At 39.3% G+C, this 144,179-nt stretch overlaps 2 protein-coding genes across 6 annotated transcripts; one reads left to right on the plus strand and one right to left on the minus strand.

The window, feature by feature from the left end:
- The first annotated feature begins 29,413 nt into the window (after positions 1 to 29,413).
- On the plus strand, positions 29,414 to 45,514 carry LOC117410509 (uncharacterized protein C1orf100-like). 5 transcript variants are annotated; one of them, XM_034017105.3, is made up of 5 exons: positions 29,414 to 30,120; positions 34,976 to 35,064; positions 40,953 to 41,030; positions 43,211 to 43,401; positions 43,755 to 45,514. In XM_034017105.3, exons 1-5 carry the CDS (start codon positions 30,103 to 30,105, stop codon positions 43,811 to 43,813), a joined length of 435 nt encoding a protein of 144 aa, XP_033872996.1. In that variant the 5' UTR covers positions 29,414 to 30,102; the 3' UTR covers positions 43,814 to 45,514. The 5 variants fall into 5 exon arrangements, with proteins under 5 accessions (XP_033872996.1, XP_058881395.1, XP_058881397.1 ...); XM_059025412.1 differs by lacking the exon at positions 29,414 to 30,120 and adding an exon at positions 30,244 to 30,310 and having other exon boundaries at positions 43,755 to 45,513; XM_059025414.1 differs by lacking the exon at positions 29,414 to 30,120 and adding an exon at positions 31,265 to 31,448 and having other exon boundaries at positions 43,755 to 45,513.
- A 233-nt stretch (positions 45,515 to 45,747) lies between these two features.
- LOC117410364 (adenylosuccinate synthetase isozyme 2) lies at positions 45,748 to 103,297 on the minus strand. The gene is made up of 13 exons (XM_034016801.3): positions 102,759 to 103,297; positions 65,605 to 65,707; positions 65,021 to 65,089; positions 64,229 to 64,279; positions 60,918 to 60,984; positions 60,600 to 60,707; positions 57,685 to 57,766; positions 56,848 to 56,974; positions 55,394 to 55,548; positions 54,732 to 54,856; positions 50,766 to 50,863; positions 50,364 to 50,513; positions 45,748 to 49,239 (listed from the first exon to the last, which is right to left on the minus strand). Exons 1-13 carry the CDS (start codon positions 102,954 to 102,956, stop codon positions 49,187 to 49,189), a joined length of 1,386 nt encoding a protein of 461 aa, XP_033872692.1. The 5' UTR covers positions 102,957 to 103,297; the 3' UTR covers positions 45,748 to 49,186.
- Positions 103,298 to 144,179: the final 40,882 nt, after the last annotated feature.

A 144,179-nucleotide genomic window follows, 5' to 3' on the forward strand; every position in this document is an offset into this window, starting at 1 on the left:
CCAGAATTGCCAAGCTGTCTTGTTCCCAATGTCATTGACGGAAGATACTGTGTCACACCCAGTGAAACTGTGAAACATGCGTAGACATCTGGACTTCTGGGGTCCAATTGCAGCAGCAATCTCATGGGCAGGAATGTAGTGGAAATCCTTTCCTGTTCCAAATGCCACCCAGACTTCCTCAATATTCAGCAAGCTCACAGCAGCCACTGCTAATACAACTACATCCGTGTCTACAGTCCTCAAGAGGACTGACTGGTGCCCTTCTTTTATTATTATTATTATTATTATTATTATTATTATTATTATTATTATTATTATTATTATTATTATTATTATTAACAACTTACAGAGACTAGGGGGTGAACTATGCATCAACAACTGCTGCTGCAGAGTCACTTACAGTAGGACCTCGGTTTTAAGTGACTCCGCCTGGTATCAAGCCCTTTCCTTTAACCACTGGACCACCAAGCCTATCTTTTGAGGCATCTGTCATATGCAACATCATTCTCGTGTCTGCTTCTTCATGATCACAAGGTGATAGTCCAGATGTGTCATAGGGTTGCTTGCAAGGAACATTTTGGCCAATATAAAGTCTGGAGAAATAGTTGCAGTCACTCCTTAGGCTTACCACTTGCAAATTATATTTTAATGATCTCTTCACCTTTGGAGGACATCAGGGGCAATTTGTTTTGCTTGATTGGATCAGACAGGGGTGTTGTGTGATGTACAAGCCTCTCTGACAAAGCTTTCATAGTGATCCCTGCCTAGCTTTTCCACTGTTTTCAGTGTTTCTCTCACTGATGGATCAACAAGATCCATGGTCTGAAGCACAAGGAGATTACTACTTTCCCCCAAAAAGGATTCCTGTCTTCTATGACTTGCACCACCGAATTCACATCCTTGGCAAAAGCAGCTTGCACCCGTTTCTTCTGTTCACGGTGCTGTGAATGATCTCCATCAGAAGCCTGTTGTATATAACGTTAAGTGTCACATCATACTCCTGGATCACTCTAGCTACCTCTGGGCCACCTACTGTCCACCTACGAAGTTTTCAGTCAGTCCAACTGCCCCTCCCTCCCCCTTAAGAGAGGCATTGTTCTGTTCATGAGCTTGGTCTTTGGTGCTCTAGAACATTTGCGACTAGTTTTGTGAACAACGAAGTGTCCATTTTCAAATTCCGCTGCAATTTCTGGGTTTGCTCATTCACAAATATGTACAGACAGCCATTTGGAATAATTTGAATGGTCAAAAGCAAAGAACCAAAGAGCCATTGCAGCTAGTGCCTGCACATACAGTGTGAATTTTCGTTCAGTTTTCTGTATGCATCTGAGTGACCCATGTATTGTAATGCATGGGTCACATTGACCCACGTGGCGGTTCTAGGTAGAACTGTTTATAACTTTATCATTTTTGTGATTCTGGCTATAAACGCCATTCTGATATTTAATGCATATATTTAGGAAAAGTAAAAAATGGACATACACATACGATTTACAACAGAAGAGTAATTAATATTTTAAATCCAAAATGGGTCAAATTGACCCACATGGCGGTTCTAGTGTTAATGTTTACAAGAAATATACTGCTTTGTTTTGTGCCTCCAACCCAACTACAGCCGTATGTTAATGCAACACAACGCATGCCCTGTCGTGTGTATCCTTTGTGTATGCTGAGCTATTTCAGCATGAGTAGCAATTGTTTATATCTGGTGATTTCCTCTCCTCTCTCTTCCCTCCTCACTGTACACCCAACCCAAGTGAGAATTTCGTGCTGCCTTAAGCAGCTGTGGCAGGACTTGATCGATCATTCAATCTGGCCCTAGCACAGTCTGCACCTGAACTAACTGTGACTTCCTTGTGCCCACATACCAACACACATTTTAAATCACCCGTGCTACATAACCCAAAGTATACAAAACAACCCCAATATACCCAGGGGCGAAGGTTACCCCGTCACAATACTCCTGAGAGTTTAGACCTTTTTTAACTTGGAGATATTCTCCATGTATGCATTTTCTTCCTTTTTCTGTAGCTGAGTTTTTAAGGTCTCAAATTTTATGTTTGCAAAGGGATCTATAAACTATGCTGCCGCTTCCTTTCCATAATTATGTACTCTTTCCACGGACCACCTGAAGGAAGCCGGCGGACCACAGATTGAGAACCACTGTGTGGCAGGGCAGAAGCCCTGCACGTGTAAATAATGTGTAAATATAAAGTGTAAATATGAAAAAGTGTGTGTTAGATATGGCAGGGCTGGAAATTAAGATTCCAGCCCTGGTTGTCTTGGGTGTGTTTGTGGTTAATTCCTAAAAAACCTTATAACTTGCAAACTCCATATCCAGAATCAATTAGGGTGTCCTAATGGAGAACTGTAACAAGTTTCATGCTTGTAGATAAAAGTGCACAATTCCACCCAAAAAATTCACATATCCGCTGGACAATGTGAACAGTTTGTAAAGCATGTAAATAAGTACTGATAACTTTTTATTTTTTAGTTACGATTTGAGTGCATATTACTGTATTTTTTCAGTATCTAAGCTACTGTTTGTTCGCAAAATAAAAAAATTAAAAAAGTTTTAGTAATTAAAAATATCTAGTAGTCTACATCTGTTAATGCTGGTCGTGGTATTTGTTCAGTAACTTGTTCGCAGTGTGTTTTAAAGTTTATTTAAAGCTTCCTTCTTGGCTTTGTTGGTGAGCACTGGCGAGCACTGACCTATGCTGTTATTGTGATATGCTGAAATAAAGTTGCTGAAAGTAATCAGACTGCATCCAGCTGTTTGATTTATTCAACTTGTCATTCTAAACAGAGATGAGTTGCTGTTGTGGTTATTGCACTGCTCATGATTTTTGTTTTAAACTTTATTTCCTATTCTAAATTTAAAGAGATAGATTGAATGTATACAGCGAGGAAGCAGACAGACTAAATTGACAGACAACATTCATGTACTAGAACAGAGATTTTCTTTCATCAAGTAGAAAAAGGTAAAAGACATGAATACTGTACAGTCAGCACTCACATATCCGACCCTATCAAATTTTGACTTCAGTGGTGGTTAAAAGAGTGTCTGATTACTTGATCTAATTTGACATGTATGCAGGTGAGCACGTTGTAATGTGCCCCCTACCACCCAAACAACCCCCTGCCCTGCCCTGCCCTGCCCTGCACTGCCCTGCACACACACACACACACATTTTGTACAGAAAGAAAAAATATGACTTAGATTTGAGGAACTGTACAGGGAGACGTATATTGTAGCCCGTATTTTCCTTTTCTTAGGCACTGTTGCCGGTTTCTTTTTCTTGTATCTGACATATCACAAGAGATGGACCATGATGACAGTAGATTGTTCATGGAAGATTTGATTCAGCAGAGTCAAGGTAGGATATTTACAGCAATCTGTCTCAAATGTTTAACTATTTGAAGACGGCTCTCCTGTTAGTTTTGTTTTTTCATCCAAAGGGGTCTTTCATTGATTCTTCCATTGAAATGTGTTAGCGCACGAGTTGGGGGAATAACATAGCAGTAAAATACAAAAACTTTTCTGTTTTTTCAGGGAATAAGATACAATGTCAAAATACATAGCTGAAAGGACTGTGTTTTAAAATAAGTAGGCTTCCATTTAGATGTACTGTAGTTGGTTTTGTTGGTACAGTACTATATTTTCAACGGAAGTAGGATTTTAATTCAGAACGATTATGATTCTAAAAATATCACTTGCCAAAAGAGAAGACACGTGGACTGTAATACAGCACATACTTTTAAATCAGGTACATATTGTATCATTATGTAAAATTCTCTATTAACGACCCAACATCAAAATGTTACCCATCCACAGAACTGCGTAAAACGTAAAAGTCAATGCAATTTAGCAAAAGATTTAAAAAAAATAAAAGTTTCCAGAATTAAAACAGTATTGTGAACAGGATTGCTGCAGTGGTGACGTCATACCAGACAGGAACACACACACGCAGGTATCTGCGGGGCAAAACTCAAACGCTATGGTGTTCAGTTCTTTTATTTAAATAATAAAACAAAAGATTTAAACAAAACACAACTACACAAAAGAAAAGGGCACATTGGCCAAACAAACAAACAAACAATAAACACTAACAAGTATCGTGCTGGTTAATAAACCAGCATGTTTAGCAATTGTTATTTCTCTATGTTTACTAATATTACCTCCTCTCCACACTCGTTCTCCACTCTGAACCCTTCACCGAGTGCAGCAAAACAGCAGATCTTTTATAATTAGTGACCGGTCACAATCAGTAGCTGACAGTCACTCATTCTCACGAGGTATTTAAAATCAAAAATACAAAACAATAACAAATAATGGTGGCGGCTTTATATCTGCGCCGCAAACAATAATAATACAAATAATAATTTAAACAGGGCACATATATATTTATATAACTAGGGGCGGGACACTCCGCCACAGTATCCAAAGTTAGTATTCAGAATTGTAGAATATAGTGCTTGATAAGGCCCTAATGTTCACTTGTAAATGAAAATGCACAAAAGAAACTAAAGATCACAGATTTTAATACAATTCATCACAGTGTAACAGGTCCTTCCACTCAATTTGCACAGTGGTCCCTGTGTATACTCACTTAGCTGACCACTGGTGCATGAATCCCAATGTGGCTCGATTGGAAGGAAAATCAGTATGCCAGCACACAAGTCAATTTTGCGAGGCTTTATTTCACACAAACCAACAAGAACACCCATAAACAATCCCCTGATCCCCGGGCTGTACAACAGCGCCCCCTACCCCCAATTGGTTCTTTTAAACAGCTAAAAATATGCGTACTCTGGTTACAGGAATAAATACATGATATAATAAATAAACTACAGAATAAATAGGCAGCGATAAACAGGAATATCAAAACAACACACTCCAACCAGACCCTTTGCAATAAGGCCACCAATATAGTTTCCCAATAGTTCACTCCAGAATGTCTCCCCGCCTCCCCAAACCTAGCCTAACAGTATGCAATATTCAACTCAGCTGATATGTGGCCACTCCTAATTATTCTCGGCTCCAGGCTCCACTGTCCCTGCCACGCTACAGTCCAGCACAAGTCTGTTCTTTCCTCTTCACAGCCTAACGTGGCTGGGCATTTAGCCCAGTGTAGAGGTGCAGCGCATCGCTCCGCTCCCGTCTTTTCACTCACTCACTCAGTTGCCTCTTATAGGGCTCTTAAGTAACACTAATAGTATATTGCTTAATTTAATGAACCTGGGGAAGGTGAACCTGATGTGAACACTGGGAAACTGTATTAGTAAGAATACCACTTCTTACATTCTCCCCTGGTAATTGATGGTCGTCCCTGACCATCCTCTATAATTCCAATTATCGAGGGGGTTGTTGACCTCTCCCTGGCTGTTGGGACCTGTGTAACCTTTTCAGAGCCGCTGGAACTCTGTGGGAGACTCCGGAGTGAAAGGATGAAAATTAATGATGGGGCCAGGCAAGGGTTCTTCCACTACTGGGGGCCTAACTAGCCTGTATGCCACATAGCCCATTCCCACCCTGTCCAATCAGTAGCTTTACCCAGGGACGGAACTGGTACCACTGAATGTGCACACTCGCAAGTTCCAGTGATTTATGGTTTGCTCAGGTCCCTCCTTTCCTTCTGGTCTCACTCTATAAACTGGGTGCCCTGACCTCACTGGTTCAATCACTATCGATAGTCCAGGTCCCCATCTAGGGGCTAATTTTCCCTCTGCCCGCCGTCTGAAGTTTCTTACTAGCACCCTCTCTCTAGCCAACAGCTTGTAATTTTAAGACCTCCAGTCCAACCATCACTTTCTCTGTTTCTGGGTTTCATCTGTCAATTTACCGGCATGCTCATAAGCCATCTGTAATCCCCGCTGATGCCTCTCTATCCACCGGTCTAGAGTACCAGGTCGCTCTACTGGCATAGCTCCCAATACCAAGTCCACTGGTAATCATGCATGCCTTCCGAACATCACAAAGAAAGGTGTGAGCCCAGTACCTCTATGGAGGGTATTATTATAGGCCTGAACCATCTCAGGTAATTGTTCTGCCCATCTTGCGTGTTTCTCCTTTGACAAGGTTCCTAGTAAAGAAAGCAGGGTTTGATTAAATCATTCACAAGCCCCATTTCCCTGTGGATAATAGTGGGTTGTCCGACTCTTCACACACCCATATAACTTGCACAAGTGAGCCATAACACTAGACTCAAAGTTAGGACCTCTATTGGAGTGTATCTGTTCAGGGCAGCCAAATGGCTGTATCACATGCTTCCACAATATTCTCACCATGGTCTGGGCAGTCTGATCTTTGGTGTGAATTGCCCATGCAAACCGGGAAAACAGATCAACTACTACTAAAATATGATATGATCGTCCTAAGGACAAGTAATCAATAGCTAATGTATGCATCGGGTAGGAGCTAACAATGGAAAGTATAGGGGTTATTTTCTGGTCCTCATTTAATAAGGTCTTATTCAATGTCATACTTCAATGTCCTCCCACATCTGTGCCCAATAACCCCCCTCCCCCCCGTCTAATTACAGCAACGGTCTTCTCAGTACCTGGGTGACCCATGGCCACATGATAGTGCTCCCACACTGGATAGGTCTGTAGCACCGGCAGAATTATCTGGGGATGACTTCTCCCTCCTACCGGTTTCTCTGACTGGTGCACCAGGATCCCTTCTTTCTCTTCCAGCTAGTCCCACTCTTTCCACAATTATATTGCTTCTGGCCCTGGCACAAACAGGACTGTAACATGCAAATTCCAGGATCATCTGCCTGCCATCACTTCCAGTCTCCTTGGGTCTATGGGGTCCCAGTATTCCTGCTGCCTCCTTGCTGAGTTGCCTGTACCGTTACCACGGTCATCGGGTGCGCCGGGATAGATTCCTCTGGCTTCCGGGTCGCCTGTACTGTTACCACGGTCATCAGGTGCGCCGGGATAGATTCCTCTGGCTTCCGGGACAGAATGTCAACGTTGGTGTTGTTTTGACCTGGACAATATTTAATAGTAAAGTTGTAATTAGCCAGTTGTGCAGCCCACTGTTGCTCCGTAGCTCCTAACCTTGCAGTATCCAGATGTTTCAAGGGTTTATTATCCATAAACACTTCAAAAGGACTTTGGCTGTAGTTTTAATCCATACTCCGGAATTGCTGAAGCACCGCTTACAAGTGCTGCAGGTGAGAATCAAAGTCAGGTGAATATACACCTAGACATGTAGACATATACACCTAGACATCGCTGCATGAGGCGTCATGGAAGGTGGCAGGGGTGTTGCACAACCCGAATGGCATGCGTTCAAATTCGTACAAGCCCACCAGAGTTGCAAACACGTTCTCACGGTCTTTAGGATCCACTTCAACCTGCCAGTAACCAAAGTAGAATACCAACAGGCCTGCTTTAAGCAGGTGAGTGACTCTTCAATACGCGGAAGGGGGTACTCATCCTTGTGCGTGACAGAATTCAACGTCACAAAAATGCCAGGACCCATCTTTTTTCTTCACCAGGACTATAGGGGCTGCCCATGGACTGGCACTTTCCCGCACCACATTACCAGTAGGGATTTGATGCATGACCACATTTGTTCTGCCATAATCAGCTTCTTGATGTGAAAATACATCCCCCCATTTCCGCAGTAAAGCTGTGAGGCGACATTGCTGATGTACATCCAGCCCCTCCCCCACTAGATCTATCATCGGGACCTCCTCCGTGGAAGTTACATGCACTTGCTGAACTGCTACCCCGTGATTCACAAAGGTTCCGCCCTAGGAACCCCATCTCTCTGATTTCCTGCATTAACCACGTGGCCCACTCTCTCATTTCTTTCCTCATCTCCACTAGTAGTTCTCTTTTACTTCAACCTTCCAGGTTTCCAAGTTCTCTGTCCCCCTACAGGTGACGGGGAAAGGGGGTGCCCGGGACTGCTGCCCCACTGCTCCACATTGCGCACATTGATTTACCTCCACTGATACCATTCCAGCACTGATTTCTGCTCGCAGTTCCCACTCGATTTTCTCCTTCCATCTCTCCAGGCTTCCAATGTCCTCCTGGGATCGTGCTCCCTTTTGAGGCTCCTGGAATACAATCGAACAACTCCAGTGGTTGGCCATCGCTTCCGGTAGATCATCCTGCAGTTGTCTTGCTTCCCTATACAGTGCATTAAGAGAAATGGTAGGTCTTCTAGTTTGCTTCTGCATTTCTTGTCGGATCAGGGTAAATGACTCCACACTTTCCCCTCCCCCTTGGCCACAAGCAAACAGTTTAATGCAAAGTTTATTTACTGGTACTCGATCCCCATACCGCTCCTCTAACCCTATCAAGAGCTGACTTACAGTAAGGTGATTGGAAGAGTTCATGATCAAAACCTCACGCTTTGCTCCACCCTCACCCCACCCCCCCACGGTGCTGATCATGAAATCGATTTCCTGAACGGGGTTCAATCGTTGCAAACGCAACATCGCCATTACCTGGCCTTACCATTCTTTAAACGTAACCGACCCATCATTACCCGTAAATTTAGTTATCCAGGGGACTTCATACATTATGGGCAAAACCATATAAACCATGGAATCATCCTCGGCCAACGACCCTGGAGACATTTGACATGATGAAGACATACTGACCAACCAATCAAGTGCATCTGGGATCCTGCCAACTACGCCACTTGTAAGAGGTCCTTCTGCTCAAATTGCACAGTGGCCCCTGTGTACACTCGCTCAGCTGAAAATCCCTCCTGGTAATAAATATCTAAAACCATATTCAAGACCCCCCTCACACCGTGCAATAAATACTGTATCAATTCACTTTTAAACAGCTAAAAATATGTGTTCTGTGTACAGGAATAAATACATGATAGAATAAATAAACTACAGAATAAATAGGCAGTGATAAACAGGAATATCAAACAGCAAATAAAGTTTCCCAATAGTTCACAGCCTAACGTGGCTGGCTTGGTTGTGTCTCCTGTAGTCTATGATGACTCCTCTTCCTCACGTTGTAGCCCATCCCGGCTGATCCAGCTCCCCTTTGCGGCGCCGCCCCTCTGCAAAGAAATGGGAAGCAAACACAGCCCTTACTGCAGGTAGACCCAGAACAGTATAATACCAGTGTAGATGTTATTTACTCGCAGCACCTCTATTTGGCCAAAGCCTCTGTTAAAATGCCTTTCCAGCAGGCCACTAATACTTAACTTTGAGGCATTTAGCCCAGCGTAGAGGTGCAGCGCATCGCTCCTCCCCCGTGCTGTCCTCCCTCGTAGAGCTGATTTACTCCCCCGTCTTCTTAGCAGCGCAAGCAAGGAGGAGCTGAAAACAAACAAAAACAAAACCCTGTGCAAATGCACGGCGTAAATTAGTGTCCCGATTCTGTATCAGCCAGTATATTATAATACTGGCCCAACTGGTTGCCCACCCCTGATATTTCGAAAATAATATAATAATAATACTTTCCTTCTTAATCAGTACAATCTGCTCTGCCACACCGGCAGCTCTCCCTCTCGCTCTCTCTCTCTTGCAGCGGCATCCACTTCCACGCTGCTCTCTCCAGTCTGCTGGCCAGCTTCACTCCCACTGTCTCCTTCACAACTATGCTGGTTCGGTTTAGTTTCATCCCAACCCTGTCCTGGTCTCCAATCCTCTCGCCTGCTTGCTTGCTTGCTGCTGGCTGCTGGATTCTCGCTCTGGTTCTGGCTGTCTCAACTGCATCCCTCCAATCCCGTCTTTTCATTCAGTCACTCAGCTGCCTCTTATAGGACTCTTAATTAACACTAATAGTATATTGCTTAATTTAATGCACCTGGGGTGGTGAACCTGATGTGAACACTGGGAAACTGCATTAGTAAGAATAGCACTTCTTACAACAGTATCTAAAACTGTTTAATGTTTTTCCTGCAATTGGAGGAAGCGCTGTGTAACTGCACAACAAAAGACAGACTGATCTGACTTGTGAGAAACAAAAACAAAAAAAAAACATGAAATGTTGTTGAATAATGAAAATAACTCATATTATTATTATTTATTTCTTAGCAGACGCCCTTATCCAGGGCGACTTACAGTTGTTACAAGATATCACATTATTTCACATTATACATTAATTTCACATTATACAGATATCACATTATTTTTTTACAATACAATTACCCATTTATACATTGGGTTTTTACTGGAGCAATCTTGGTAAAGTACCTTGCTCAAGGGTACAGCAGCAGTGTCCCCCACCTGGGATTGAACCCTCAAGAGCCCAGAGCCCTAACCACTACGCCACACTGCTGTCATTTCAATATGTCATATTGAAATGACATACTACTTGAATAATATATAATTGATCATTTTAAACAGTTGACAGCCTTATTATGTTCTTATGTTTTATTTACACGTCACACAAATGATAAATCACTTTACTTAAAATTGTGTTGCTATCAGTGGCGGCTGGTGGCCAAAATAAATGGGGAGGCAAAAAAAGCAGAGAGCTAGGGGTCCCCTTAAGCCCCCCACTGCAAAAGAATCTTATTAATGTATTCTGACTGACAACACTTTTCATATTTTCTTAACTGTTTACCCCAATTCAGCTGCTAAATACATTTTCTCTGCTAGCCAGCAGAGACAATAAAACAGTACCCCATCAATTCTAATCAACTTAACATTTACACACTGCCAGCATATGTTTAAAAATGCACTGTAAACAACAATAATATAGCATTTAGATTTCAAGACCACGTCACTAACATACCTTGCATAAAATATTTTAGAAACAAAGTTGTTAAGATGGAGAAAGGCAGACAAAAATCAAGCACATGCGATCGACTTAATTTGCTAAACTTAAATAAATGAACAACAAAATGATTATAAATCGTTCTATATATATGAAACATATCTATTTAATAAAAAGGAAGAAATTCAGCCAAACTTTAATTCTGAGGCAAAGTACATTGTATTCAAATTTAAATGAATCAATCTATAGATTTGCTGTGTCCTTCTAAACCGCGCTTCATTCCTTTCACTCTCGTCAGTATTAGCATTCCGAGGTCATCAATGAGGCAGGGCACACGTCTGGTGATTGGCTGAAAGGGGTGAGACAGCATGTCCCCTTGCATTTTTTGTAAGCCCTTCTTGAAAGCTCTGTTGGTGTTTTCCTGTAAAATGAGAACATAAACACCATTTTGAAACTTTAGTTTGCTTTCTGAGCTAAAACAGTATCCAGATCTCACTAACCTCATAACTACTACAAGTAGTAGCAGGAGCATCCTTACTGTCTCACCAAGTAGCATACAGTAGAGGCAAGCTATCACTACTGCTGAAGGCCTCTGATGATGTAGAGTGTACAGAAAACTAAACTACAAATAAGTGTAGTAATCATACCACTTAAAACGGAGTACTATTTGAGGGACGGCTACAGCTTTTACTCTGAAAACTTCTTTTGTTCTCTATTTTATTCCCCAAAGTCACAGGAGACCCCAGCCTCACCCCCAACCCCCCCAACCCCCCCAACCCCTACAATCCACAGCAGCTGCTGGCAGCCCTTTGCATATATCCCTCTGGGTTCTGGCAGGCTGCTGTGGGCACAGGTCAGGGATCAGCCAATCCTCCAACCGCCAGGTCCCGACTGAGGCAACAGCTGCTTTGTTTTGGTGGGCAAAAGAACACAGCAGCAGCAACATCTGGTCAAACAGAAATCTTATGGGCTGACTGGCTCTTGCAATGGTGCAATTGATAGCACACATGTGCATTCAAAGACCACCAGCTCAGGCTAACACCTGCCCAGAAAGGCCCTCTTTGTGTCACAGGACTTAACAATGTAAAGATATCTTGCTCCTGAGGTACAAAGTATATTTATGCTCTGTCCTCTCTACATGTGGCATCTGGATTTTAATACTGGAGCACTGAGAATAAAAATGTGTATTCAACCCTTTTGAAAGGTTTGCTCACTGCAAGTACAATTGTTTGTTTTTTATAAGGCTAAAAGTTTAAAAACACTATTACATTGTTTTAGATGCAATATTGATAATAACTGATATCTTTCACATATATTTATTTTTTATTAATGCTTTTTTTTTTTAAATAAAAGGTAATAATACAAATTAAAAACAAAATAATTTCTCTGGACATATTTTGATAATCCAGTAGATTATTCTATGATTGTACTGAAATCTGGATTTGTTAAAGGAACTAGTTAACAAATACACAGAAACTCCACCTGATTGTCAGTCATTTGGTTTAAAATGTGTAAAATTTCTAGGCATAAATCCATTTTTAATAAGTTATAAATGTTTTAAATGGCCTAAATAACTGCTGAATTAATGTGTAAATAATCATCAGTTTCATGCCAACACCACTTTTTATATCTTTTATTCTGATACATAAAGGCGCTGATGTAAGGATACGTGCACTCATATTGCGGCCAAAATCTGCGTATGTAAAGAATGGTTTTTGCACCTGCCATCAAATTAGCACTTTGCCATCATTAATCCATTTAAATGATATTGAAATGTATTCAAATGAAGTAAAGAGCATGGAATTTGGTTGGGATCTGGAATACTAATTGGGAGCAAACATTATACTGAGATGTAAGGATTTTGCCTTGCACTTGGGCAATTGCTGACCCTCCAAACAAACACTTTACACCTCTTCTTACTAGGTGCAAACCATCGTAGAAGCGAGTAATTAAGAGCTGCATAAAACTATACACCTTCAGAGACCTGTCATTGGCCTCAGCATGGCTGCTGTGGTACACTTCCTGGTGCGGCGATGCTTGGCTCTTGTTGAGGAGAGGCAGGAAAACCTTTGGAGGAGAAGGGCAAGACGGAGAAGACCTCGAAAATTCAAACCCAGGGTCACTTTGTTTGGGATGCTGTAAGGCATTATTGTCTCACTCCGCAGGTCATCCTAGACCTAATAGCTGAATTTCACCTTTTCATCACCTGGTTGACTGTCCTCCTGGTAACACCAACAGCATTGACTTTCTCCACTATAGAGGATCGTATGGCCTCGTTGGTAGCATAACTGATGTCGACTGAGGCGTTTCCAAATAACAAAATTCCATGCTGAGTGACCTCAGCCATAAGGACCCTCAGCTCCTCCTCAGAAAACTTTTCTTTTCTTTTCCATGCACCAAGAGGACTTTGCTACCCATGCACTGACATATTTTTTGTTTTTGTTTGATTTTCATGCTCCACAAATCTCATACAGCAGCTACTGCTCTCTGTACTCCTAATTCACTTCACCTCTGGGCTGTAAGTGTGGTCGCTAAATACCCATATGCACAGGCAGCGCTCATTGTGACCCTCATTATCATGACTGCAGCTCATTATCTGTGTGTTAAATAATTTGCATTGCTCTTAAGCTTACATATGCCGCAGTGCAAAATAATTTATTTTGCAGCAGCAATTGCTTGCACTACGCCTATTCTTACATCAGCCCCAAAGTTTGATCAGGTGTAAACACACTTTATTTTATCATACTATGTAGTATAATGGATGTAAATCACAAACATAAATAGGGACTTTCAAAGGAGTCATAATACCAAGGCTTAAAAATCCATTTCACCTCTTAAAAGTGGTAGCAACATTATCACTTCCCATTCTTTTGTGGTGTTGAAGATAGTGAGGATATTTACTGATTTAAACGTTATTTCAGAATACATCAATGTTTCAATTATAACATTTTAGTTTTAAAGTTGCTGTTGTATTCTAGTACCAAATTGTATCTCCCAGTAAGTGTGCTCTTGGTTAATTCTGGCTCCAGCTGGATTAAGACCATGTAAATTAGAGCACAGAAAGTCATTAGGTACCCAGAAACAGCAGTATACTCATTTTGTTATTTATAGTACCCATAACCGGTATGTGGTATGTAAGCAGTTTTATTAATTGACATTTTAGACAACTGACCCACAACTCAAAATTAATAAGAAGGCATTTATAGACTTCTGGACAAACCAAAATAATTCTAAGGAAATTGATTTTTAAGCCTTTACTATCACTTACTTAAGACATATTTTTAAACCATTTACTTCAGTCTTCATTGATATCCTGTAAACAAAGTCACCTTTCTAAAGTTAAGAATAGATTTGATTAAATAATCCTTTGTGTCTTGTTTTGCGTAGTGACATTCATGTCTTTGTTTTTGAGAGCCACAATGGTGGCAATTTAGCTGGATTCAAATTTTGGGGTAGAAAAAAGTCTATGCTGGAAAACCAAGCTAGGTCATAGGCAAATTTCTGACCATTGCAGCAGGAAGGCTATGCTGTAATTTCAGAACCTACTGCCTGAAGCTTCTTCTCAAAAGCGTCAGCGGTCGGTTATTGTCACACTCCAGTTAAAATGAATGAAATTATCAGGCCTTGATTTCCACCTCACTTAATATCACAACAAACCGCTTACACCTCTTTTTACAATTTACATTTAACAAATCACCAGTACAGTAAAGTTAGACTTTTTAAGGGCTTGATTTACAAAGCCTAACGTCTCCATGTTTCCTGAAGTGAAAGCCAGTTAGCTCTGATTTGACATTATGTCCTGTATTAAACCCCAAGTAACACAGTGAGACGCTGCCAGTCTGCAATAACAAAGGGGTTAACCCATTCAAGCCGCACACCTGAAAAAGTGTGTGTCGCTGTATGCAAATAAACTGTTTCACCTGAAAAAAACTTGATACCATATGTACAGTAGATGAAGCATTTCTGCCTAAAAATATATGAAATGGTTATGTTAACACACATCTAAGATAATGTCAGTGCTGTTCTGGTGTGTTATTTACAAGGTTCCAAGCATGTATCTTTTTTTTGTTCAAACCTAAATAGTAAGTATATACTGTAAAGTATGTAATAATATGCAGAAACCTATAAGGTTTGTTTTTTAAGAGAATTTAAGTTGTCCCTTCAATTTCATGAAGTTCATGCAGAATTCCAATTTTTGTTTGTTAAATATGATTATTATTTGCACATCTTACTCAAAATAATCTTTGCCACACTTGAAATAAGTGAAATACATTTGGTCACCAAATGGGAAATGTGTTACTATTTAATACAATGTTTGCTATCATATTTACAATAATACATATTTACTTAGTTATTTTTAGATGAGCAATACAGTATTATCCACCCAAATTACTTAAGATTTATTGCAAAAGGTTTTTATTATTGTCCGTATTTAAAGGAGCGATACCCAAGGTATTAGAATGCATTTTCATACCTCGTTGTACTGAGAGTTCAGACTAATGTCTAGTTAATTAAAAATGTCAAGTTATTCATCTGTCCATAATGTTCAGCTAAGGTTAGTTATTTCTGGTCTGACATTTCCTACTGTTCCATTGTTTATAATGATGGTAAGCTGTGCACAGGATAGGTATTTGAATAAACAAACACATTCTGGCGATAGCACTGCATCATCAGATAGTGGCCAAAGAAAGGACTCCATTGATTAATAAACTGAGCAGCTGAGCCTGGTAGACAGTGTTCTAATCTATGGACCCATACACACTGACTGACAAATGTCTTTAAAATGTTCAAGTGTATTGTAATCTTAAGTTTCATGACTATCAAACTTTAACTACATTACAATGTGCACTTACAATAGCCAGCCACCAGGAGGCTCTAAGATGTACTAAAAACTACCCCCCAAAACTAAAAAGTAAAAAAAGCACTGAAACTAAACAATAACAACACACCTTAAATGGATTTTCCACACCTTTAAAACATTTTCCACATTTTTGACACATCTCTATTCTTGAGGCTGCAGTGTGTATTAGATGAAGACCAGTTGATTGTATTGCCTAAGGATACAACAAGAGTATAAAGGGCAATGTTTGAGTTTCTGGGGAATTAATCAATAAAACTACATCTTAATCCATTTCCTCACTACTGGGTAAAGGTGAAACAAAGCCATAAGTACTCTTCTTATTAGGGGATTCGTTGATTCCTTCATCTATTGTTTGTCTGGAAGGACAGTGCAAATAGGTTACAGTGAAAAACATAAAAAAAAAAAAATCTGTTTAGAAATCTGTTCACATGGCAATTAAAACAAGAAAAAACAAAAATATGTCCAGCAAATGGTTAACAAGAAGAAAGTAACATTATTTTAAAGTCTGGTTATTACTTCTTCAAATTATCTGTCCTGAAAAAAAAAATTAGTAAATAAAAAATGTAAAATATAATTCACAATTAACTCCAATTAAATCTCTGAAAATGTGGAAGCCAATCCCAAAAGAAAAAAAAATGGAAGTGCCAAACAGCTTTAAATACCGGTACTCAATTTTTACAAATTGAGAATTACCTTTAATGTGAACTGATGTACAATGTATGGTCTAAATGAATCTGTTCAGGTCAGACGATGATGTTAACATGTTCTCACTCAAATCCCACAGCCCTCTGGAACGACATGGAGCTGTGAAAAATATAATTAAAAAGTAAGTTACTCAACTGGCGTTTTCTGTGTTCGTTAAATACAGTATAGATACGGTTTTAAAAAAGATATATATATATTTATAACTAATATATAATGAAGATAATAGTCCACCTAAGACCTTGCTGTAAAATTCCAACCGTTGTTTTTATTTTACCTCTGAAAACTTAGATACAACATAATTTAACTAATGTTCCCTTTTAGATAAGAATCTAAAACAGCGATTAGCCATATTTTAAATGATTTTGGTGGAATAAAAAAAAAAAGAAAAATCTGCCAGGATTTAACCATTTTGGTCAGGTCAGTCATTTTCCCCATACATTTTAAGAACCATGAAGAAACACCACTAGAACCCTAAGCAAGAGCATTGTAATGCAATGGTCCTGATAAAGCACCCTGGTGGAACACGAGTGTGTATAGATAGAGTATTGGTATGTTAAAGTTTGAGGATGTTATCACTGTGGTAATATTCTACCAAGGGCTCACTGTAGCTACCCTTGTGCTACCATTGCCCCTTCATACATTGCATTGGCATTGATGAGCATTTATATTATTTTATACGTTCTGAGTTGTAACATAGCTTACATGTATAATTCGTAACTCCCTACTGGTGCAGCTAGTTTCAAGAGTATTACTGTTTTGGTTCAAGAGAGGAAGGAATAGCAACAGCTACAACCTCCTACTAAGCAATGCTTTTTCCTTACATCTTATTAGATTTATAAATATTAACACTGGCCCCTCTTACTGTGCTGATAATATTTTGGTTCTTCATGTTTTTCTATGTAAAAATTCAAGATATGCAAAATGTAATTAAACTGTGGTTTTGGAACCTCCTATTAAATTAATATGAACATCTGAAAGTTAAGAGGCACTTGACAAACAGAGGTTGTTAAGCCTTATTCACCATGCTCCAAGTTAACCGCAGATGTTTTGAACAAAGAAAACTAAACATTCAAAATCTTTAGAACTCCTACATGCTTTTTGCTAGTTCTGTAACACTAGCAGTTTGTCTTTGGGTTTACAGTGGTGCTAGTTATACGTGATCTGCCTAGCTTTTTATGATAGAAATGTGTTAGAAATAGCCCAAAAAAATACAGATGTAAGAAGGAAATAGGCACACCTAACATGTGTATCCTTATCAAACTATAATGCAGTATTTATGTACTGCAATAAAACTGCAGTATAATGTACTATTTTGGACATGGTCTTTTTTAAATTTACAATGCAACACTACTACAGTACAACAAAATAATAATTCAAACGCCCAGGAATACAAAAACAACAGCAATTACAAAGCTATATGCAGAAGATTTTTTTTTTCAATAGTTTCAAATTTATATCTCAAATTGACAAGTTTCACCAGACAATCAACCTGTATAAATTACAGCATAATTATTAAATTAATTAATGTAAAAGCTATATGTTTTCTCAGTATGTGCTGAAACTCAGTACATTCCAGTTATGTAAAAGAAATCTACAATAATTCATTTTTAAAGAAAGGGCTCCCTCTTGTGTTTATTGTTATGGAACAACAGCAATGCCTTTTTGTAATTGATTATCTTATTTGAAGTGTTCATATGCCACCTAGTGGTCAAATTGTTGTACTCTACACTAGTGTACAATCTACTCCAATACTTAATAGTCACTGGTCAGGTTTATTATTATTATAAAGTAATATCAACTAGGTATTTTTTCTGTACTAAAAATTGTTTTTAAATTGTAAGAATTTAAGTTCTAAGCTTTTTTCTCTTTCTCTTTTTTTTGAAAAAAAAAACATGTGTATTGGCTTTTTTGTACAACAAATGTACACAGGATTATTACTGTATGTCTCTTTGATAAGGGTAGAGAGTGTGGAGTGATACAGCACTACATAGTAGAATAGTTTTACAGTAAAAGCACAACAACTAGTACAAACCTGTGTGTTTAACCATAGTAACGCATAGTAAATGGCATTTATTAGGGTAGACTTTTATGGCTAATTGAATCAATCGCATACTGCAATGAAAAACTGAATTCCCATTGCTATTAGCCCAGTGTGAAACCTACCAGCAGTGTATGGGATCAAAATGATGGCATACAAACAGGTATGAAGAAGGGAGCATCTTGGGTTCTTATGAGACCAAAAAGGACCCCTCTCACAGGTATTATGATGATTTGAAATAATAAAATGTTACTGTACTGAAGCTGTAGTCTAAAGGTTATCTATAGGGTGCAAGACTTTTATTAAACCTCCAACATTTCAGCAACATTCTAGTGCCTCAACTATAATACACTCAATGGTGGTATATGTATTAATACTATGGGACTAATACTAGTTTATTTTAGTATAATGTTTGTGCCAATGGTAAGGCAGATAGCAGTCTGTCATACGATGGCTTGTGTGGTGACATCAGACCCGGAAGAAATAAACCACAACAAAGGGCAGTACTGTGGCACGAGACGCAAATGCTCTATTTTCTTTATTAATCAAAAATAAAAGGTTTACACAAAACAGGAACAAACACTGAACTCCAAAACAGTGGCCAACAGACAAACTAAACCAAGGAACACGGAACAAATAATTGTTATGATTTTTTTCACGCTTTCCTTTGCTCCTTACCTCCTGACCCTCGTTCCACCTCTGAACACACTAACCCCTTTCTCACCCGTGGTCACCCTATTTATACACCTGTGGCTGGAACCTTAATTAATCATTTATTCAATTCACGGCTCCATTTAGTTATATTATTTTATTGCGTTTAGTTGTTGATGAGAATCGTTGTTGCTGAGCTTCCACTAATTTAAAGCAGTAAACTCAAAGTTGCCAACTGTCCGTAAATTTACAGTCAGTAAAACAAATGTTAACATTGTCTGTAAACGATAAATAATAAAAAATGTCAGTGATTTTGGATCATCATAAAAGGATGATATATATATTTTTTTGCTTTGCAGCTTTCCCAATCAGCTTGAATGACAAATATCTACACCATGTGATGGCAGTACAAAGTATCAAAAGAAGAATGCCAATTAACAATACTGTGCTGAAATTAGTATGCATTCTTCAACCAAGTAGTCAAACACTGCAAGCTCAGGATGCATCGTCCAGCTTGCAATGCTTTTGCCACAAATTGTTCTTGGAACAGTGGCGGCTCCTTAGAGGAGGCAAGGGAGTCAGTGCCTCCTCAAAATTTCAGAGTGAAATATATATAGTGCTTGGAAATTCAGGCCTGTGATTGATTAAAACCTCATCATAGGAGCAAAAATAGATTTAACTATTGCCCTGACATCCTTACACCACCGGACAATAGTCTCTGTCTGTCATGTGATTGGTTCACATCACTGTCTGTCCCGCCCCTTTTCAAAAGAACACCCTCCACCTCCACTCCTTAACAACAAGATAAAATGGCTGAATGAAACTACTACAAAGAAAGAAAATAACTTATGTTATTTAGTTATTTACTTATGCTGTATCAGCTATATTTAAACAAAATATTGTAAAACCATAAATATTTGCGAATCACACCCGTAAAACCTATTTTGCTCCAGAAATGTTGGTGACCTCTTGCACTGGTAGTAGTATATTACTTCATTATATGTACAGCATTAAGATATTTGTACCAGAAATGTTTATTTTTTTCATATATAATTAGAAAGTAAGTTTTCCATATCAACACACCATATCTCACAAACGGTAGGGCATAGGAAGGTGAAATTGCATGCGGTCGTTAAGGTAACCATGTAGGGTTAAGGTAACGCAAATGCCAGTTATTCATTTTTCTCACTAGGGGGCGCCACTATGGCCAACCTCTGATACAATACCTACCGAATTTAAAAGTATATACTGTATTACAGTCCACATGTCCACAGTCGTCTCTTTTAGCAAGTGATATTTTCAGAATCATATCCTTCTGAATTAAAATACTTCTGTTGAAAATATAGTCCTGTACCAACAAAATCAGTATATCTAAATGGAAGCCTACTTATTTTAAAACACCGTCCTTTCAGCTATGTATTTTTGACATTGTATCTTTTTTGTGTTCCCTGAAAAAACGGACAAGGGTTGGAACGGGCCAAAATTTTATAGGGTCGGATATGTGAGTGCTGACTGTATAGATGTACCCCAGTGTTCCCAGGCATGAAACTTTAGAAGCATGTAAAGAGGCACTGGAAAATAAGAGTAGATAAGAACATGATACCTACAGAGGAAATATTAAATATGACCAAGATAGTTTTAGAAGATATGTGGGTGACATATTTGGAATATGGACACATGGAGAAGAATCTCTTGCACAGTTTCATAAATTAGCAAATTATATCCACCCTAACATTCTGGTGGATTTAAGGTGGACAAAATCTGAAATTGAATTCTTAGACACCTTGATTAAACTTGATCAAGGATTTATTAAAACAGATCTTTACTCAAAACCTACTGATATGCACTGTAAACATGAAGGGGTCATAGATACATTAAGAGACACTGCAACCTGTAAAAGCACATGTAAAGTATGCAAATATATTGGTAAAGACAAAAGTGAAATCGCAAATAAAAAAAGGACATATTCAGTCTTAAAAAATCCATCATGTAAGGATAGCAACCTAGTATATGGTATATTCCACATAAAATGTAATAAAATAAAATATGTAGGAGTGACAGGTACATCACTATATAAAAGAATACAGAACCACTTATCAAATATAAGAAATAAAATTAAAATGAACCAAGAGTTCAACACTTTACAAGGAACAGACACACCAAAGTCTGTGGTTTTAGAAATAATTTAATTAGATAATGTACAATACAGAAGAATAAAAGAACATGAATGGATAAATAGACTAGTACTACGATGCCTGAAGGTTTAAATAGAAAGGAACAGTAGATTGTTACAATACTAGCTACATAGTGAATGATATCACAAAGACATTAGATTTAAAGATAAAGAAATGTGTGGTTACTGTGGCATCAAAAAGCCTATAAATACCTCCAATATTTGTTTTCAAACACACTTTCCCTTGTCAAAGGTATTTTAAACATACCAGAATGTTGGGAAGTTGGCTCTTTGAGCTAAAACTTATACCCAGGTACCCAGAACTTTTTTCGGGTAATGATTTTTAAAAAAATGCCATGATACATATTTAAATACTATAGTACACATACACTTAAAACATTGTTCCTGATCAGTAAATTATGTCTTGTGAATACATAACAATGGCATCTAAGCAAAGCACTGTGTGGAATTTCTTTATCAAGCAGGAGAAAATGGAATTTGCAAACTCTGCCAAGGAAATATTTCATTCAAAAGAGGAAGCACACTTGTGCTCCACATTATTTTATTTTTATTTTATTTATTTGCTTATTTATTTTTAAATAAAGGCTACTTGTTTTATCTTTTTGGTAAGTGATTCAAAATTGATACAGTACAGTTTAGTCCCATTAAAGCCAGCGTTGTTGACAGCTGTTGACATGCGTGGATGAAGGGAGTTGTAGCATTCCTCTGCATTTCTGATAATTGGAGACACCTTACAAATTCAAATTCAAAGTGCTTTATTAGCATGACCAGTATTAGGTATTGCCAAAGCATTGATGTCAATTGTCATTTTACATACATCAATTCACATACAATCAATCAATCAATCAATCAATCAACATATTTACAAGTGAATATTGAACATCAAAAACAACAATAAAACATTAAAAATAACGGTTTCAAACAACAACAACAACAACAACAACAACAACAACAACAATAATAATAATGTATACTATCCCCCCTGTGTGAGGAGCCTCAGTGTTCACTCCCTGTCCCTCAGGCTGTGACAGGCGCTTGTACACTGGGCTGCTATTTCAACACAGCTTGTCTTTCTTCTTTAGTGTTCCACGTTTCCGGTTTATTCTGAATTTTACCGAAAAAATACAGGATTTTTTTTTAACTGGACGTCGTTTTTTACTGATTTATACCCGGTTTTTGTCTATTATTCAATATTATCCTTGTACTATTTTTTAATTTTATTAAAATGCTGTTTTATTTTGACTCCGATATTGTAATAAACAGCCCTATACTGTATCCTAGGATGTTTAGATGTCAAAGGATCAAATAACGTTAAGCTGTGGTTCTCTGTCACTTCACAAATACACTATCACCTGATTATGTCGGCCAATCAAAGTGTGATTTATTGTGGCAATTTCTGGGCGTAGTAACTAGCTTGATCAAAAACTAAATTGAAATACACGAAAAATTTTAGTGAATGAGGAATGGGGAGAAAACGTAAATTGGTTTATGAATATTAAAAAAAACCTGAATGTTTCGAAGTATACAAAAAGCAAAAATTGCAGGTGGGTCAGATGAGGTAGAGGATGCATAGCACTGCAAATACTGCTGCATTGAGGTTCATGTCCGCACAGACAAGAAAAGAACATACTGAAAAATAAGCGACACATTAAACTAAAACAATAAAGTGAACTGAGAGACAAGCAATCCACATATGTGGCTTTTACACACGCTTTAATAAAAATAAAGCACAGAATGACTGTGTTAATGAGTTTGTCAGAACGCTGTGCTTTGCAGTAGAACAGACTTACGTCATAACGCAATTGCATAGGCAACACATCTATGTGTATGCGGAACCGCACCTCAGCGTCTATGCTCACAATGACACCTGTCCTAAGGTGGAATAATCAACACCATATCGTGACAATACTCAATATGACCGCCAACTAAGGCATCATAGAGTGTAACACAGATGCTCCGAATGACTGAGCAGAGGATTCCAGTACATTTAAACGGTAGAACCTCATAAAAGTATGCGGTGTAGCCCAACTGGCTGCAGCGCAAATGTCAGACACCGGCTCCCCTCTAAAGAGGGCCCATGATGTCGCCATACCCCTAGTGGAATGTGCCTTCAATTGCCCTGGTGGCGGAAGGCCTGCAGATTCATATGCTAATTTAATAGCATCCACTATCCAAAGGTAAAGGCGTTGTTTAGACAACGGCTGACACAAAGACCTAGAACCATGGCATATGAACAACTGTTCTGTTTGCCTCACAGTCGTTGTACGGTCAGTATAACACCTCAATGCCCTCACGGGGCAGAGCATGTGTAACCGTTCTTCCTCTGCGGAAGAAAAAGGAGGAGGATGGAATGCCATCAACTCGACTGATTGGTTCAAATGAAATGGGGATATGACCTTGGGTAAAAAGGCCGGATTTGGACGCATGGAGACCTTAGAACCGTCTCCTGCAAAACGAGTACATGATGAATGCACTGATAGTGCATGTAACTCGCCCACGCGTTTGGCTGATACCACTGATAGCAAAAACGTGGTTTTCATAGATACGAGCTTCATATCCACGCTGTGGAGAGGCTCGAACGGTGCCTTGGAAAGGGCTTCTAACACCACGTCAAGGCTCCATGACGGTAAACTGGTGGCCCACAGCCAGACACCAATCTTGAAACAACTGCCACTTGTACGTATATTGCGACCTAGTAGAGGGCGCTCTGGCGCTCTGAATGGTTGAAATCACCGCCGCTGAAAGCCCTAAGGCTGACAGGCGCTCCCGCTCAGGGGCCAAGCCCATAGCTGCATGAGCTTGGGGTTCGGGTTCCAAAGCCCTCCTTGGGCCTGGGACAATAAGTCCGCTCGCAGGGGAAGCTCCCTCGGGCGACCGTGCAGCAACTGCACCAGGCTCGGGAACCATATCCTCCGAGGCCACCGAGGAGCGATCAGAATCACTGTTGCTTGCTCCACCCTGACCTTCTCTAAGAAGGCGGGGAGCATGGGAATCGGTGGGAACGCATATAGGAGACCTGGCGGCCATTCGTGAGCTAGTGCATCGACTCCTAGGGGGCTGTTGAGGTCCTTCACCGAGAACCATAGGGGGCAGTGCGTGGTCTCTCGCGTAGCGAAGAGATCTACTTGCGCTATGCCAAACCATTCCCAAACACGCTCTACCACCTGAGGGTGAAGACGCCATTCGCCGGCAAGAGGGCCTCCTCTGGATAGGAGGTCTGCTGTGTATTTGACTCTGCCCGGTAGGTGAACTGCACGCAGAGAGGTTAAACGCGGTTGTGCCCATAGCAACATCCGTGTTACCATCCGGTGAAGGCCGGGGGACCGTAGGCCGCCCTGGCGGTTGATATACGTCACAACTGTGGTGTTGTCTGACCGCACTAACACGTGCTTGCCTAGAAGCACTGGCAAGAAGTGCCAGAGGGCGAGGTCCACCGCTCTGAGTCCCAGAGCATTGATGTGGTCTGACCTCCAGGGTCCTGACCACACTCCGCGGGTCCCTGACCCGTTCCAGACTGCTCCCCAACCTTGGTTGGAAGCGTTGGTCGTGATAACCTTCCTTCGGAAGATGGGACCCAAGCGTACGCCCTGTCGGATGTTTGACGGAACTTTCCACCAGTGCAGTGCTACCCAGCAGGTTCAGGATACCCTCAACCTGCGGTGTTTGTCTCTCCGCGGATGCAGCGTGAAGGCATTGAACCAGGCCTGCAGAGGTCTCTGGTGTAGTAAGCCCAAAGGAAGGGCTTGAGAGGCGGCAGCCATCAACCCCAGCATGCGCTGACACAGCTCCATGCTGACTGTTTCTCTCAACCTGAATAGGGAGAGACATCGCTCTATCGAGGCAACTCTTTGTGTCGACAGGGTTGCTTCCATGGACACTGAGTCCAGATGTAGACCCAAGAATTCGGTCTGTTGGCTTGGCACGAGGCGGCTCTTTTCTGAATTGACCTTCAGACCTAGCTGCTGAAGATGATCTGTAACCATCACTGTGTGCTGTGCCGCCTGCTCCCTCGACTGCACGCAGACGAGCCAGTCGTCCAGATAATTCAGCAGTTGGATGCCTAGGGTCCACAAAGGGGCTAGGATGGCATCCATACATTTCTAAAAAGTTCGAGGAGTTAGTGACAGGCCGAATGGAAGGACACAAAACTCATATACCCTGCTCTGAAATGCGAACCGCAGATACTTCCTGTGACCCGGGCAGATGGGAACGTGAAAGTACGCATCTGTCAGGTCCACGGTGGTGAACCAGTCGCCTTGTCTGGCAGACTGGATGATGTGCCTGTGCATAAGCATCCTGAACAATAACACCCGCAGGTATTTGTTCAGTAGCCGCAGATCTAAAATAGGACGGAGCCCGCCGTCCTTCTTGGGCACCAGGAAGTATTTTGAATAGAACCCCTGGTCGGTCAGAGCAGGGTCTACTTGTTGGATGGCACGCTTCCTGAGCAATGCCTGTATTTCCACATTTAGAGCTGAGGACTGAACCGAGCCCTTCACTACAGTTACCACCACTCCCCGGAAGGGGGGGGGGTTTAACCGGAACTGAAGGGTGTACCCGGTGAATATAGTTTTGTGCACCCAGATGTCGTCGGTGCAATGTTGCCAGAACTGGAGCTGTGGGACAGTGTAGGGTTGAGTTGACAGCTGCCTGGAATTTTCAGGGCTGTTTCGGCTGCGCTCGTTCGCGAAAGACCTGGCCAGAGCCACGTGGACATGGTCTGCCACCTCCTCTAGGGCGCCACCCTCCGCGTTGCGGTCTTGCAAACGCGGGTTGGCTGCATGCTGATGCACCAGAAGAGGCGATTTTATTGCCCCGTGGTTGCGCCTGCTGCTGTGGCGATGCCCTGCGCCACTGGCACTCCTGTGGCCGCCTTGGCTGGAAAGGTTTGTTTGGCCACATCTTTGCCAACTGTTGCGACGCCTCACGTGCCTTGACGGAGTGTTGTAGCATCTCCTCTACCGCTGGGCCAAACGTGTGCCCCGGTGATATTGGAGCATCCAGCAATGGGACCTTATCAGGCTCCTGTACCCTCACCTGCGAGAGCCAGAGCTGCCTTCTTGCCACCACAAGAGAAGCGATGCTCCTGCCCTGCGCTCGCGCATTCTATTGAGCCAGCTTCACCAACGGCTGAGCAATTGTGCCCAGCTCGGTCCTAAGGGCAACGGAGGGGCACTCAGGCAGATCCCGGATGAGCGCCGCTTGGTAGACCGTCAGGAGGCTGGCCACGTTAGACAGCCTGACTGCCTCTGTAGCCGCGGTGTACCCCTTTTTCAGGTGGGCCTCCATATTCTTACATTGCCTGTTAGGGCACGAAGGGTCCTTAGTCAGCCCCGATAATGTTGACGCCTTCACCAACGCGGCGAACGCAGCGCCCACCGGTGGGAAGGACGCTAACCCAGCTGGGAATGCCGGTAGCATCCTGGACTGAAGGGGCTGGGCTGACGGCGACTCAAAGAGGGAGCGTCGTGTTGGCTCTAACATGGGCGAGTCCACGCCCAAGTGACGGGTTGCCCTCTCCACCACTGACCACATAGGGTCATTAGTGTCCAGCACTTCAGGGTTGTCCTGCCCAGAGTGCTGGGATGCCACTTCAGCAAGGGCTCTACGTCGGATGCGTCCCTTGAGACCGCATCGATGTCCCACACTTCCTGGGGTTGGCCATGAGCCACTGGTGGAGGAGCCACCGGCTGATTAGCGATGGGCCTGGTTGTTTGTTCTGGAACCCGAGGCGCCACGTTCGCTAGGGTCATGAGGATGGATTGCTGCCCCATCATGACCTCCATAAACTGTGACATTTTGGCGGTGAGCTCAGCCACTCCAAATCTGTCCTGATGTCGCCTGCCCCGTCGAGGGGAGCGAGAGTGCCTTCTACGGCGAGTCGATCGAGATCTCGACAGGGACGTGCCCCGCGAGAGAAGGGGCTGCGGGAACGTTCCCGAGCACACCTGGCTGGGGACATCTGACCAGCTGTAAGCTGGGAGGATGGGCTCCTGGAGAGCAGCAACGTCACCGGCGGCGTCATAACAGACGACGGCGGGGCCGAGATTGTATGGGACGACCCCGAGAATGGAGAATGACCCCCAACCGCCCTCCTTGCTCTCTGGCGAAGGGTGCGTGTCTGGAACCCCGCGTTGAACGCCGAAGCGTCGAGCACCGACGGTACGTGCGTCGAGCACCGAAGTGCGTGCGTCGAGCGCCGACGCGTCAAGTACCAAGCGTCGAGCACCGAGCACCGAAGTGTGTGCGTCGAGCACCGAAGTGCTTGCGTCGAGCGTCGATGCGTCAAAGCAGACGTGTCGAGCACCGAGCATCGAGCGTCGAGCACCGAGTGTTGAGCACCGAAGTGCGTGCGGCGAGCGCCGACGCGTCAAGCACCAACGCGTCGAGCACCGAGCGCCGAGCACCGAGCGCCGAGCACCGAAGTGCGTGCATCGAGCGCCGACGCATCAAGCACCGAGCGTCGAGCACCGAGTGTCGGGCGCCGACGGTGCGTGCGTCAAGGGAAGCACGTCGAGCGTCGAGCACCGAGTCCCCAAGCGCAGACGCGCTAGCATCAAGCTCTGAAGCGCTGCACAAAGCGCCGAAGCGCTGCACCAAGCGGCAAAGCGCTGACACCAAAGCGCCTGAAGCGCAGCATGCCGGAGTGTGAGTACCGAGCGTAGAACGCTAGCACAGACGCCTAAGCATCAGCTGACCCGCAGAGCGGAGACGCTAAGTGCTGGTACAGTGTCTTGGATGCTGTGCACTACTTACCTGTTGGTGCTGGGGAATTGTGCTTTGTGGTTGTCTTCCTCTGTGCAATGAATGGGAATTTTTTTTTTTTTTTTTTTTGGGACGCTGCAGCAGCACTATATGATAGTGATATGCACAATGATTATGTGACTGGGGCACAGTACAGCTACCACGCGGTTGGTGGAAAACACCGCAAACGTAGTATGTGGGAGACTGCAGTGCAGGCTCCACACACGTGGTCTAGCCAAGGCAAGACCGGGGCTGCAGATACGCGCGCGGCCAAGGCCAACGCAACGCGCGTCCTTCACAAAATATATACACAATATATACAATTTTATTTACAAAAAAACCCAAAACACAACATTAATAATTATAAAATAATTATTAACACAGGAAAGACGGAGACCATGAGACAAACGTGATGCCAAAGCAAAGCGTGAAGGAAATATATATAATCCTTAATAACAAAATAATAATCACTCCGAAGAGTATAACTGAAATAAACTCAGAGAAGGGTCAATAACCAGCTTCTCAAGCCTAAGCTTAATGAGTACAATCAGTTACCAGCTCTATTACCTACCGCTACCAATGCTGAAGACAAAAGAGGAAGAGAGTCTCTGGCACTGCGTATAGTAAGCTCCCAGTGGGGCGGGCTTATGTGGCAGCTCGCGCAGAGGCCTATCGGCAGCTTTGACATAAAGCTCAGCCAATCCCTACTGCCTGACGGCAATATCCCATACTTGATGGTTATTTTTGACTTGAAAGGGAACTGGATGGTGCAAGCCATCGGGAGACGTGTCAAAAATCACACTGGACATTTCCATCAATGCGCATTCCATATAAGTTTACCAACTAAAGCATCACCATTTTCTGTCATATATTTACGATTAAAATTGTCGGCGTTAGGCAGTGTTTTAGCTGATGGACAGACAGTATAGGCTACTGTCGCATGAATTCACCAATACATACCTCTCTGCAATACACAGTGAAAGAGAAAATAACCATCAAGCCGCAAGGTCGCTCCGGAAGCCTATTTTCTCTTTCAGGGAACCGGGGTTGTATCCGCAACCTATCGTTCTGTCAATTTTCTTTTCTTTTTATGATTTCAAGGCGAATAAACCTGGCTTATTTGGTGCTGATGTCATGTTCATACCTTCTGTAGATACTATTTCCGTCAGCACAGCGATTGCCCAAACGTTCGCAAAGTACCAGCTAACTTGGGAAAACGTGGCTTCGACTTGCACAGATTCTGCTCATCATACATGCCTATTTTAATAGATGTAAAAAAAAAAAAAAAAAAAACAAACAAAAAAAAATCTGGATTTTTTTTTAAAGATAAAAACCAAAAACAAGGAACATCTTGTACAAGATAAACTACTATTCCCAGAAGACACTGCGTGCCTGTATGCCATTGCACACCATTAGCATCAGTAAAGTGAGATATATTTTAAAAGTTTTACATTATTGTGTTGTCACCCCGTGAGCGTCGTCCTTGCTCAAGGTTGACAGGCAGCTAAACTCCCTCCTCCTCCTTTACCACACAAGACGTTTTTGGGTTTTAGCACATTTATTTGCCGTGTGGCAATAACAAAGGTGGGTGAGGAACTACAACAGAGAAGCATACACAAATAAGAAAGTTAAATAACAGACACCTGCTAGACTAACATACATACATTTCTACACTGAAGCTAGCATAGATACAAATGAACGTCGTGTGGATAAGTAACGTTAACATAACGCGCACATAGCTAGATAGATGGACCTGGTGGTATATAAAAGAGGCTGCGTTAACCTATCTAACTTAACGTTACACAGAATTGCGTTACATAAACGCGATTTGACATAAGCTAATAATTTAACAGCGGTAGAAAACTAACTACATGACTGAGAACAAATGAGCCCGCTAGTTAGCTGGCATGAACGTAACATTAGCTAACGTTAAGCATACAAGCCTTCCGATGGCGCTTATTTACGTCGCCCGACTAACACAAAATAATAACATAACTATATAAATAACAACATCACCTAGCATGAGTAAAAGGTTTATGTTAATTAAATACTCACAGAGAATGCTTAACCAAGCTATAACGTAGATAGAAGTGAGATTTTAAAACTTTTTTTTTGCTGCTGAAAGATGGCTTGTTTTGAAAACTGTCAAAATGGTTACATAGCAACGACACAGAAAACAACGGTCAGCTGTTCCTAATGGCGAGGTGGCCCGAGGTAATATATATATTTTTTTTAAATAGCAACAATGTACCTTGTACAGGAACAATTATGATACAACTTTCTTTCTCTAGGAACAAATATTGTTCTTGCTGTTGTTTTTTTTTTTTCTCAGTATTTGTTGAAAGTCATATTTATATTATTTTAACCCTTCCCCAGCAGTATTTGTTTATTTTCCCCAGCGCAGGTAAACTCTTTCACTTTTCGCCTGTACGGTATGTCATTATTTTGTTGGTCATTTATTTAAGTTTAGCAAATTAAGTCGATAGGATGTGCTTGATTTTTTTGTCTGCCTTTCTCCTACCTTAATTTAGAAAATATTTTATGCAAGTATGTTAGTGATATGGTCTTGAAATCTACTCTGGCAGTGTGTAACAGTTTAGTATATTAACTATGATGGGCTACAGTTTTCTTTTATCTGCTGGCTAGTGGAGAAAATGCGTTCAACAGCCAAATTGGGGTGAAACGTGCTTAGACTGCACTTGGAGATCTCTTGATCCACCACTCCTACTATGCACTGGACTTGCCTGACCTAAGCACCACGTTACTGGATCGTCAGTTGATGCACTATCCTTGCACTAGTACACTACTAATATGTAATTGTAGATATAACTTCTTGTAATCCTAACTTGTTGCATTCTATTTCAGATTGTATTTTAGTATTATTATTTGCACTTACTGTAAACTGCACTGTATGTAAGTATTCATCTTGCATTGTAACCCTGTACTGCCCTGTAACACCTGTAAGTCACCTTGGATAAAGGCGTCTGCCAAATAAATAAATAAATAAATAAATAAATAAATAAATAAATAAATAAATAATAATAATAATAATAATAATAATAATAATATGAAAAGTGTTGATTATACTGCTGCTGGGGGCTCTGCCTTTTTTCTGCTGCCCAATTTTTTATTTATTTTTTTGCCCACCAGCCGCAACTGTCTTGGAAATATGCTGGATAGCTTAGAAATTGAATTTATGTAGTACCAAGTGACTGACATGGCGGACCTCTGACAGGATCTGGCGGCTGATGAATAGTGGCACAAAATTGTACTCTTGTCTACCCTAGTGGGGAGCCACGTTTTCCTACACTTGCCAAGTTTGCAATTAATATGTTGGCTTTGCCACACAGTACTGCCACTGTAAGTCAGTAAAAACTAAATTGCAAGGTTGGCAACCCTGAGAAGCTCTAAATCGGCTAAGAAAATTGCACTGCTATACTATTGTACTATTAGCCTACATTTTCTAATTAAAACAACCGCCAGCACCAGATCCACGGTAGAATGTTACAACACCTCCAGCATCAGAATGCATTGACATTAAAGTAAGTATTTCTATATTAAGTTAATGTAAATGTAGCTGCTAAACCAGGGAGAGATTAATACAGTTACATAAAACTGGTCTGCTCTCTCTATGCATGAATTTATTCTTTGTATGCTTATTGATTCTTAGTTAGCTGCTCAACATGACAAAGACTTAAGTAACAGCTAACAAAAAATTGCGAGGTGATTAATCAGCAAAAGTAAACTGTGTTTGATTTCACATAGGTTGTAGCAGGCCCGGCGTTAAGGGCGGGCCTTAGGGGGCAGACTGTCCAGTAATTGCTCCGTTCATTTCTTAGGCAATGTCCAGATTATAAACAGGGGTTTAAAACCCTAACAAGTTAATAAAACATTTAAATCGATTTACTAATTAAAAATGAATAGTTTTTCACTTTATATGTATGTCATCCTTGTTTTTTATTAAAAAAAAATGTTCGGGACTATTTTCTGAGAACAAAAACAAAAACAAAAAAATAATAATAATAATAATAATAATAACATCTTTACTTGGCGGAAAGATACCCAACGAATCAATACAAGTTCAAGGTAAATTTAGGTTTTAGAGTGTTTTTTATTTTAAGAAAACAATGGTAAAATAATTTTCTAATAGAGATAGTGCTCTCTCGATGATGGCTCTACCATGTGATAGTTGACCTTGACTTTCATTAGTGCCCTCGCCTTGGGCTCGGGACGCATAACTCCCGTCACGGTCAACTATCACACGTAGAGCCATCATCTACGGGCACTATCGCTTAAATAAAAACAAATAAATCTATGAGAAATCATTAATCAAATCAAAGTAGAGCAAAGCACAATAATAATAATAATAATAATAATAATAATAATAATAATAATAATAATTTAAAAATGTCTATTTAAAAATAGTAGCGAATACAAGCTAATTGATTTGTTTTTCCAAAATGAGCCCGTCCTAAAAAAGTGGATGCCCCTCCACAGTGTTCATGCTGCCGCCAGGCCTGGGTTGTAAACTTATGTAACATTGACAATTGGTAAAAATGATTCAATAAGAGGAACAGCCCCAAAATGTTGAAGGATAGGATAGGTCCTTATCTATTCAGCCCCCTTTCCCCCCCGAATGTAAAAGTCAAACCGCCTATGGCGCCAGGCACTGAGTGTTTACTGTAACTGTTAATTGTTGCCCTACAGTGCTGTCGTCCTTCTACTTTTCTAGCTCCTGTTACAGTTGTCTCATAATTGAACCTCCTCCAATTCACCTTCAAGAGTGTGAGTCACTGCACATTTCCCAGACTCCTCGATCTCTGGGCAATTACACTGCTGTGGCCTGTAGCACAGAAGAGACAAGATACAGAGCAGCAAATCTGGAGGAAAGACAATGAACATAATGAGCTGGACACTGACCAAGCCATTTGGCTTTTATTCATGTCCTGTAGTGCGAGACTGGAGTCCAGTACCTCAGTGTTTAGCTGCATAGGGCTCATTTTACATGTCTATTTGTTGGGATGTTAGGAATTACACTGATATAGGAGAAGTTTAGCAGGGCATTTTTTACACAGTGCAACTGTTATAAAGATAAAGTGTGGTACCCCAAACATTATTACAACCATTGGAGAACTCAGTGGGACATTTGTTTCTTCATTTTCCTCCCACAAATTGGTTCTGCAGTTTTCCACAGGACAAAAAATGTCATGGTGCTGACTGTACACCTGAATGCCTCAATAGATTTGGAACTACCATTGAACAGTGCTCCTGATAAAACAGTTACACATAAGGTGACATGGTACTGCATGAGTACAAGTGCGTATTGATTCAAAGTAAAACATCTACAAAATGTCAACACTGTGGTACTGTGGCAGAGGTTAAATCTATCCCTGCCAGCAATCACAGGTGTGTCCATTCCCCAATTAGGTAATTGATGCTAATTGGGGAGTGGCCACATATCTTTTGTTTGGTGGAGGGAGTTTGGACCTGTGTTTATGAACTGTGTTTTCGTGTCTGGAGCGAAGGTGAAGGCCCAGCCTACAGGCACTGCATGTTTTGTTTTGTTTAACCTTTTGTTTTGGCCATTGTGCCTTTTTCTTAGTTTTGTATTTAATAAATGTGCACTTCAGACTGCAGTCTCTAATTCCTGCCGGTAACAGCTTGGGCCACAGTGCTTTCCTGTCACAGGTACTATTCTACCAATGACTCATCTTATCATTGAGCAGTCCTTGGGTGACTAGTATCCCTTAGTAGCTGATGGTACCACTGTATTGCTACTAAAGACTGTTTGATAAGAGAACAATAAGCTTTGTGAACCTACAGTTCTTCTCCATGTGACTGTTAAGGGCAAGCGTTGCTCTTGTCCCGCTGAAGCATATCACGTTGCTACTCAGTGTAACCAAATACGATGGTCTGCTGCTGAGTCATTGTTCTCCAGGTACAAGCAGGGCAGAGTTTTCCATAGACGGGGATGAAGCTCAAAACAGATACAATTTTGCATGATCATTAAGTGGGACTGAGAGAAGCACAGGGAAGAAGAAGAACAGCAGTATTGGGTATTTATTGTGGCAGCCAAATAGAGTGCAGGTACCTTAGTTTACCACTGTATTTTTGCATGATCATACTATGCATACCATAGTTGACCCTGGTTTGCAATGTTTATTGATATGTTTTACTACAGTACCTTGCAATTTTTTATAGTGTTTACCTATACTTTACCATGCTTTCACTATGCGTTATTACATTTTTGCTATGCTTTTACTATGGGAACCTTTTGTAAGGGGTGGGCCTAATTGCTGCAGTTACCTGGATGAACTTTACTAGCCTTTCATAGTTTTGTATTTCCTCTTCAGTCCAGTCTTTTTCTAAATTAAATGTGCAAAGGGTCACATGTATAAGAGGAGAGAGAGAATTTCTTATACATTTGATATGCCTGGGACCACACAATATTCTTGGGACGTTAGTATTAAATGAAGTTGACTTTACATTGCTGTCAATAAGAGCAAAAAAGTGGCCTTGATTCTAAAGTATATATATATATATTTTTTTTTTGATAAATAGCCTTCAAATAATGTTTTACTGTCCTGCATGAGGTCCAATATATTCATGTTTTTCATGCTGTAGTGATTTGATTAATAAAGCATAACATATAAGAGGTTACAAGTTAAAGGAAGGGGTCCCTTTTGAGTGCTGCACCATGACATTGCTGGTAAGCGCTCATTCATTCATATTGTGAAATCAATTGCTTTGTAATCATAACATGAAAGAAAAAGTTTTCAAATGTTAGCATGGAACCAACATGAATATATTGAACTTCACACAGGGAAGAAGAAGAAGTTCTGAATAATTGGTACACCCCTACGCAGACATACAACAGAGAGACACCTTGAGTAAACCAAGGCAATGTGAATCAGTAACAATTTATACTAAATAATAATGGAAATTCTAAATACTGGAAAATCAGGATTCAAAACTGCATTTTACTCTTCAAAATATCACAAGAGGTAGGCATATGTGCAAACATCATACACAAAGTAATAGATGTATTTATTTTTGTCTTTTTTTTAAGGTTTACGTGATGGCTGGACCAGGAGTTACAATAAGATTACAAGAATTTAAAGACCGTGCTCCTTATAGTGCAAGAGATTGCTCCACAAGGTAAGACATAACATCCCGCCCATTGGAATATGCATAAGAAATATCCCACTCCAGGGTGTGCATTAAGACAATTCTTACCGCACACCCTGGGTACATTGTGAGGCATGATGCAAAGCAGATTGTATTCAGACAGTGATTTATGCCAGCTATCATACCTAGAAACTTCAGCATTTCTACCTGTTGCATACAAATGCCTTCGGACTTTATTCAATTGAACACTCAGCACAGTTTTTTGTTTCAACCAGTCATTAAAAACATGTATTATTATTAAGGTGTTGTGGTGTTAATAGATCAGTTAAGTGAGTTGGTCTGTGATGTCACAGCCAGGCAGTAAGACAATCCTTACAGCACAGTCATGGATTCTTACCGCTTAATTTATCCAAGCCATTTTATGTGAGCAATAAGACCCAACAGGGTGGGCGGTATTGGGCAATACCGGACTGGCCAAGGGCGTAAGGAGGCCCGACGCTGCATGTGTATTAAAACAAAGGTACTGTGTGAATGTCATGCTTCTGAGAGCTTCACTGCTTCAATTCTTAGGGGATACGAAATAATACAGGTTTAGAATGTGCTATCCTATTCTTTATCCCCTATGTGTTTTTACAATGAATAATCTTAACTTCATTCAAAGCATGTTATGTGTTTCTGGAGTTAAAACAAAGGTACTGTGTTTGAATTTCATGCTTCTGAGAGCTTCGCTGCTTCAATTCTTAGGGGATACGAAATAATACAGGCAGCATCAGTTATCCAAGTCTTTATCCCCTATGTGTTTTTACAATGAATAATCTTAACTTCATTCAAAGCATGTGTATGTGTTTTATGGGGTTAAAACAAAAATACTTTGTGAATTTCATGCTTCTGAGAGTTTCACTGGCTCAATTCTTCGGGGATACGAAATAAAACAGGCAGCATCAGTTATCCAATTATGTATCCCCTACGTGTTTTTACAATTAATAATCTTAACTTCATGCAAAGCATGTTTATGTGTTTCTGGGGTTAAAGCAAAGTTATTGTGTGAATTTTATACTTCTGAGAGCTTCACTGCCTCAATTCTTAGGGGATACAAAATAATACAGGCTTACAATGTAACAGCATCAACAAGGAAGTTATCTAGAACATTGTGACTTGGCTGTTTGAGTATACTCCACATGGACATAACAGCGATGGTCTCTGGTGTATTAGGCTCAGAACTTTTCTAACCACCCTCGTGTGTGTAAGTATGTATTGTAGCGTGTTGTGCTTCAGTTCAATGCTGTTTATTTAGAACGCTTTTTACCAGACTGTGGCAGGATTGACGAGTGGTGACGTCAGGCCAGAAGCAGGAAAGAAACAGACCGTGGCAGTACTGCAGCTCCGCGCCGTTTATTTAAATAATGCAAAAATAAAATAAAAGGTTTAACAAAACACTGCTCACAGAGCAAAAATAAATATTTAAACAACAACAAAATCACAAACACAAAAACTTAACCCTGAGTTCCAGCTGGGCAGCAGCCTTCATGGAACCTATAGGTTTTAGTTTAATTTTTGAATTTGTCTCTCGCTCCTTGCTCGCCCTCGTTCCTCCTCTTGAACACCCACCACGAGTGCAGAGAGCTGCAGGTTTATATGTAAGTGACCATCTCCCGATTTACCAACAAATGAATCACTTAGTTAATTCGGGAGATGGCCACCTTCTGCACAAGGTTTTTAATTACTGTGGATGGGGCTTCCCATCCACGCTACTAAACAATACAAAACATTCAGCTACGCCGTCAAAACAATAACAAAACAACACAGCTCTCGTCGTCATATTTATCATAAATACACAAAATAAATCATAATACACAAATACAAAATAACACAGTGCACAGGGGCGGAGGGGAAGACCCCGTTCTAAAAATAAATAAACAAATATTATTATTATTATTATTATTTATTTCTTAGTAGACGCCCTTATCCAGGGCGACTTACAATCGTAAGCAAATACATTTCAATTGTTACAATACAAGTAATACAATAAGAGCAAGAAATACAATAACTTTTGTTCAAGCAAAGTACAAGTGTGACAAACCAAAATTCAATAATACAGCAGATAATAGTGATAGTTACATCAGGATATGATTAAATAGTGATAGTTACATCAGGATATGATTAAATACAAAATACTACAGGTTAAACACTTGGCAGATTACAGTATTCTGAAGTACGGATTAAATGCAGTAAAATAGGGGGCAGATAAGAGCAAAATAAAGCAAATTTAAATGAAGGGTGATAGTGTCCCAGGATACAAACAGAGGAGTTCTACAGGTGCTCTTTGAAGAGGTGAGTCTTGAGGAGGCGCCGGAATGTGGTCAGGGACTGGGCAGTCCTGACATTTGTAGGAAGGTCATTCCACCACTGCGGAGCGAGGGTGGAGAAGGAGCGGGCTCTGGAGGCAGGGGAGCGTAGCGGAGGTAGAGCTAGTCTTCTAGTGCAGGCGGAGCGGAGAGGTCGAGTGGGGGTGTAGGGAGAGATGAGGGTCTGGAGGTAGCTGGGTGCAGTCTGGTCAAGGCATCTGTAGGCTAGTACAAGAGTCTTGAACTGGATGTGAGCGGTGATCGGGAGCCAGTGGAGCGAGCGGAGTAGTGGAGTAGCATGGGCGAAGCGAGGCAGAGAGAACACCAGGCGGGCAGCAGAGTTCTGGATGAGCTGGAGCGGACGGGTGGCGGACGCAGGGAGGCCAGCCAGGAGGGAGTTGCAGTAGTCTAGGCGGGAGAGTACCAGGGCCTGGACCAGGAGCTGGGTAGCATAGTTGGTGAGGAAGGGTCGGATTCTTCGGATGTTGCTCAGGAAGAATCGGCAAGTGCGTGCCAGAGTGGAGATGTGCTGGGAATAAGAGAGGCAGGGGTCCAGGGTGACTCCAAGGTTCTTAGCTGAGGAAGAGGGAGAGAGTGTGGTAGATTCCAGAGGAACAGAGATAGAGAGATCAGAGGAGGGGGAGGAGGAGGGAAAGAAAAGGAGGTCAGATTTAGAGAGGTTGAGTTTGAGGTGATGCGAGTGCATCCAGGAGGAAATAGCAGACAGACAGGTAGAGATACGGGAGGAGAATACATGTACAGGGCTCCTCGCCCTGTTACCCAGAGACCCAGAGACCCAGAGACCCAGAGACCCAGAGAGACCACAGCTCACAGGATACATACACACACAGATGGCTGGGTCAAGCCCTTTTATACATTTAGCTCCGCCCCTTATGCAGATCAGGGTACTAACAGGAAATCCATATATATATATATATATATATATATATATATATATATATATATATATATATATATATATTTTTTTTTTTTTTTAAATATCCTGTTCTGTTGACAAATTACATAGATATCACCGTGTTGGCGTTCTCTTACTCAAGTCGAGCTTTCACATGAGCATCCAGTTAAAGACTCCAGTTAAATTGTGTCTGTAAGACCTTGTGATGAGACCTTATGTTCAGTTCTGGTCACCTCGCTACAAAAAGGATATTGCTGCACTAGGAAGAGTGCAAAGAAGAGCAACCAGAATTATTCCGGATTTAAAAGGCATGTCATATGCAGACAGGCTAAAAGAATTTAATCTATTCAGTCTTCAACAAAGAAGACTACGCGGCAATCTGATTCAAGCATTCAAAATTCTAAAAGGTATTGACAACTTCGACTCAAGGGACTTCTTGCAACCTGAAAAAAGAAACAAGGACCAGGGGTCGCAAATGGAGATTAGATAAAGGGGTATTCAGAACAGAAAATAGGAGGCAGTTTTTTACGCAGAGAATTGTGGGAGTCTGGCACCAACTTCCCAGTAATGTTGTTGAAGTTGACACCCTGGGATCCTTCAAGAAGCTGCTTGATGAGATTCTGGGATCAATAAGCTACTAACAACCAAGATGGGCCTAATGGCCTCCTCTTGTTTGTAAACTTTCTTATGAGACTGTTGCACAAAGCAAACACTTGAGGACTTGCATAAGACTAGCCTGAACTTGCTGTTGCTTAGCACCGAAGACTGGTCATGCTATCTCGAGCCAGTTAGAAGAAAAGAAAGTGGCTGCCAGCGAATCGATATAAAAAAAATAAAATAAACAAAAATCATAATATGAAAAGAATTATTAATATACTGTTCACAAAGTAGGGGCTATCTGATTTCAAAACAGAATTTCAAAATGACACATGACATGAATAGAACTGGGGATGAAAATAAACATGCACTGATTATTAGATAGCTACCTGTAATGTCCTTTTAACTTGGTGAATAGATTTCATTCACATAGATTTTTGTGGTTTGTTGGGTTTTGCAATATTAGCTGAATATCTCCTGTTTTTTTTCCGAGTAGTATATTATGATGGCTAGACATCTCTTTTTAAAAAATTAATAAAATTGACACAGTGTTCCTATGGATTACAAATGACAATGATCTGACTGGAAAACAAAGCATGATGTTTGATTAAATGTAATGTGGCCAATCTTTATTGGTCTAAACCTCTAGCCATTTTAATTTGTACTAGTACAGGACCATGTTACATGGTTAGTTCAGTGTTTTTGCAGCTTTTATTATTATTATTTATTTCTTAGCAGACACCCTTATCCAGGGCAACTTACAATTGTTACAAGATATCACATTATTTTTACATACAATTACCCATTTATACAGTTGGGTTTTTACTGGAGCAATCTAGGTAAAGTACCTTGCTCAAGGGTACACCTGGGATTGAACCCACGACCCTCCGGTCAAGAGTCCAGAGCCCTAACCACTACTTCACACTGCTGCCCTGATCCATATGGTAAAATGACAAGTTGTAAGTGAAATAATTTCTGAATTTCTTTTTCTAAGTCAAGTTCAAATTTGTTTCTTATAGTACTCGAAAATGGCTCAGAATGCATCTGTAACTGTAATTGTATTAATACATGTACTGTGATTCTTAATGTATTTGTTTACAACTGTAAGTCGCCCTGGATAAGGGCGTCTGCTAAGAAATAAATTAATAATAATAATAATAATAATAATAATAATAATAATAATCTGCGAGCACATTCAACCCCAGAGCTTATGGGGGCCTAGGCCGCCCCCAGACCCCTGACCAAAACACTGGATTTGCCCCAGGTATTTCAGTCAAAATTATCATTGGCGTGTGAAAGTGGCTTAATAAATTCCTTTTTAAACCTAAACCAATGAATTGAAACATGTATCATAAGTATTACATGGTAGAGTACTCAGAAAATAAGCTTTATTTCACATTGTATTTTCCTTCCATCTGTATGCTGTAGCTTTGTATATCCATCATTCAATAAATTACCAGTCCCTTTACCTAAATGATGGATTACACTTAAGTTTGTGATGAAAAAACAAGGATAACACATCTGGAGTTAAAAACAAAGACAAAAGGCTAACATTCCGTTCAGAGACATCAAAGTTTTTATTAAAATCGGAAGAAAGAGACTTCTTGGCTTCTTCACGGCAGGACACCTGGACCAAGGTGTAAACACTGGGCTTCTCTTTGCACATCCCTTCAGATCCTGGATATGACAACAGCAAGAGTAGGGAGCGAATAAGGGGCCGACGGTATAATTCAAACATCTACACTATTTCACTCCTTGCTCTACAACTGTTTATTGTAAATTCCCTAATTATATTATTATTTAGCAGACACCTTTATCCAAGGTGACTTACAGAGACAAGGGTGTGTGAACTATGCATCAGCTGCAGAGTCACTTACAACAATGTCTCACCTGAAAGACGGAGCACATGGAGGTTAAGTGATTTGCTCAGGGTCACACAATGAGTCAGTGAGAGAACTGGGATTTATCTGGTTACAAGCCTCCTATTAGATGTATGTATCCAAGAAAAAAACAGCAGCATAGGCAAACAAAATGTATTTTTATTCTGTGTCTCTCCTCAGCATCCTTCGTCATGGCAGAGATGTGGAGGGGATATATCCAGGCCAAATAGCACGAGTGCATTCTGACCATACACAAAGGTAAAGATTTTAGAACCCTGGCAAATCATTCCTGCACAAGCATGAATTCACTGGACAGGAGCCATCTTTTAAGTGTTAGATTGGCTTGCACTTGAGTGGTTTTATTATTTGTGATTTGTTATTTGTTTGGATGGGGTCCACCTCTGTCACACTGAGAGCTGCCCTTGTGGAGGCTCGGCCAAGCCTTCAAAGGTGGTGGAATTCCCATGCAGAGGTGGTGAAGGAGAGGCTTGTCTAGGGGTTTATAAAGATTGGATAATCTCTAGTAACTCCCATGGGGCTAAAATTAAAAGAACATCCAGAACAAAAAACATGTGTATCCCAGAAGCCATTTTAAAAGACTTCATTTTAAGAAGAAAATTATTTTCTCAGTTGCTTAACCACTGGTTGCACAATGAAGTGTGAAACTTGTCAAACAGGTATGGCATAATCAATTTGACAAGTCCAAAATTGGAGCAAAAACCTACTGACTATATAATTATAGTCACTTTTCAAAGCCACATGTAGTTGCATTGATGATACATGCAAACAAATCTAATTACATTTAAGGATACATGTTTAGTGTAGCCAGGAGATATACTTATTGAGACGACAACATTGAATGTATTTAATAAAGAAAAGAGATTCTGTCACTGGGGCTGGTTGTGCTTTGTAACAACCATGACTGCTTTTTTCACTTCCTGATGCATAAAGAACTTCCAGCTGGGGGTCTCTCTCTGCTGGGAATCTTACGCTCTTATCTGTTCCATACAGTTGATCTGCGTTTACTGTTGAGCTATACTGAACTGTTTAACTGCTGATGCTCTTGTTCTGTCTGCCTGGTAAAAAAAAGCTGTGTTTTGGGTTCAGAGAGATGATTGTGTGACCTGTCCTTATATGAAGCTGTCCTATTCTTTACAACACCCGACTTTGTAATTCTTATGGCTTAAAGGAGCGATGTATTATCACAGACCCTGCATAAAAGCCTGCAGCTCTGTGCACTATTATCACAGTATTATCACAGGCCCTCCTTATGCAATGTTAGAAATTACTGTACAAATTTACTATGGTAATTAAAAAAAAAAAAATGCTTGACAATCTTTTCTTCTGATTTGAAATCTGGTATGTCTCAAATGTTTCTTGTAAAATCATTATTTGAGAAATAAACAGGACATGTTTGAAACAAGACATAGTTCTGAAAATAGAAAAAAAAAATTAACAAACCAGACAAAGAGAAATATTAAACATAACTATTTCGATTGTGCTTTCTTTAATACACAAAAAAACTGCCTCTTTCCATATTGCAAAAGCAAAGCAGCCCTATTTGATTAAAACAGTGAGTATGTTGTATTCGTATGGTTGAACCTTGACATAAATTTAAGGCAGTAGTAGTAGGATAGGTCTGCATCAGTTTTCTAACAACACTAAAACAGTGTGTGTAACCATAGAGACACGTTGTAAGCATGATTTTTATTAGAGCTTCATTTATTAAGTGTTTTGTACATTCTCTTGCCATAACCCCTCATAAGTTATACTCCCAAAGTGGTAGAATGATTGTTTCAAAATACAGCAGTTTATATGTAGCTACCTAATTAAATAACGATACTTGTGTTGGAATTAATGCTAGTAGGCCTATCACTGTCGACCAGCCAATACAGTACTTGGTGGCAGTAGGTGCAGTGGAAACATTTCTAAGAAAGGCTTTTCAAATTGGGAAAAGACACCTGAAAAATGTAGTGATCACCAAAAAAAAAGCAGTTCACATGTTTCAATAGCCGTGAATTTGTTTTTCCTGCCCACATTTTGGCTTCAAATCCTGTCTTTGCCCCTATAATTTAAAGGAAATCAGTCTGGATCCTTTTGAACATTGTAATTGGGGGGTTATTAATTTTGCACCATACTGCAAAGCATTGAGTTGTATTGAAATAAAATGCTTCTCACTGTTTAACAACAACATTGCAACAGTACAACTAATTCTGAAGCTATAACTTAGTAAATTAGCTTACGTCTTTTAACCCACAACTCTACTTCCCAGTCTGAAATAATGTAATACAAACCCAACTCAAAAGTCTGAATTAGTTTTGAAATAGTCCACAGGTCTTGTCTCTCAGCACACAAAACAGTGATTTTTTTTCAAAACTCAGCACTTGTTTGGTCCACAGTGTCAGATTTCATGCTAATAAAAGCTTTTATTTTACTAGTGGTATGAAATGTTCCTCCTTGTCCTCGGCCAGCCAGCGTCAGACTGACAGTTCGTTCCAGACCAGCTATATGTATGACCTTCAGGTTCTGCAGAAACTTCAACTTAAAGGAAAAACTAAAAGGACATTAAATGGGGAACCAATACAAACGACCCACCAGGAGGATTTTGCTTTAGAAGCTAGGATCTACTGTAAGTTTTTATTGCAAATCACAGTAGTTATTAAAACATTATGTATAATTGCAAGTCATTCAGAATAATTGCAAATAATTGCAAAAACGAAGACAAATGACATTTGAACCTAATTATTGAGCAATTGAAATAGATCTGATGAAATGCATGACAAAAGATATCCCTTTGTTCAAAAGGATTGCTAGGGCCCAACATGACATTCTTTAACATCGAGGCTTTGCTATATTTAGCAATTGTAAAACAAAAACAAAAAACACTATAGGTTTAATCAATCATTCTGAAGCATTAGAAAACTGACAATGAAATTGTACACTCTATTTTGAGTATAAAGGATTTACATTTTTTTTTTTCAGACAATGATTTCAGAAAATACACGCCATCAACAAATCGTGGACCACTGAGAGAATTCTAGAAGACATCTCAGCCTGTGTGTTGATACAAAACAGAATTAACTGCATCTAAACATAACCATCTTTGTCATCAACACAATTGGGTTTGATTAATTTCAAATATGTTGTCTGGTAAAACAATGCACATCAGGTATGTAATTAAAGGCTGGATCATCAGTTTTTTCACATTTTATGGATTCTGTAACCTTTTTTTTTTAATGTCATCTTTAGTTGTAATAAGTTTAAACAAAGAATGTAATGCTGATTCATACTTTAAAGCACATTCAGATCAGGAGAGTTTAAAATCAGCTTCACATTCACACACCCCAAAGCTGTCTGGCTATCAGGTTCAGCTGTGCTGAAATATAATTCATTACTGTGGTTTGACTACATTCCTTTATACTTTAACCTTGTGTGCATTATGCTTTATCAGTAATAACACGTTGTTGATAGATATACAGGTAGTGAACAAAAAAATGGAAACACCTGAGTAAATGAGGGACACCAAGTATATTGAAAGCAAGGGCTTCCACACAGGTGTGGCTCATGCATTAATTAAGCAAATAACATCCCAGCATGCTTAGTGTCACGTATAAAAATGCTGGACAGGCCTGGTTGCCTATAATTATGGCTAGCATGGCTGCAAGAGGAGACCTCAGTGACTTTGAAAGACGGGTGATTGTTGGGGAGCATTTGGCAGGAGCTTCAGTGACCAAAACAGCTCAACTTGCTGATGTTTCATGAGCAACGGTGTCTAAGGTGATGTTGGCATGGAACTCCGAGGGAAAGACATCATCAGCAAAGGGCAACAGTGGGCGGAAACGCATACTCCAGGATCTTGATATCCATGCATTAATTCGAAGTGCAAGGCAGAACAGGCGAGCAACTGCAGATCAATTGACTGCAAATTTCAACCTGGGGCGCGAGCAGCCAGTTTCATCAAAAACGGTCTGCCGAAAACTCCACAGAGCTGGATACCATACTGGCCCAACGCCCTATTAAGTGACTTTACATTGGTTTTTCCATTTTTTTGTTCACTACCTGTATCTTTTTTTTGTTGTTGTTTTTTTACATTTACTGTAGGGACACAGCAGGGCACACTTCCTCCCATCTCGGAATGCTGCTTGCCACTTTATAATTCTAGAAGAGAACAGGCACTCTTCTTTATAATTCTAGAAGAGAACAGGCACTCTTCTTTATAATTCCAGAAGAGAACAGGCACTGTGCAGCAGGAGACATCTTAAAGCTCCAATAGCTCTCTATAGCAAAACACAAACTTTTCCAGTTGCTATTTTTTGTTTAACACAGGTTTTGGTACTAACCTTATTTGAAGGGGTTTCAGCTAACTTAATAAATCTTACCTGTCGTGCACATCCATGCGCTATGTAGGTCTCCCATGTCCAGTTTTGAAAGAAGCACCTCTTATTGTAAACATGTATTTTAAGAAAGTTCTGTTTGATTGTTCCCACCTTCATTAGGAGATGCAGCTGGTTAGTCGATAATAGTTCTGCCCCTAATGACTGACATGCAGCAAGCAACATGCTTTGACCCCAAAGACACTGTTGATGTACAATATGAAAATGTGATTCAATAAAATTCCACTTAAAATTAAGCAAACATGTTTAAATTAACATGTAACCTACGTTGTCGTTAACATAGAAAAATAATGTTAAATAAAAGTTATCAACAATCTTTTCTCTGGACCATTATTCCTATTACAACATTACAACAATACAACAATTTCCAGTCAGACAGGATGTGTTTTGTCCAGTGTGAGACGAGTCAATGACAGGATGTGCTTTTTCCTAAATGCGAGACCAGTCAATGTAGGATGTCCTTTGTTGACCTTCTACTGAGGTGCATTCAAAGAACTGTTTCTTACAGGTTTAACCCTATTATGGATATGTATGGATGGATAGCATAACATTACATTGGATAAAACACTACAAACAACAGATTCCAATTTCAAGAGTTTTTATTGTTGCAAATGAACCCATTATTTTTATACCGATTAGTTTTGTGGCATTTTTTATTTAAAGGAGTTCAACATTGCGGTCTTAAATTACAAAGAGAAAGGCCAACAGACTGTACATAATTATGAGAATACATGCACACTTCAATATCGTCCTGCACACTGCTGCCCCTTCCCCAAGATGAACAGATCCATCCACACACACACACACACACCATATTACACTACCAGAATTTATAGTGCAACTGTAGGATTAGAACCCAGAAAACTGTTAAATATTCAACAGCATTACAATACAACACACTAGCTCAAACACCTAGAGAGAGAAAAGATACAGGCAATATATTTGTGCAAATCTGCATTAAACCATAACATGAAGAGATGTTAGCGGTCCTTAAGGATGATTTATAAATGTGTAAATTAATACATAGAAAAATAAGATTTTTCAGCAATGAAAAAGATCTACTGTGTTGTTGTGTGTGGTTCCCCTCAATGTCTATTTAAAAAAAATAAATAATAATAATCGTGTTTGAACTTTAATCACACAAGTTTTACAAGCCAAAGTAGTACTTTATATTTATAGTTTAATGTGTCATTGGGAATATACATAGCTGTATTACTGGCCTTACAGTCCAGAAGTGGCACACAGTAAGTGTCCGACATGCATTCAGGTTTGGAACTTGATTCAAATCTTGTCCAAAACCATACTAATCCAAACCATACACAACTGACGTAGAAAAGGAACCTCCAGCGAATAAACCTTTTCGTGTTAAAAGAAGCTATAAAATAATACATTGTGTAGGGAGTTGTGTGTAGCAAAATGATTAACATATTATAAAGCCCCAAAACAGATCTTGTACTCAGGAACTACTATGTGGTATTTATAATTTCTATATGAACGTCACAGCAGAATCCAAACAGTGGTTGTTGCCAACACAAATATTATCATAAATATTACCTCTCATGCATGTCCATTCACGATACAGGTCACCAATGTGCAGTTTTGAAACATGACATTTGGTAGTACACTAGATTAATGAAAGTTCTAACTTTGCTTGCCTTGCTTTTCAGGAAGTCAGTTACTGCTTTACTTCCTAGGTCCATTCACCCCAGCAATGTCTTCTGGGTCAAGGCTTGAAAACAGATTTCTTTAATTTAGTGTAGCATCAGCTATGTTTTAAAATGAAAATAATTGTTTGCTAAAACAGGAATTTTTTCAAAACTGCACATTTAGGGAAACAGGTGTGCATGGTGGAGAAAATGTATGCTAAAGCTGCTGTTGTGGGCGGCTGCCTTACATAAGCAAGTTGTTGTTAAGTACAAGCAGAAAAATGTCACATGAGCCTCTTCAGAATTTATAGTGTATGGAATGCAACTCTGTTCTAAAAGAGTACCTTCACCTCACTTAGTGTATTATCTGATTTAGTCCACAGCAATGTTACCCACAATGCAGCAGGGTGTGTTTTTGTCCTTTTTGAACTACTGCAAATTTATCTGCTAGGAATTTAAAAAATAACACCACTTTTACAATAAAATATTTTGCCATACTCGCCCCCCCCCCCCCCCCAAAAAAAAGGGATAATTATCATTAACACAACATTTCGCTGTAGATGTTTTCATTTCAACAAACTTTTTTTTTTTTTTTTACTTTGGCTTGGGTGAAGTCCATTTATCCTCTTGCCACCACACAATTAACTTCCTGTGCAACATGTACAGCTATGGCCTAAAGTTTCAACACCCTGTAGAATGAACTAATTTTGCTTTATACAGTCGAATGAAACCTGCTGAATAATGTTATATTAACATATTGAATTACATTACGCTTTGCAGTTTTCCATATACTTCACAGAAACTGACATTAAAAAATGTGACATTTCAAAATCTAACACGGAATGGTTTCCGGTAGACTTTTGCAATATCATTTTGTAGTTTCTTTGATCACATGATGTTAAATAAAAGATCTAATTTATGTTCATATCGTTTATTTTTTATTATGACTCAATCCTAACATTCTAGGTGATGCAAAACTTTTAGCCATAGCTGTACAGTACTGTATTAGGACCTAGACTGAGTGTGAAGCTCAAGTAGGGTTTCAAAAGTACATTTATACTCAAGGCCATTTATTTTCCATTTTTACATTTCATTCAGAGCAAACAGACTTTTTTTATTTTTATAAACACCGAAAAAGTCTTGGTAAAACCAGGGCAATGGGCCTTGTTTATAGTGTACTGGCAGGATACATTGTATTCACCCGAGTGAAAGCATGCAAAAAAGCCTTAAAACAAGTATTTAGCAAAATGACGACTGACTTGCAAAAATGTTATTTGTCTAAATGAGTGGTAAGTATTTCTAAGCCATTACACCTTCATAGCTACACTTTTCTAGTCCAATTGCTTTCATCACCACCCTCAAGATTTAAAATCAAGCTGGAAACAAGCCACTTCAGGACACACATAAAAAACAGTACATGCACTGAAACCCCCTTCATTCACAGATAACACATTTTCTAGCTTTTGAACCCAAAAATTCATGAAACCTTATCACATGTATGTCTAATTACACTGACTAATGGTTGTTGACGTTTATATGGAATGAAATGTTTAAAGTTACAATCAAATATTTAACAGAAAATCTTTTGGTACCTAAAGTTTGTTAAAATGTGCCCTCGGACTACAGCTGCCCTAATGGAGCACTAGGAGACGAGTCAACTGAAAAACCCATTACTAGTGCTATAACCCAGCACTAAGCTAGAAAATTAGGCTGATTAGTTGCTTAATAACTCATGTGTGCTAGACAGCTAGATAGGATTTTAATGATAGTTAATCCAAAGCTAGGATGAGCCTGTGATAAATTAATTTGTTTTAAAAGGTTATTTTAGTAATTCAAGGGTATTTCAAGTACTACTTTAAGATGTACTACAAGTTTTATTTATGGGTTTATTTATTCCCTTGGAACACTAATAAAAGCCTCCAAAATAAAGCAACTGTGACTAATTTATTACAAAAAAGGGATTTTTCTACAATGTTTTTTGGCATTTATGTCAGGAGACCTATGAATTCCTATAACTGAAGATACAACCATGTAGAAGTTATTTTAAGTGCATGGGTCATAACTCCAAGGACAATGTCCAAGAGGACAGCTAAATGCTGTATACAGTATTACAGATTTAAATGTTTTGGTAATTTATTCCAGCGCCAACAAAAAAAGAAAAAAAAAAAAGAAGATTTCTGTACAAGGAGTGTGCTGTGGATACATGACTATCACTCCTATGGGTCAATGTTATTGCACTATAGGATTCTGTTGCTAATGAATACTAGAATGTCCAACACTGGTAAAATGTCTACATGCAACATTTGTCTGTATGCTCCTGCCCCTCTTCTTTGCAGATCCCAAAGGAGCCGCTGATGACTAGGAAGCAAAGTCTTCAAAACAGCTGGATCATTGACTCTCGAGACTTGCCCACACCTATCCACTTGACTGGAAAAAAAAATAAAAATCATTTAAAAACAAAAAGAAAAAAAAAAACACAGGGACTGATCATCATCATCATCATCATCATCATCATCATCATCATCACCATCATCTCATGTTTCCAAGTTTGTGTTTTTTTTTTTAGGTTTTCAGCATGCAAGATCAGATTCTTAGTTTTTACCAATGGGAACATCAGTAACATACAACCACTTCCATAGTTGTAAATACAAAATTTCAGCTATTATCAGTATCACGCAAAATTAAATCACTATGACCTATGACCATATATATGCACATGTAAAAATGGCTAGACAGACACTACATTTGCTAAATAATTTCCAGAGCAATTTTCTTATCCTTGGAAAGCAGCTCTCTGCTGGACCACTTTATTATGACTGGTCTACCCAATTGGATTTCACTTGGATGTGGGGCATGTTCTCCAGGTATACCCTGGGTTTTTTGATTACTGTGGAAAGCTGAACAAATTCCGTGGTTTGCTTAAGCATTGTTACAGAAAAAAGGCCACTCGACAGTGTTGTGCTTGTACCTGATGGCGACAGCTAGTTCCAAGACAATAATCCACCATGCCAGAATTGAGCGAGTATAGTTTAGCAGCATGACAGATTTCAGGAATCTTCCATGGCCACCACAGTCCTCTGATTTCAATCCAATTAATTATGTTTGAAATATGCATTCATTGTGATCACCTGCTTACCTCTCCGCACCAATTGTGTGAAATATTACTGGCTGAATGGATTAAACATCCCTTCAGATATATTTCAGCACATTGTGGAGATACTCCACGTCATGTCAAGGCTTTAAATCAGGGCAAATGGTGGTACAGGTCCCAATAAAGTGGCCAGGCAGTGTATATAAAACTGTAAATTAGATAAACAGTATGATGGATGGACAGAAAGATAGGCAGACATCCTCCATACACCTCTTGTTTATGATACTTTCAAGAACAATACTGAGTTATAGTTAAGGTTCATTAATGAAAAACTAAACAAATGTTTTCATTCTCATTTAAATCATGTGGGTTGGGCAACTTGCCATAAATTAGTATTCAGTATAGACACACACACACACGAAAAAAGCTGCACAGACAGTTACCACAGTGAATCTCTTACCAGGCACATCAAGGTGTTCTTCAATAAACCTAACATATTTCTGTGCGTTTTCTGGCAGCTCCTCAAACGTCCTAGCACTGGTCGTGTCTGTGTTCCAGCCGGGGAGGGTGACGTATTGAACCGCTACCTTGTTTAAGACCTCTTGATTGGCTGAAAGAAGACAAAGAAAAGAAACAAGAGCAAAACTAGCATCAATGCCAGTAACATCAAGAAATAGCACTCCAACCTTTTCCTCCGCACATAGCAAGATGAAGTTAGCTGTTATGCACTCAACAAACCAGTTACATGGGCACACGCAATCCAGTCAGTATATTGTTATTACATACACATTACACAGTATTGGTACCTAGAGGTTAAATCCAACTTATTAGTGACTTGTAGAAAAGGGTTTTTTTTCTTTACCTGGAAAGTGAGGTATTGATTCATTGTCTACCTTGTAGGCAACACCAACTTCTATTTCTGGAAACACATCCAAGATGTCCAGTTTGGTTAGAGCTAAGCTGAAAGACAGGAAAGAAGGACGGGTATTTACTGAACTGTTCCCACCATTACACAGTTAACGCCTAAACATATCACTGTCGATAGGGGGTAGGTGGTGTTGTAAACAATAGTCCACATCACTGAACTACCATGCAATTCAGTACAATTTGTGGTCAGGCCCAGGACTGAATGGTAGGGGGAGCTGAGAAGTAGACAACAGTATCTAATTTCTTCATCAGACAAACAGGATCTGCCTTGTCACAGCTAAGTTGAAAATGGCAAAGCTATTCATATATAGTCCAGTCTGTTATACCACTAGACTCATTTACGAACCACTGATAGCAAAGAACAGATTTCTTCTAACAAAAGCTACAGCAAATAGGGACAATATATATATATATATATATATATACACACACACAGTACTGTGCAAAAGTTTTAGGCAGGTGTGAAAAAATGCTGTAAAGTAAGAATGCTTTCAAAAATAGACATGTTAATAGATTATATTTATCAATTAACAAAATGCAAAGTGAGTGAACAGAAGAAAAATCTAAATCAAATCCATATTTGGTGTGACCACCCTTTGCCTTCAAAACAGCATCAATTCTTCTAGGTACACTTGCACAAAGTCAGGGATTTTGTAGGCATATAGTCAGGTGTATGATTAAACAATTATACCAAACAGGTGCTAATGATCATCAATTCAATATGTAGGTTGAAACACAATCATTAACTGAAACAGAAGCAGCTAACAAGGTGAGGTTGCTGAAGACAGTTTACTGTCAAAAGTCATACACCATGGCAAGACTGAGCACAGCAACAAGACACAAGGTAGTTATACTGCATCAGCAAGGTCTCTCCCAGGCAGAAATTTCAAGGCAGACAGGGGTTTCCAGATGTGCTGTCCAAGCTCTTTTGAAGAAGCACAAAGAAATGGGCAACGTTGAGGACCGTAGACGCAGTGGTCGGCCAAGGAAACTTACTGCAGCAGATGAAAGACACATCATGCTTACTTCCCTTCGCAATCGGAAGATGTCCAGCAGTGCCATCAGCTCAGAACTGGCAGAAAACAGTGGGACCCTGGTACACCCATCTACTGTCCGGAGAAGTCTGGTCAGAAGTGGCCTTCATGGAAGACTTGCGGCCAAAAAGCCATACCTCCGACGTGGAAACAAGGCCAAGCGACTCAACTATGCACGAAAACACAGGAACTGGGGTGCAGAAAAATGGCAGCAGGTGCTCTGGACTGATGAGTCCAAATTTGAAATATTTGTCTGTAGCAGAAGGCAGTTTGTTCGCCGAAGGGCTGGAGAGCGGTACACAAATGAGTGTCTGCAGGCAACAGTGAAGCATGGTGGAGGTTCCTTGCAAGTTTGGGGCTGCATTTCTGCAAATGGAGTTGGGGATTTGGTCAGAATTAATGGTCTCCTCAATGCTGAGAAGTACAGGCAGATACTTATCCATCATGCAATACCATCAGGGAGGCATCTGATTGGCCCCAAATTTATTCTGCAGCATGACAATGACCCCAAACATACAGCGAAAGTCATTAAGAACTATCTTCAGCGTAAAGAAGAACAAGGAGTCCTGGAAGTGATGGTATGGCCCCCACAGAGCCCTGATCTCAACATCATCGAGTCTGTCTGGGATTACATGAAGAGAGAGAAGCAACTGAGACTGCCTAAATCCACAGAAGAACTGTGGTTAGTTCTCCAAGATGTTTGGGCCAACCTACCTGCCGAGTTCCTTCAAAAACTGTGTGCAAGTGTACCTAGAAGAATTGATGCTGTTTTGAAGGCAAAGGGTGGTCACACCAAATATTGATTTGATGTAGATTTTTCTTCTGTTCACTCACTTTGCATTTTGTTAATTGATAAATATAAACTATTAACATGTCTATTTTAGAAAGCATTCTTACTTTACAGCATTTTTTCACACCTGCCTAAAACTTTTGCACAGTACTGTACGTATATACACACATTATATATATATATATATATATATATATATATATATATATATATATATATATATATATATATATATATATATATACACACACACACACACACACACACACACACACACACACACACACACACACAGTATATATATATATATATATATATATATATATATATATATATAATAGAATATATACAGTCAACCTCGCTTAACTCGACAGACATGGTCCCGAATTTTCTCCATATAAAATATATGCATCCTGCCTCTTATTTTTTTAATTCGATACCACGCTTTACTCGTAACTCGACCAAAAGGGATACAAACTATTAAAAACACTAGTGGATAACTGTCGTTTCACGTGACTGAACTCTGACTGGAAACGGATAGTTCGTTCATTCCTTCTCAACTACCAAGTGCAGCTGGTTACAGTATCAGTGCACTGCACAATGATTTAGAAGAGAAAAATGAGTTCTCGTTCAATTGGCTTTAAAGCTCAGGTTATTCGGGATAACAAGCCTGTCAGCAGAACTTTAAAAGCATATGTTTTTGCATGCGAAACAATCGACAATGCTTGATTTCTGTGTGAAACTGTGTTGTTTATTACTGTTTTTGTTCACCAAGTTAATTCTGTATAATATACATTTGTTAAGTTTTGCTATTTAAAGGGCTTTTCACACTAGCGTTTATTCGCTGTGTTTTCTACAGTAAAAAAAAAAATTCAAACCTATGGATTGAATACTACCTTTCACACTTGAGCGTAATCGCTGCAACAAAAAAATGCAAAAATCGAAACAAGTTTGATTGTTGGATGAAAAACGCCACAATCACCACCTTGTCCTGCTAAGGCCAAATGCATCTGGGGCAAGCTGTCGTATGGTTATTGCTCCGAAGAAGAGAAAACCATCTACACAAACATGTATGTGTATAGCATATCGTACAAATTCTGTTGTATTTATTTACATAGTTATAGGTTATTTTATATATAACAATTAAAATACATCTACCCACATCAAAAATACCCCCTTTGTTTACAATTTTTTTTTTCTTCGAAGAAAAACTTAAAATATTATAGGCTGCTACGAGTCTTGCCATGGATGAGCGAGATGCGGCAGAATTTCCTTTTTACAAAATATTACTAATATGGGTGTGATTTGATATGGAGTACATTTTGTTAAAAATATTTACTGTAACACAAAACAAATAACTAATTGAAGGGGGGGGGGGTTGACGCTGTAGCTGCAGCTCATCAAGTCGGCAGGTATGAGTCCTGTGAAAATGCTGCAGTACATGCATTAAAACAGGTGAGCCAACAGATCATTCCAGTGACGGTTGCTTCTGATGAGCTCAGCTTTTCCAGGCTGACTGATCAAGACATATTTGCGCTCAACGATAACTCAAAAAAGATCAACATTTGGCCATACTGTCGAATCAGAGCAAAGTTGCCAAGAATTTAGAATGCTCTGATTTGCAATGTAAAATGTCTTTGTAATTGATGTTCTTACATAATTTAGAACGTAAAATGAAAAAAATAGTACATACAGAGGATGACAGCAACATGTTTTCAGTGCTGGGTATACTTTAGTATGCTTCAGCAAATAAGACTTGGGTAAGTTGTTAATGGGCACTTACTGTACCCAGATTTAACAATCTTTTGCTTTGCATTTAGGACAATTTGTTGTTTGAAAGAGGTGGAAAGTGAGTCTGGTAGCAGTGGTTTGATTGGAGGGAATATGTTCTTTGCTATAGGTGGGCAGTAAGAGTATGGCGATAAACAGATGACAAAAAACTGGTTTATACAGTATAAAACTGTGGGAAACCATTCAAGATAAGATTTGATATAACACCAAGTCTAATCTATAGTCAGAATGAAATGACTTATGCTATGGTTTTGAGCTCATCCGTCCACTTAGCACCTTCACTTACGCAGTAAACCCATTGATCATGTGTGCATATTTCAATAGCACCATGTCCAGCCAACCACATCTCCTCTTCCGGCCTGTGGTGACTCCAACCTCCTTCCCTCGGGTCTGCAACAACTCGCCAATCTCCTAATGTAGGAGTAAGTAAGAAAAACATGCGTCACAACATGAGCAAACCTTCGTTTTCAGTTCTTTTGAGAATAACCAGAAAATAAACTAGTATAAGTAGCTTCAATTTGTATTTTATTTAGTTTTTTCTTTTATTATTATTATTTTTTTTTTTAACAGTACACTTACCATTGTATGATGTCTGTGTTAAGTGCTTTCACCTAACTTGAATAAATACATACAAAATGTTTACATTTGCTTTCCTATCATACCTGTAATTGCTGCTCATTATTGCATTTCTCAAAACTAAAACTACACTTTAAAAAGTCTGCTCAAAACTAATATTACACTATAAAAAAAGGGAGTGATTTTCTGTACTGCCTCAAAATATCTTTTTAAAAACCCATTGCCAGGGGTCTGTTTGGACCAAAGTTAATAGTTAAGGTTTTATTGTATACTGTAAGACCTGGGATTTTAAAGCAGGTGCTCTCTCTACCCCTGTAATTATAATGAATATGTTTACAATCATGTGCATTGAGAATAAAGTGTATTCCTTACATTATTCTGTTCAGAAGGGAAGGCACCAATTCCCACTCTTGTGGTGTACGCCTTGACGACCCCATACACTTCTCCCACATTCTGGGGCGGCATCCCCAGCCCAGTGCAGACACCCCCAACTGTGCAATTGGATGAGGTCACAAAGGGGTAAGTACCTGAAACAATGAGTCAAACAAAACAATGAGTCAAACAAAACAGTGCGGAAAACAAAACAGTGCAGAAAACATGCCCAGACTTGTATTTCAACAGACTTGGAAAGTCAGGTCACGCTGATTGAGGCGGTTTCGGAAAACAAAAAAGGGACTCATTAATTATTCTCCTCATTGTTTAAGTGGCAGTTACTGGTTATGCACAGCAATGTGAATACTTGGAAACTAAAAAGCCATTGCACAAAAACAATCAGGAAGGCCAGCAGGCAACACCAATTGAGGTAATTGAGCTTGCACAAACACATGATTGCTTTGTCTAAGGTTATTCCTGCATTGAAAAAGTTACGATTGTAAATAGAGATTGGGGATTTCAAAGAAAGGTCAGATGCACTCAGACTTCTTTAGGCACGTTTTAATTTGTGTGTAATTCTGCTTTAGTTTTTACACTGAAAGCCCTGGGCTCAAGTTAAGATCATTTTGACATTGACCTGCAACAGGTAGCTAAATTCCTTAACCCTTAGCGGTCCATTTATTCAGCGCGTGTCAGGCGCGTCAGGTCCAATTTATTTTCACAAGCGCAGTTTATTTTAGACGCGTTGTTTAAAAGTATTTTTTTTTTCACCGTAAAACAGGTTTAAAAGGCACTGCATATCAACAGGACACTCAATACTGCATCTCCAGCCCCGCCCCACCCCTTGTTCACTACATTTTTCAAATGCCTCTTAATAGTACATACCGATAAATCATCTCTTGATCATTCGTTTTATCACCAAACTCCTCAATAATGCGATCCAAGTCGTTATTTTATTACTATAACATCTAAAAAGCTCTGCAAATGTCTGTGATATTCTTTGAGCGCTGGATGCGGAAGCAGCTATCTTGTTTGTTTAAGTCTGTGTTATCTATGTGGTGTCGGGTCTATCAGTATTCATGAGATACGCCCTTTTTTTTTCGGCTTCTCTCGGCTCCTATCGGTCTCACTCGGCCATTGAATGGTTTTCTCGGCTTTTTCTGGAGAAAAAAGCGACTAGAAACCTGTTTTTTGCATCTTTTTGATGATGTCGGACAGGGTCCGACATTGGACCGGAAAGGGAAAATTGCGATGTCGGACCAGATCCGACATCCAAAAACAATTTTAAAAACACCCTAACAGAGATGAACTTCTAAACAATAGCTAATGGGTTGGTTTGTTCATTACTTACAGTAGTACAAGCAGTTAGGCTTTGACAGATCGATTCAAGCTTGGGTCTTTACTGCATTTACTAGTACAAAAAGCACAGAAAACTATGGCTAAAACTATCCTACCAAAGTCAATATCAAGGAGTGCTGCATTTGCGCCTTCCACCAAGATCTTCTTGGACGGCCCATGCAGAGCTTCGTACATGAAATACACTCCATCTCGCACCATGGGCTTTATCCTCTCCACATACACCTAAGGGCAAAACAAACCGGATTAGAGAGTAGTGTCACATATCAATTACACAGTAACAACATATGTGTCACACCATGCATTGTATTCCCACAGAACTATGATGGCTTAAGGGCCAATTCAATTAACTTATGGTTAAAAAAAGGCATTTTGTATCAGACAGCAGCTTGAGAATTTATTTTACTAAATGAACACACAATTCATACATTGCATGAACCCTCTCTGTTCCAAAATGCCTCTCCACAGGGGGCAAAAGTTAATTGAATTGGACCATTACTATTTAATGTAAGACTGGATTATTAATAATATTAATAATATTAATAATAATAATAGCCATGTAGAAATATACAGTTCTTCAGTATAGACTGAGCCAATACATCATTATTCTTTTCTTTCTCTACCAGGCATCAAATTTGTATTGTAAATCATACATTCTCAAGGACATTATTTCTCTTAATTTCTAAGTGATTCACTGAGGTCTACCCACTTATCAATGACACCCAGTTCTCATCTAAATCTGAAAACAATACTTCATGACGCACAGGTGGATCCCACCTAACCTATGACATGGGTATGAAAGGATTACTGAAGGTGAAACACAATGGTACGTTAAGCAGGCCTTTAGACCTGTTGTACATCACAGAGCTTGGGCAACTTTAAACAGTTACATTAAAAGGAGGGGAAAAAGGAAGCACACAATATCACCAACTTGCCTTTAGTTTTTCTAATTCTCCATCTACATCAATATCCAGGGTAGGGTACATTGATTTGTACTGGTGGGCCAGGACTTTAAACCTGGAATTAAAAGGAATATCAAGTGAATAACACTACAGCAAAATCTTATGAGGAAGGATGCTGGATAGGGCTGAGGGAGTGAACCTTTATTAAGGATGTTGCCAGGCCCTTATCGCAAACTTCCAAGACAGAAGGTAGACTGAAGGGATATTGAAAATGGGTGTATGTGATTCTCTTAGCATAAACTACTAAATTCTTCCCATTTCTTGGAGGAGCATGAGTGTGAACTTTTTCTTTGAGGCATTTCGTACTAGGACTAGGACTGTTTGAGAAAACCCTTTGTGCTCTCATTTTCTCCTTTGTTGCTTGCTGTGACACTCATATTTTCATTGTGTCTGGAAGGATGGGATACCACACTGCTAAAGAGGGTAGGGTTTTGAATTGGTAGCTTTTGTTTTGTATGAAGAAGCAAAGGTATTTTATGTGATGTAGCTATATTAGTAGGTGTAAGTATTTTCCCACCTATGAGAAGTACTTGACCCCTTTAGTAATCATAGCACACATTAAGTGGAGAAAGTGGAGCAGAGCAATCCTCACAAAAAAAAACGTTAGCTCGGTTTAAAAGAGAACGAGAGCGAGAGAGAGAGAGAGAGAGAGAGAGAGAGCGAGAGCGAGAGAGAGATGAGAGAAAGCGTGGCGGGGGGGCCTTTGTTGACGTCATTCTGGCTGGATGCCGCACTGCCGTCTGCGAGAGGTTTTAGTCTTTTTTTTTTTTTCCTTTATGTGGTTAGGTTTCTCCGTGATTTGGGACATTTAACAGCACAAGGCAGACTCTACCAGATGGTAAAGTCCTCTCTGGGTTATAGTGCTTAACCACTTCAACACCGTACCATGTACCATGCCGTACCTGCGTACATCAAGTTTCCCATTCTATTCTATGATCGGTTTCTCAGTCTAGTGTTTCAGGTTTCATTCTCTAAGGCAGTGCTAGTACTGTGGAATGTGCAATGAAAGTTGGGGGAGGGTCAGGTGACATTTGTATCCAATTGCGTGTCGTGTAGTGATTCCAATCTACCTGCGGGTGTTTAGAAGACCGAGATATATTGCGGGAAGCCATTCAACTTTTACAAGTATATATACATGTATAGTGTTATTATGTTGTAAGTGTTTTCAATTATTTTTTTTTGTTTTATTATTAGTTTTACCTGTTTAGTTGTAGTTTATATAGTTTTTAGCGAAAGGTAAACATGGCAATGTACGTGGTCTTTCTATAATGAGCAACGGGAGTGAAGTTGGTTTGGAGGATTTCAATACCAGCAACAGTGATGCTGACTTATCACTCAGCAATGATGATGAAGAGGATGTGGAGCCAAGAACAGTACAAACTGTACAAACAAAAAAGCATGCAGCTACTTTACAGGTAAGCCAGCTGCAAACGGGAAGCTGTTTTGTTTGAAATGGCAGTGCTGTGACGAAATACTATCAAAACACAGCACTGGGTACAGGCAATGCGGCAGCCAGATCCATCACAATGCCTGCGCAAAGTATCTGTGTACACGCATTTGTGACTATCCCTCCAAACACAAGGGAAGCAGAGACAGCAAAAAAGGTGCAGAGTGTGCTAAGAAAATGAAAACAAAAGAAAAAAAGACACAAGAAAAATGTGCAGTGGTTGCGAAGGCAATCCCGGGTTCTGTTGTATTGAACATTTCAATAAATGGCACAGAGCAAGTCGATAATGGCACACGTTTTGATGTTGTTTGATTTGTATTTGATTACTGTTTGATTATTATTGTTATTAGTGTTTTTGTTTTCATTGTTCAAAAAAAAACAAAAAACGTGTTTTTATCTCTATTGAATTATGGGTATGTAGTACACAGCAGCATAAAGAGTTAATGAAAAACAGTTTAGGTCATTTATTTGTGTTTTATTCATCATATGTTAACATTTTATTGCAATTACAGGTTTGAAAACATTATTTTCAAAATCTGGTACCTGGGAAGGGGTTTCATTTTTGCATCTGGAGCTGAAGTGGTTAAATAAACTAACAGTATTATATTTATCAGAGCTATAAGATGATAAATGTTGTGTTTCCGTAGCTTTTATTAGGCTGCATTATAATAAAATCTTAATGATGCGTCACTAACAATGAAGACAAGGTATACTGCTAAACCTGTGTATCTTTACCTAACTTTTCTTCAGCTCTTTGCCGTGCTTTTTCTATTTTTTCATGACGTGTCTGGCGATCTGTATTACGTTTATGTTTCAGCTGTGATAATCCACCTGTGTACATATCTATTTTAGTTTTTACTAGTGAAGATAGGTGAGAAATCAGAGCAGTGCTTAAGACTTGTTTTGTACAGGATGTTGAATAAAATAAAGCTGTTCAAATGAAAATGACCTTTTCCTTAACTTTGTTCATAGGAAGACGAGCATCGCGTTAACCACTGTATACCAGAATTATGAGATCTGCAGTGCAGTATAACAGGAACGCTGTCAATACCGTAATGTACCTAAACCATGGTAAACTGCAAAACCGGTATACTGACTCACCCCTAGTCTACATCCACACACACACACACACACACACACTAATTTACTGGCTCTGAAATAAATACTGGCTCCTCCAAAGTATTTACAGCGACGCCGTTTACAAAGTTGTGTAGGCTTGGAAACTTTGCATAAAATAACCTACATTGCTAAGGATATTATTATTTTTTTAACCATAAATTGTTTATGACTCCTAAAACCTTTCCAGTTTAAACTGCACACAACTAGCAATCATTTGTTAAAGCTAGCCAGTGTCCAACACACAGTGAAGTGAATAAATATTTATGATATAAGCAGATTTGCGTCAGTGGAATGCAATGGATGCCAAAACAATGTGAATTACCTTTCAGTGAAATCGTCAAAGTCGGACAAAAGGTCACATATCCTGAGTCCACTGCGAGCAGCTTTAGCGGAGTACACTGGGCCGATCCCCTTTTTTGTGGTTCCCAAACTGTAAAGAAAAAGAAGAAAATTCTGTTGTAGAACTAGTTTAAGGAAACAGGTATCTTAGGGCTAAATTCAATGCATCGCTTATGACTGGGAATTAATACTATGGTTGTATGAATATGATTGAATTTAACAACATTAGCTTAGTTGAGAATTGAACCAGTATTGTTGTTTTTGGTAGCCATGCTGGTAAGAAAACAAGAGGCCAGCTTACTTTTTCCCTGCTTGCTGCTGCCTCTGCAGCTCCTGAACTCCATCGACGGCTTGGTGGAAATCAAATACTGTTGACAGAAAACAGAAGAGAAAAAATGACTACTTAGGTCATTTAAATCAGTAAGCTTTAGTCAATTTATTGAAGCTGTTATGGGCATTCACAACAATATAAAAAGAGTACTAAACAAAGCACATAGTTCAAAGACAGTGTATTACTTATTGTTGCTGTCTCCAGATATAATTTTCACAACATAAAAGGCCATTCAGTATAGGTACAAATTCAATTTTTAACACCTTTCTTACCTTTTTATTTACGCCAATTCTGGATGGTTCCAGGTTCTATTGCGCTAACTATTAGGTTGTTTTATTTAGCTTCCTTTGTAGTCAGGGAGGGAGTTGGGGTCGGGTGGTTGAAATACCACCACATTATTATCATTGTTATTACAAAATTAAATAGGACATTCTTCAAATCTCCTCCGGTGCAAATTATATAATATATATATATATATATTCTTCTGTTAAATGACCTCCTCCATCACATACTGGTTTCACAATTGTGTTATTTATTGTCTCATTAAAGAGCCAGTATCACGTTCATAAAAGTTATAACAATACCTGAAAGATGTACTGGACCTTGCTGTGCTGTTTCTTATCTTTCCGTATCACTTGAAATAGCGTTCAGTGCTTTTTAGGAATTATGAAATTATGGGCAACTCCAATCTATCCAAATCTTGGTGGTATTGTTTATATCTTTGTCTGCAGTCCCAGAATTAGCAGCATTATTCTTTCTGGTCAGGTAGCAATACAGTGCACGATAAAAGTCAGTGGAGTCACCTCGTCCTTATTCTCACTCAAGAGCTCTGCAGCTGCAGTCTGCCTGGTGTCACATGCCACAGTTCATGCTATGGATGTGTTTCCCCGATGACATCAATTGCAATACAAACTCTTGCTGGCAATAGGTGTCATCTAAAATATCAACCAACTCTGATAAAAATGTCCCTAAAAGTATCTTGCGGCAGAAAGTAAAACAGAACAAAATAGTTTATAAATGAAAAAGAATGCACATACAACACTATGACCGTTAAACTATGATACTGGATCTATACGGTTTTTATATGTCAGTCGCTCGTAATTCTTCATAACCTGCCTGAGACCTCATCATTAAAAAGCTGAAAGTAATACGTTTAAGAACCACAAAAACAGCAAAGAGAAAAAAAAATGTATTACTTTCCCACAATGGAAGAATACACAACCTAAAATGCAAACTAGAAATAACAGCTCATTCCATATCTGAAGTGTGTGGGATTACACACCATTCCTACACAAAGCTGTCTGTGATGTCTGTTAATTCCCTCTGTGTCCAGCATTACCTTTATAAAGGATTTGTAATTCAACTGTTATTCACTTCTGTCCTTGGACCTCCGCCATCTGCATCCATTGCCAATCAACAAAAACACAATTCTACTTGGCTGTTCAAAATATTAGTTTTATAGAAATACCCAGCCAAATCATTGAATATACAAAAACACAACACTTATATCTGTGTTCACAAAACTACAAATCACAAAAACAAAACTGGCAACTGGTAGAATCATCCTCCTTTTTATACCAATGGGCTTTGTGATGACTTTAAACCTATTGTTATTAGTTATTTTTAAATTTCAAAATGACCTCATAGCCATTGTATAATCAAAATATGGCACATACCCAAGGGGTGTCAATATCCCGCAGACACACACTCTGTCATGCTATACTGCTTAAGTATAACAATAATAAAAACAGAACTTGACACAGCCACTTCCAGCCGATTGTCTTCTTCACTTAAGAACAGGCAGCCAAACTGATAATATTTTCACAACTTTGTATGGCTGGATCAAAACAGCATTGGCATTGGTTTATTCTGAGCTCGAACCCTTTTTTTGGGGCTACTAAAAACCCTTTTGTATTGTACCGTTTACCCTTTCAAGGCCGGGCCTGAATATTTCGGGCCCCGCCCTTTCACAACTCTACCTGGTTAGTTTTTAAAATGGCGTTGTGATCTGTGTGTAATGATGGGTTTAAAAAACTGTCACACGGACTGAAGGGAAGGCTAGATGAACTTTGAACCCAGATGAGTTTGTAGTTAGGAGGGAAAATAGAGAGAGCTAATTTTGTGAGCAGTCGAGTTATTCAAATGGCGATCTCACAAGGTAGATGTGTAGGCTGCTATCCAGTTAGGTCTGGAGAATGGGAGTGATTGTGATTACTTCTGATTTAGAGGGTGAAGGTTTTGGATCCTATTTTTGCAGTAGACACTGAAGGTTAGATAATTCATGATTTGATTTTGTATCTATTCTTTTATTTATGTTCTTGCTCACATACCCCTTAATAATATGCCATGACATTACATCAGCAATATATTTAGGACGCGTTATCATGTTTGCCGGTTATCTTGGAAATTGGTTTATTTACTGTGTTTATATATGAATTACCTGTCAGATTGATCACGTATCGATAGATATTTAGGTAGAGGACGTTCTAACAGTCGTGGGTTGTTTTTTTTTTGTCAGCCATTTTATGTTTGCACAGGTTTGTGTTTATTTGTTAATTTACCATCTGAAGGGTACATTTTTTAAAATGATTTTTTTATAGCAACACTTGTGCAACAGACATTTTAGGTACAAAGTTGCTGTTTATTAGTCGAGTTATAATGTTTGAGCAATAGACATATTTACAGCTTATTTGGCTTTTTGTTTAACAAGAAGCAAATAACTTGAAGAAGTTGATCATAAATTTATACGGTCATTTCTTTCTCCCATGCTTATACTATGCATTTACTGTGTTTTACTGTTTCATTTGCCGGACGAGAAGGTGGCTTTACCATACCTAACAATGTAGACCCTAGAAACTTTTTTTTTTAAGAAACCTTTTAAAACTTTTTCTGCCAATTCTGTACCTTTTTTACATTTTACCATGTTCTGAATTCTGTAAACAGTTTGAAAATAATATTCTTCAAGTTCTAAGCTTTTGAAGGATATATGGTTTTATGGTGATTTAAAAATAAAATGACTTATGGACTTAAACAAGTGTGTGCATTTTCTTTAAAAATGCAAAAAGTAAAAGAAAAAAAGGCTTGGGAAGGGTTAAGGAACATCTGGTGTTTACCAGCTTCCTGTTTCTCCAAGTTGTCCAAAATGTTGGTTCTCTGTGGACTGGAGCTCTGTGGCACACACTAGTATGCGTGGAAGACCCATGTATATTTACATTTGGCAACAAGAGTTAAGGAAAAAGGATAACAAAATTTGACCATGTATGGTCTCTTCTCAAACTTACCAATATGAGCTCGATCTGAAATGATAAGTCTCTTCTCCCAGCCCTCAAGACCTGCAACAAATGACAATGCTAATAAATGCTACCATACATACATACATACATATAACTGAATATTGGAGTATTGAAAAAAAATTGCTTACACCATAAAAATAGTAAATGTAAAAAAGCAAGTATTCTTTCACTCAGCACCCACAGCTAAATGCAAGATAAAGATTTAAGTATTCCTTCGAATTTAAGATGCCTTTGAATTTAAGCCGCAACCCAAATTTCCCACTCTCAATTTGAGGAAAAAATAAAACATCAAATAAAAGATGACACAAAGACACAACGTACACATATAAGAAAATGTGGAAGCTTGCGGCCGTCCGCTGTCACACAGAGACTTACAGTTATGTGTTGCTTCTCATTTCCAGTCGTGATTACTCGCACCTATTTGAAGTTTTATTTTTTCCTCAAATTGAGGCGGTCTGATCAGCATTTCCGATCTGTGCAAGCTGGTACTGTTTGTTAGAATGGAGCCTAAAAACAAAAAGCTGAAATTGTAAAGCTTCTCTTCGAATACCCCAGGAAGCTAATGATGCTTCTTTGAAAATAGCTGCCTTTATGTCACGGATGATTCGAGATCGGGCAGTGACGTTTACGTTCGTCTTCTGGGCAGTCAGTCACGTTCCTGTTTGTGTACTCGGGTTTGAAGTGCATCTTAAATTCGAAGGAATGTGGTACTTCTCTTACATGAGGTGCAGAAGTGCATACTATCTCCAGAAGCAATAAAAGAATGTGAAATGTACAGACCTTTTCCCTTATTTACATTTTTTTCTGCCTCTTCAAAGAGACCTGGCAAATGAATCACTACTCCATTACCTAAGATCACATAAAAAACAAAATGGATTAACAGTGGTAGGCAGCCATTCCAAAAACAAGTTTGATTTATTTGAATACAAACATATGTATCGTATAAAAGGTACATAAAGGCTGCAAATAACTACACTTGTGATGCGCTGCATGTGCAATGAGCATTGAATGATGCACTGCCATTGCGGATTCTGATCCCTGTAGGTGACATGAGGTTAAAAGCTCAGGTCAATGCTTTAAATGTATGCACTGTACTTTAAAAGAATTCAGTTTAAATGGTTAAAAACATTTCTCACCTCTCATTATCAAATGTCTCAAAGAATTTTGCTTTGTATACCCAATTATTTTTTTTTCCTGCCACAATAAACAACAACAGTAAAGTTCTGATAATATTAATGGCAGCAGGTATACGGAATGCTGCCAAAAGTAAAAACAGCCATGCCCACAGCTGGACCCTGAACAAACAGGGGCCGAGGGTGAGGGGTTACTTTGAGTACGCATTCCACCACCCTAAAAATACTTACCAATAAATGCGGTGACATTGGGGTTGATGATACCACTTGGTAGAAGGTGGAAGTCATATTCAACACAATCCACCACCACAGTGTGCCCAGCATTGTTACCACCCTGCAAACGAAAAGAGCAAACAGATTAGCAAACAATGCTAGACTAGAAGAGGAGGGAAATGCATTTGTCAGGTTTCATTCTTCTTGATGAAGCTGTTATCAGCAGCAAAAAATGTTGCTTTTGCATGGTATAATTTATGAATTTAACCAGGACTTCATCTATGTGATTTCTAACCTTGACTTTTGCATTTTCAAACTGCATCAAATCACATCACAACACCTTAAATGATGTTTTATTTATTTATTTATTTTTTCTTTACTTTAGAATTAATGTCAAACATTCAGAAATAACCCTTCCTCATTTACAAAACTCAAATTCTACTGCACAATAGATAAGATGGGAATGAAGCACCCACAGAGTTTAGGGGGTAGAGCAAGTTGGAACTACACTGGGTTAAGGAAAACCTCAAAATCCCAACAACCTCTGGAACTCCCTCCAATCTCTAGGTCTATGAGTATGGATTCTGATTTTCGTTTTTCCAGCAACTTTTCTACTCTCCTTTAAAAATTCAATTGATACCTGTTAAGCCTTTCGTGGACCTCAATCACAACTGAGAAACGTGTCAATAGTAAAATTGATTTAATTTACAGGGTTTTTCTATGAAACAACTAAAAATTGGAAGTCTTACTGTTTCATTTCAAAGCAGAAGTAACTCTTCTTTATTCATGTAAATACAGTCACACAGAAAGATTGTAATAAAGTGGGTCCAGCTTAACAGCTATCAATTTAATTCTTAAAAAGGAGAGTAGAGAAGTCGGCAGCCCGCATAAAAGATTAATTCTCAAACTGAACGCAGTAGGGATTCAAGGAAATGCATGCACATGGATTAGGGAGTGGTTAACATCTAGAAAACAGAAAGTACCGATTAGAGGAGAAACCTCAAAATGGAGCGAGGTAATCAGTGGTGTACCACAGGGATCAGTATTAGGTCCTCTGCTATTCCTGATCTACATTAATGATTTAGATTCTGGTATAGTAAGCAAACTCGTTAAATTTGCAGACGACACAAAAATAGGAGTGGCAAACACTGTTGCAGCAGCAAAGGTCATTCAAAATGATCTAGACAGCATTCAGAACTGGGCAGACACATGTCAAATGACATTTAATAGAGAAAAGTGTAAAGTATTGCATGCAGGTAATAAAAATGTGCATTATAAATATCATATGGGAGATACTGAAATTGAAGAACTGAACTATGAAAAAGACCTAGGAGTTTATGTTGACTCAGAAATGTCTTCATCTAGACAATGTGGGGAAGCTATAAAAAAGGCCAACAAGGTGCTCAGATATATTGTGAGAAGTTTTTAATTTAAATCAAGGGAAGTAATGTTAAAACTTTACAATGCATTAGTAAGACCTCACCTAGAATATTGTGTTCAGTTCTGGTCACCTCGTTACAAAAAGAATATTGCTGCTCTAGAAAGAGTGCAAAGAAGATCAACCTGATTTATCCCGGGTTTAAAAGGCATGTCGTATGCAGACAGGCTAAAAGAATTGAATCTGTTCAGTCGAACAAAGAAGACTACACAGCGATCTGATTCAAACATTCAAAATCCTAAAAGGTATAGACAATGTCGACCCAGGGGACTTCTTTGACCTGAAAAAAGAAACAAGGACCAGGGGTCACAAATGGAGATTAGATAAAGGGGCATTCAGAGCAGAAAATAGGAGGCACTTTTTTACACAGAGAATTGTGAGGGTCTGGAACCAACTCCCCAGTAATGTTTTTGAAGCTGAAACCCTGGGATCCTTCAAGAAGCTGCTTGATGAGATTCTGGGATCAATAAGCTACTAACAACCAAACGAACAAGATGGGCTGAATGGCCTCCTCTCGTTTGTAAACTTTCTTATGTTTCTTATGTAACACCGAAAATCAGAAGCCCTACCTATGAGTCACATGATTAAAGGGCTGGCCTATGATAACAGCAAACAGGAAACCAGATCTATAAGTTAAAAAATACTAAAACACACTTCCTCATAAAAAAAGGAGAGAAACGTGGTTAACCAGGAATTTGAGACAAACAAATTAAATCCAAGAATAATGCAAAACACAGTATGCAAGTAGTTTCCCTTTAATAATGACCTTAAGTGGTTAGCAAAAGCACTGCAGATGAGTTTTAACTCATCTGCATTTGGCAAATGCAAGCAGTTTAATAAACTTTCTGAAGGTTACACTGCTATAACTGGCAAGCATACAGTATATGCAGACGTGTTACATCAATGCTCTAGAGAAGCAATGTCGTGCAGCTCGGGGTTAAATCTTTGCTGCCAAGAAAACTGGTAGGGTATTTGTTTTGTGCAATCATACTTGTTAAGCTTAATAAAAACATAGCCATAAGCTACAAAATGTTTTCTCCTAACACCCCTGTTTTAACACAGCCCTGTGTCTGATAAAGGCCTTTGTTATTGTACCCAGTATGCTCACTCCCCAGTCTAAGCAGGCTATTATTTATTTTAAAAAAAGTGCCCTTTTGTGATATTCTAACTTTCAGAATTACTTGATCTAAAAAGAAACCAAATGGTTCAGGGAGTGATTAATAAAAACAACAACTGACTGTATGTACAGTGTTTTGCATTTCTTACCTTAGCCAGTCAAGTCCAACAATATCATTTAAATCTTTTGAGAAAAGAGAATCTGCTTTAGAAGAAATCAAACCAGTCAATAGGACACCAAAACAAGAATACTGAGCTGAAGAAACAACTCCACAAAATCAATTTATAGTAGTATTCTGCAATTAACCCTCAATTGGACTGTTTTTACTTAACACTAGAACCGCCACAGCAGTCATTTTGACAGTTTGAGGTTTTCAAATTTAAATTACTGCGTGTCTGAAAGTTCTACAGTTGTCCATTTATGATGTTTCCTAAATACATGTATTGAATACCTTGACGGCATTTGAAAGGCAGGACCACGAAAATAAGGACGTTATAATCCCACCCATCTAGAACCGCCACAGCAGTCATTTTGACAGTTTGAGGTTTTCAAATTTAAATTACTGCGTGTCTGAAAGTTCTACGGTTGTCCATTTATGATGTTTCCTAAATACATGTATTGAATACCCTGACGGCATTTGAAAGGCAGGACCACGAAAATAAGGACGTTATAATCCCACCCATCTAGAACCGACAAAGCAGTCATTTTGATTACCTTTTACAATACATGTTTTTATTTTGAATATAAACCTACAATATTCTATCTATCTATCTATAGACACACACACACACACACACACACACAAGCCTGTTATGTCTACTGGAACTGGCAGCCATCAATTCCTTCGTTTTTTACAAGGAATGCACCAGGGAAAATATAAGTAGGAGAGATTTTATCTTGAAGCTAGCCACAGCGCTTTGGCAGAAATATTTCGATCAGAAAACTGCAAAGCAACCTGGATTTAGTGCTGCACAGAGTGACACACGTGACAGAAAACACATTACTTTTGTTTTAAATTAAAAAATAATTTAGTTTTTACAGTTTTGTGTGTACATATACCAGTTTACACACTAGTTTCTTTTGAAATGTTTATTTAAATTATAGTTGATCATTTTTTTTGGAGTAGTGCTTTATATGTGGGAAGTTAGAAAATAATGTTTAATTGTTCATTTAAATACAGCGTTTTGGCTGTACAGATGTTTGATATGACATACTTGAATAAAACTTTAGAGTTGTATCCGATAGTTTATCTTTCATTTTAATATTGATGTTGTTTAAAATGTAACCGTCGTAATAACTGCCGGCGGTGGTTTTAGGTATGAGAATAACCATGGCGGTTCTAGTGTTAAAGGGTTATAGCTAATTAAATAATAAACTGTACTTACTGCATGTCTTACTTTGTAGGTTTCTCAATTTGCTATATTAAAAAGGCACAAATTATGTATTTTTTGTTACTATATATCCTGTACTTCTGTGTTCATATGTTATCCCAGTCTTCCACCGTCACATGTAGGAATTGCATGCAAGTCATAAATAGACATAAGATGTAGGAGTTCTTGTAAAACATGCTTCTAATGTCCCTGCAATGGGTACGTTACCAGATGAGCCACGTCAGCCCCCTGCCACTATGTATTGTTAAAACTAATTTCTACATTGTTGAAACCGACTTTCATTCTGGATTGAGACACATTATATCGGATATGTCCGACTTTAACCGTTACAATAGAAATGCTGTACTGAAGTCTGGGATTATTCGGCTCTCAAGATAAACCACAGAGCTTGTGCCCAGGGTTGCCAGGAGGAAATGCTTGTCATGTTCACATATTTGTAATTATTGTCACTGTGTCAAGGCTGCCCAGGCCCTGGCACTCCAGCAGTGGTATGTTTTTATCAATGATTCACACATTAGGCAGAGGGTTTGCACGCGGTATCATGAGGACTTCTAAAATTACCAACAAATCCCCTGTGATTAAGTTGCTCCAGGTGCTGTCTTTCTAGTACCGAGTAGAGAGAGGCTGTAGTTTTAGCAAGCTACAGCCACACTATTGGAAAATAGGAAATGACATGTGACCATGAAAGCAGACTGCAAAAGCAACACCCAAACCACTAACACGCCCACTTCTTCATGCGCACACTTAAGAACATAAGAAAGTTTGCAAAACGAGAGGAGGCCATTCCGCCCATCTTGCTCGTTTGGTTGTTAGTATCTTATTGATCCCAGAATCTCATCAAGCAGCTTCTTGATGGATCCCAGGGTGTCGGCTTCAACAACATTACTGGGGAGTTGGTTCCAGACCCTCAATACTCTCTGTAAAAAAAGTACTCCTATTTTTCTGTTCTGAATGCCCCTTTATCTAATCTCCATTTGTGACCCTTGGTCCTTCTTTCTTTTTTCAGGTCAAAAAAGTCCCCTGGGTCGACATTGTCAATACCTTTTAGAATTTTGAATGCTTGAATCAGATCACTGCGTAGTCTTCTTTGTTCAAGACTGAATAGATTAAATTACTTTAGCCTGTCTGCATACGACATGCCTTTTAAACCCGGGATAATTCTGGTCGCTCTTCTTTGCACTCTTTCTAGAGCAGCAATATCCTTTTTGTAACGAGGTCCAGAACTGAACACAATATTCCAGATGAGGTCTTACTAATGCATCGTAAAGTTTTAACATTACTTCCCTTGATTTAAATTCAACACTTTTCACAATATATCTGAGCACCTTGTTGGCCTTTTTTATAGCTTCCCCACATTGTCTAGATGAAGACATTTCCGAGTCAACATAAACTCCTTTTTCATAGATTCCTTCTTCAATTTCAGTATCTCCCATATGATATTCATAATGCACATTTTTATTGCCTGCATGCAGTACCTTACACTTTTCTCTATTAAATGTCATTTGCCATGTGTCTGTCCAGTTCTGAATGCTGTCTAGATCATTTTGAATGACCTTTGCTGCTGCAACAGTGTTTGACACTCCTCCTATTTTTGTCTCGTCTGCAAATTTAACAAGTTTGCTATATCTAAATCATTAATGTATATTTATACATATTCTTCATTTCATGCCAGCTCAATCATTCACATCCATTATTTAAGGTTTAGATTGCAATCCTTTTATGGTGAGAAAAGGGACAATAATGGTTGGAAAAAGAAGTCTTTAATAGGTAAATGCCTCTCGTTTTTACCCTTCACAGCATCTGCTTTCTCATAAATGCACATTGACCTGTAGCAATCGATGTTCTCAAACCACAAGGCCATTCCACTTCTTCAATTGATGAACCTTTTTTGCTCTATTTCATTGCTACTCACTAATTACTAAATTAGCCTACCAGTTGGTTTACCTTCCCCAAGTAGTTTAAACTGCAGCGACACAAGCTTCCTGCCTCTTGACGTCTTTAAAATAAAAAACAAAGTAAAATAAAAAAAAAAAACCTCCTACTGTATATCACAAAAGATCCAGGTTGCTCTTGATAAAAAGGGATTTGGCTTATAAAAGGATTAGTTTATACCCTCTGAATTTTGTATCTGTTTATTATCCCATGAACTGTTTTGAATTATCATGTATTACTGTTTCTGCACTTTTCTTATGACACGTTTAATAAAGTCACCAGCATATTTTAACTTTGGAACAAATTGGAATTTCTGTAATAAGACTGGTATAAAAACACGACCAGGCGCGGGGACTGGCAATTTATTACCTTTTGAAGCAGTTAAGTTTGTCAGATTTTTTTTTTTTAATACTCAGGTTTGCTCAGAGACTGCCCTAAAGGTAAAATATGCTGGTGACTTTATTAAACATGGTCATAGGAAAAGTGCAGAAACAGTAATACATGATAATTAAAAACATATCATGGGATAATAAACAGATTCAAAATTCAGAGGGTATTTTATCAGACTGCCCTAAAGGCAAAATATGCTGGTGACTTTATTAAACAGCCATGAATGCAGAAATATTAATAAACTATATCATTTGATAATAGATAAATAAAAAAAAGAAAATACTGACAATGCAAAAAATATATATATTTTTGGAGATGTATACTAGATGTTTATGGCTTGCTTTCTCTGTGGCCAAATAATTCAAATTGCTCCTTTTGGATCACGTGCCAAGCTGAATGGCATTCTCAGATCAACAGTGTATCATCATTACCGAGCTGTGCAAAGCCTATAGGGAGTTACATCTATTCCTGTTCACACAAATTCCTAGGCCAAATTTAGGATCCACGCAGACGCCTCTCCTTTTCTGCACTGCCACACCTCCTGTTGAATTACATAACCGTTCAAAGCTAGTGCTTAGATCACATTACCTGCATGCTTTTCACTCACCAGCCCACATTCATACTGTAAAGTGAATCGGGCAGTAAGTAACAACCTGTGTATTTGAAATAACACTTACAATTTGCAAAACACCCTTTGTTTTGGAAACCAAGTTAGACCAAGACGTAGCGTCAAGGGTAAAAGATGGAGGAGGCTGTGGTGTGCAAACAGACAAACACAAAGAAAGGTGGACTCTACTTCATCAGACCTTAGCTTACAAGTTTGTTTACATTCCCCAAATGGTAGTTTCAGCTACAGATTACAGATTACGCAAGATTCTAGAAGCCTTCTTGCCAAATTACAATCAGAACCACAATATCACACAAGATGCAAGACAGAGTATTTTGTGTTGGTTTTCCAATACCAATATTAATTTGGAGTACCATTTGCATGCTAAAACTAAACTTGAGCATTTTGTCATGAACACACAATCAAATCCTGGAAATGTCATACTGTGTTTGACAGCATGCACACTACCACTAGTGTGTGCCACTAAATGTCACAAGCAGTAACAGGTCAGAAGCTTACAGTAGGCCTTTGCCCTGCAAAAACAATGTCCCATGTAACACAATCATTTTTAATTTAAAAAATGTCTGTTTTTATTAAAACTGTACATTTAAAGTATTGTATAAAATTACAAAATTGATACAAATAATTCAGCAACCAGCCAGACATTTTACAAGCAAATCTAGCCCTTTGTACATTCACTTGTGTTGGTCAGATATATGACCTCCTTTTTGTCTTTCTGAACAGTGGTTAAATGTGACAAGGCCACACATTACCAAGAGTTCAAGTACTATATGTTTAGCTTCCTCAACAAGAACAAGATTTCTTCCACTTTTTGTCTATTTCTCCTATTATCAACAAATGTAGTATTGCATGTCCAGATCTATACAGAAACAGAAGTAGAATGTAATTTATATAAGTTGTATAGAAAGTCATGCTAGTGGCTCTTTCCATTACACATTCACTTGACAGTAACTATCATAACTCTCAATCAGCATACCTTTTCTGTTTATATCTGTATCTTAATGTTGTATGCTTTTACCACAATTAAGCAAAGACTGTATTAGAACAATGTACAGTGTGCATTTTTACTAGAGAACAGCAAGATAGGTAGCATTGTTTAGCTTGGCAGCTAAGCCAACATGAATTAAGTTTACTGTAAACTAATATAAAAAGTATTGCTGAAGATTGTCAAATTTCAAGACACATGATTAAGCCTCCTATGTTTATATTTTTTATGTTTACAAATTATTATATACAAAATGTGTTTAGTCTTGCAGTTGCAACACCTCTTAAAATCCTATTGGGAAGTGGTGGCAGCTGAAAATTCCATTTTCGAAATGTCAGATCTGGACAAGAGCCTCAGTAACAGGTACACAGCCAAATCTCCTGCTCTAAACTTCTCCAATATCCAAAATAACAACACGTTACTACATCTGCCCTTTGGGGCAAAAATGTTCTCTCCAAAATGCAGTAAAGGTATTGAAAAATGTTCTGTTAACGTGTCCACTTACGATGGTATACCAAGCTAAACATTTCAAACTTAACTGATGAAGAAAGTTTCAGAATGTATACAAATTTTAACTGTGGTTCAGGGGGCAGGCACTAGGGATCCTCCCCTCTGTTCGTCCCGCCAAAATATCTGTCAAACTTCTTATTTAAACCCTAGGTTACGCCCTTATTCTCTGTCTAGCTTTTTCGTTTGTGTCTTACTACACAGCTCTGCAAACTCCACTTAATTCCTTTACTCCTTACCACACTTTTCTTTCTCTTCTGAATCTGAATCCTCGGATGGTGACTACATTTCTCCCTATGGACATCCTTCAGTAACTCAGCAAAAAATGTACAAAAATCTATCCGCCCTACTGCTTCTCCTACATCTGATACCGCTACTGACCCATCTACCTTTGCCAGTGCTGGATCTGCTGCTTCAACTGATCCCCGCGTGCCCGCTCCTTCTGTCCAGGTCACCCAGGCCTTTGATGCTACTAATCTTCCCTGCCGCTCTAAATGCCTTTGCCCCAGGAATGCTTCTTCACTTGGCTTTTCTTTAAAAACTAGCCTACTGACACGCTTTTGAAAGCTCTTTTTAAAAAAGGAATTTTAATTCCGGCAGGGAGCAATCAGATTTCTTTATTTACCATCTACTGCCAATCCATCTCAGCCAAGCCTCTCTTTCCTCCTCGCATTTCGGAGCCAGGTTTTTCAGTGGACGTTCCTCCCCTGCTGTGCAAGTCAGCTCTTGAAGCACTCCATTCACCTCTAACCCCTGCTGGGCAGTTCCAAGCACTCCCGATCCTGCCATTTTACCCAATCCATTGGCTTCTCATGATTCGACCTGTGCCTCCAAATCACCAATGGCATCAAGCTTCTCATTCAACATGTCATCACTGCAGTTTCTTCAGTCACCGACCACCTGGATGCGCTTGAAAACTGGATTACTCACTTAGAACCTGCGGCCCTCCCTTCCCCCATGTCAGCCACTCTAGTTGCGCCTGACGCTTCCACCATTCCTGTTGTGCCCGCCCCTGCTACCAAGCTGCCATTCTTTACCCTCGCTACTGCTTCTAGATCTGGCTCCTCCTCTGCTTTCGTGGTCCACCAGTAATCTCTCTATCCACAGCTTTGGCGCAACATTATTGAAGGTAAAGATGTTAACTTGGTCTCTATTCTCATAGCCACATCAGAATTTCTAGATCATAGGGTTGTCGACTGTGGAGACCTGTCCGTTACCCTTAAATCCCGGGACCATCGGCTCCTAAAAAATCTTACAAAAATGGGGCACTGGTCTTACATTTGTTCTCTCCCGGATGTTTCTTTTGACAAACAGACTACTGATGGTATGCCCGGAGTGGGGACCATTTCTCTGCCGGAACCACAAGAGGTTTGCTCCCACAGGTTTTTTTTTCCCCTCTCCACTGAGCAGTGAGATTAATCCAATTCCCCCATCAGAAAAAAATGGTTTTGTTCTATTTCTTTTCCTTTGCATTTCTGGTGCAGTTTCGGGGTGCCAGGGGTCCTCTGCTGGGGACAAATAAAACTCACTTCCCAACCTTAGTGGCCTGGGTGCGCCTGCCTCGTCCTCTGCAAGCCTGAGGTGACCCCTGGCCAAAATTATCCTAACTTTGTTGTTTTCTTTTTCCCCTGCTCACTCTAGCCTTTTTTTTTTTTTTTTTTACCTGTGCCAGTACCCAGGCCCCTGGCATGTTTGTTTCTTTTTTCTCTTTCCAGTCTCCCCCTCAAGGTTAATGAAGCTCACTACTCGCCTTGGAAGATCAGCTGAGCTTACAAGCCGGGGGGACCTCTGGATTTCGAATCTTTTTGATTCTCCCACTATCTTATTTTTAATTTCTTTTGTGGGAAGCAAAGCTCGTTTCCCAGTCCTGGCGGTCCAGCCACTCCGGCCTCACCTCTGTGAGGGCAGCTCTTTGTAAGTCAAGGGGAGACCCTGTCCTCTTTTCTAAGTCACAAGCATGTTCCCCTCCTTCATGTTCTTCCTCCACGCAGCTCTTGCTCTTGTTCCATGAACTCTACATTGCTACAGTGCTCCCCATTTAGTTAGTTAAAATAAACCAAAAAAAACTGTAATAAATGAAGTAAATAAATTCATTCAACAGTTTTTGTTAATAGGTGAACTTGGTGTACTGTGGCTCCGCCCCCTTCCTGGGTGGCCGACTTCCGACTGACCCTGGAATGACCTGTCAAACCATCCAGTCTGGGGCACACTGTTCCCTTTACACAGTGCCCTCACAGGTCGGGAGGGAGATTTATAACCAAGATTCATTTGTTCTCTGTCACAAAGGTAACCTTCGTATTCTTGCGTTGTATGATGAACTCCACACACAACATGAAGCATACCAAAGGATGTAGACAAGAGGGTGGTAGGTTAGATGACAGTCTAGGAAGTCACTGATAACACAGTGAGAAAAAGCAGGCCGAGAGCAAGACGCACCCAAGTTATAATGCTTAATATAGGTCTTGAATAGGTAGCAGCGCTGCAGATGGCCTGTATTGAGACAGATTTTAGTTTTGCCCACTTAGTAGCCACTCCCCTTACCAAGTGGGCTTTGATAGATTCTGGAGATTCTTTTTGAGGCTGTAACCAAACTCTATGCAGGATGTGATCCAGTTTGAAACTGTCTGTTTGGAGATAGGTTTGCCCAGGGTTTGTGAGATAAAGAGCTTAACAGTTGTCACAGTAGTCTGATAGAGAGTCCTATGTATGTAGAAATTCAGTGCTCTCTGGACATCAATTAGGTGGTGTCTGTCCACCTAGCCCCCCCCCCCCCCAAACAAATCTAGACACCATATGGTGGGAACCTACAAGGTGACCTTCCCAGCTAGGTAGCATGTTACAGCAGCAATGTTAACCTTGAAGGAGGATAGGAAAAGACCCTTGTGAAACAGGTGGCTGAGGTATCATAATAAATTAAATATAGAGAGGTAGCCATATGGTGCAGAGACTTTGAATCACACAAAAGGTCAAATTCTTTCCATTTGCCTGTTAAGGCCACCAGACCTGCTGCATCTGTGGAGTAGTACTGCTGATTGAGTGCAATCGTGGGTGTTGCGGTACCAGAGACCGCCGCAGGGGCTACAGGCTGTGGATGCCGTGCCCGTTTTAGATCTTCAAATTCCTTTAGCCACTGGAAGAACTGATCCCGTTCTTTCAAGACCTGTGTTGGAGGTGACAGAGCAGCACAGGCTGAAGACAAACACACGCTTCGGAGGACAGCGTGTGTTCGTCTTCGCAGCTCCAGAGTCAGCACAGGGGTGGTTGCAGTGAGCTGAGCTTAAAAATACAATTGGATATATCAAATTGGGGTAAACATTTAAAAAAAAAAAAAACACCTAGGGTGCCTAAATAAAAGTTTTGAGTCAACACAAAGATTTTTTTCTGTCTGTTGCATCTTCTTTAGCAGCTGCAACTATCCTAGTTATAATAGATTTGGTTAAATAGTTTACCGTCAGTTGGTTAAGGAGTATTTAATTGCGCAGCAGATTCCATAGTTACATAATGAGCTGATAACATCTCTTCAGCCAAAGAAACAGTATGTAGCATGAGTTTTGTACCAAAGCAGGGTCAGCTGTTGCACGGAAAACGAACACAAATAAATACCTAAGACTATAATTAGGAAGCATACTGTGGAGAAAAAAAACAAAAAACATTTAGTGTTTTAAGAGCTGAAAACAATTAAAAAAGTCTAATTAAGCAAATGATCATTTCAAATTAAGGGTCTAGTTAAGTAATTGAGAGCTCAGTTGGAATGAAAACCAGCAGACACAGTGGATACCCAGGCCCGGGGTTGAAAACCACTACTCTAAACGATTAACAATTTTCTAATTGATTATTCGAATAAAACGATTACACGTGCCTATTCCTACAATGTAGATTCCCTGTATCACTGTCACAACACCTACTGCAGTTATGCGTCAGAAACAAGAACATAGTTTTCCAACTCAATCTGAAGTCAGCCAATATGGACTCCATTTAATTTCACCTCACCAAAGAAACACTAGACTCAGCCGTACAAACCGCCTGCAGCATCTAATCTGCTGCATACGTTACCCAGCGTTACAAAAGAAACAAAATCTGACATCTGTTTACTCTACTGTTGCTGTGGCAGTCATTGACTGTGTGAAACCAGACACTCACATCTGAGTGAATACAATCTGTGCACATTTCTTAGTACTTAATATATGGCTTTGTCAGTTCGTCCCTACATCATGTGGCGATGAACAAATAGGAATTTTGTGATGATCCTTTTAATAAATATGAAATTATATCTCAGTTTGAAAAGTAACCTTATATATACACAGTACACTTGATTACAATGCAGAAAATTACACCATTAGTACATTCATTTTGTGAGACCTGGCAAATATCCTTCCATCACGGCAACAACTCCTTATATTCATTTGTTGTAGTAAAAATTATTTGCTAGTAGATGTTAGTTCATCAGAAGAAAATGTATCTGTGTTAAATAGTTTTCAGCATGGATTTTTTCATTTAAATGCTGAATCCTCCAGAAATTTTTAAGTGTGACATCCTGTACAGACAGATAAATGAACGGACAGACAGACAGACAGACAGACAGACAGACACAGTATCCCAAGAATTTGATACTCTCGATAACTTGTACTAAATACTGTAATATTACTACCAAGTTTCATAGCAATTAGTTAAGCGGTTTTTCCAATATATGCAAAACTGCAAGAATACTTGCCTCACAGTCCCTACCTCGAATACACCTCAGGCATATGAATGATGAACAGGTTTTACTGTAGGCACAGAAATACCGACAATATTCTCCCACAGTGTGAACTTACAGCTTCACCTGGCTGTAATTTCAAAGAACTCAATGGATGTGGCTGGCTAAAAATGTTCATGGATTGAAAGAGGTGGGCCTTACAAGTAATCTAATTGAAAGGTTATGTGGAACTGGTTGAAACAAGCCAGAACCAAGGTTATGTGTGTCTGCTTTTGTCTGCATTGATAGCAGCTGTATTTTAACTGCAGTAAATTTCATGTGATTCTACACAAGTAGAGAGAAATGTAAAGCATGTGGCATCGTACTGTAGTCCTCCAAACCCTTTTCCTGGTTCTTAATCATTTAGATACTGTACTTTACATTAACTAGATGTAATCTCTAATGTCACTTAAAAGGATGAATCAGCATACATCAAGTGCACCGCTCAACTTCCAAGCAGTGAACGGCAGAGTCAACATTTCTCTCTCCATCTGGATCCAGAAATGAATCACATGGGGGTGGGAGGCTGAAATAGAAACATGTGTCACTTTTACTGGCACCAATTTGTGCTCAGGTAGCTTGCAATCCATCTCAGAGAATGTTTGCAAGTGTTCTGAAACACAACAGCAGGGGGGAAAGAGAAGGTTCAGATTCAGTGAGACCAAATTTAAAGACTCCTAAAAAGTGCACCGTCAGCTAAAGCAAAACTTGATCCTGTACAGCAGGGGTTCTCAAACTGGGGGGAGGGGGGAGAGGGGGTTCGCAAAGGATTTGATAAATTCAATTTTTTATTACATTTTTTTTTAGTTACCGTTATGCACATCGACTTGCAAAAACAGCACACCCTCCCTATATTACTATTAATAAGTACTTTCTTCTCCTTCCTTCATATTTGTGGGTCCCGTCTATATCGTTATATCTATTACTTAGAGATATACCGCCGTTTTTGGAGGTTACAGTCTAAACTGTTAACGGGGAGTCTCTTTAAATTGGGTATGATAATTATCTGATCCTGTCCTTGACATTTCTCACTGATTATTCTGGTAACCGTAAAAGAGGAGTGTCAAATCAATGAAGCAAAGAAGAGTTACTCTCATATGAAAACATAATAAACTAAGTGACCAAAGACAAGCTTTTTTGTGGATTAGTTTCAGTATTAGCGAACTACATTGTGTAATAATATTGACCTGTTTTTGAAAAAAAAAGCCTGTTTCTAAGACAGTTGCTAGTTTCAAAATCAAAAACTCAGAAATGACCAAAAAAATATATTGAGCTGGGGTTTACATATGTTGGATTCGTGACTAACCCGCAACCACAGTGTGTTCTTTGTGTTGAAACACTTGCTCATGAAAGTATGAAGTCTTCAAAAATGCGCCGCATTTAGAAACCAAGCATCCAGAGGAAGTTAGCGAATCTGAAAAAAATAACAGGATGTCCTTTTTCAAGAAAGCAGTGTGAATACTAAAAATTTCTGTGCGTCCTACATGGTGGCTTTAAGGATAGCAGAAAGCGGTAAGCACCACACGATTGCTGAATCATTATATCCATGTACTACTGGCATGGCAAACATTATGCTGGGACCTGATTCTGCAAGTAAATTAAGTTATATACCACTGTGGCAAAGTGGTTAACAGTGTGCAGGTGCAGGAGTGCTGCTGTGATTAATAAAACAGACAACGATAATCCAGGTGCAATGGTGTTTTATTTTATATTCCACAGTAAATAATAATGAGAACAGGCAATACAGCGTGGTGTATTGCTCCGTTGTAATCCACGGGTTGGTCACGAAATAATAGTCCCGAACTTAAACACCCACACTTAACACAAAACACAAACACAAGTCCACAGCAAGTGCGATAGTGCTCATGGTATAAATACAGCTAACCGTGAACACTGGTGCAGTGATGTCCGGGTAAGTGCTGGCCTTTGGTGACAGCTCCAGATCATGTTAGTCGTCTAATAACAACAAACAAGCAATTCTTTAGACGCGACAAACAACAAAGATCACCTTGCTACGTGCCCTTATATACCGTCAATCATGACCCCTCGGTTAAAGACTGCAACCGCTCCTCCAATCCGCGGATGCCACATCGTTTCCCTTCCGGGACGATGATTTAGTGTATCGTAGCTCCACCCCCTTTCTAGATGGCCGACTTCCGTCTAACACTGGGAATGAATTGTCTGGCCATCCAGTCCAGGGCACTCTGTTCCCTTTACGCAGCACCCTCGCAGGTCGGGAGGGAGATTTCTCACCAAGAATCATTCTGTCTCTGTCACAACCACTTTCAAATGTCTCATTCATGAAATGGCTGCTGACATTCATGAACAGCTTTACATGAAAGGGAAAAAGCGTGACTTTTTTGCTATCCAACTCGATGAATCAACTGATGTGTCAGGGGCTGCACAGCTCTTAGCTTTTGTAAGATACATTACTGATGGATCTGTGCAGGAGGATGTATTGTTTTGTCGTCCACTTTAAGGTCGAGCTACTGTGGAATGCATTCATGACACTTTTTCTGAGGCAGTTAAAGATGCTGGGCTGGACTGGGAGCGGTGTATTTTTGTATGAAATGATGGTGCCAGAGCTATGACGGGAAAGATCAGTGGTCTGGTGACTCGAATTCAGCATACTGCACGCAAAGCTACTCATAGCCTTTTCACACTTGCACAATGGAGCCGAGCCGAGCCGTCGCGGTACGGCTAGTTTCACACTTTTCATTTTGTCGAGCCGAGCCGGAACCATGAAACTCTGGCCTCGCATGATATCTGGTACTGGCTCGGTGCTGAGCAAGGTTGGGGGCAGGGTTAACGCGTACTGTCCGAATAAATAAATAAATAAATAAATAAATAAAAGTCTACCAAAAAGTTTCCCTGCAATAAAGTCTACCAAAAGATTTTACAGGAATTGAGAAATACAGGACTAAACCACAGCGCAAAACAGTGTTGTGAAAGGAAAAAAAAAGAAAAAACAGGATTATAAAAAAACTAAAAGATCATAACAATAAAGACAACAAAAAAAGTAAATATTATGATTTTCGTTTAGATTTTGTTTTTAATAGGCCAACTTTAAATCTATTTTTTGAAGTGTTTACTGACATTTTTCAAATACTATCTGTAATTTTTTTAAGTTATTATTATTAGTCAGTCCGCTGCCACGTTTGTAGCCTACTTTAAATTACTTTATGATTCCAGCTTGAGTGCCTTTAAGTAAGATGACACTGGCTGCAACTCTATTCTCGTTTTTTATACACAAATAAGCTTACTTGATTTGAAAAACGTCATGAACGATACAAGCGACTTCTTACACTACTTGTTTTGATTAAATGAGTAGTATACAACAAAATATGAAAGCTGAACCTTAATTTCAACAAAGAACAACGACAACTTGTTAATGAAAAAAAATATTGTAGCCTTCTTCATAGGATCATTGGCTTGCTATATTATATTAAACCAAAACAATAAAAAATAATAACGATCTGGTTCTCTCTTGCCTTTTTTAATTAATATAATTTACTTAATAGAGTATAAAAACAAACATACTAAGATAACAACTACCTAGCCTAAGTTAATCGTTTTTGTAATCTACCAGCGGCTTCTTTTGCATACATATAGTGCAGACTGTGGAAAACAATGTTCGTGTTGGGGTGTGTATTTCTTTTTTTAATCAATGTCATGCTTCTGTCCTCTGAATGCCTTTTAATTTTTTTTTTTTTTTTTAAACCATTTAAAAATGCAAAACCATAACAAAACATGTATAAAGGTTTTTTTAATTTTTTATATGTCCTGTGGTTGCCTTTAATTAGGCTCATTTTTCTGCACGTACTACTACTTTGTATATGATGTAGAATACGTGATTGTAAACATCTAACACTAGTACGTACAATACTCTTTCAAATAAACATGTTATGATTTTGAACATGCGCTTCTTAGGGTTGGTATTATTGTCATTGCTTGCGCCCCGGCACCTCTTTCTTTACAAATTAAGCACTGGTGCTGCGGTTTAGTCCATTATTTCTCAATTCCTGTGAAATCTTTTGGTAGACTGTCATTTCAGACAGTACGACCTTGTGATCCATTCTCAAAACAAATCCACACCACTCCTCTGTGCGCCTGTGTCCACAGTGCAGCTTCTACTTTGAACAGTAATGCGAACACACCCGAGCCACGCTGGGTGTGCTCGGCCTGGTTCCGGCTCGGCTCGGGTGTGCAAGTGTGAAAAGGCTATTAGACTCATTGTTCAATACATCGTGAAGCTTTAGCTGCTAAAAATATGCCTGCTGATCTTCACAAGGTGCTTGATGAGGCTGTAAAAGTGGTGAACTTCGCCAAAGGTCAACCAACTAATGCATGTTTGTTTTCCGTGCTTTGCAAAGAAATGGGTTATGAACATCAGCAATTGCTGTTTCATACTGAAGTATGACGGCTTTCCCATAGGAAGGTTGTCACGTTTGAGACGAGAAGCAATGTTTTTTCTTTAGAAACAATGATTTCCTTATGCTGGACTTCTCCAAGATTCACAGTGGCTTGCAATGCTTGCTTATCTCGCGGATGTGTTCGATCAGCTCAATGAACTACAAAAAAAAGTCTACAGGGTCGTGATATGAACCTACTTTTTATGAATGACAAGATCGAAGCAGATGTGTTACAAGCGTGAAATACATCACCAGGACAAATGAATAAAATCTGGAATGTGCGGTGGCTTCTTAATAAACAAATGTATATAATCCTTCCATTGTTGTACAGCAATATGTTCAGCAACAATACAGCTGCATACAGCTGTCTTCAGTTTAACTATGACATATCTTCTTAAAGTCTTATGCAGTCACAACTCTCCTATTTCTTATGTTTGTCTTTATTTCTTAATCTATGATTTTAAATTATATCTGTATGGTACATATGGTTGACAAACTGTACTTGCTCTAGCTACAAACTAACTGCGTTACTGTCCCGCTATACCTTGTTTTTTTTTTTTTTTACAGTTTTCTTTCCAACACGAATTTAACAATACTGCCTGAACCAGTATTGTTAAATACCAGAATGCCATATTACAAAAAATACATTCTGTAGGCATTACTAAAATAAAAGGTGGAGGATGAGTCCTCGTTGTATGAGACTTTCTTTCATGTGCCTCGGAATAGCGTTCCATCTTTTCTTAATCTCCTCCACCGTTCTTTTGCCTACACTCTAAGAAGTAAAGGCTCTTGTTAGAACCTTGCTTTGCCACTGTGGGGAGACCGTTTTAGGTGCTTCTAAGAACCTTTTTTAGATGGATTCTATATTCTCTATTTGCAGACTTTCTGTTTTGTCATGTAAGCTATGAAACATGTATTGAAAATTGGAGTTTGCAAAACAATACAGTACCGGTATTATAAACTGTAATTTACAAACGAGGAGGCTGTGTGGTCCAGTGGTTAAAATAAAGGGCTTGTAATCAGGAGGTCCCCGGTTCAAATCCCACCTCAGCCACTGACTCGCTGTGTGACCCTAAGCAAGTCACTTAACCTCCGTGTGCTCCGTCTTTCGGGCGAGACGTAAGTGACTTTGCAGCTGATGCATAGTTCACACACCCTAGTCTCTGTAAGTCGCCTTGGATAAAGGCGTCTGCTAAATAAACAAATAATAATAATAATAATAATAATAATAACAAACTGACTTGATCAGAAGGGTTAAAAAATGAGCTCTTTGCAAAATGTTATTAAATGATTAAATGTTTTTGTCCTTGAAAACGGTGTCTCCTTCTTGCTGCAGACAACTCTCCCACATCACCTTGCCTTGTATATAGCCTACTGTCTGACTGCGGCAAATTAACACCTGCTTTTCAGTTCTTAAAATAATCACGCAAATACGAGGCCTGCAATTACCGGCAGCTTTAATAAATTAGACTGAATATTTAATAGACCTCATTTGCAAAATCCCCTCCCAATTTTAGCGGTTTCGTTCAGATACGCCCCAGAATTACATATGCATATACAGAATTACATATGCATCAAGGGCTAAAGCGCACATTGTCCCTGCAAATCACATGTTAATTGCATGTTTATGCCATTGCGTGTGTTTTATAAATCCCATCCAAGAATTCAGAACCCTCAGTGCCGTAAAACATGCGCAATCCTTTTATAAATCCTTTAATAAATTTAAGAAACATTCAATGCTGTCCATTTTCAGGGTCTCCATTAATTGTCAGATTTTGTTCATTTTTTCATTTGTTTGAGTGCTACAGAAGCTGTAAAATGGTTCTTTGCTTTTAACGAAGCAGCTCTAACAATGTTCCTTCATGCAGTGAGAATTTAATTTAATGCCAAAAGACTATGACCTCCATGTGGCAGGGTAGAACAGAACCCTGCACATGAACAGGGGGCAGGGCTAAGCCCTGCAAGAAATGTATTATTTTGGGGGTTAAGAATGGGTGATTTGATGTATTGTTTTGTGTGTATTTAAAATAATGGTTTGTGTGCTGTATTGTATTGTATTGTATTGTATTGTATTGTATGATTTAAATGTGTTGGTTTGTGTTAATTTAAAATATGATGTTTGATTTATTATTGTAGTTAAATGTGGTCTGGCAACTCGTCTCTGTCAGACATCTCGTGAGAATGCGTGGTCGGTAGCGAATTAAGAGTTGCTGTCAACCAAGCAGATATTAAACTTGTGCAGAATGTGACCATCTCCAGATTGATTAATTTACTTCTGATCTGGAGATGGTCCATTGATAAAGACCTGCAGCATTTGCTGATCGGGATGGGGTGTTTTGGAAGGAGGAATGAGAGAAACGGGACAAAATGAAAAAAAAGCAAAAGCGAAAATAAAGCAATTGCTACTCGTGCTGGGCAGACCAACACGGTATTTGTTTGGTATTGTGTGCAAGATTTTGTTTTTGTCTACCGTTTTTTTTTTATTATTGTTTTGAATAAAAACCTCGCACCAGCACTTTTCACCCGCAAGTACCTGTGTGAATCTCTGTCAGCTTCCTGGTCTGGGTATGTCACTCAGCTGTCCTGCCACACTAAAAGTCAATTTAAATAAGGTTAGTCGTTCTTTGTTTTATAGACAGTCCACGCTTTCAGTTCACCAGCTCTTACATGACTTTAGTGCAACGTTTTACAAGTGTGCTGTATGAGTTGCTGGTTCAACAACATTTTTATAAGGCTCCTTCAAAGTAATCTAATTATAGCAATTTACCATTTATTAACATATGTATCTGGATACCAGGAGATGGTAGAAAGAGAAATGCAATAATATTATACCGGTTGCTGGAAATACCGCTTGCTACTGTAGACAAAGCTATGCAAATATACAGACACAGCCTGACAGAGCAGATGACTGCTATGTACCTTCATCACCTGGAGCAATTCCCAAGCAAATTATATTATAAACAAAAACCCTTCTACCAAGTCACCAACACTAAAACAAAATGCCTCCCCATAAATTACACCCCTCTCTCACAAGTCAAAGCTCTCTTCCCTGAGGTTTCAATACTCTGCACTCCCCCGTTTCCTCATTTTTGTCCTGCAGTTTTGAGTGAGTGGATAATGGAATGCTAAAGAGATCAGAGGCTTTTTCGACAGACATAACATCCTGGATGACCTTTTTGGTCTCATCAGATTTTTCGAACACCTCTTAAAAGCAGAGAATGTAATTTAGTTAAAACCCATAAATAACCAGTCAGCACAGGTTATCAAGAAAAAAAAATCAACTAATCAATTCAAGATTGGTGTGGAAACCCATTTGTAATGACACACATTAATCTCACATTCACAGGCTCACAGAGCATCAGTGATATGAAAAAAGTATTTTTACAACACAGGAAATTATTATTAAGCAATAGTGCCTTCATCAAGAGGACACTATAGATTTACCGGGAACTTGCAATGATTTGTCAGGTACCCTTCCGCTAGAAGTTTTAGGAAAATATGTTCATAAATGATTACATACATAATGAGAGAAAAAATAAATAACCTTATTAAAACAAATAACTTATTTGTCAGACTTGCTTATAGTTTATCTGGACAGTCCCAGATATATGAATAGAGCAATATTACTGAACGGTCTGTGTGTCGGTTTGTTGTTGAAAGATGCTGTCTGAGCGCCAGTCAAGCTGACAATAGGCTGTGATTGGCCAATTCGGCAGTTGCAGGTACTGGTTGCTTTCTGTCAGTGCAAAGTATCTATTGGCTAGTTTGGGTGGCTAATAAAATGTATTTGGACCAATTGTGTCTTTGTTTAGCATTTGCTGTCCAATAGATATGAACTGAGCTTTCATTAAGGCAAGCCAAAATGAAAGAGCCAGTACTTGCGTGGATTGATTTTAAATTTGATTCACAGTGTATGCTGTGACGTAGCAGCAGGCATCTACTGTCCAACAGAAGCCCGCTAGAGCTGGATGCAGATTGGTTGATGGTACTGAATCGTTTTCCAATAACAGCACAATTATTAATGAGAATTACAACAGTGCTTGAAGCTGTGTTACAGTATCTGGCAACCAGGGTGGAGCTGTGACAAGAAAGCTCAAGGGCTGGGGAGGTAGCTTGTGGCCTTACAGTTAAAAAAAACAACAAAAAAAAACCTTTTAGCATCAACAAGATTGCTTCCTGATAATGCAGAGCACAAAGATGGCAAAACTACAGAAGATCAATGTAGCACACTAAAGAATTTAATTTTAGTGCATCATTGAGCTTTATTTGAAAGCAGAAACTGCAGAACTTTTTCAGAATAAATATAATACAACCTTAGTCATCTGTCACCAAATTGAAACTGTTTCTGTTGCATTTTTGGATACAAATGCCCCTGCCAAATGATCATCTGCCATCAGCCCTCTATCAAAGTCAGATCAACTGTCTAGCCCATCGTGAACAGGGAGAACACCTGGAAACAATATTTGTAAGAAATTTAAATGATACCTCTGCCTGATTCATTGTTTTGAGACTGCCTGAACAATTGTTTGAGCACACCTGGCATACAATATTTGTTTAAACAAAATATTATAGGAGAAAAGGGTACATTTTATTTACAAGTTCCCTGAATACTAAATATAAAAAGCAGCTTTTTCTTGGCAACATTCAAATTAAATATAAAAGATTACAAAAAAGAACCATGGCACTGCCTGAATAATTGTTGTAGACACACTCTCATACGGTATGCTGCACGCCAAATCTCCTTATTCTTTAAAAGTGCCCAAGTTGGTGACTTTAGTTCTGAAAAACTAAATTAAGAACCCTGTACACCCTGTTTAAGCAAACGACGGGTGGTTTACTCAAGGTTCAATTTGTAGTCACTTTGGTACATTTTAAGGCTGGTCTTAATTGTCAGTCAAAACAAGCTTCTTTGCCACTGTGCGGCCTAGCCTCCCAGTTGCTAACTTGTGGAGTAGCCTTTGAAAAATGGAAAATTAAGGCTGTGCATTCGTGTACCTTTCTGTCCGTATGTATTAAACATTCTCACAAAGTATGAAACACGGGAGTGCAGAAATAAAGGAGATATATTACATCATACCTAAAAGCCCCAGGAGCAGTCACATTGACAGCCACACAGAAAACAAATGTATTTTGATTATACAGAACGGTATTTTACTTATTATTTTTATTTACCAGTCCACAATGTGTTTAGCTGTAATCAGATTAGTCTCTACTCTCTGCCGGAGTGAATGACTGTCTATTGTTTTCAATCAGCCTATTGAAGGCTGCCGTCTTCTTGCCAGCTGCGCTGCTCTGGTCATTCAATTAGCATCGGGACTAGTGAAAATAAATACCAGAGACGGTGGAGTTTTACAACGCAACAAAATATGGAGTTGATGTTTTGGATCAGATGGCACGGAAGTATTCCTTGAAAGCTGGCTCCCGACGGTGGTCTGTTCAGGTGTTTTACAATATATTGGACCTAGCAGCCATCAACTCCTGGGTACTTTACAAAGAATGCACAGAGAAGAATTTACCAAGGAGAGAATATATTTTATAGTTAGCACAGCAACTTCGCAAGAAGCATTTGGAACAGAGGGAGACTGCCAAGCGTGTACCCACAGCTGAAGCTGGCAACCCCGCTGACAGCCGCAAGAGACGCCAATGCCAAGTTGGCAAGTGCAATAAAAATAAAACTTCAGACAGCTGTGCCCTGTGCAGAAAGGCGACGTGGAGAAGCGTATTATCTGTGTTGATTGTGAACAGCCTTAGACTCAAGGTAAAGGACTACCCTTTTGTCAAAAAAAAGAAAAATAAATTAGACTTTTTTTAGAACTTCTTGCGCTGTGATCTTCTGTAAAATGTTTATTTATCTACGTTGTTCAGTTGCTTTTGTGCATCTGATAATAAACCGATTGCTGTTGAAAAGTTAAAAGATGTATTGCTATCGTTTCAGTTTTATAAATATGTATGCTGTAAACTGATGTCTGTTCAGATGTTTATTTACATTTTATTGTTTTGATTTGTAAAATAAATGTATATATATATATGCTTCTGTTGTTCAGATGTTTATGTGACGTACTCAATTAAAAAATTAAAAAAAAAACAATTACATCTGACTGTTTCTCCTTTTGTTATACAATTCGTTATACGAGGTTGACTCTATAAACACCCAGCTGGCTACTGACACAGTGAACGAGTTAGCTGGCTAATTTACATATTTAAATAGCAGGGCGGCAGTGGTGACTGCAGTCTGTTGGCTAAAAAAATAAATAAATAGAAGTTTGTTATTGTACCATGGTACTTTTAAAAAATGTGTAGTATTTACTAGGTAAGTTTACTAGAGTTTAAATGTTCAGTGTTAGTAGTTTAATCAGTTCAGTGTTTTATCTACGTTTTTATCATCCTACTTAGATAGCAAAAAAATCACTCACTTGTTTTGTGCTGGAGCTGGAGCGACATGACTGTTATCTTTACTTGCAAAGTTTGTGTGTGTTTTTTTCATTATTAATGAATTCGTTGAAGAACTCCTTTGTCGTGTGAGTGCATTACTCTAGGCCTCCACATCGGCACTTGTTAATAAAAGCAAAAGCAGATATTATTATTTTTATTACTACAAAAATTGAATCCCGGGATTAAAATATAAATAAAATCTGTAAATCCTGGGATTGGGAAACGTGTCCAGAATTGGATTCCCTACTCCAGACCTATTAAGTTTGTTCATATCATACAGCAAGTGTCCATCAACAAGCTTTAATTGTCTTACAGCGAATTAACACGAACAGACTACTGTACTAACCACTTTAACTTGTCAGCATTTTTGCATTTTTGACTGCCTGATATATTTTTTTTTCAACAAATTAGCTTTTGGAAATATTCACTTCAAAACAATGTGCTTATTCTGGCTAGATTCGATACCGCACAAGACACGTATATGATTGTACATTGTCTCTGCTCAAGTGTTCAACGATAACATTCGAGTTCAATTTTAAAAAAAAAGATCTGTTTTCTCCTTACACTTCTGCATTTTTTGGAAGAAATGCATGACGTTTGCTGAGAATTTGAATTAGTTTTAAATTGGAACCTTAGTTTTGTTATTCAGAACCTGTTTTTTGGACTCTTCATTTGGACTCGTTTCGGCATACTTATTGGAATAATTTTACATAGCATTTTTAGTTGGTGCATTTGCACCGTCGTTAACTAATAACATTTTATTTTGTTGGTTTTTAACAGCAGTTTTCCATTTACAGTACTTAATCTAGAAATTAGAAAAGACCATTATTTTTTCCTGTTTTCATAGATATATTATGACTAGGGGTCTACTTAAATCGGAGAATTTACATATTTATCCCGGGTAGGTTATGTAATAATTTGGATTTCGCAACCTGTTTAAACATTAAATAAACCTAAGTAGATCATATTTCAGAGCACTATAAAAGCCTAAAGATAGTGGTACTTGCTTCCTTACTAAAACAGAGTGCAAGCATGCAACATCCCCCAGCAGTTGCTGCCGTCAGTCTCTGGTGTGAAGACTTGCCCATAAATTGTACTGATTCAAAATAAAGAAAACGTGTCTATTCGGGTCTAAAATTCTAAATGCGTTTAAATTACGCAGCAGGTTGTTTGAGGCGAGGTGGCTGTGCTGGATCGTACCTGTAGTACTGATTTAACTTGGATACAACCGACAGGAATACTTTTTGTCTGCGCTGACTTTTCTGAAAGCTGTTGTTTCTTTTACATTCTGTTCCGCGTAATCGCAAGTTAGGCAAACCCCTAATTATGACTATCTCAGATCGGGGTACGTGGTAGACTAGATTTGGAAAGGGGTATGGGGCCTAAAAAGTTTGAAAACCACTGGTCTAAAGGGTTGTGCTGCATTGTTTGGAAATCGGATAAGAACAAAAATATGAAGCCACACCTTTCTAGCAGACATTGGCTAACTTGATAACTGAATATATGAATACTGTACTTGTTTAGGGGAAGATGGATGCAGATTTACCTCATAGCCACCTAAAAACCTGTACTAAAACTAGTCAGTTTCTTTGTTGACATTGTAAGGAATACTTTACATGTACAACAGCACAATACCAGATCCACGCCTTTTTTCTGGTCTACCATGGTTGCCATAATGATAGCATGCTTTAATGTTCCTCCACCACATAGTAACAGAATAACACACACACCACTGTGGGAATATGCATGATAGGTTTCCTTATGATTTTTAAATTAATTATGGCAATTCATAAAAAAAGTTATAAAAATCTGCATAAAAAAAGTTAACGTTAACGGTGTGAAATTCCTTGTGTTTTCCCATTTAACTGCTTCAGCAAAACCGCAGCACGCACACACTACCCAGAAATATCTGTGTCCAGTAATGCATTCTTCAGTTGAATTCTTACTTTTCTGAAACTGAGAATTTAATTTGAACGCCATGTAGCAGGGTTTTTTTTTTAGTAGTTTAGTAGTCGCCAATTGATTTCTACCCCGTTTTTCTCCCAATTTGAAATAGCCAATTATTTTAGGCTCAGCTCACCGCTACCACCCCCGCGCTGACTCAGGAGCGGCAAAGACGAACACACGCTGTCCTCCGAAGCGAGTACCGTCAGCCGACTACTTCTTTTCACTCTGCAGGCCCACCATACAGCCACCTCAGAGCTACAGCATCAGAGGACAACGCAGCTCTGGACAGCTTACAGGCAAGCCCGCCGGTGCCCGGACAGTCCACAGGGGTCGCTGGTGCAAGGTGAGCCGAGGACACCCTGGCCGACCTAATCCCTCCCCACCAGGGCGATGCTCGGCCAATTGTGCATGGCCTCTTGGGAGCGCTCGTCCACGGTCGGCAGTGGAATTGCCTGGACTCGAACCGGCAACCTCCAGGCTATAGGGCGCAATATCCTGCACGCTCCAAGCGAAGCGCCTTTGCCAGATGCGCCACTCTGGAGCCCCCTAGCACGGTTTTTTAATTGACATTTATTCAATAACTACAGGGTACAAAAGTGTACGAGGAGATCTTCTGAGTGGACAAAATCCGAGAAAGAATCAAGCTGTTTTTACTAGTGAGGGAGATTGTAAACTTGGTGTCCTCTGGTTATAACCATTATATGATGAGTGTTTTTATTTTTTTTATTTTTTTTCTGGTTTGGGTGGGGAATATCATATTTATCTTATATGTAAAGAATCATTTTATATAATTTTCTATTTCAGTAAATCACACTCTGGTGACCTTTTAAAAACACCAGCATGTACTGTAAGCATGAAATTGTAGAAATGCACGTTTACTGTCCCTAGTGGATGTAAGAAAGTACCAGATTTGCTGGTAAAACATTCACATGGTATTTACTAAAGGGAATACATTTTAGTGCATGCATTAAAATTTATTAGTGCGTATGGAAACCAGGCTTTAACAACCGATAGCCGCTCTATTTAAACCTCTTTTTTTCTGGGCTGAAAACTAGTGATGTGCAGTTCGATTCTTTTTATTCACTCCATTAGTTTGATTCATTCAGTTTAGTGAATCAATTCAACAGATTTGCTCATTTGATTCACTAACATGAAATAAATACATCTTACTGACACATTAAATGGTATACAGTTAAAATAAAATAGAAAATACTGTAAAGTTTCCAATAATTGCTGGGTCTCAAATAATTGCTGGTCACCAATAGACACCAGGTCTACTGGGAAGTATAGTAAACGCCTGGTTATGAATATAATGTGCGTCATACTGGATGTTCTCGCTAGTACACCCAAATGGCTGTACAGTGAGCTTACCAATTAGATTTTCAATGGCGCTGAAAAGATGTTACAATTTAAAATTAAAACTTGAAGCGTTAAGGTTTGCAGAACAAAATGCAGGTGAAACTGCAGCACGTCATTATGGCATCGACCCCAGGCGTGTAAAAGAATGAAAGCCAAAAACAAATGCTGGAAAATGCATCAGAAACTCAGCAAAAAAAGAAGAGACTGGATGGCAGGGGAAGAACAAAAGTAAGTGAAATGCTGGAAGCACAGGTTTCTGAATGGATAATGACACTGTGTTCGAAAAATATGTGAAACAAAGCCAAATAGCTATTTCTTTATTTAGAGGATAGCACTGCAGATGACTTTAAACGTAATGGGTTTTCTGTGTAACGCTGCACCACCCTGGCTCAAAAAGATGCAGACAAGATATTAAAAAACAGATATTACACATTTTGTGAAAAAGAATTTTACACAAATGACATCCCCCCCTCCCCTACTTGTACCTCCCCTGACTCAGAGGGCACCACTGGCTGGATACTCACGTGTATAACACAACTTCCTGCCCTGCTAAAGCTCACAGGGAATTATATTAAAATTTCCCACACAGAGGACAGGTTTACAGGACATCAAAGTGGGCTTTCACCAGGTTGCTGGCTTCCCCAGTGTGATGGGTGCTACTGATTGTACTCACATAGCACTGTCACCCTGATCCATGAAGCCTGATCTGCAGGTGGCAATGCCGACAAGGAAGAGAATTGAGTCTCAATCAATCAATATTTCTCGAGTAAGCAGAACAAAAAGAAATATGCCATTACACAATGGCTTATATGCATTAAAAAGGACAAAGGATTTTATTATTATTTTTTTAAATATAAACAGACTAGGAGTACGTGTTAATTAAAAGGTTAGAAGGGCACTTTCACTTTACGTTGCCTCTGCCTGTCCCCTGCCGAGTGCTGTGTCCGTTGATCGCTCATTTTCACTCAATGTAAGCCACCTTTACCTTTCACAATAAGCTACTGACCAAAAGATACACCTGGACTGCTGTGGCTTTTTTATATGAAGGTGGTCACGTGTAGTCTTGGACATTATCTTGCGCAATTAATTATTGCTCGCAGTAAATTTAGTGCGCTATGGCATATAAATGAGCCAAATAGTGTGCACATAAATGAATGTGTTCTCTTTTAGTAAACAAGGCAGTACATTTTGATTTATCACACAAGGTAGGCTCACTACTTTAAGTGCACGCAAATGCTAAACTTAGTGCCCTTTAGTAAATGAGATTCCAAAGAGTGTGCAACAGGCAAAGGGGTAGCTCTTGGCAGTTGGTCCTCTGTTATCACAAGCATTCAACTGGAGTAATTCTAATTCCGAGCAACACTTCATCCATAACAATCTAATCCTCTTGACTAAACCGATGATCTTTCTCTAGGCAAACATTCCAGAGTATGTTGAAAACAAATGCTGCGATATGGACAACACAGCAAAGATAAAGTAACATGTTTCATGTAAACACTACAGACGGGTTCTACACACTAACAGGACACAAATATTGATAGTCATGTGACTGTTGAAAGCCTACTCATACAAGCCTACATACAAAAAAGGTAGAAAATATACAAGTTGTATAACAAGATCCTGTAAGAAATATTGTGATCCTCGCATGTTTTGCACTTTTGAATGCTATATTTACAGAGATACTGCAAAGAATGTAACTAGGGAAAACCTAATTTACAGAAGTCTTTAGGCAGGAGAGTACAAAAATGCTAGCAACTACCTAACAAAACACACACCAAGTGTTTACGGGGTTAAAAGTCTGACGCAAACATCTTTGCAGCATGCTTTAGCCAACATGTGACATGTGTAAACCAGGCTATCGGGTTCTTCCAAGGTCTATGAGGCTCAACAAGAAAATGTACACCATAAAACGAGTTCTGTACTTAATTAGTGCACAGGTTCAGGTTACACTTAAAACTAATCTTAGATCTACTGCTTGACTGAGGGGTGGGGTGGGGTAGAGGCTATTTCACCCACTGAAACAGCCTACCTTTACAGTACAGTACACAGCATGAAACCAGATGTTTTACCAGTGTGACAAATGAGACTCCCATTGCATAGCAGTATGGGATGTTCAAGCATTGATTTAACATTAGCTAAATTATGCTATGTTTTCATCTGCGCCATGAAACTACTCTTTAAAACTGTATCTCATTGGAACACTGACTTCCAGAGATTTTTTTACTAGAATATACTTAGTTATCCGTGCAATATGCACAGCACTCAGTTGGTGTCCTGCCATTATGACGTATACAGTACCTACCATTATGATGTATACAGTATACTGCCACTTGTATAGCAAACTAATCCAGTCATTCGAGGGACTTCACACAAAATGGTGTTTTATTTAAAATAAAAAATAAAGGTAAGTAATGTTATAAACAATTTATTTATTTATATATGCGCTTTGCTTGTTTTTTTCTCACAATTTACAGTACAAGCACGGCTGTTTCTTATGTGATGAGATCAAATGTGATTGTAACGGGGGGAAGGGGGATCTGTGCTGACTATCTGGCGCATGCTTGGTTCTGCAGGAAGGGGGCAGCAGCCTCGTAAGATCTGCCTGTCTATCATGGCAATGCCACGGAGAGGTTGGGAGGAAAGTGTGTTGGCTTTCCCTCTCTCTGAGTGGTTGAGAGGCGGGCCTTGGGGGGTTGCTCGGCCCATAAGTACTGCGCTTGGTTATGCATTCGGCTGGCCGTGATTGGCAATAGACAGAGACACTGGCTGAAAAGGCCAGTGCAAACATAGACCAGGCAGGAACGCCAGTGGTTCGAGCGAGTGACCAAAATAGGCAAGCATGGCTGAGGAAGACAGCCAGCCTAGAGAAAGAAATTAATACAGAAAATAAATTGATATGAATAGAAGAGGAACCTTGGCCACCCCAGTGTACAATGCATAACAGCATAGGACAGAGACACAAGCTGACCGGCATAGCGGCACTGGGTGCACTGCTTAAGCAGCACTTTTGTTTTGTAGTTTTATTACTGTGTTTTGTTTTCCCTTTTTCGTTTCGCCTTTGGTATTCATTATTATTTTTTGAGCACCTGTGAGTGCGCCTGCAAGTACCTGTATTGGTATAACTGTGGACCTGACTACCGTTGTCAGTATTCAGGCCACAGAGAACAGCGCCCTCTGCGGGCTAAAAAAGAAAATAAAGCCAAAAGAATATAATAAAACTGGGCACCAGTGCAGTGTTGCAAATAAGACTTCTGTCTCCCATGTGTGTCAGTGAATTGCCCACCACCCTTCCACAGTGATCCACGATATTTATTTTATTCTGAGTAAAATTAAATTGTCCTGAACTGTCGCCGTATAGTCTATAAAACAATAAATAAAATAATACATTCTAATTATATTTGTACTGATACAGTTCTTAATTTGTTACAAATTAAGAAGAAAAAAAAAAACAGTTCTCCCTATTTTACAATTAACCCCGGTCAATTGCATACGCGTGTCAATCATATGCAAGGACCCCCATATTAAATCAGTCCTGTGGAAAGAAGTTCACCATTTTCTTCAGCTGGATTTGCTGAATGCAAATGTGGGCATTTGTGTGATTTGTCATTTTATTGGATGTTGAGCTTCAGAACAAAGTCACGCCCCAGGGGAAGGGCGTGGTACAGTATGCAGAGCATTGTGGTGATTGAAGTCCTGCACTGATGACAACCTCATAATCAAAAGGAATAGAAAAAAAAAAAAAAAAAAAAAAACATGCACAGTAAAAAAAATAGCCAAACCTCCAAAGACAATATTTATCATCTAGATGTTTTAAAAACAAGCCAAATCTGACAGCCTTAGTCAGCAACATTACTTTCATATATGATTTGCTAGCTAAATAAATAAATAAATAAATAAAATAAAATAAATAAAAATAAACTTGAATGACAGCATATATTAAATAGACCAATCAAAAGCAGAAGTTGTGGAGCTTATTGTGGTGACATAAGTTTCTTGTTGTTTTAGCCGTTTAAAAGGGACAGCAGTCTGTCGCAAATTCACACCACCGGCACAGAGCTGCTGGAATATAAGTATGTGAAATTTACCCGATCCCTGCAATTGTGCCAGACTACTTGGCACCTAGAATGCCAAATACTGCTACTGCAGGACACACTATTTGGCACCTAAGGGTGCAAATCCTGCCAGGAGACACTATTTGGCACACCTGTACTTTTATTCTACATGTTTTACAAACAGTTCACAAATCATGTTCGCTTTTGTGTACAAGGTACCGGAACTGAAGAACAGCATCATGTAAGTAGAAGACTTTTTTTAATGAGTTATTATATAAGCAATTGGCAATACCCATGACCCCCTGAAGGATTCCAGACCACATATGGAATTCTGAGCAAACCGTATTGAATACTAAAAACTAACACTGCATTAAACCACAAAAACACACATACAAACACAAAAAACAAAACTTTAAATGTGTTTTTTTTTGTTACATATTCATTTTCTAATAGAAATAGCACCCCCATAGGAGGGCTTCGGGGCTCGAGTCAATACCAGTCGGTACAGCCCTCTTCTTCCAGGTATTGCTCAAGGATAGTAAAAAGAAGGTTAGGACAATCAATCCCGTTGTTCAATCGTGCTATCCCATGATTCAATGCGTGTATCACTACCGGATCCATTATTGAAGCCCACTCAGGTGGCGGGTAATACAAAGATTGGACAAACAGCAGAAGAAACTGACTTTTCTAAGATTGCTAATTTTTTAAGAGAATTTAAGAACCAATCTATGATTATGTGACAGTTTAAATTGATTTGTAATTCTGTCATGTTATGTATATGTAGAAACCCGTGAAATTATTTTTATTGATAATTTTTCGTTTTATTTCACAAATTTAGTTTTACTACAGATACACATTAATAAAAGTCAAATGTATATCAATAATAGTATAGTATATCATGTTTTAACTACATATTTTTTATTAACCATTATCCGCTTTTTTTTTTTTTGACAGAGACTTTGCACAGAAATTTAGTTACCATAATTTCTCATTAGTGGCAGTAATGGTAACATACAGTCCCCCACACTTTAATTAACTGCCTATTTATAGTAAATACTGCCCATGCCCTCTATAAAAATACATTAAGGTAAAATAAAAATATATATTTGCCCTACTATTGTGGGGCTGTCATAACAATTGCACATACAACAATCCTACCTATTAAAAAACAAAAAAACAACAGGAATTGTATTTCAATCCCATTGCACTGAAGCAGTACGCTTGGGGTTTCTCGGTATTTAAAAACTAAGCAAAGCAGTTTCATTCATTCAAATCCATTCAAAACCAAAACAGCATTTGCTCCACTTGAAATAAAACAAAGAATAACATACTAATACAAAATACAAGCAAATAAGCCATCTTTTCCCCATAAGGAATAAACAGCTAACGATTAACGACAGCATCGATGGACTCCCATTCCACCTGACAGTTGCAAAATCATTATTTTGTCATCGTCAGCGTCATACATCCCCTCATGCTCAAATTCTTTGCAGCGATGTTTAATTATTATGTGAGGTTTAGGCATTTCAGAAAAAAAAAAACAACTTATAAATATACATACATTTACTGTTAATCACGTTGATATGTGCAAATTGTACTCAGTATAACAGATTAAAATACAAAACATGACTTAAATCAATTGAAATCCACTAATAGTAATAATGTTCAGTTTAAGGTTTATGCACATAAGTAGTATTAAAAATCTATTTGTTGTATGGTTAAAATGCTGATATATTATTGTGGCAAAGTGGTTAACAGTGTGCAGGAATGCAGCAGTGATCAATGAAGACAGACAGACAGACAACAGTAATCCAGGTGCAATGTTATTTATTTTTATAATCCAAAATCTGATGACAAAACGGCAGTAATGGCGTGTATTGCAGTTTTAATCCATGGGTTGGTCCCGAAATAAAGAGTCCTGATCTTATACACCCACACGTAACACAAAACACAAACCACAGTGAGTGCTAAAGTGCTTGTGTGCAAATACAGTTATTTGTGAAACAAAGTGTAGTGTAGTCCGGGTTTGTGCTGGCCTCTGGCGACAGCTCCGGATCGTGTTAGCAATCTAATAACAACAAACAGTATATTTAATAATGACAAAACACTCACGATAACAACACACGTCTTTCCTTCCGGATCAGCTTACCCATAACAAGGAACAGATCACTTCGCTACGCACCCTTTTGTACCGTCAATCATGACCCCTTGGTTAACTAGAGCAACCGCTGCTCCAATCCGCGGCTGCCACATCATTTCCCTTCCAGGTCGATGATTTAGTGTATCGTAGCTCCGCACCCTTTCTAGATTACTGACTTCCTTCTAACCCTGGGAATGAACTGTCTGCTGGCCATTTCGTTAAAAACAGTACTTAACTCGACAGTACTTGCACACTTAAGTTGTACCTTCTTTCCTTTGCTGTCTTCCACAACGAAATCCCTATGGTCACGGCTACATTCTTCTGGGGTTTTTGTGTGTAGGCATTTTTGTACATTTCGCCACAACTCTGTTTTAAATCCTCCGTGTCAACTGTAATGCAGCTTTAAATCCCGCTAACAAGCCTCCATCCTGATTGTAATCTCGTTTCAAATCTTGCGAGTCTCCAATAGAATTTTTTTTTTGTAAAATTGTACTTGTAATTGTAACTGTAATGGTAAATGAATAAAATAATTATAATTGTAATTTCAGCTAACAATTATTTTGTAATTCTAATTGACCCCAGATATAGCTGCAAGAACCCCTTTGTACAGATCCATCTCTTCAACACATTTCCTAATCTCTCTCTTTGGGATACAGTATACAAATACAACCTGGGCTGCAGACCATTGCATCAGTTGTTCAAAGACACTGATAAGGAGGCAAGATATAATAAAATCACCTTTCGGTATGCCATCAAAAGCAGGCTCAGTCCCAACCTAGTGCACCATCACTGGAACCAAGCCCTTCCACAACCCATAGGACACCCTCATTGCAATTCCAGGCACCCTGTTCTGTGCAAGAGGTCACCTCTGTTCCTCTTAAGACCACACATTTATATCAGGGAAAATGTGTAAGTGTGCTGTGCCCACTGCAACACCACATCCAGAGAATACATGGACACAAGTTTGAAAGTCATAACAGTTATGAGGGAGGGGGAGGGGTGTAGAAAGTTAAAGCTAACAGCTTAAGATGAGGGATGGTAGAAAAGCAACAATTAAAAAATAAGTAAAATATCTACTTTAAAAGACCCTACTTCATAGAAAGTTGATTCTAAATGACTAACAAAAGTATTGTCCACCTTATATTTGTAGCAATGCAGACTATTGAAAAATAAGCTGGCCATGAAGCCTTATTTAGATATTAGATATTTCTTACAGCTGTGGCTTTTGGTGTGACAAATATTTAACAGGGTTTGGTCATCACTCAGCTAGGCTACTTGTGACAAAGATGGACTGTGAAAGCTAACATGACTGTTTTATGTAATATTGTTTAATGCTGTATGTATCATGGAACTACATTACAGATCTCATTATATTCATTTTTCTATTCTGAACCGTCGTTGTAAATTGGACAATATTTTCAGAGGAGTAAGTTCAGGAAACAGCTTTTAATTGTACCTTCTAAATGAAGCTTGTTTAAAATACTGTGGTGTGTCTGGGAATCAGTTTTTAAAAAGCTACCACAGTTTAAAGCTGGTAATTTTTTTGTTTGTTTGTTTTTTTCTTGCTGCACTTTGTGTTAAGCATTTCATTAAATAATTCTACCCAATTTTTAAAATTTTATTTATTTATTTATTTTTTTAAATCACCTGAAAATCAGAACCCCTAGTTATAAGCCATAAGGGTAGTCTGTGCCCCAAGGTTCACATCTCTCCGTTTCAAAGAAGAATTTTTTTAATTTCATGCAGCCTTTGGTCCCTTTTCTTTCTTACTTCAATAATCCACCTCTGCCTTAGCATTGTTGTAATGTGTTTTATTTTTATTTGTTCTTTTTTCTTTTCTCTCTTTCTATATTTTAAGTTTTTAAATTAGTTAATTTTGTTTATTAGTAGTATTATATAATAACATATCTCTCTATTTTCATTATTATTTTTGTCTGATTTAATAGCATTCTGGTGGGTCGGGGGATGGGTGGGTGATATGATGGGTGACTATCAAAAAATGTTTTGTTCAATGTGATTGTTGACTGGATCTTGCCCATGTTAAAATCCAATAAAAAAACATTGAAACCAAATCTTATTTTTGGCCTCCGTAATTAAATCTTAATTACGGTCTTGTTATATTTCTTGTTTGTTGTTGTTTTGGTTTTACTCTGTTAACATTTTACATTCCTGTTGTCTTTGTTCAGTCACTTATTTATTTGTGTTAATGTGTGTAATAAAGTTTTTCCTTTAATAAGTTTCACAGGCCACCACGAGAGCAAGGTCATAAAGGAAAAAGGAAGTGTCCTGAGGGCATCAGATGATTCGAGGGCATGTGACATTTACTCCCACCTTTCACTTCCAGAGCTCGGCAATGAAATCAAGCCACCCTGTCCCTAACCCAACCCTGAAACCTAACCTCAAACCCAATACCCAACCATTAAGAACCATCTGATGCCCTCAGAGCCTGTGTGCTGCGGCACCGCGCCCCTATCTTAGCTCCGCCCATCTATGACATAGTGATTTTTTTTTTTTTTTTTAATTTGTGTTACTTGTGTACTAAGAAGGCTACGTTAAAAAAAAAGACGCGCTAAAATCATTTCGCTTAAATTTAAAATAATATTTGATTATTTTCGCATTGTACAGTAGCCTAATGTGTGCAATACAACAGCATGATTTATGTGTCACCGGTATCCATAGGTTTGCCTAAAGTAAAAAGAAAGTGCTACAGAAAACACATTGTTATTTCAGCGAAATGATGTATACATTTATACGAAGCACTATAAAATGTGTGTGTGATTTATTATTATTATTATTATTATTAAACCGGACCACTCGTTTCAACTTCCAGAGGTTTTAACCAGGGACTACTTGGGCCCACAAAAATATACAAAGTGCACGATTTCAAACTTTTAAATAAACATGATGTGGGTAGACTCATTTACAGAAGTTATAAAAAACATAAATGTGACAACTGTTCCTATATTACAGAAAGGTATTTCGTTCGCTTTATCGGTAGAACGGGAATAACGTTACGTCATAACGTTAGCTCCAAAACACATAAGCCTTAAATAAAAAAATTAAAAAAAAAACATGCTAAATGTTAAACCAATGGTAGGAAATTTAACTCAGCAAGCAATTTCTAGCAGTTAAACAGCTTATGAATGTTTTTTTTTCTTCTGTTATTGTTAATTCGTATTTGTATTATGTATACACATTCATTTTCCGTTTAATTAAACGACACAGACACTACCATTTATTTTTCCACTTCGTTTCTCATCTGTGTGTCATGCTTAGACTCGGTATGCAAAACTACTAGTGTTGTGACAAAACCGTTGCTTGGAAATCATTACAACAATGACACTGCACCAAATAAAACAAGCAAGTCATCTAGCAAACTGTACAAAATGAATTTTACTGACCTAGTCACTGAAACCAACGTGGCATTAACAATGCGATAATTACACAAGCTTGCTAAACCGTTTCCAAACAAGAATGGCTCAACAGCAACTCAATACAGTATTAACAACTGGTATTTTTATTCATAACAGTTATTGTACAGAAGAAATGTTACTTTAAGAAACAAAAAAATGCTGTCAAAATGTCTTCCTTGTTGTATTCATATAGCCAATGTTGTACTGATACAGATTTCAGGAGGTATTATTCCATACAGTTTAAGGCCAGGATATGTGCTTTTCTCCCTTCTCGTGTCCTGGGGTTAACCTTACCTGACATCTGCAGACGATGTCCGCGTCCTGAGCAAGCAAATCCACCACTTTCCCTTTTCCTTCATCACCCCACTGAGCGCCGAGTACCACTGTCACTTTGTTGCCGACAGCGACACACCGATTCCCAGCTGGATGATCCCCGCAGCGGTGGGATCCATTCTGTGTCCCTGCCGGCTCAACAGTCCTGCTTTCCGACATTTCTTTTGGCAGAACTCTACACTCTCACACGACCGGTGCCTGCGCGTAATCAGTTCAGTCACTCCCACCCTTATCTAAATTGAGCAGCAGTTGTCTTCACTGGCTATTTCGTTTGGGTGATATCCGTTTTACTCTCTGTGTGTATTGTCAGCCACCTCCCCTTTGTGGCAACGAGGCTGTTCTTTACCTGCTGGTGTGGTCTGTTTCTTATACTCTGGCGAGTGATTGCTTTGTGCAAACTATTTCTAAATGTGGGTGTATTTTAGGATTTAAATCGACGATGTTTCATGCATTTTAGTTGTAACCTTGAAAGCGCAGAAGATTTTTTTTCACTCCTTTTTGTTACCCCGGACGTCATTTCCATTTAACACAGAAGTGCCGTTCATCAGGTGACAGAATGCATTCTGGAACTTGTAGTCGAGCATTAAATACATGTATTACAATACAGTAATTACAAATACATAAACTTAAATGGAAAAAACGACTTACTAAAAAAATACACATTAGAATACGATGATGAGTTAAACTGCTAGATCAAGATTAGGAATGGATATACAATCTGTAGCTCCCTGTTTGCAATTAGCAAGACATCAAATGTGAATGGTTTGTGTGTATGTGTGCTCGGTTGGCAGGTGTTTCTGTATCCAAGACTGCATAAATTACTGATACTTCACAAGGATTCGTAAGAGATTGACAATTCTGAGTACACTTCCATGTAGATGGCCACCTACAACTTACTTATTCTTGACTTTTCTTGTTGCCCGACAGCCATCTCATTGCTTGTCATGGCTGTCCAACATAAATCTGTGTTCTGGTTTCTCTTTGGTTGAGGCTATAGCAAAGAAATTAGTCACCTGAATATAATGAAACTTTGCTTGTACATTATTACAATCTATTATTTAACGTACTGTGAATGCACTACCTGTATTTTCTGTCATACATGTAATTGCTGTTGAAGTCTGTAGGTAGTAATGTTTGTGTGTAATATATATATATATATATATATATATATATATATATATATATATATATAGTAACCAATGGTAGTGTGGTGCTGTTATAGCCCGGCGTTTTCGCCTCCACAGACAGAATTGGACACACTGAGTAATCAGGTGAATAATTTTATTTACAGAGGATTTAACTCAAATCAACACGCAAGCAGTGTAAGGTGTCTCTTCCAGATGAATTAGTCCCAGAACACAGGTAAGTGAAATAAGGGCTCCCTCTGGTGTAGTGAGTCGGGAACACAGGTAAGTAGAGTCCAGGGTCCCTCTGGTGGAGTGAGCTGGAAACACAGGTCAGTAGAGTAAGAGCTCCCTCTGGTGGAGTAAGCCGGGAACACAGGTAGTGGAGTACAGGCCCCCTCGGTGGGTGTGACCCAGGAAAACAGGTTAGCAGGGTACAGGGTTCCCTCTGTATTAAATCGCCTGGAACACAGACAGGCAGACGACAACAGCACTTTTTGTGGATTGAGACAGGAGCACCAACGTATGGTAACAGCAGAACGTAGAGAGACTGCCACCACTGACGTATTCCAGAACGACCACGAAGTGAGGCTGGCTTTACCAGACCGGCGGGGAATTGACAACCCCACAATAATAAACAATTTATAAAACAAAAAGTCCTGTGTCTGTGTTTCTTATTCTTGAACACCTTCACAGTGGCTGCAGTTCGCTGCTCCTGCAGCTCACACATAGAAAGGCCGGTCTTAATCAGTCCCGGGTTTGCCTTTCTTTGTTTGCACAAACACTTCTAGTTATACAGCGCAGGCTGACTGCTCTACGCATTACAAGTACCCAAATCGATAGCGTGCAATCCAAAATACTTGGCGATATAGCATATAATAATAAATGCTGAACAATCATCGGTGATCCCCTGATTGTTCTGCCCGGCTTCCTTTTAAATCTTGTAACCCAGCCTACCAATCCACACTGAGCTTTCTGGGACATGTCGTTTTCTCCCAGTGACGCCATTCCTTAAAGGCGTCGCTGCTTTTACCTTTACAATATATATATATATACACACACACACACACACACATTATATATATATATATATATATATATATATATATATATATATATATATATATATATATATATATATATATATATATATATATATATACTGTATATATAGCCCTTTCAATTCGAAGATGACCACTAATGACATTACGTATGGGATATGCCTGCCTATTAGGTAGGTATTGCTGAGCTCTCTATACCAGAGCTGCTGATAAGCCTCTTCCTGGGATGATGCACTTGGTCCCACCCACCAAGGGGATAAAACTGTCATTCAAAGGAATCCATTTCTCTTTTTCCTTCTCAAGATGGTAAGGTAAGACCTCTATGTCTTGCTGAGTGTGTTGATAGAAAAGAGCTTTTCGAGTCTTTTGCCTTTCTGTCTTTCAGCGGCCTCCTCACTTGCGTCGTAGGCCGCTCTTTGTTATCTGTGCCTGTGCAGTCACCCACGAGTGGTTGTCTATTTTTTTCTGAGAGTACACAGTTCCTCCACAGGGCTAGGCCTTGCTGCATCCCCGCTGTCGAGTAGACCTCGCCAGCTGTGTAGGCATGCCCACCTCGGTGAGTCGGGCCTTGTAAACAAACAGTGTGCTCTCCCCTATACTATTGCTCAGAGAAAAGTTTTTATTAACAAGTAATACATTTTTTTCTCAAAAAGATAGGTGTAAGAATTATTGGCACCCCTAAAGATTCTTATAAATAAAATCAAACAAAATTAAATCTGCATTAACATTCTACTTCTTTAAGTTCATCTCAGTCTTAAGGAACTGTATTGTGGCTTTCCATGGCTTCCTGTTTCACTGGGTTATGAAAATGAGGTAACACGCATATTAAATCCATTTGTCATCCATCACCATGGGTAAAGGCAAAGAACTCACAAATGAAAAGAGACAAATGGTTGTTGACCTTCATAAATCAGGCAATGGGTACAAAACAATAGCTAAAAAACAAAATATACCACTTACCACTATTAGGGCAATAATTAAGAAGTTCAAAACAGTGGTAAACTTGCCTGGTAGAGGACGCAAGTGTATCTTGCCCCCATGCACAGTGAGGCAGATGGTTCGGGAGGCAAAGGGAAATCCAAGGGCCACAGTTGGAGAATTACAGAACTTGGTTGCAACTTGGGGTCACCAAGTCTCCAAATCTACAATTAGACACCACCTCCATGCCAATAGGCTATTTGGAAGGGTTGCCAGAAAAAAAGCCTTTATTGAGAGCATCCAATAAAGCTAAACGACATTGGCACTTCTATAGGAACCGAGCGCTATGGTCAGATGAGATGAAAATAGAGCTCTTTGGCCATGAACACCAGCGGTGGGTTTGGTGTCGAAAAAAGGATGCTTATGCAGAAAAGAACCTCATACCTACTGTAAAATATGGTGGTGGATCTTTCATGTTATGGGGCTGTTTTGCTGGTCCTGGGGCCCTTGTTAAGGTCAACGGCATCATGAACTCTACCCAGTACCAGGACATTTTAGCCAAAAACCTGGTTACCTCTGCCAGGAGGCTGAAACTTGGTCGCAAGTGGATCTTCCAGCAAGACAATGACCCCAAGCACACATCAAAATCCACAAAGAAATGGTTAATTGACCACAAAATCAACATTTTGCAATGGCCATCTCAATCTCCGGACTTGAACCCCATTGAAAACCTGTGGTTTCAATTGAAGAGGGCAGTCCATAAGCGCAGACCGAAGGATATCAAGGATCTGGAAAGATTCTGTATAGAGGAGTGGTCTAAGATCCCTCCCAATGTGTTCTCCAATCTCATTAAACATTATAGAAAAAGACAGTGCCGTCATCCTTGCAAGGGGAGGGTGCACAAAGTACTGAAAACAAGGGTGCCTGAAAAGTCTTCATTAGATAAGTATTCACCCCCTTTGCTATGACACTCCTAAATAAGCTCAGTTGCAACCAATTGGCTTCAGAATTCACACAATAAGTTAAACGGAGTCCATCTGTGTGCAATAAAAGTGTTTCACATAATTTCAGATTAGATACACCTGTCTCTGTAAAGTCCCACAGTTGGGTAGTGCATTCAAAGCAAAGATACTACCATGAAGACCAAAGAGATTTTAAAACAACTCCAGGATAAAGTTGTGGAAAGGCACAGATCAGGAGAGGGGTATAAAAAGATTTCAAAGGCATTGAATATCCCCTGGAGCGCAGTCAAGTCGATCATTAAGAAGTGCGAGGTATATGGCACCACCCAGAATCTGCTTAGAGCAGGCCATCCTCCCAAACTGAGCACTGAACTGGGCATTGGTCAGAGAAGCCAGCAAGAGGCCAATGACAACTCTGAAAGACCTACAGCGTTCCATGGCTGAGATGGAAGAAACTGTCCATGTGTCAACAATAGCTCAGGTACTCCACAAATCTGGCCTGTATGGAAGAGTGGAAAGAAGGAAGCCATTTCTGGAATTTGCAAAGCCTGCTTGGAATTTACAAAAAGGCATGTGGGAGACTCTGAAAAGATGTGGCAAAAGATTCTGTGTTCCGATGAAACAAAAATTGAACTATTTGGCCTAAGTGCAAAGCGTTATGTCTGGTGCAAACCCGACACAGCACATCACCCAGGTAACAGCATCCCTACTGTGAAGCATGGTGGTGGCAGCATCATGCTATGGAGATACTTTTCATCGGCAGGGACTGGGAAGCTTGTCAGGGTAAATGGATGGAGCTAAATACAGGCAAATCCTGTAGATTTGAGGTTGTAACACAACAAACTGTGAAAACGTCCAAGGGGGGTGAATACTTACTATAGGCACTGTATATATAAAAGCGCTGGTTTAAAAAAAAAAAAAACAGTCACACGCGCTGCCGTGGTGACTGACATTTTACCCTCACAACTTTGCTGTTGTGTGTGTGTATGTGTGTTTTTTCTTTAATGCCTTGCAGTTTAAAAAGAAAAAAGTAGTAGCAGCGTGATTACTCCCCAGGACCCAGCTCTGCTGTGTCCCGCTGTTGAGTTGAATCAGCCGGCTAGTTTCAGCCCGCCTACTCGGCGGGCTTGGTCACCCGCCTGGCATGGTGAATGTGTTTCTCCCATAGCTGAATTGCTGTGCGTGTAAGCCTCTATGTTTTCCTATTACTGCCTTTGCAGTTAGAGAAAAAAAAAAGCAGTACACTTTTATTCCTGCCTAACACGCCGCAGCTCCTTGAGCCTGTGCTCCACTCTGGCATATGCGATGCGCTGCCACGTTGTGTGACAGCAAGCGATCCAGAACCAGATTACTGTGGTGCAGCACCCCTGTACTGCTCTCCTGATTGTCTATTGCAGCCACTCGAGCCTGTGTATCCACCCCGGTATATGCCTCGGTGCTTAGTGCCACAGCATGTCAATAACACCTGCACTCGGTGCCCCGATCCTTCGGTGCATCAGTACTGTATTCTACCTCACTCAGTGTCCTTGGTGCCTGAGTGCTTCAATACACAGAACTACACCCTCCGGTGCTTAAACAATGCCCTTGGGGCTGTGCAGACATCAAGCATGGCTAAAGTCCACGCTTGCACATCCTACACAATATCCCCTGCTAGCACGGCTGAGCCGTACGCAGCGTTGGGAGCCCCTGGCCAGGCAGCAGGCTCAAGCCCTTTCTCTGGCCCCAGCTCAGCCGATAAGCTCAGTTCCAGAATCCAGCGTTTCCCGGGGAGGGGAGGAGCAGCAGCAGCGGATACAGCATGGAAACCGAGTGAGCAGCCAGCGATTCCTGAGTCAGAGATGGAACGGCGCCATGCGGTTCTCATTAGCAATTCAACACATAACACAATAAGCAGCAGATCCAGCGTGTGAGCGGTGAGGCAGCAATTCCTGAGTCAGAGACGGAACAGCGGCGAGGGTCCCGAGTCAGAGACGGAACTGCGCCGGTGCGGTTCTCATCAGCAACAACACGAATTAAAATAACAGAACTAAATACCCCACATCTAACAAAGACATCCAACTACATGATTACAGCCTTCCACATTAATCAGTCTGTGGAATTGGAGTCTTTCCATCCACCTCCATTTGCTTCGGAGGAGGATAGGAGATTGAATGTGGACTGCGTATGATGGTGCTGGCTTGACCCCACCTGGGAGGGTAGCCGCACACTCCATCAGAGGGGCCTCGCTGTCTGATATTTGTACTGCGGCTAGCTGGGCTACGACGCATACTTTCTCCAGGTTCTACCGCCTTAATGTGGTAGACCCTGCCCTGCCTTCATTAGACATGAGGTTCCTTGAGGATGTAAGCTCACACCACTAACCCTTGGGTTATGTGGTTCTGATGCGTCCCTCATATGGTGCCATTCCTTCTCCCTCGCGACGGCATTATACATTATCCCATACATAATGTCGTTGGTTGTCGTCTTCGAATTGAAAGGGAACGTTAGGTTACTTACTGTAACCCTGGTTCCTTGAAAGAAAAGACGACCACCAACCACGAGGTCGCTTCAGTCGCCCTCACGGGTTCGATGGAAAAAGAGGGAGATCTTCCTGTGAGTGACGGTTTTATACTCTCGGTGGGCGGGATCAAGTACGTCATCCCAAGAATTGGCCTATTGGCAGCTCTGGTATAGAGAGCTCAGCAATACCTACCCAATGGCCGGCATATCCCATATGTAATATCATTGGTGGTCGTCTTCTCTTTCAGGGAACTAGTGTTACGTTAAGTAATCTAACGGTTTCTTATCAGTGTAACGCTCATTGTGGTCCCTATTGGCGCGTGGTCCCTCTCGATACTTGCAAAGATCTTCTATATAGAAGATATTTGATACTGGTTGATGAGAGTAATGCTATTTTTGACAAAAAAAAGGACATTAATTTCTGAGAATTAGCTTTGCTGAAGGATAGCCTATATATTTGGTAAAAGTAAAAGTAAAAAAATAAATAAATATGTAAATAAATGAATAACTCTTTCAATAAAGTAATATATAAATCAATACATAGGCATTTATTTATTTATTTATCTTGATATTTATTTATTTCTTTTTCACTATAAGATATAAACACTGCCATTTAATACTTTATGAAATGAAAATAAATACTCAACAGTTCTTGTTCAGTTGTATATTAGTGAAGACTTTTGTGCATAAAGTTCATCATGCTTTCATATATTTTTACTTTCAAATTTTAAAATATATTGTAACGACAATTGCTTTGTTGCAGGACTTGTTGTCTATTCAGTTTGTCTCGTCTGTCTTTTATGTTACATGTATTGTAAGGGGAACGGGTCACGCCATTACTTAGCATGGGAAGGGGGAATGAGTGAATGAGTGGTGAGAATGTGTGTTGTTTTCGTGGGTTGTAGAGCATGGATGTGATTGGTCGATGAGCTGGACAGCAGCAGGAAACGATGGGAGGTTATATAGTAGGCTGTGTGGTCCAGTGGTTAAAGAAAAGGGCTTGTAACCTCGAGGTCCCTGGTTCAAATCCCACCTCAGCCACTGACTCATTGTGTGACCCTGAGCAAGTCACTTAACCTCCTTGTGCTCTGTCTTTCAGGTGAGACATAGTTGTAAGTGACTCTGCAGCTGATGCATAGTTCACACACCCTAGTCTCTGTAAGACGCCTTGGATAAAGGCGTCTGCTAAATAAACAAATAATAATAATATAAAGGGGTGCATGAGCCTGGGGACTGGAGACAGTCCAGCGCTGAACTTGAATGAGAAACTGTGGGTGCGACTGAGCGAGTGTGTGAGCTGTGACTGGAGAGAATATGCAGTGAAAGTGCCAAGATTAAAACGGAGGGTTATTATTTTGGTGCCGTGAATTCCGGCCCCTGACAGGAATTCTCTGTAGTTTCAAATAAAGCAAACATTTTGAGAATTCAACACTATCTCCCTGAGTACTACTTCCTAAACATGAAAAGGTTGCAATATACTAAATGAACGGATCAAGCTTATTATGATAGTTTGCAAAATCAGATGAAAGCTTTCAATGCAATTGGGATAATACATAATCATTATTTACAAAATCTTGTTTGTCTCGTTACTTGTTAAAAACGGTAAACAACAAATGTTGTAAAATTGAAGGACAAACTTTGTGGCGTTGCAAGCTGCATTGGGTTCAATTCCCACACAGGGTTTATATTGCAAACTTAAAATTTTTTTTAATGTATTTTATTTATGTATAACAAACACATTTTTAATGTGAAAAAAGTTGATATGAATGACACTTTCATTGAACATTCATACTTTTGCACACATAACTTTAACGTCTATATATATTTATGGCAGGATTTGAACCCTAACTAGTCATACTTTCACTCCAACTACATAACTACATAACCACTACGCTACACAGATTCACACCTTAACCCTTTCAACAGACTAGGCTACTATTTGCATTTACCCTATCCAAATATGCCTCAATACAGGTTGAACAATTTTGCTATTCTCGTAATGTGTGTGTGATATTACCCATTACGTGAAAAAAGAAGTGATATCTGACACACATTGGAAATGTGAAAAAAACACCAAGTTATCAAAAGTGCCACGCCATTTAAAGTGGAGCTATCAGGGCGGCAGTGTGGAGTAGTGGTTAGGTCTCTGGACTCTTGACTGGAGGGTCATGGGTTCAATCCCAGGTGGGGGACACTGCTGCTGTAGCCTTGAGCAAGGTACTTTACCTAGATTGCTCCAGTAAAAACCCAACTGTATAAATGGGTAATTGTATGTAAAAAATAATATAATTGTATGTAAAAATAATGTGATATCTTGTAACAATTGTAAGTTGCCCTGGATAAGGGCATCTGCTAAGAAATAAATAATAAAAAATAATAATATCAAAGACACAAGCCAAGTTTCAAGAAACCATTTTAGTTGCTAAAATTCTTGTTTTATGAGATTTTGGAACAAAGGAGGCTAGAGGGAGTTTCTAATTGGCTGGTAATATCAAAGTTGAAACTTTATTTGAAGTGAAGGTGTTGAGCACTGTCTCATCTGTGAATGAATTTCAGAATAATTTTCTTAAAATCAGTGCTTGTAACTTTTTAAGGAATTAAAACTTACCAGCAACTTTGCATTTTGTCATTAGGATTTGAGTGCTTGTTCATGTACTGTATTATAGTAATTACAAACATCTCTTAGTCCACATGTGTTAATTCTGATCGTGCTATTTGTGCACAGTGTGTTTAAAGTTTATTATTATTATTATTATTATTATTTATTTCTTAGCAGATGCCCTTATCCAGGGCGACTTACAATTGTTACAAGATATCACATTATACATTATTTCACATTATACAGATATCACATTATTTTTACATACAATTACCCATTTATACAGTTGGGTTTTTACTGGAGCAATCTAGGTAAAGTACCTTGCTCAAGGGTACAACAGCAGTGTCCCCCACTGGGGATTGAACCCACAACCCTCCGGTCAAGAGTCCAGAGCCCTAACCCTCCTTCCTGGCTTTGTTAGAGAAGAGAGCACAGTCTTGTGTTGTTACTGTGATATGCTGAAATAACATTGCTGAAAGTAATCAGTCTGCATCCAGTTTTTAATTTGTTATTCAAACTGGAGATTACTTGCTATTGTGGTTACTGTCTTGCAGCTGACATCAAACAGGTTTCTAGATTTTTTTAAAAACATTATTTGCTCTTGTCACAGGGTGGCTTTGTGAATGACGTCAGACCAGAAAGGAATACACAGAGAGACAGTGGTGGTGAGTGAAACTGAGTCGCGGTAGCGCTCAGTGTTTAATAAACAAATAAATAAAAAGGTTGAACAAAACAGAAGACAGGACACGGCACTTGCGCCAAAATAAATAGACAAATAAAACGGATTAACACTACACAGACTAGACGAACAGACAGATGAACACGGTGAGTTTTAAACTCGTATAAATTATTATTTTAGTTTATTTCTCTTAACTTTACCTCCTTCTCCACTCACTGAACACCCAAACCCTGAGTGAGTAAAATGTGCATCTATATATACTGTTGTGCCGGGATTCAATTACTAATTAATTATTCACTTGAATCCCAGCACGTGAATTAATTATGTGCAACCTCGTGCTCACATATTAAATACTTTAAATGCACGTGAAGTGATGTGCCATCCTCGTGCCTAAATACAATTATACATTTTAAATAACTCGTGCTGCACACACCCATTTATATCCCGTGTACCAACTACAATACACCAACATTAACACACGCAACATACAACATATAACACACAAATGCACACAGGGGCGGGGCACATTGCCACAGCTCTACTAAATTTAAATAGATAGATTGAACATATAGGACACAGAATTAGTTTACACTGGCAGACAATCTTCAGAGGGCGTGTACTAGAACAGACATTTTCTTTGATCAAGCTGAAAAAAAGGGAACATACATGAATACTGTATTTACATATTTTCCGGCGGATTGATTTGGAACAGTGATGAACGATAACATTCAAGGTTCTTTACCAGAGATTAAGGAAATTGTATCGACCAATTAGGTTAAAGAAAATCTCCAATACATTTTCTAATAGACAGCAGATGCCTGCTGGAATGATACTGCAATCAACTGAATCAAACTTAAAATCAATCCACGCAAGTGTTGGGCTTTTCATTTTTACTTGCTGTATTGAAAGCCCAGTTCATCTATTGGACAGCAAATGTTAACCAGACACAATTGGTCAGTCAATAAATACTTTGCACTGATGGAAGCAACCAGTCCTGTACCTGCAACTGCCAATTACATCCTGTTGTCAGCTCGAATGGAACTCAGACACGACTTTCAACAGTTGATCCACTTTCTAATTAGTCTCAGTGTTTTCTTGATTCCTGTGGATTTCTGTATTATTTCATTTGCTAAATATATTTTCCATTTACTATAGTTATGTTGGACCTTTGAGAGGCCAAGAAGTCTGGGTCGTAACCTGGTTTGCCAAAAGGTCTTCCTTTGAGGTGTTAAGATCCACTGCTTACACCATGTTGCTTAGAGTCTGAATAAATTACCTTGATTAAGGAACCGTTGTTGGAAAACCAGTCAGTGTCTCTGAATTTGTAGTCTTAAAGTAATTACTTAGATTACGTATAAGTCTATATTGTTAAAATATGACTTACAACTCAGAACCACTAATCAAATTGTGATTAAACATGGTAATCACATTCTTTACTACAAAGTTCTCAGACTCCAGCTCATTGTGCCATTTTTTCTGTTTGACTAAAGAAGTTACTGTATATGTTGACATGTGTGGCATTCTTACGTGTTGTTCCCGCCCTGAAGCAGGCAGACAGGCAGGCGAGAGTGGGAATGGAGGCACGGAGACACAGGAGTGCAGTAAAACACGCCAGCACGGCGCTTAGTATTTATTAACACATAAAACAACAAAAAAAAAATAATGTAATGTGACACTACCAGCAATGGCAGTGCACAGAGGACAGTACAAGACTGTAAAAAAACACTAAAAATAAAACACAATACAACAAACTATAAATCAAAGGTGCCGTGAAAACGGCAGGCCTTGCAGCAGCCCCAATCATAGTGATCTCTATGTTTTTATACTGACGCTCCGCTGAGACACGCCCACCTGCCTGCTGGAACAGCTGATTGCTTTCAGCTGCTGCTCCACGCAGACAGGTAATCGTCCCCGGTGGAGCGCCACAGCAGTTAAACAATTAATTAAATCAATCTATTTGCAACAATTAACCCAAACATATACAATAAAACTACATATTTCCCATGTGCAGGGCTTCCGCCCTGCCACACATGTCATCTGTAAACCTGAATTTTAGGACATTTATTACAATAAGTAATTGAACATGTATGGCACAGTGTCCTGATCAAGGCTGGTCTGCGCCCCTGAAATACCCAGACTCAGAAACTGCGGTTTAATGCTCTTGCTCACTTTTGTTATTTACAAACAAACCAAACACAGGAACAAACAAAAGGTTTTAAACAAAACACTTTTAATTAATATAAATCAAACACTCAAGTTTCACCTATCATGGTGCTTTCTTGCTTTTCCTTCTCCCACTCTTCAGGCTTGGCATCTCCAAACAAACATTTCACTCTGTTATAGGGTGTGGCCAGGGGTTAACTGACAGCCTACATCTTGACAGGTTACTTTCCAACTCTCGACTGGTTCCAGTCCAACCGCTGAGAATACAGAGCTTATGCACCTTTAAAGGTATTACGTCAATAAAGTGGAAGAAATCATCACACATGTATTAAAGAACACTTTTAAGCAAGTTACTTTCACAACAGATTTTGTCAATTTTGGTCTTCAGATTATCTTCAAATGTGCAGATATAGCACTGTGATCTAAACAAATGTTGGTCTAAATACCATGATTTAAACCATTAGTAATAAGTAGCTTCAAATGACAACGGTTACTGCATTTTTTAAAAAAAATTTTATAAGACCTAAAGTTAGTGCTTGGAACATGAGTTCAGGAGCTTCTCTTCAGTTGCAGTTGTCTGTTATTGACATATAAAATGTAGGCTAAATTAGCCAAAGTGTCTTTATATTAGTAAGTGCCGGCATCTCCAGTGCACAGCAGTGTATTGCCAGCAAAATACAAGTTGCAGATCACTAGATTGTACTGGCTAATTGTAGCTAACAAAACAGTTCCATAATTTATTTCCACCATGCGTGGTCTCAGTGTGCAGTTGTGAAACAAACACACATTTTAGCAAACATGAATTTTAATTTTAAAACCTGATATCTGGTACTACACTAGAATAAATACATCTCTGTTTACAAGCCATGCTTTTAGACTGCCTTGCACTTCCTGGGTCATTTCATCTGAAGACCCACCACTTCACTGGCTTCCTTCCTGTTAATAACCAATCAGCTGCTTCCCAAATTTACTGATGCGTTCAACCTGTAACATCATGCTTTGACCCTGTTGGGGTGAAATGACCAAGGAAGTAAAGCAGTGTGGCAGAGCAGGGCTCTGCCCTTAGAAATACTGGCAGGGAAGGAGTTAAATTCTCCTCCCTGCCCAGATTGATTGCTTCAGGTGGGAGCAATCAACTAATTAATTATTCAATTAAGGACTGAGCCACCTGGCATAAAAGGAGGCTTCAGCCTCCCATTAGAGGAGAGATCTGGAAGGAGAAGGAGCCAGTGTTTTGTGTGTGCTGGTTTTCTGTGAAAACCTTTTTGTTTGGCCCTTGTGCCTATTTATTTGATTATTTTTGTTTATTAAAAAACTTTATTTTGAATTTTAAAACTGTCTCTGAGTCTCAAACCTCTGGCATCCTTGTCACAAGCAGTAACAGACTTTCTGGAAAGCATGCCATGCAAGCACAGATTTCTTTCTAGTTTCTTAGTGTGGTGCCAGATATCATGTTTGAAAATAAAAATGCATGTTTGCTATAACATTTGTTACTAACAACAACTGAAGAGCAGCTCCTGAATTCCAAGTGAAAACACAAATAAAAAATGGTTACTCTAATTGCAATAACAACCACTTAGAATGATAGCAAGCACCATTAAAGGTGTCTATGAAAAGAATATAAACATAAAAATGGTTTTATATTTTTACCTGAAAATAATTACCGTGGGCCTTTACTAACTATTGAAGCCGTTTTGAACAATTGAATAGGCACCTAACTTTGAAAGTGTATGGACTAACTGCCAAGCGTAGAGGGGCAAATTATTATTATTATTTTTTTAACAATTCAAGCCTTGACACACATGAGCGGTGTGGCACCGCTAGCGGGGAGCAGTGAGGGGCGATACCGCAGAATTGCTGGACACACAACAGTGTATGCAGCAGCGGTTTCCATAGTAAATCATGCCCCTTCCATGATGAGACGGAAGAGGAAGAATTTCAAAACAAAATGATCCTGTTTAGCAGTATGTCCAGTATACATCGTTAATTTATTAAAGAAAAAATGTCTCAGCTGCACAATATCGCTCGCCTAACCAATATTTTGCCGTTCTAAAATTCTGCTGCTGCAATACTGTTCCGCTACGGTATTTTTTCATCAATGTGAGTTCAGTCTCATAGAAATAAATGATGAGCTATATGCACAGCAAACTGCTGCTTTTTCCACATGATGCCGCGTCACTCGTGTGTCCCAGGATTTAAATAAAGTAAAGCAAGTACTGTTCTTTTGAAGGTGAATAATCTTTAAGTAAGGCAGTTCAAAATACTTGCTATGCCAGAATCACCCCCTTAGATCCCCTTGCTCCCTCTGCCCCTTACTCAGAGCCCCGTCCCCATAACTTTCAAGCCAAACCTGCACCTCAATTCCCCTACACACACAACATACACACCCAGTGTAACCCCCTGCACGCACACACACAACATGCAACCCCTGCACGCATACACACCCAATGCAACCCCCCTGCATGCACACAAACATGCAACTCCTGCACGCATATACCCACCACGCAACCCCTGCACGCACACACCACTATGCAACCCCTGCACACACACACACACCACCATGCAACCCCTGCACGCACATACCACCATGCAACCCCTTGCATGCACACACACTCTCAACTATCCTGATTTCCCCCAGCATCGCTACAATAATTTAAAACAATAATGTACCTGCCGCTACTGCAACCAAGTAATTTCTTGCTATTTTTAAAATGTTTATATTTTCTATTATTGGGGCAAGTTTTGGATCAGATACATTATTTTATAGCTTTAAAGGGCTGACAGACATTATTACGCAGAACGCCTGGGAGAGTACAGTAAGCAAACATATTGTATATTAGCTTACGATTTCAGTTACGTGCCTTTAAAGTAAGATGACACAAAACGTCTGCGACTCTTGTTTTTTTTATACACTAATAAGCTTGCTTGACTTGAAAAACGTCCAAGCAAATTCCTACTTGATTTGATTGAATGAGTAGACACGGTTCAATAAGAAAGCTGAACTTTCATTTCAATTTAAAAGTTAGACTACTTCACTAAAGTAAAACCCCATGTCGTAGCTTTCTTTCTTTTTTTTTTTACTTTACATTATATACAGTCACAATATGCTTACAGGCAGCAAATAAAGTTGTTGTTTTTTTGTCCAAATAAAAACTCCATTGTGAAAACTGGTAATGCAAATAGTAAAACAGTAAATATAGTAAACAGTAAATATAACTTATGATGAGTTCTCACTTGTTTATAATACACGCTCCAAAAAATAATTGCACTAATGTAGCGCTACTTCGTCTGGAGGATCAAAATTAAGCAAGGTAAAATTCGGGAGCCCTGCATGAACAGTATGCAAGAAACGTTCTGATCACGTGATTTCGAACCATTCTTACCTTAGCGGGGAAAGGCGAACGCAGGCGCAACTTGGGTTGTACAGCCATACAGTGAACTGCATATAGCTTATTTATGTTTCCAGAATTCCACAAGCTATAAAACCGGTGGTGCGTTTTGCACAGTTGAAAACTAACAATGTCAGTTTTAATTTTAACAATACTGTCAATTTCTGCAGTGTTCGTGTGCAACGTTGATGTCTGCGTAGCAGTGTGGAGGTGGGTATGGCCAAGGTTTTCATTATTGAGAGCATTATACCACGAGGGGAACACTTAACAATGCAGCAGGCATTGTAAAGTAATTTATTAATAGAATTAATAATAAAAAAAATAATAAAAAAAAATACAACGTTTATGTACCAGTGCCACGGGAAATTGGTAGGCCGTGAAAAAAAAAAAGTACCTATCGCCTTACTGCGCATGCGCAGGTGTCTGACATGAACGGGAGTGTTCTCGGCGACAGTTGGTATTTTCTATCTGTGAATTTTAATCGTTGAACACCGTGTATATCGTCGTTTTTGTTTTAAACTGGTTACCATACAATTGTAAAATAAAACAAACTATTTTAAACTTTAACAGTGTTGTCTGAATCTTTATTAAAGTTACATTTTTCGTGAAAAACTAGTTTCGAATGGACTAGATCACATCGTTTTAAATATAACACTTTTTAATATGACATACCGTTAGATTAATTAATACTGTATTTTTTATATATTTTATAATTGAATCATAGGGTAACTTTACCTTACTACCCTGTTTACAAATGGTGGTAAGATAAAGTTACATTTAAATGGCAGGAAGTGTATATTAATTTTAGTGGTGCAAATATTAAAATAAAATTAATAAATTCATTGTTTTGTATATGCGACTATTCATGCATTTATCGTGATATTTATTTGTATGTGCAATTATATATAAAAAAATTAACAGGATTTTTAATGACCCCTTCTCAATACAGTTGAGTGTAAATTATCTTAAAAAAAAAAAAAAGTTGTAATATAATCTATAGATCAACATTGAAACTGTATTAATTATTTTCGTTAATATATGCATTACACGTATTCCATGACAATCAAATGGGGTTATTGTCATCGTGGATGTAAAACAAACATGCATGCAAAAAAATAAAAATAAAACCACGTTTCATCTGCAGTGCTACACCCCCTGCTGAATTATTTATTGAACCCTAATCACAATAACAGTTAGTACAGCTCTTATAAACGTTTACCATAGAAAAATGCATTGCAAACGTAATGCTGCTGTTGAAGCAGTGAGGTATGGTACAGCATATTAAAAACATGGTAAATGCACAGGATTACTATTGGAAAACTGCAAAAATAACTGCAAATTTAAAGTTGCAACTTTTCGTTTAAGGGAGTCTACATAAACATTTACTTGCTTACAGTATGGTAGGAAGGTGCTTACTTTGTCAAGTTTGTCAAGGAGTGATTCCAACCACACGCAAATATAAAGTATAGGCCTAACTAAAAATGTAGTTTTTTAAATTACATTTTTTGCTAAAAGTACATTTCATTAAATATTCAAATGCAGACATTTGTTAAAGAATACAAAAACAGATTTGTCTGTAGTCCATCGATCTCCTGAAGATAAAAAATAAATTAAACCTAGATAGATAAGGTGACAAATGTCACATTTTTAAACAAAACAAAAAAACACTTTAATAACTTTTTTATGTATCTGATGTTATTAACAATTGCTGTTGTATTTTATGCTATGTATGGCACTTTTGAGATCTTCTACAGGAAAAGCGCTATATAAAAATAAAATTGATAGAATTTCTAACAAACCCTTCCTTTAAATTCAGAAATGTGCGCATGCGCAATATAGGCGATATCTAGGCTACTTTTTTCACGGTCTACCAATTTTCCATGACACCCGTATTGATTTTAAATTGTGTAGGCAGGGCCGCAGAGAGCCGTCATGGACCCTGGGGAAGGATCGGTTTGTGCCCCCCCCCTTCCCATCCAATTATGACGTGTATATTGCAATCACTTGATGATCAAACGAAATGGCAGCTTCAGTGATAAAGACAATAGGTGGAATCATACAGTCTATGCACGACAGATTACAATATATTAGTGCTGGGACAAACATAGGATTTTCATGTTTGGATATTAGCTCAGAATTTAAATATTTGTTTGGATATTCGTTAGTTTTTCAAAAAGTAATAAAAGCCAGCTCCTGAGTGGCGCATCCGGTAAAGGCGCTCCATGTGGAGTGCAGGATGCGCTCTATAGTCTGGACGTCACGAGTTCGAGTTCAGGCTATTCCTTTGCCAACTGAGGGCGGGAGCTTCCAGGGGGCGGCGCTCAATTGGCCGAGCGCCGCCTGGGGGGAGGAAGGGTTAGGTCGGCCAGGGTGTCCTTGGCTCACCGCGCACCAGCGACCCCTGTAGTCTGGCCGGGCGCCTGTGGGCTTGCCTGTAAGCTGCCCGAGAGCTGCGTTGTCCTCCGACGCTGTAGCTCTTGGGTGGCTGCATGGTGAGTCCACAGTGTGAAAAAAAGCGTTCGTCATCGCCCTTCCGAGTCAGTGCAGGGCTGAGCATAATAAAATAAGTGGCCATTCCAAATTGGGAGAAAATAATAATAAAAAAAATTATAAAAAAAAGGAAAAAAAAGTAATAAAAGCCATTATATTGCTCTGAACGCAAGCAGAGATAGCATAGCAGCAGGGGCAGGGGCGTGGCCATGGCCCCTGTGTGTGTGCCTTTATTTTACAGCAAGACCTTACAATATGTAACACGTTAAAATAGAAAAATATCCCAGTAGTAAAGAACAAGTTGTGTAGGACTAACTTTACCCCAGTGAATTAACTACAAAACAAAGGATGCCAAATAGCAGTTCAAGTTAAATGTTGTTTTGTTTATTCCCAAAATAAATAGTACATAAAGATGACCCCCATTTTAGTTATTTTTTACTTTTTTCATTCCTTGCCATTGCCGTTTCTTCACAGTAAACAGAGGTTTACTTGTGCCTTTTTATAGCTGAACTAGCAAACAAAAACTGAAATGTAACAGTTTGTCATTTGTAACGAATACAAACATCTCATTTTAGTATCTAAATACATGTCAAAAAATATGCGTTTGAATATTCGGATATTTGTCCCAGCACGACACTATATATACATTTCTTTACAATTACATATCGTCTTGCAGTCTGTTTCTAATGCTGTAGCCTTCCAGCCTATTGTTTTGAAATGACATTACGACTGGATTATGTATACATATTTTAAGGTTCTTTAGCAGTACTCACAAGCTATGTTTCCATCAACAAGACAAACACATTTCTTGCAAACTTGCAAAATTTTGCACAAAAATATATTTGAATCATATCGTACAAATACAGGTTTTCATCAAACTGGATTATAGTGAACAAACGGTTGTATGTAATGACGTCATGAGTTTAATAAAATGGTTATCGCATACATTTTCTTGATCCGAGCAAAAAAAAAGTTTGATGCATTTCCATAATTTTTTTTCTATTTTCTCGCTAGGCTAGCATATAAACTCCAGCGAATAACCAACCTTGCTGAGCATTCTGGTTATAAAACGTGTAGCTGGACTGAAAATGGACCAAGAAACAACGTATTTTCAAGAATTAACTGAAATTGGACAAATGTTGATTTATATCTACATTTTAAATAAAAACAACTTTTCATATTTTTTTGAAGCTGTACTGTTTCCCTCATGTAATTTAAGTAATAATAATAATAATAATAATATAATAATAATAATAATAATAAGACATATTCAGTTGTTTGGAAAATGAACAAAATAATGATCCTGTACAGAAAATTATGGGGTTTAAATCGGACGGTATGTCAGTAATGCTTATATTATAATGAAATGTACGCAATACTAACGGACATGATATATGGTCATATCCATTAGTGAGGTCAGTGTTTTGTAAGGTGTCCGTCATGTAACATCACTGTGCCGACTCCTGCATATGATGTATGTTATTTAAGTTGAATTACCGTAACTGCTCTGACCGGTGCTCCCCAAGCAATTTTATTTTTTTTAATTACAAAAAAACATAGATGATTCAAGAATTATTCTTTTTGATAAATACAGCAATTACAGCTATGGAAAACATTTTGCAGCAGCCTGCAGAATGAACCAGTTTTGCATCATAAAGTCATCAAACCTGCTGAATAATGTTACGTTAACATATTGAGTTTCATAACCGCTCTGTAGTTTTCCATATACTTAATGAAAAACTATACAAAATTGAAGAATTTGACATTTCGAAATCTAACATGGGTTACTGTACTACTATTATGGCTTACACGTTTGTGATATAACAAACGTCTACTGGGCAGCAGTGTGGAGTAGTGGTTAGGGCTTTGGACTCTTGACCGGAGGGTTGTGCATGCAATCCCAGGTGGGGGACACTGCTGCTGTACCCTTGAGCAAGGTACTTTACATTGCTCCAGTAAAAACCTGACTGTATAATGGGTAATTGTATGGAAAAATAATGTTTTGGATTAGGGCGTCTGCTAAGAAATAAATAATAATAATAATAATAACTGTGTAGTTTATTTGATTGAATGGTGTTAAATAAAATATCTAAATTATGTTCATGTAGTTTTTTTTTTTTAATTATGTCTCAATCCTAAAATTTTAGGTGATGCAAAACTTTTGGCCATAGCTGTAGATTTGATTGACATATGAGATGTCAGTAAGTTTTAATTAAGTGCCCGTCCGGGTAGAGATGTGCTGCGTTGACCGCGTAAATACCACCATATGATTGAAAAAAGTATGCGCTAGCTCATAAAATTTGTTCTGAAAGTATTTCCATTGCATTTGTGCGCATCATTTATCGTACAGGATACATTTTTATCCACCCCTATCGACATTTTTTTAGCACATTAAAAAAAGTTTGATGGAAACATAGCTACAGTAGACATTGGTTTTGTTTATATTTTCTTTGCTGATCTGCCTTTAAACAAGTCAAAAGTCTTTAAACATGTATACAAACTACGTTTTAACTGTTAAATCAATCTGTACATTTTTGACAGTTCCGTTGCCCAGGTGAGGTCAACAAAATTCATAAAATAAATGCGCAGGTAGCTTTTCGCAAAATGTAAACAAAGTAAACATTTCAGTAAAAAATTGGTGTGTGAAAGTTAGCTAACAGTTACTTTAAATATACTTCCAGACTTCAGTCGGTATTCTTACTATAGGCACACACATATGTTGCTGTTACATTACTCACAGAGACAAAAGCATGATAAAAAAAAAAAACAATCCAATACAAATATTTTCAAGTACTGCATAACCCTTAACCTGTGAAAGCACGTTGATGGATAAGTCTTTACAATAACAAGTGTGCTTGGTTGGTTTTACACAAGCGGTTTTAAAGGGGAACTGTAATGCAAATGAATATAACCATTTCAATAGAAAACATGTTAATTAAAGCTTTTGATGCATTTTCAGCCTCTCCTTGAGCAGTATATGGTATAAAAACCATTAAAACAAATGAACATTGAATGTATTGGAGCTCTCTATTGTATTCTATTGAGCGTATGTCCCGTTCCTATGAGATGTAGCCATTGTTTTGTTATGGCCGCCCTTTGTTACTGTTTTTCCTTTTGTTATTTTTGCACCCAAACGCTCTGCATTCCGACATAATTCACCGGTGTGGGTGGCTGTCAACGACATGATGTAACAGCGGCGCCAGAAAGGTTCCAATATGTCGCATTTCCAGCTGACCCAGAAAGCTGACAAAAAAATTTAAATATTGGCCAAACGCCTGACTTTTTAACAAAATTGGCGCAGCGAGACGCATTTGTTATGTACAGAGCATTTAGAGAGCCTTGTTATTTTGAGTACAGTTCCCCTTTAAGCAGTACTGCTGTAGTAAAAATATGCCCTTCGGTGGTCAAATGAATTGGTTCAAATCAACACAAATAATGTCCACATTATACACACCACTCTCCTTTCCAGGGTCCAAGCTTCACTACAGTACAGAACTGAGAATAACATTACAACTGACAGAGCAACTTATTCAACAAATCCACATCCAAAAAACCCCCCCAAAAAAACTACTGTATAATGCTTTCATAGAGCAAGATTAAGGCGTATCCTCATAGTTGCAAGTTATAAACACACATCCAACGATTCTCACTATATATTTCAAATATTAAATTTCAAATAAATGAGTAGTATTTTGACAGCACCTGCACTGCCGTACATTAGGTTACCACAGAAGCACATCAGTTCAGTGTACTGTACTATAGATTCTGTAGTGGTGGGCATGAACGCAAATGGTCCTGTGCAGGGCTGAGGGCTGGCGCGGTTACTTTTTTTTGTTTTTGTTTTAAATGTTCGGAATTGATTGACCAGAATATTTGCCATCTCCGTGCCCCCTTTGGGGCAGCGGGCCCTGGGGAAATTTCTCCGGACTCCCCATCATTTCGGTGGGCCGGTGTGTAGGCCTACTGTTCTGATCAAAACTATTGGTATGTTGTAGGCCAATTCATTTTAATTGCACAATGCACCTTTCTTTTTAGGTACAAAAACATATTGGAAAACGATTTGTTATTCAACACCAGAAGCACAGTGAGTTACTTTTATTATTTATATTCTTATTCTTATTCTTGGGTCATTCCATGCCAACTCAAACAAAAATGGGCATTTTGTTGCCCAACTCCCAGATTTTGCTAGAAAAATTCACCTGGGGGTTTTCGGGCCCGCTGAGTTCAGAAATGCTAATAATTTTTTTTTTAATTTCCCCTTTGAGCAGTGACCTGGCAAAGGTCAACCTAAAGTGAAAAAGTGACCCTGACCAGAAAAATCACCCTGTGCTCAACTTAGATGCTACCATCATGTGTAGCACCTCGTTCGACTCATAATGAATAGGGCTTTCGAGAAAAAAGTACCAGGAGCACCTAACTCACTTTTGGCAAGTTGCCAGACAAGGGGTAAGTGACAAGTTTTATTCAAACTTCAGCCCAACCCTTTACCCTGTAAGGGATACAGGTCTTAAAATGTTAGTATTGCTGTAAGAACCTGTGGCGGGGTGCCCCACCCCTGTGCGTATTTTGTGTTTTATGTTGTATATGATGTGTTATATGTTGTATGTAGTGTGTTATTATTGGTGTATGTATTGGTGCACGGGATATAATGTGGGGTTATGTAGCACGAATGATTTAAAATGTATATTTATATTTAGACACGAGGATGGCACAATCACTTCACGTGCTGATTAAAGTGGGTATTTGTATGGGGGCATGGGGAGGCCACGTGCAGACTGTGCCGAGATTCAAGTGAATGATTGATTAGCAATCGAGTCTCGGCACAGCTGCATAAAAGAGTGAGTGCTTCACGCACACAGGGTTGAGTATTTGGTGGATGGAAGGAGAGAGAAAGAGAGAGAGGAGGTAACAAAAAGAATAATAAAACAATTGCTACTCCTGCTGGCTTTAAACCAGCACAATATTTGTTTATTCCGTGTCTGTTTTGTTTGTCGGTTTCTTTTGGCCAACATGCCTTTTGTTTTGTCAAAGTGTTTGTTTTGTTTAAACCTTTTATTTTTGTTAATAAAACACTGAGCGCCGTAGCGTCTCAATTTCGCCTGCAGTTGCTGTGTGTTTTGGTTTCATTTCTGGTCTGATGTCACCCCTACAGTCATCCTGTTCACAGAACCTTAGGGACCACTTTTACAAATTTTGTGAAACACTTTTGGTTTCAAGTCCCCCTACTGGTCATTAACCCCCTCTGAAATTTGAATTTGTGGTATTTCTACCAAGTTTAGTCTGAAATAACTCAAGTGTGGGGGCTCCAAAAAATCACCCAAAGATATTTTTGGATAGATGTTGATTAGATCTACAGGAATCAAGCAAAACATTTTGGTATCTGCGGATTTGGATTTTTGGCAGATTTTTGAAGTTGCATTTGTCATGCATTCGAGCATTGCTTATGGCCATTTTGATGAAGCTAAAGTACCACATAGTCTTAACCAAACTGGCATTATTCTTCAGTATTGCATTGTCTGGGGTTAGATCTAGAGTAAAAAGTGACAGGGTGTGCTTTCAGTGGCACTAGCTTGGAGCCGAGGGGTTATGAACTTGCGTGTGGAACTTAGATTTCTTTGTTACATTGACACATTTGAAACTACCAAAACCTCAATTAGTTGCGTTTTAAAAACTACAAACTGATAGAAAAATCAAAATATTGATTACCATGGTAAACTTAAGGAACGTAAGGGGTTAACAACTTCCGGCGTCACTAGACTTTCACGTCTACTTCCACTGGAATCGAAATAAAAATCTAAATTCTTATGACGAGTATGTAACTACGTAAAATAGAAAGGATCTTAAACATTTTAAAAGTTGCATGCAGAAAGTGGTTGGATAACAACTGCTATAGAAACCACACATCACAAAGTTCAGTAATCATCAAATTCAAAATGATTGCGGGCGTGAACTGGGACGGGGCGCGAGATTTTCTTCACAATGTTCTTCCATTCATTGAACAGTCTGTCTTCAGGGAAGGGCCACTTGAAGGTGTTTGATCCAGCAGGATGCATAACCTTCACTTGTGCTCCTTCATCAGAGATGATCTCAACTTCTCCAGGGAACATTTTATTTTATACAACACCTTCACCCAGTCACCAACTTGTAGACGCAGCTGAGCTGGACCCTTCTGGACAACTGCGCCTTTCAACACTGTCACCACACGGAATTCCGTACTTTAACTGGTAAATGAGACCTTTATTTTACCTGGGGTGTTGGGTACTGTGGCAAAGTGGCTTGCAGTGAGCAGGTGTATAGGTGATGCAGTGCTCAAGCAACAACAAACAACAAAGTTCACGGTCCAAACAGTTCTTTATTTTGTTGCACGGTTTGGCACAGTTAAATAATAATGCTGGCAACTACACAGCAATGTGTAATTGCACAGCTTAACAATACAGGGTTACTGTCCCGGAATAATAATAATAATAATAATAATAATACAGGCATGGCTCTGCGTCCTTTCTCGCGGTGCTCCCGTGCTGGTGGTAAATACAGTGATTGTGACTGGTTGTGGCAGGCTAGCTGCAGTGATGACGTCAGACCAGAAAGAATCACTCACAGAGGCAGAAGTGATTAGTGAAACTGAGCTGCAATGGCTGCGCTCAGTGCGTTTAATAAACAAACAAGGTTTTAAACAGAAAACAGGACACAGCACTTGAGGCCAAATAAAACAGACAAACAAAACGGACTAACACTTAAACAAACAGTGGATGCACAGACAAACAAACACAGTGAGTTTAAACACTTATTATTATTTTTATTACTTTTTGTTTATTTTACCTCCTCTCCACACCCTTTCTCCACTCACCGAACACACAACCCTGAGTGAGTGAAACGTGCACCTACATATACTGTTGTGCCGGGATTCAGATGACCAAAAGTGCATACACTGTCGATGTGGAGTGTTGCATTTCATTACTCATCACTGCAACACTCATGTGCTTAAGTTCACCATCCTGACGGAAGTAGAACACAAACTGATTGAGTGTTGCCTGAGAATTGTTCCAATGAAATCCTTGGGCAGCGTCTTGGATCACAAAACTGCAATTTTCTGCAGAATCGAGCCGACAGATGGCGTGGTCCTTTCAGATCTTTCAGGCACCTCAGGAAGTTGCTTTGACTCATGGTGACGAAGTGATGCTTCCGCAGGATCAGAAGTTTCGGAACCAGGATTATTTTGAAATCCATGACCTTCTCCATCAAAGTCAGTAGGTTGGAGCGATCAACGTACACCCACTAGTGGAATACAACATTGTCAACTGTATACAGACTTACAATATCAAAGTATTCCTCTAGGGGTTGACAACCAGGACATGCTTCACAAGCGCCTGTCATACAAGCTTCTTCCTCGAGGGAGCACACAGTCTTACCAAGCAAGCTTTTGTAGTCCTCCTGAGCACCACACGCCTTTAACATCAACTTTACGTTCTGATGGTACACACAGACGCACACAGAGTGAGTCCGAAAAGCTCCAGGCAGTATGCACCACTTTCCGCAGAGCTGCAAATGATGAGAACCCAGTCTTCTTGTCTGGGGTTCGCTCTTGGAAGGTACGATGGGCCTCACGAAGGTCGACTTCTTCACTTTCTCTCCATTGATACACACGGTTACCACCTTTTTTCCCCTGGACATACGCAACTCACTTCTTGCTCTCCGTAGAAGACTTGTATGCAGTCTTTGAAGTCTTTCGTCAAAATCCAACCACATTTAGAGTCAGGCTTCACCATCAAACCCTTTTCCTTTTTTAGCTTACGTGCCAGCTTGACTTGATGAATCTGGACCCGTAGTCGACCTGTAGTCGAAGAAAAGGCGTCTTTGAGGTTCTGAATCATATAATCACCGTCTGGCACTCTTGGAACATACGATGGATTGGATGTACTAGTCGAGGGGATTTCTCCAACACCCAAAACTGATATTGTAAAATAAATCTTCTTTAACTTACTGACAAGAGACTCATTTAGAGCATCCTCATCAATGAAGGAAATGGATGATGAAGCCAAGCTTTCTTCACCAGATGTGCTTTGTACCTGCTCAGGCTGCTCCTGCTTACTTTCCTTTCCTGGTTTTGCACTTTGGGATCGTTTATCCAGATGGCACATCGAGGACAGAGTTTTGTTTTAAACATTGGGAGGTCTTCCGCCTGTTTCAGAGTAATAACTTTAATTCCTTTAACCAAGAGTCTTGTGGCTTTTAGTGGGATCAGCACACCACTTCAAAACTATGAGATGCTTATACTTATCAAGAAAAACTTGACGATGGTACAAGCATATATTCACAGGATCACCTTCTTCAGAGCATCTCAGCCGTAGCAGCTTTTGGTCATCTTCAGAGAATTCGACCAAAGGTGTCACTTGATCAGGGACTTTTGAGTTAGGTCGAAGATAAGTCAGTTTGTGGCACTCATCTCGATACCAGAAAGAGCAGTCCTCCATCTCTGTCAGATATGGCGGAATCCCTTTAAAGAGTGTGCCGCTCACTAGTACGTGCGCTTGTGCACGTGCATCAGTGGCGCAAGCACCACTTGGTAGAGAAATCTGTTGGCTTAAACTGACTTAACCCTTTACGGTCCATTTATTCAGCGCGTCTCAGGCGCGTCAGGTCCAATTTATTTTCACACGCGCAGTTTCTTTTAGACGCGCTGTTTAAAAGTATTTTTTTTTCACAGTAAAACAGGTTTAAAAAGGCACTGCATATCAACAGGACACTCAGTACTGCATCTCCAGCCCCGCTCCGCCCCCTGTTCGCTATATTTTTCACATACCTCTTCATAGTAGTACATACCGATAAATCATCTCCTGATCACTCGTTTTATCACCAAACTCCTCAATAATGCGATCCAAGTCATTATTTTATTACTGTAACATCTAAAAAAAGCTCCGCAAATGTCTGTGATATTCTTTGAGCGCTGGATACAGAAGCAGCTATCTTGTTTGTTTATGTCCGTGTTATCTATGTGGTGCCGGGGCTATCTGTATACATGAGATACGCCCCTTTTTTCGGCTCCTATTGGTCTCACTCGGCCATTGAATGGTTTTCTCTGCTTTTTCCGAAAAAAAAACGACTAGAGACCTGTTTTTTAGGTCTTTTTGATGATGTCGGACAGGGTCCGACATTGGACCAGAAAGGGAAAATTGCAATGTCGGACCGAGTCTGACATAGGACCGCAAAGGGTTAAACTGTTTGTAATTCCTGTTAATATTCAGAAAGATATGAAACAAAATGATCAAATACAGTTAAATGTTTTATTTCTTACTTTAGCCTTACCAAAGTGGCCATAAGCAATGCTCAAATGCATGACAAATGCAACTTCAAAAATCTGCCAAAAATCCAAAATCCACGGATACCAAAATGTTTTGCTTGATTCCTGTAGATCGAATCAACATCTATCCAAAAATATCTTTGGGTGATTTTTTGGACCCCCCCCCCCCCACTTGAGTTATTTCGGACTAAACTTGGTAGAAATACCACAAATTCTTATTTCAGAGGGGGTTAATGACCAGTGGGGGGACTTGAAACCAAAAGCGTTTCACAAAATTTGGAAGAGTGGTCCCTAAGGTTCTTACAGCAGTACTAACATTTTCGGACCCGCATCCCCTACAGGGTAAAGGGTTGGGCTGAAGTTCGAATAAAACTTGTCACTTACCCCTCATCTGGCAACTTGACAGAAGTGAGTTAGGTGCTTCTGGTAATTTTTTCTCGAAAGCCCTATTCATTAGGAGTCAAACGAGGTGCTACACATGAAGGTAGCGTCTAAGTTGAGCCCAGGAAGATTTTTCTGGTCAGGGTCACTTTTTCACTTTAGGTTGACCTTTGCCAGGTCAGAGCTTGAAGGGGAGGAGGAAAAATAAAAACTCAGCGGGCCCGAAAACCCCCAGGTGAATTTTGTGGCAAAATCTGAGACGGTTGGGCAACAGCTCTGGTTGTGTTGGTATGGAATGACCCTCTTATTCTTATTAGTATTAAATTGAGCCTTATGTTACTATACAGTAACAGATGTGTAGGTATTATCATTTCGGAGTAGCTATGTAGGTAATATGAGTAGTATTGTTATAATTATCAACATGTGTGTTTGTAATAATGTGTATTTGTAATAATATTACTTTAAAATTAAAATAATTTGCAACACTCAAACTATATTTCACATATATGACAAATAATGTAATCATTGTTTTATTATTACATTTTGTTAATGAGTTACATTCGATAATACAGTAGGTCATCATCTCCCCCCCCCAAAAAAAAGAATGTTTGTATTTGGATCCCAGCTTCCATTGAACATCATGAAGTAAAGCATTTAAACCAACAAATGATCCTTTCTTTTCAAACACACTTGATTATCATGTGTGTTAATATCAGCTTTGTCCAAGGGAGATGTTAAAAAATATCCTGTATTTTTTTAAATATCTTAAAGGGGAACCCAAACACCCATACCTATGTTCACACTAAAATTATCCTTTGATATCATATAAATACAATATGATGTGTCTTTTTTCAATTTCCAATTTAAAAAATAGGTAATTTAGCAATTAAGTCTGGATTTTCTTTAACCTTCTTTTACTTTAACTTTACTTTTAGTTTTAAAGCAAATCTTAATGTTAAATTGCTTCAGTTAAATTTCTCCTACAAAACTTGTTGAGAAAATAAAAAGTTTCCATCAATTTGAAAAACAAAATATTAAAGCAGAATGTCTGTATTTAATGTGGGAGGGTAGTGGGTGGAGCTTAGGGAAGGACCAGAAATGACGGCACACAGGAGCCGGAAGTGACGTTTATTCCTGGAGCCCTGTACCAATAATGGTATCTGGGCAGGATTTTATTTTAACACAATGAAAATAAACAGTCCAGTATTGCAGAAAACAAACAAGAAAACCACCTGTCATACCAGCAACGGTAAACTCAGGTTTCAAATAAAAAGAGTAAACAAAAACATCGCAGTTACAAAAACAACAACTAAGGAAGCACTGGGTTTCTCCGTGCTACTGCAGTGGATCCTGGGTTTTTTCCCCACCGCGGTAATCCACCAAGGTTTTCCAAAGTTTCAGGATTCTGTGAATTACAGCAGGTTTGTAAAAGCAAAACAAAGCACAACACGTCTCTTCCGTGTTTTCAGTTCAGTTCAGGATACTGCTGAGTCCCGCCCCTGCAATCAGCACGCTGCCCCACGTCAGCCAATCGACGAGCACAGCACAGCTGATTGCAATGATAGGCCTCGGCGGCTGCATGGTTCCACCTTGGGCCAAGATGACCGCCCGACTTGTCTAGTCAGAGTTCAGCCTCCTGACCCAATCACGTACTGGTGGTTGGGAGGGCGAATTACGACAGGGACTCCTTTCAATCCTGTCACATTAAGTATACCATACTAATTAACTAGTCTGGCTTTGAAATCTCCATTTGCAAATGAAAAAGGTGTTCTAAATTTTACAACAAATCAAATTACAGAGGCAGGGGGCTGTTTTAATAAATTAGCACACACCTACATACATGATGGCTGTTTTTTAAAAATGTAGTACTAGATGCGCAAAACATCTAGTACTACAAAAGTAGACAAATCTAAATCTAAAACAAAATGGCCAAAATGGTTTAATAGATCAATTAAAAATATTCAGCGAAAAAAGGCACTTTACAGAGCGTTTAAAAGGGACCAAAAACAAAGAACACAGAAAGAGTACTTGGAACTGCAAACACAAGTCAAAAAGGAAGTTAGAAAGGCCAAGAGAGAGACAGAAATCAATATTGCTAAGGGGGCTAAAACCAATTCCAAAATGTATTTTCAATATTATAACAGCAAGAAACATTGAAAGAGGAGGTTAAATTTCTAAGAGACACAAATGGCAAAATCATAGATTAAGAAAAAAAAAAATAGCAAATATATTAAATGATTACTTTTCACAGGTTTTTACAAAAGGAGGACACGGACAACATGCCCCACATGTCGACCTGTTCCTATCCAATTTTAAATAACTTTAGCATAACAGAGGCAAAAGTTTTAAAGGGACTAGGAGCTCTTAAAATAAACAAATCCCCTGGGCCGGATGAGATCCTCCCAATAGTACTCAAAGAAATGAAAGCCGTTATTTACAAACCGCTAACCCAAGATCATGCAGTTTCTTGACACAGGGGTTGTACCGACAGACTGGAAATAGCAAACGTAATACCGATCCACAAAAAGGGAGACAAAACCGAACCAGGTAACTACAGACCAATAAGCCTGACTTCTATTATATGTAAACTTATGGAAACTATAATAAGATCCAAAATGGAAAATTACCTATATGGTAACAATATCCTGGGAGACAGTCAGCATGGTTTTAGTAAAGGGAGATCGTGTCTAACTAACCTACTTGACTTTGAGGATGCAACATTGAAAATGGATAATTGCAAAGCATACGTCATGGTTTATTTAGATTTCCAGAAAGCTTTTGACAAAGTCCTGCATAAAAGATTAATTCTCAAACTGAACGCAGTAGGGATTCAAGGAAATGCATGCACATGGATTAGGGAGTGGTTAACAGGTAGAAAACAGAAAGTACTGATTAGAGGAGAAACCTCAAAATGGAGCGAGGTAACCAGTGGTGTAACACAGGGATCAGTATTAGGTCCTCTGCTATTCCTAATCTACATTAATGATTTAGAATCTGGTATAGCAAGCAAACTCGTTAAATTTGCAGACGACACAAAAATAGGAGGAGTGGTAACACTGTTGCAGCAGCAAAGGTCATTCAAAATGATCTAGACAGCATTCAGAACTGGGCAGACACATGGCAAATGACATTTAATAGAGAAAAGTGTAAAGTATTGCATGCAGGCAATAAAAATGTGCATTATAAATATCATATGGGAGATACTGAAATTGAAGAAGGGAACTATGAAAAAGACCTAGGAGTATGTTGTCTGAGAAATGTCTTCATCTAGACAATGTGGGGAAGCTATAAAAAAGGCCAACAAGATGCACAGATATATTGTGAGAAGTGTTGAATTTAAATCAAGGGAAGTAATGTTAAAACTTTACAATGCATTAGTAAGACCTCACCTAGAATATTGTGTTCAGTTCTGGTCACCTCGTTACAAAAAGGATATTGCTGCTGTAGAAAGAGTGCAGAGAGCAGCAACCAGAATTATCCCGGGTTTAAAAGGCATGTCGTATGCAGACAGGCTAAAAGAATTGAATCTATTCAGTCTTGAAAAAGAAGCCTACACGGCGATCTGATTCAAACATTTAAAATCCTAAAAGGTATAGACAATGTCGACCCAGGGGACTTCTTTGACCTGAAATAAGAAACAAGGACCAGGGGTCACAAATGGAGATTAGATAAAGGGGCATTCAGAACAGAAAATAGGAGGCACTTTTTTACACAGAGAATTGTGAGGGTCTGGGACCAACTCCCCAGTAATGTTGTTGAAGCTGACACCCTGGGATCCTTCAAGAAGCTGCTTGATGAGATTCTGGGATCAATAAGCTACTAACAACCAAACGAGCAAGATGGGCTGAATGGCCTCCTCTTGTTTGTAAACTTTCTTATGTTCTTATAATGGAATATTGAACGTGTAAATAAATTAAAAAATATGTTAATGTACAGCAAGTTATTTTAACTTGAAGGAAGTTTGCTAGTCAGTGTACTGTTAACAGCAACACGACTGCATACTTATTTTGTTACAGTATCTGAGTTAAACGGAACAGCAAGGCGGACATGTTGCAGATATGAAGATTTACATTTTAAATCAGCATTGATTATTAGGCAGTCAGACACTATCTGGATCTGCATAAAAGAACATTCACAATTCAAATTTCCTCTTGTGGAGGTATTTATTCACAATGCATACTGTATGTTCTACGTAAAGATTACAGCGATTCCACTAAAAACAAGTTAAAAAAAAAAAAGTGGTGAAAATGCACTCTGTGCATGCTAACAGCCTGATTTTTCAAGAGGCAAAATAAAAACTAGGTTGCAAAGGGGGGTAGGGTATCTACAGTAATACAGTACAGTTTACACATGCTACGTAGATACAGAATTTGATTTATATTTTCCCAGGACATTTGGCAGCTTACTTAAATATACATAATAATAAAGTTGTGTACTTACTGTTCATAAGCCACTTCTCTCACGCATTTTTTTAAGAATATATTCTGTGGTAGAAAGGTATAATCCAGCTGTATTTTCCTTATGATGCAGTAGCAATACAGTATGATCTTGGCAAAACCGAACATGCAACACAATTGTTTTGTTTAGCACTGGGACAAATTACGCAGCTTGAATTAAAACGTATTCTATACATGTCACAGAATTTATAAATGACAGTACAGAAACTACCATGCAAATGAAACCACTGCATTAATGAGGTGTGAAATAAATAAAACATGCATTACCGTACTTTCTTCAAAGTAGTGTTCACTATTTTCTTGGAAGTATCTGCTGTTTGCACAAAATCTCCCCCAGAGTTTATGCTGTACTGTAATCCTAGAGTTAATGCACATGCTGCCAGAGCCCCTGAGTCTCTCGGCTACTACTGCTATGACAACATAGTAAAATATGTTTATTCTCAATTGTTTTAAATGTGGCGTTCTATAATTTAGATTTATTTTTAAGGTTTGCCATCCGACATCACAGTGAAAGCATAATACAGTAAATGCTGTCTCGCAGCAGGTGCTGATACGATCAACGATAGGTTGAAACCATGAACGCCCGCACTTGCATAGTATTGCTTAGTGCCAATTGGTTGAAATGCTAAATGACAGCACCCGCACAGCAATTGGCTGAAACAGTTGCTGCATCACTGTCTTGCTCATTCATAAACTAAAATTATCAGGAAACAAACAAACAAAACTCCAGTACCTGCCTACAGTATGAGACTGGAAGCCAGCTACAGTTGTTTGTGGTTAATAAATAAAAGACACTCACCTTGTCAGCGACTTTATATTCACACAATTATTGTTTTGAGATTCAGCTTTTATAAGGGAACTCCCCTAAATCCCTTGTTTACAAAGATGCAGGGTATTAATGCTTGTGACAGAGTAGCCGTCTGCAGTGTGGGTGCGTGCATTCGCTGCTTAGTGACAGGCAGGAGAGCGTGACGGAGGTTGAAGTTGATATGCCCCCCGCAGGAGAACAGGATTTATTTACATATCAAGTCAACACACTGAACAGCTCACATGACACTTCCAGCAATGGTTGCGCACGGAACACATACAATACAGTGTACAAAAACTCTGGTGGATCTGCAATCTCAGAACTAATCTTCCCTGTTCAATAATAAATTAACGTTGCTGAAGTGATTGATCATGGCGGGTAAACGGGTAGGGCGGATATGTGATGGGCAGATACGCGACAGATTACTGTATTTATAATTGTGATCACCTTTGTCATAAAGCTCTGGGTATTTTTTTAACGGCAAGTATTATTGTTTCCTGGATGCTGCTTTACCCTGCTGGACCACGTGCATTGAAGCTGTTCTGGAGTGCCCTAGGCTTCATTATTCCAGCGGTGGACGATGTTGTGTCATGGGTATTTCCAATTGCCTAAGTAATACCTCAATAAAAATAAAAAAAATCTTCTACTTACATAGAGCTGTTCTTCAGTTCCAGTACCTTGTACACAAAAGCAAACATGGTTTGTGAACTGTTTGTAAAACATGTAAAAGAATAAAAGTACCTGTACATTTTTAATTTTAATTAGGATTTAAGTGCACGTTTGTGCATTTCTGTAAAGTTATAGTAATTAATAATATCTAGTTGCCTACATGTGTTAATACTGATGTGGCAAAGTGGTTTGCAGTGCGCAGGTGTAGAGGTGATGTGATTACAAAACAGAAGACAGACAACAAAGTTCATGATCCAAACAGAAACGTTTATTTATAATTCCAGTCTGACGACCGCAAAGAATAATCCCAGGCAATACACAGCAATGTGTATTATACACAGCAATGTGTATTGCACTGTTTCAAAACAACGGGTTACAGTTCTGAAAGAATAAACACAGTTTGAAAGAATAAACACAGCAGAACACACACACGATCAGTCCAGAGTGATGGCCGACTTCCACCTTTCCCTTGGAATGAATTGTCAGACCATCCAGTCCGGGGGACTCTGTTCCTTTTACACAGCTCCCTCACATGTCGAGAGGGAGATTTATAACCAAGATTCATTCTTTCTGTGTCACAGCTGATCATGCTGTTTGTTCAGTAACTTGTTTACAGTGTGTTCATAAAGTTTATTCAAAGCCTCCTGGCTTTGTTATTATTATTTATTTGTTTATTTATTTATGTTTTATTTATGTTTTATTTTTCCCCGCTTTTCTCCCAATTTGACATATCCAGTTGTATTTTTAAGCTCAGCTCACCGCTACCACCCCTGCGGTGACTCGTGAGCGGCGAAGACGAATACACACTGTCCTTCGAAGGGTGTGCCGTCAGCCGATCACTTTTTTTCAAACTGCAGGCCCGCCATGCAGTCAACCCAGAGCTACAGTATTGGGGGACAATGCAGCTCTGGGCAGCTTACAGGCAAGCCCGCAGGTGCCCGGCCAGTGTACAGGGGTCGCTGGTGTGCGGTGAGCCTGGCTGACATAAGCCCTCCCCCCCGGGCGGCGCTCGGCCAATTGTGCGCCCTGTGTTGTTATTATGATATGCTTGAAATAAAGCTGAAAGTAATCAGTCTGTATCCAGTTGTTTTATTTCTATACTTTGTCTTTCAAACTGGAGACTAGTGCTATTGTGGTTATTGTGGTTACTGTATTTCAGCTGGCAGCAAACTCTATTCTGGATTTTTATTTATTTATTTTTTTAACTTTATTTGCTACACTAAATTTAAATAGATAGATTGAACATATAGGACGGCAAAGAAGCAGACAGTCTACACTGACAGACAACGTTCAGAGGGCGTGTACTAGAACAGAGATTTTATTTCATCAAGCAGAAAAAAAACTTTTTACCAATTCCATAATCTCCTGCTTGTGATACTCGGCAACCTTAGGTAAGTATTCATGTCTCAGCTGGGCTGATGAAGGAATCACTCCACCATTTGCTACACTCAGTCTGAAGAATTTACGTAACTTTTGGTTGTCCAGTTTTTCAAGAGGTATATTTGCGCAAACAAATGCCTCTGTCAGGTCAAAATTATATGTGATTTTCAGTGGACTTATGGAACATGGAAGTCACCGTTTTTTGTTTCTTTGTAAGTAAAGCAGTTGCAGTACTGCTCTGGATTTCTGCCTTTCTCTTTCGGTGAATACTTGAATCTAAATGCCCGTCAACAGCTGATTCTCGGTAGTGATCTACAGTAACGTTGCAGGACGTACAGAAGAGCTTACCTCCATTGCTGTGTAAAACTCCTGGTGGATACTGCTTTACGTGGTCTGCTGCAGACACATTTTTAGCCTTTTAGAGACATCCATTTTCTTGTTTACAGTGTGTAGTACTTTAATTTCCCGCCTAGACTGCATATAGTCACATGACATAATCACTGTACAACACTATGTGCATGGCGAATAGTACACACAGGCACACAGCAGAGCTGTACAGTTAATGTAAATTTTTTTTGGTATGAAATACAAATAATAATTTATTAAGAATAATGGAAAAAATCACGGTTTGGGCTAATCTCACGATTTCCATGCAGCCCGTGAAATTGCGATTTACACAGGGCCTTATTTATACCTCCAAGTTCATTTTTAATTAATGAGTGTGGAAGGGTGGTGGGCAATTCACTGACACACACGGGAGACAGAAGTTTTATTTGCAACACCGCACTGGTGCCCAGTTTTATTATTTTCTTTTGGCGTCAATTCCTTCGCTTGGGTTCAGAGACGCACGGAACTGGAAGGACTGGGAGAGTTCCCAAAAATAAACAATAAATATTTGTGAGTGTTTTGTTTGTTTGTAGCACTGTTAGCAATTGTCTTTTGTTTGTAAATTCACTAGACGGCTAACACGTCTCCGGAGCTGTCGCCTTGGGCCAGCACTACCCGGAGCAACAACACCACAGTCACTGTTATTTGTTATCACCCACTTTGAGCACTACTGCACGCACCCGGACTGGTGATTTGTGTTTTTTTTACAAATCGTTATTATTTTCCTGCCAAGCTTTACACCAGGGGTGTATTGCCAGAGGATTATTGTTTGGTCGCTAGACCAAGATTTGTGTAAAAATAAAAATAACTTCCAAATTGGATTACAGTTTTCACTTGTGGTTGTTTCTGCACTGCATCACCTCTGCATCCGGACTTAATCAGCAGCCACTTTGCCACACGTGGTGTCAGAACACGGGATTATGGATCACGCAGCACTTACAGCACTGCTGGAAGCACTGGACAGCAGACGCGAGGCTACAGAGAGAGGAGCGGTACACAGCGTTGGTGGAGAAAATCGGTCTGGCGATCCAGACCACAGTACCAAAGGCACCCGTGATGATGGCCCTGAAGGCGAGGGCACTGAAAATGATGGCGGAGGACGACCCTGAGGCTTACCTGGTCGCTTTTGAGCAGCTGGCTACCACCGCGTCATGGCCCAGGATGTACTGGGCAAGCCAGCTGGGATCCTGCCTGATCGTGGAGACTCAGGCAGCGTATCAAGCCATGACGGACACTGAAGCCGCCGACTACGACCTGGTAAAGCAAGCCATCCTATGCCGGCTCAACATCACGGGGGAAACACACGGTACGATTCCGGGAGTACCGAAGATCCCCAGATACATGCCCCAGGGTGGTTGCGCAGCAGTTGTATGACCACATGGTGCACTGGCTAAGCTTCTGTATCTATGGAGACACGGCGGCATACCCCACACTAAAAGTATATTTATCGGTAGGACCGATAAAACGTCACCTGGTAGTAGGGGTGGCGGAAAGGTTGCCACATCCAGTTATTCTGGGCCGAGACTGGCCAAAATTTAAATAATTAATGCAAATAATGGCAGTCTCAGCCGCATACGTAAACGTGGCAGAAAAAAAGAAAAAGGAACGAATTGGTGATGTGTTTCCTTTTCAAGCCAAAATGTTTTCTCCTATATTCCTTCCTAGAAAAACAAATAAAGAGAGAAGGACTGCAAAATGGGAGGGAGCATCACTGAGACAAGGCTGGGGTCTGGTGGGAGAGTCTTTGAATGGTAACAAACGCCAGTCAAAAGGAGTCGGAACGCAGTGTGACCGAGAGGGCGAGGTTACTAGGCCATCCAGGACAGATGCCACTCCGGCCCCTCTCAATATACCGGACATGTGGTACTCAAGCGCGGACATAGTGTGCGCTTGGGGGCAGGTCTGGTCTATTGAAGGTAAGGATGTTCGACAAACTTTTAGACAGACTGGGTAAGGTGAGATTTATCTCCACTTTGGACCTGACGAAGGGATACTGGCAGATCCCCTTAACCCGCAGTTCTAGAGAGAAAACCGTATTTTCAACATCAGAGGGGCTGTTTCACTATAAAACCATGTCGTTTGGGCTACATGTTGCGCCCACTGCCTTTCAGAGACTGATGGACCTGGTTTTACGCCCACATCATGAATATGCAGCAGCGTATATTGATGATGTTGTCATTTACAGCTCAACCTGGCGAGAGCATTTGGCTAGGATTGCAGCCGTCCTTCAGTCTCTAAGGGTGGCCCGGCTGACAGCTAACTTGAGAAAATGTGCGTTTGCCAAGACAGAGACTCAATATTTAGGATTTTTAATGGGGAATGGAAGGGTGAGACCTGTAGTCACTAAAATCCAGGCTTTGGTTAATGCAGCGATCCCCAAAACCAATTAAATGGTCAGCTGAGTGTCAGGGGTGTTTGATACTATTAAGCGTAGACTTTGCCAGGCCCCCACTCTTACCACACCAGATTTCACCAAAAGATTCATCCTCCACACCGACGCTTCGGATGTAGGTTTGGGTGCTGTCTTGTCTCAAAAGGTAGATGGAGTAGAACACCCGATACTGCACATCAGTAAAAAAACGCTACCTCGGGAACGCAACTACTCCGTAGTCGAAAAGGAGTGTTTGGCCATTAAATGGGCTACTCACTCTTTAGGATACTACCTGCTGGGACACTCATTTGATCTTGTCACAGACCACGCCCCACTCAAGTGGTTAAGCACAATGAAGGACAGCAATGCCTGGATACACCGTGCAGGGAAAGACCATCAAAATGCGGATTATTTTTCCCAAAAGAGGGGAGTAATGGGAAAGTAGATTCAGCCGAGTGTTCCTTCGGCTCCACTCTGAGCGGTGGGATATGTGACAGAAATACAATGAGTTCTAGTTGTAAATCTCCCTCCCGACCTGTGAGGGCGCTAAGCAGCGAGGACAGCGTTCTTTTGACAGGCTGGACTGACAGTTCTTTCCCGGGTTGGGGAGTTGGCCAGTCTGGAAGAAGGCGAGTCTATTTTGCAAGAACGTATTGACCCGGAAGGTAAACAATGTAGCAGCCGCTGATTGTAAGGCAGCTGCATTAGTTTACCATGCGTGACAGCAGAAAAAGGGGACGAAGACTTGTAATCGGTTCCTTTGCTTGGGTTCAGAGACGCACAGAACTGGAAGGACCGGGAGAGTTCCCAAAAATAAACAATAAATATTCGTGAGTGTTTTGTTTGTTTGTAGCACTGTTAGTAATTGTCTTTTGTTTGTAAATTCACTAGGCGGCTAACACGTCTCCGGAGCTGTCGCCTTGGGCCAGCACTACCCGGAGCAACAACACCACAGTCACTGTTATTTGTTATCACCCACTTTGAGCACTACTGCACGCACCTGGACTGGTGATTTGTGTTAGTAGTATTGTGGGAGCGGATAACGTGTTATTATTTGTTTTGTTTACAAATCGTTATTATTTTCCTGCCGAGCTTTACATCAGGGGTGTATTGCCGGAGAATTATTGTTTGGTCGCCAGACCAGGTTTGTGTAAAAATAAAAATAACATTTCCAAATTGGATTACAGTTTTCACTTGTGATTGTTTCTGCACTGCATCACCTCTGCATCCGGACTTAATCAGCAGCCACTTTGCCACAGGGTCTCTGACGTATGCTCAGCTATTCTCTATACCAGGGTTTCCCAATCCTGGTCCTGGGGACCCACTGTGTCTGCTGGTTTTCATTCCAACTGAGCTCTGAATTACTTAAATAGACCCTTAATTGAGCTGATAATTTTCTTAATTAGACCTTTTTAAATTGCTCTCAGCTCTCAAAGAGTTGCAGAGTTCAAGTTACTTATAAAATGTTACGGCGAACTTGAAATCTGCAAGTGTTTAAGCTGAAACAAGTAAACATGTCTAAATGAGCAAATTATCAGTTCAATTAAGGGTTTAATTAAGTAATTAAGAACTCAGTTGGAATAAAAACCAGCAGACACAGTGGGTCCCCAGGACCAGGATTGGGAAACCCTGCTCTATACACTGGGGTGGCCAGAGTTCCCCGTATAACTACACACGACCCCTCGGGTACGTAATTATTTCTTTTAATTCTTTGTTTATTTTAAGGCGGGCTATCTCCCTCAGCCGTGCTTGCCTGGCCTTTGTTTACACTGCATCTTCCGCCAGCATGACTGGGTATCCTCTCTCTGGCCACCCAAATGCATAACCAAGCACAGTACTTATGGGCTGAGCAATCCGCCAAGGCCCGCCTCTCAGCCACTCAGAGAGAGGGAAAGCCAACACACCCTCTTCCCAACCTCTCCGTGTCATCGCCATGACTGACAGGGGGATCTTACAAGGCTTCTGCCCTCTTCCTGCAGAACCACGCATGCGCCAGACAGTCAGAACAGACCTCCCCCTGTTACAATGAGTCATAAGATAAATTAGTTGAAACAGTATTCACTTCTAACGACATGACACCCCACTAATGACATTTTAATAAACAATTTGGGCAAGAGGAGTAAAACATATTATTAAACAACCAGGCACTAGGTACTTAGAAATCACAGCTTAAATTGTCTCGTGTACCAGTTTGTGTGCGCATGGAAACAACATTTTCACAAGCCATCTGCGAAAAGAGCACGAAAACTTTACGCATATCTCATTTACACATCAACCCCCACCTTTCCCCTTCATTTGCATGATGTCGGGTGAAAAGCCGTGTTTTCTCGAGTAAAATAAACAGAGCGAATAGAAACCCGAAAAAGCATTTTGCACAAGACATTTTTCTCGAGCAAATGTCTTGAGCTAAAAAAAACATGCATGGAAACTCCACCTTTGTAACCAAATTAGGTTCTTCCACAGCTAGCCAATCAGAAGTGATAGGGGTGGGACGTAAACACTTTTTAAAATGTTTGTGCTTTCCCTTATGGAACGAAAATATATTTTAATATTTTGAGACATATAATGTAATACATTTATTAATATATTTCAGTATATTGAAGATTACAAAATGTATTATAGAACATATGCCAATATATTTTCATTGTATTGTACAATATATAAATACTACTCTAATATTAGGTTTTTTTGACATGTGAATACTTTTAAAGTAGTTAGTAGTTATACAAATGCAAAAAAACCAACAAATAAATATTCAAGAACATAAAAAACCTTAAGACTAAAATGACAATATGTTGTATGTCAATATATTTACAAAATATATTTTCCTTCCATAAAGGTTGGTGCTAGACTGCCGCAATTCAGTTTTTAGAAACTTGCGTGTCTTTCTAACAACAGAACTAACATAGGAAAAAGAAATAAATAAAAACTACTTGTCCGATGGACAAAGTATAATGGCAAAAATTGTTGTCCGTCACACAAATCTTGTTGTACGAATTGCAAACCCCTGCCTCATGGACCAATCAGGTTGAAGGAAATCTCTGACCCATTTTCTAGCAATTATTTAATTATGACGAACAAGGGACTTCTCTGGATGGGTGGAAAGCAAGTGTTAGTTTTATTTAGTTTTAATAGACTTTAGTTGACCTAAAACATTATTATTATTAAATATATATATTTTTTTTAGATTATTCTAGAATATGAAGGATCCTCTTTTGTGAAGTGGGAATACCCAAATGCATGTGAAGTTCAAAACGAAAGGTAAGTATTCAATTAACATCAATACAGTGCGATACTTGAAAATGTAGGGATCTAATTTCTATCTTTATATGACATACCCTTTTTTTCTAAAGTGTGTGAAGTGAAGTCTGACACCTTATCAGTTGGGATTTGGAGAATTTAGTTGAAAGCACATGAATGAGATTAATATTGAAACAGATTAATATATAAGATTCATACTTGGTGAATTTTAGGGGCCATTTATCTAACAACGGGGTCTATTGAAACAATCCAAATTATTTGACTTTAACTCTCTATTTATGCCCCAGGGATGATTTATTGACCTACTTAGTACAATTATTGTATTCAATAAAAATATATTGAAATGGACTACACAAAAAATCTGTTTTATAAAATGTGGGGAATTGGTATTATGGGGGCAAGTCGATCAACCTAACTTCCCTGCACGCCCTCTTGAGGGGTCGTGGGCTAGTCGACGAAACACCGAGGATGGAAGGTGCCAACTTG

This window comes from Acipenser ruthenus, chromosome 6, assembly GCF_902713425.1.
Source record: "Acipenser ruthenus chromosome 6, fAciRut3.2 maternal haplotype, whole genome shotgun sequence".
Classification (NCBI taxonomy): domain Eukaryota; kingdom Metazoa; phylum Chordata; class Actinopteri; order Acipenseriformes; family Acipenseridae; genus Acipenser; species Acipenser ruthenus.

Excerpts from the sequence above, each read along its gene's own strand:
- LOC117410509 (XM_034017105.3), top strand. Across the intron at positions 35,065-40,952 it reads GCAAGAGATTGCTCCACAAG|CATCCTTCGTCATGGCAGAG; the intron begins GTAAGACATAAC and ends GTCTCTCCTCAG. Across the intron at positions 41,031-43,210 it reads CATTCTGACCATACACAAAG|TGGTATGAAATGTTCCTCCT; the intron begins GTAAAGATTTTA and ends TTATTTTACTAG.
- LOC117410364 (XM_034016801.3), bottom strand. The coding sequence starts at position 102,956 with ATGTCGGAAAGCAGGACTGTTGAGCCGGCAGGGACACAGAATGGATCC. Across the intron at positions 64,280-65,020 it reads AAATGTAAATAAGGGAAAAG|GTCTTGAGGGCTGGGAGAAG; the intron begins GTCTGTACATTT and ends CATTTGTTGCAG. Across the intron at positions 50,514-50,765 it reads ATCAATACCTCACTTTCCAG|CCAATCAAGAGGTCTTAAAC; the intron begins GTAAAGAAAAAA and ends GTCTTCTTTCAG.